We start from the raw sequence: 130,656 nt of genomic DNA on the forward strand, positions 1-130,656 counted from the left end.
CACCTGCAAATGAGCCTCCATATTGATGGTGGCTGTTAATCAAACTTTGAGAATTATCAAGAAAAAACCCTGAACACTTTTTGTTTAAAGCTGATTTCAAGAGGTATTCAGCTAGGTAGCAGTGTATAGATAACTTTTTCAGATTTCGGAAATCTAACCAGGGTCTGATCCAGTGGTACTTGGGTGGGAGACCAGTAGAAATTTTATTTATTAGATTTGTCTGCCTCTCCTCCCATCTAATCTAGACTGTAGACTAAACCGGAAAGTCAAGGTAAGTGGTTTCTGAAGGGTTTTTTTAACTGCTTAATAATAGCAGGTTTAGCTTGAAATTTTTTGATAAGAAGGGTCAGGGGTTTAGAATGAAGCTGATGGCCACATTCCGCATCACTGTCCCATTGCTTCTCCCCTAGGGATGCACTGGGGACATTTTTAATGTTCCCCTCTCCTGCCACTTTCAAACTTTGTTTTTCATTCGTTGGCTTCTACACCCACATATTCTGTTCTGCTCTGATAGAAAGAAAGGCATAACTCTGAACCTCTTTCTATGTTTACTTTCCTTTTATTGGAAAGTTTGAAAAGCATCCGTGACAGAAGCAGCAGCAAAACTGCATGTGAAATGGGCAGTCATATAAGCTGAATAAATAAACACCTCTCACTGCTCATACAATGGGTCCATGTTGTTACCACAGGGGTGAGGAACCTCAACTCCCAGAATTCTTAAGCCAGCCATGCTGCCTCAGGAATTCTGGGAGTTGAAGTTCACAAGTCATAAAAGGGACAAGATTTCCCCACCCCGGGTTACCAGAAATCGACCTGAGATAAAGGAGATTTTTATCCAAGCGATGAAATCCTTCCACGCCAGAAAAACACCTATTTATTAGATTTCTATTCTGTTTTATGTACAACAACACTGGCCAGGATATATAGATTGACCTTCCTCCTTTTTTTTTTTTTGCCAACAACAACCCTGTGAGGTAAGGCGGGGAAGAGAAAGTAACTGGCCCAAAGTCACCCAGTGGTTGAATATAGACTAGACTAGTGTTTCTCAACTTTGGCAAATTTAAGAGGGGTAGACTTCAATTCCCAGAATTCCTCAGCCAACATGTGTTGGCTGGAGAATTCTGGGATTTGAAATCCACCCCTCTTAATGTTGCCAAGGTTGAAAAATACTGGACTTGTCCCATTAACCCCACCACCAACCTGGCTGTTTTGGAGAAAGGATGCTTAGTTTCCTACGAAGTACAGGCAGTCCTTCACTTATGACCACAATTGAGGCCACAATTTCAATCAATCAGAATAGATTGGAAGTCTCCAATTTGTGTTGTTATATGAGACATTTGTTAAGGGAGTTTTGCCCCATTTCACGACTTTTCTTGCCAAGGTTGTTAAGTAAATCACTGCAGTCGATAACAACTCGGTTGTTAAGTGAATCTGGCTTCCCCATTTGACTTTGCTTGTCAAAAGATTGCAAAAGGTGATCCCATGACCTTGGGACACAGCAACGGGTCGTAAGTATGAATCAGTTACCAAGCAGCTGAAATTTGATCACATGATCATGGGGTTATTACAAAGGCTGTGAAAAAGGGTCAGAAGTCACTTTGAATGGTTATTGGATGAACTGTTTTAAGACGTGGATTACCTACGTTTTATTGCTATTTTGTCACATTTGGTTAAGTTGTTGGACCCGGGTTAAGGAGACCCAGGTTCAAACCCACCCAAAGCCTTGGAAACTCACTGAGTTCCTTGGGATCAGTCCCATTCATCTCACTGGGCCTCCGGAGACTAAAACGTGGAGGTGGGAGCAGTACCTCTACCAGCTTGTGAAAGAAAGATGAACGATCCTGCTAATCTAACCAAAGCACTGCACAGCCCCGACTGTCATACAAGCCAAAGGGCTCCTTGCTTTGCACCGTCCTATATTGACTGTTTCCTAGTATGATTTGACTGCTTATTGTATCCTATGACTACTATGAAGTGTGGTACCTTATGATTCCTGACCCTTGACGAATGTATCTTTTCTTTTGTGTACACTGAGAGTATTTGCACCAAAACAAATTCCTTGTGTGTCCAATCACACTTGGCCAAAAAAGAATTCTATTCTATTCTATTCTATTCTATAATATTCTGTTCTGTTCTGTTCTGTTCTGTTCTATCCCTCAGTTGATGTATTTCCCCCGCAGCAGCCGGAGAACGCAAGCAAACCGAGTGGGAAAACGAGCAGCCGAGCAAGACAACGTTCCTTTCTGCTCCGCAAAAGAACAGCCAGCAGTGCGGTGCAAGCCAGCCAAGATCCAGGAAGCCTCTCGACTCGATCCAGAAATTGGGCCGGGGATCCGTGCGACTTTTAAATTGAGGAACCCGCTGCTAATTGCTTTTTATCGATTTCCCTTTGGGCCGCTTCCCGGGACTCCAAGCCTCCTCCCGTTTGGCGGGGGGGGAAGGGAGGAGGAGGAGAAAGAAAAACAGGAAAAACTGCATGGAAGCGGCGAAGGGGAGGGGAGTGGGGAGTGGGGGGGTCTCCGCGCTCCAAGAAACGCCTCCTTCCACTCACTTGTCCGCTCCGGCGTTCTTGAAGGTTGTTGCTAACCGCGTCGCAATCGTTTCCCACCCGCCCTTCCTCCCCATGCTTCCCAGCGCCCCTCCCCGCCCCCGACCTCGAGGCGAATTGGCTCCGCCGTGCCAACCCCGCCGCCGCCGCCGCCGCCGCCGCCGCTCCCGAGCGCACGCCTTCAGCCCCAGCGAAGCCCCTCGCCGCCGGGCCGGACGGAGGGGGACGCTGCTGGCCAGGCTGCGCTTTGCTGCAACCACGTGTCACTCGCAGCCTGCCTGTCACCCACAACCACCACCACCACAACAACAACAAGAAGAAGAAGAACAAGGAAGCCTGCGGGGGAAAATCTCCTTCTCCCCCTTGGATCGCCCTGGGGGAAGGCGCCACTTTCCCGATCCAGGTGAGTCCGCTGAAAAGCAGGGCTGGCTGGCTGGGAATCTCGCAGGTCAGGATTCTCCCCTTTGGTCACCCAACCCGGGTTGTAACCCTCGTCGCTTTGCCCAATGTCAGGTTGGCTGGGGTTGGGGTTTTTTTGGGGGTGGCCAGTGGATGTGTGTGTGTGCGGGGCGGGGGAGTGGCTGCTTGTTTTTGTTTTCCTTTGCCAAGGGGGTGAGGGGGCGTGCCTTATGCGCAGCCGAGGCGATTGCGAGCTGAAGGGATCCAGAGCTGCGCGCATCGGGGTGCTGGGAGCGGGTGGGTGGGTTTGTCTCCGCACTTGGCTGCCCGGCTCCAGGGGTGGGGTTGCGCGCAACCGAGGAAGCGGCGTGTCCGAGAGAAGCGCTTCTCGGGGTTGGGGTTGGGGGGGGGGGGTGTCCGTGGAAGGAAACCGCCGAGAAGCTTGCTTTAAATTGCAATGATCGCGAGCGATTGAGCAAGCCTTGGATTTCTGCTCCAGAAGGCCGGCTGGGAAGAATTGGTAATTGAAAAGGGAGAAAAAAACAAGGCGCAGAATAGGCTCCGAGAAAGCAAGTTGGCAGGGGAGGGGGGGAGGCGCGCAGCCATGTGCCCGGTTGCCTTCCAAGGCCTCGTCTGGAAGTCTTTAAGATTCCGTTCAAGGACGGGGCTCCTGATGAATTGCCCAGCGGTGCTTGCATCCTTTTGACACCCCTGGCCACCCGGTTATAGATCGTGGAAGGTTGAGCGTAAAGTCGGAGGCTCTGGGAAGCACCTGCAAGCTTTGGGATGCTGAAAGGTGCATCCAGGTTATCGGGCGCCTTTCATCTTCTCCTTTGTTTTTAATGTGTGTCTGTGTGTTTGTGTGTGTGTGTTTCTGGCCAGGCTGGTTGCAGCAATGGAAGAAAATAGCTTGGGCACCCTGCAACAGAGGGCAGCTGAGCTGGAGTGCATGGCCGAGGTTCTTCTGACAGGGGAACAGCTAAGGTAAGGATGTGGCTTTTCACAAGTACTTTGGCCAGGAGAGGGCAGCAAGGGAAACTGGGTTCTACCCCAGATTTTGGGTTTAGGGATGGTTTTTGCCTGTAATCTGCTTTTCCTTTAAAGCAGGGCTCTCCAACCTAGGCAAAGCTGGCTGAGGAACTCTGGGAGTTGAAGTCCACAAGTCTTAAAGTTGCCAAGGATGGAGACCCCTGCTGTAAAGGATCGAGGTTACATGGGGAGGGTCTTCTCTTATTTAATTGGCCTCAACAATAACCCTGCAAGGTAAGTGGTCCCGAGAGGACAAGACTGACGCAAAGGCGCCAGGTGAATTTTCCCTTCCTCACTCCAAGCCCCATCAACATGGTTGATGCTTCGTCCAGCTACATGGCAACGCCTGATATTTTCAGGAATTTTCGATACTTTCACATCTCAAGGAGAAAAAGCCTGCTCTGAATGAACAAATCCCTGAAGGGTAATGAAACCCGAGGTGGGATGCTACTGGTTCTGCCCAGCTCTATAGAACCGGTAGCTCTGAAGAGCAGCAGACATAGAACCGGTTCTGGGTTTGCTGCTGTTTGGCCCACTCGCCCGCCTGGTCTCTTACCTGTCCTTTATTTCCTGCTTTTGCAACCTCAGCTAGGCTTTGCGTGGCACGGCTGAGGTTGAAAAAGCAGGAGAAAAGAGGCTTTTGTAATGCTTGCATACCCGCACGCAGCACTTTTCAGCTGTCCGGTTGGCACAACTAAAGCTTGTTTTACACACGCGCGCAGCGCACATCTGGGCTTGCGTGCATGCACAAAACGTACTCCCCGAACCACCACTGAATGAAACAGATTCAGTGTTCCCATCATCTTCTAGCAGACTGGCCTCGATGGGCAGAGGAGATGGGAACTGTATTCCAGCTTATCTGGAAGACTAGTCATGGAATAAGAGAGAAGACATTCTTGAATCTTCAGAGCCCTTCTTTATTTTAACTTTGTGTTCATTTTCCCCACCGGCAGCAAACAAGGATGAATTCAAAAGAGCGATTTGCTGTTATGGGATGGCTAAAGCCTGAGAATGAAATGAACTTTTTTTTTTAAAAAAAGAAACAATTAAAAACATTTTGTTCGACATCTTCTCATCTGTCAAACAGCGTTCCCTTTTCCAGATACACAGCCTTGATTCTGCTACATAAGGCAAAGTCTGCACACACTATACTCAGGCATGTAGCTTTAATAGTCTATCCCAGGGGTGTCAAACGTAAGGCCCAGGGCATGGATCCCGCACGTGGAGTGTTTAGATCCGGCCCGTGGGGTCGCTCTAGAAACAGCAAAGAACCAACCTGTGGTGCAGATGTGGCATTCAGCAGGTTCTGACCAGTTCTGGAAAACCAGTAGTGGAACTTTTGAGTAGTTTGGAGAACTGGCAAATACCACCTCTGACTGGAGATTTTACAGTGTCCTCCCCCGCCGCGCCCACCAAGCCACGTCCACAGAACCGGTAGTAAAAAAATTTGAATCCCACCACACTTTTGACCATGATCATCTGATCAAAATTAGGCATCTTGACAACCGGAATGTATTTACGATGATTGCAGTGTCTCAGGTTCACATGATCACCCTTTGCTACCTTCCTAGCAGGGTCCCAACAAGCAAAGTCGATGTGGGAATCTGGGTTCGCTTTATAACTGCAATGATTGGCTTAACAACCATGGCAAAATTATTTTATTATTGTATTGTTTTGTATTATTTTATTTTCATTTATTTTATTATATATCTTATTTTGTATTATATTTTATTTTATATTTTATTATTGTATTATTTTTTATTTCATTTTTTATTATGTTATTTTATATTTTATTATTTTATTTCTTATTTTTATTTTATTTTTTTATTATTCATTTATTTATTTAAAGCTTTCCAGGATGAGGTGAGTGGGGCGTGGGGTTCCACCAGCCGTTGGTGTAAAAAGATTTTAGTTGCAAAGTGAAATTGCAACTCATGGAGAATTTACAAAGCCTTCAGTAGGGCTAGCAGCAAAGTTAAGAAACCAAGGAAGAGGAACTGAGATATAAATATTTTACGATAAGTAAAATATGTGAACTACTGTTGTCATATCAAATAGAGAAGATTTTTTATTTTCCTTTCCTTTCTGGTTGCATGCGATCCTGCGGTGTTTGCTTGTTGTAGGATGTCAGGCACAAGTATTTAAAGAGGCTGAAGCATTCAAGCATTGTGATGCCCTGATATTTGTTTATTTACTTGCTTGTTTGCATGCCCTTACTCTTTTTCTCCCATACTTTAGATGGTTTACAAAGAATACTTTTAAAACAGAATCAACCAAATCATTCCAAAAGATAAAAATAATAATTCTTAGACCATGTCTCCTTGAGGACAGGATGGTAAGCATGCTTCCCTGCATACAAATAATATGACTTATGATTATAATGGAGCCTACAGTTTCTGTTGTTTGCCATAACAGTTGTAAATCGATGCTCCCACATGACCAATCTGATTTTATAACATTATTTGTCATTAAGCAAACCCATTGTCTACAATGGGACTTTTTTTTTCCAGAAATCGGAAATAAATGCCATAAATCTGTCATAAATTGTAAAATACTGCAAACAGCTGTAAATGCAGGCTGGTTGCCAAGTGCCCAAAATGTGATCATATAACCTTGGGGACAGGTGCGGCTATTGGAACTTTGAATTCGGGTCCTAAGTATCTTTTGGGAGGAGGGGTCCATCATAATAACATTGAACAGTCACTAAGCAATTAGTTGTAAAATGAGAACTATGTGTATTCACCTGAAGCCAGATAATTCTACCTGGAGGAGGGTGTCCTTGAAGTATCTTTATTCATTAATGGGTTGCTTTTACCTGACTAAATTTTAAGGGAAGGGGTGAGTAGTAGCTACTCTGCTGTAACTTCAACCAGCATCCCTGACAAGCCACCATGGGAATTCTTGGGAAGTGTAATCCAGCATACCTGAGAAGCCCTTCATGGGAGAAATTAAATCTATGGCACTCTTTTTCAGACTTGACAACATTCAGATGTGTGGACTTCAACTCATGCTGACTGAGGAATTCTGGAAGCTGAAGTCCACACACCATTAAAATTGCCAAGTTTGAAAAACCCTGGTCAACATCTTTAGTGGGGGAATAAGAAAGAATCAGTTATGCCTTCTGTGTGCAAATGAATAACCCGGAGTGAAATTTCTACCCACGTATGTCTTATTTACAATGGATATCAGGATTGTTCTGAGCCAGCCTGGTTTTTGCTTTGTAAGGGTTGTGTGTGATGTTTGCAGAGATCTCTGGATCGTTATTCACTGCTAGAGGATTCTGCCTTTCCAAAGCAGTGTGGATTAATGGTCCTTTGATCTTATCTGCCCGTGTCCATACGAGCCCCCCAAATTTCATTTTGGTCAACAAAAAGGCATGTGGTTTTTCCAGATCTTCCTCAAGCCATTTTGTACATTATCAGATGGCTAAAGCACACATTCCATTTCTCCTGGCCTCTCTTAAGGATTAGACAGGCCCATTGTCCTGCCCCTGGTGGAGACTGACTCTGAGGAAGAGGAGGAACAGCCAACAGGGAGTGGGAGTGTGGCTCCAGAGGAGGTGGAGGAGGCTGGGGAAGGGCAGAGGCTGGCTGAGCAGTCAGAGGAGGAGCCAGGCCCACCCCCTATCCATCCTAGGGCACGCAGGAAGGAGAGGATCAGGGTAAAAAGTGGTCTGCTTGGGAGGAGAGGGCCACGATCCTCTTCATGGGTTGCAGGTGTGAGATTTGCATAAAAGGTTGGACCTGTGTGCTAACAGACGCTGGAGACAAATTAGTGTTTTTTTTCCTAAAGAAGGTTTATCTTGGTTGGCGTTCTTCCAATGGACTGTACCTGGTTATCTTCCTGAAGTTGGCAATTATCTATCCTGGTCTGTCCTGGAACTTTATTCAGTGCAGTTTGTTTTCGGTTTTTGCTTCATTATCGGCTCTTTGAATTTGAACTGTGTTTCTTTCTTTTGAGATGTTATTTTGAAAATAGTTTACTCCTCCGCTGTGAACAATGAAACAGTGAAGCCAAGTTGAAGGTATTGAAGGACTTTTAGTTATGTTTTGGGTTTTGTTATATTTCTGATACACTCTGGGTCATTACATCCACTGATTTGGTCGCCTAATGGAGGCTCCAACTGAGTTTGGCATGGCGTATGGCCACAATGGCTGGTGCATGTTTGGTTGCAGAAGTGAAGATTGAGCAAGGTGACGCCGACTGAGCTGCAAAGAGGCAGGAACAGAATTGACTGTGATGTGCCAAAGCCAGAGACGGTACCTTGAACTGGCAAATAACGTTTAGATCTTAAGAACAAAGCAGAAGATTTTATGAGTAGTTTTTACCCATACAACAGTGCCAAAGCACTGGCGCGTGACACCACATTTTCCCTCTCCAGCAGCAGATGATTGCACAGATAAGGCCCCAGAGGCAAATAATGGCACCATCATGAGTGCATGAGAAGGAGATTCAGTAGCTTAAAATAACAAGATGCTTTAGAAGTCACATTTTTTTGCTCTGGAACATTCTTCTCTTTTTCTCCTTTTCCTTGAGAGCAGCAACGCATGAGGGCACGGTTGATAGAAGGCAAGACAAGCAGGAGGGAAGTGCAGGTGTAGCCAAGACACAAGGGGAGAAGCTTGCTGAGCACAGGCACTCTCTGGCAAAAGAATGTTTCGAAAGTGGAGAGAGAATAAACCTGTGCAGCAGGCTGCAGAGAGAAGAGAAGTCTGAACTGGAGGTCCACTGCTGTCCATGACTATGTGAGGCACCCCAGAATGCAGCCCGTTAGATAATGGAAGCTGTGCGTTGGGCATATCAAGCTTGTTTTAAGGTTGGGGTTGAATATTCCAATCACTTTTCTTCCCATAAAGAAAGATAGAGATCACCTAGAAGAACTGCTCCTGGAAAAGTAGAAACTGTAGGAAAGAAACTCAAAAGAACGGTGTCTTAATTATGACGGAGCAGAAAGAATCTCCGAAAGGACTTCAAGGTTCCAACACAAGAGGATATTCGTAGCTCAGGGTGGAATTGTGCGGTTCCTTGGTACTCTCTCTGAACTTGGTGGTGTCCTTGCGGGCATTTCATTACCCAACTAGGTCACATCATCAGCGCTAGAAGGGAGTGGGACTCGCTCTCAAGAGTCTGCAGGCATGATGAAAACTCCTTAATTGCAGAACACACGGGCAGACTTCACCCTAGTTTTCAGCTGGGAAACAGCATTCTAGAGCAAGCTAAGTCCAAAAAAACACTAGAGGATTCCTGAAAACCTGGAGCTCAGATAAACCACCCATCAACAGGCACATAGAGATAATAACATCTACATACCATTCAAAGGAGACAATAAAAAAGCTAGAAGATCACTACACCTCCTGACCAGCAATCAAAACCCAGATAAGCAGAGATAAATGACCAGATAGCAAACAAACAAGGAACTATTAACTCAGTAAACAACGGTCTAGTCAAGGAACTATCAGGAACACTCCCAGAGCAATGACAGGGTAAGCTACTTGTACATAAACAGAGAGAAACCCTCTTCCCTTCTAGCACTGATGATGTTACCTAGCTGGGTAATAAAATGTCTGCAGGAATACAACCAAGCTCAGAGACCACCAAGAACCTTACATTTCAAGATTCTGTTATTATACACTTCAATAATAAATGATCATACCTGTAACTTTGGATGTCCATTTTCCAATCCAGGCTACCTTGAAGAACTGACACTCAGTGAACATGAAGAAAAAGCTTTGCCAGTTTTCTCAGTTATGGTTTTCTCAGCTCAGTCCTATAATAATCGAATTGTCTTCTTGGACACACAGCTGAGAGCCCTAACGCTCTTGCCCTTTGTTTTAAGGTTGCACAAAATGTTTCAAGCTCACAACTGCCTCTTCCAAGTGTTCCAAACTTGAAACAAACCTGGTGTTTCTGAGGGTTTTGTTCAGAACGTTTATTCCTTGCTTACCGCAGCATATTGACTGTCATGGTCGTCATAGCAAACAATCTCAGCCTTCTAACCTTGACTTGGGCTGTTTTGACTGTTTCGCGCTCCGAACAAAATGTTATTTCAGAACCAAGGGATGGTTTTCAAGTCAGAATAAAGCACTGAACCATTTCACATTTACTCCTAATAGACGTGGCCAGTTCAGGTTTTTCTGACAGAAGATTACAAGTGTGGCCTGTGTGATCACAGCTCAGACCAAAACAAGTTTCTCCTTACAGGATTACCCCTTAAGGTTTTGATCTGTATGGAAGATAGCAAAGGACCTGAATGTTTGGAAACGAGAAAGAAAAGCTGGGAGGAAAAAGCAAAGAGAACTGAGAACTTCTCCAAGACATGACAATCGGCATGGTACAGGTAGTCCGCAACTTACAACAGTTCATTTAGTGACTGTTCAAAGTAACAACAGCACTGAATAAAATGACTTATGGCCATTTTTCACACTTATGACCAGGGATGGGATTCAAATTTTTTAACAACTGGTTCTGTGGGCGTGTCTTCGTTGGTGGGCATGACTTGGTAGTCATGTGACCACCAGCTGGGCATGGCCAACTTAATATCACTCACATCTCCTCGCCTGGCCTCTCGTGACTGTGGGGATGCTGCAACAGTCGTAAGTGTGAAAAATGGTCATAAGCCATTTTTTCAGTGCCATTGTAATTTTGAATAGTCACTCCACACAAGCAAAGTACCAGCAAAGGAGGGGAAAAAAACTCCAGAAACAGTCCTGAGACAGGAAGTCTAGTCCTGCCAAGAATGTAAAAAGGGTTAACGGAGAAGCAGTTTCTGTAAGCAACACCAGAATGTTTCCTTCCTGCCTTCCTTACAGGATTAGGCCAGTAATTTCTTCTAACAATCAATTCTCCGAACTGCTTAGAATGTTAACAACCGGTTCTAGCGAATAGGTGCAAACCTGTAGAATCCCACCCCTGCTTATGACAATTGCAGCCTCTCCATGGTCACATGATCAAAATCCAGACAGTTGGCAAGTGACTCATATTTATGACAGTTGCAGTCTTCTGGAGTCATGTGATCACCTTTTGCAACATTCTGACAGATTAATGGGGAAGCCAGGTTCACTTAACAACTGAGTTACTAACTTAACTGCAGTGATTCACTTAACAACTGTGGCAAGAGAGGTCATAAAACTCACCTAATAAATGTCTCACTTTGCAACAGAAATGTTGGGCTCAGTTGTGGTGGTAAGTTGTAGACTATTTGTTTAAACTTAATCAAAATGATAGGTCTCAATGTTAAATCAATGTTTGAATACCGAGTCTGAGGTTACAGAATAAAATACAGAATAACAGAGTTGGAAGGGACCTCAGAGATCTTCTAGTCCATCCCCCTGCTCAAGCAGGAAACTCTATATCATTTCAAACAAACGGTTGTCCTTCTCTTCTTAAAAACTTCTAGTGTTGGAGTATTCACAACTTCTGGAGGCAGAAGATGTGAATGCTCCACTGATTAATTGAATGTTCCACTGATTAATTGTTCTGTCAGAAAATTTCTTTAGTTCTAGGTTGCTTCTCTTCTTGATTATTTTCTCTCCGTTGCTTCTTGTCCTGCCTTCAGGTGCTTTGGAGAATAGCTTGACTTCTTCTTTGACGTCTTATTTGTGGCAGACCCTGAAATATTGGAACACTGCTATCATTTCACCCCTAAAAAGAAAATAACATGGTTTTCTTTCTTTTTAATTAACCACAGCCTTGGAGAGGGAGAATCTGATCACGCATGTTACATGAACGATGTATGTAGTGGGATAGAGATTATAAAGTCCCAGGTCATAAGGCATACACCAGAGGTGGTATTCAGCAGGTTCTGACCGGTTCTGGAGAACTGCTGGCAGAAATTTTGAGTAGTTCGGAGAACCGGCAAATCCCACCTCTGACTGGCCCCACGCCCCATCAATTCTCTGCCTCCCAAGTCCCAGCTGATAGGCTGGGTCTTCTTTTGTTGCCCAGCACAGGAGAACGGAGCTGGAAAGCAGGTTAGTGGGGTGGGAAGAGAATGGAGATTTTACACTATCCAAGTCATGCCATGCCCTCCAAGCCACACCCACAGAGCTGGTAGTAAAAAATGTTGAATCCCACCATTGGCCCACCTGCCTGCAAGGTATCAATTGATTTTAAAGAAGAAAAGGAAATATTCTGGGATTCAGAAACTGTCAGCCTTTCAACCTAGACCAGATTAGAAATCAAAATCATGCACGCTAACGCTATTTTTAGTATAAAGTTACAGCAGCAGGATCTTCTGTTGTGTCTTGCCTCGCTGCCCCTCTTTATCTTCATGATACCTTAGAGGGGGTCTTTCCGGAAACTTTATTTTTCTCTTTATAAGTCTGGCCCAGATAACATATTTCTTTGATCAGGCCTCAGTTGTGGCTCTTCCTCCTGTTTCTCGAAGTTATTCCTTCTTCTGCTCATTATAGAAACAGCCTGAGGACCATGTTTAATCAAATTATTTAATGGAATAACTGAATTGCAGATAGAAGTTTTAAAGCTGTTCTTAAAAGACAAGGGGTTTTTTTTGGTGGTGGTAGTGGGGTTAGCTTCTCTCTCAGTCTTTCCTGCATGAGTTTTTCTTCTTTCAAGTTGGCTTATTTCAATAGCACAGCTCAGTGTAGATAAAGCTTTAGGCAATCACACAGGCTGCTGTTCTTTGCAAAACCTGTCATCTTGAAGTTTTGCTCCCTCTTCAGTGAATTCCTGCATAAGTTATGTGACAGTAGCAAGCTTATAAAGACAAGGGAGAAATTACACAATAAGGGGAAAATGGAAACCCTCTGAATTTTATTTCTTTGTAAATATACATGCTTGGTAAAGGGGAGTTGCTTATAGCAATAGCAATAGCGCTTAGACTTATATACTGCTTCACAGTGTTTTACAGCTCTTTCTAAGCAGTTTACAGAGTCAGCCTATTGCCCCCCAACAATCTGGGTCCTCATTTTACCCACCTCGGAAAGATGGAAGGCTGAGTCAACCTTGAGCCTGGTGAGATTTGAACTACCAAATTGCGGGCAGCCAGAAGGCAGCCGAAGTAGCCTGCAGTACTGCACTGCGCCACTGTGGCTCTATAGGGCATTATATGCCAAAACAACTAGACACAGGGACAGTTTTTCCTTCATGCCCTCACTCTGCTCAACTCCTAATTCTCACAGTGCTGACTAATGTCTATGTCATCATCAATGGAGGCTTTCAAGAAGAGATTGGACGGCCATTTGTCAGAAATGATGTAGGGTCTCCTGCTTGTTGGACTACTAGATGACCTACCAGGTCCCTTCCAACTCTGTGAATCTGTAAACCTGTGGTTGCTAGCCGAGCCTGAAATATAGCTCTATGGAATAGCGCCTCGGAGAGAAAGCTTGTCATCTGGCATTTTCGCTCTTGCATCCTCTCAAACCTGGAAAACAGTCCTTAGGAAGTTTCTAAATAAATTTCCATGTGGAGGAAGGAAAGAGTGATGTATTGCTTACATATTTATCACTTTTGGCGTATTGTTCTCTTATATCGCAACTCTAAACACTAAGGACTTCCTCAAAGGTTATCAGGTCCACGGATCTAGCAAACCAACACTACTGCTTCCTGAAAGCAAATTCAATTATTTCAGTATGAATAATGTCCCAAGATCTAATATTGTTCGTTAAGCTGTGCTGTTCGAAAATAAAGTTGCCTCATTTCCTTCTCTGGTTTTCTTCAACGCAGCTTAATTATGCAGCTTAAGCCAATGCAGACATCGTTAAAAATTGTGCAAAGAAGTACAGATAGTCCTTGACTTACAACAGTTCATTTAGTGACCATTCAAAGTCACCATGGTGCTGAAAAAAGTGACATGACCATTTTTCACACTTACGACCCTTGCAGCATCCCCATGGTCATTCGATCAAAATTCAAGGGCTTGGCAACTTGACTCCTAGTTATGACGGTTGCCGAGTCCGTGTGATCCTCTTTTGCGGCCTTCTGACAAGCGAAGTCAATGGAGAAGCAAGATTCACTTAACAACCACGTTATTAGCTAAACAATTGCAGTGATTTACTTAACAAGTGTGGCAAGAAAGCTCATAAAATGGGACAAAACTCACTTAACTGTCTCACTTAGCAGCAAAAATTGCGGGTCTCAATTGTGGTTGTAAGTCTAGGATTACCTGTATTGCATTTTATCCTAAGTTGCATTAACAGAGGGATACAATCGAGATCAAGTGAGGTACTAATACCACTCTATAAAGCCTTAGTCAGACCACACCTGGAATCCAATTTTGGTCACCACACTATTAAAAAAAATGTTGAGACTCTAGAAAGAGTGAAGAGAAGATTAACCAAGATGATTAGGGGACTGGAGGCTAAAACATACAACAAACGGTTGCAGGAACTGGACATGGCTAGTTTAGTGAAGAGAAGGACCAGGGGAGACACAATAGCAGTCTTCCAATATTTGAGGGAATCCCACAGAGAGGAAGGGGTCAAGTTATTTTCCAAAGCACGCAAAGGCCAGACAAGGAATAATGGATGGAAACTGAACAAGGATAGATTCAACCTAGAAATAAGGAGAAACTTTCTGACAGTGAGAACAATCAACTCATGGTACAGAAGCTGCCTTTGGAAGTTGTGGGAGCGCCATCACTTGAGACTTTCAAGAAGAGATTGGACTGCCATCCGTCAGAAATGGTGTAGGGTCTCCTGTTTGGGTGGGGGGTTGGACTAAATGGCCTACAAGGTACCTTCCAACTCTGAGTATCTGTTATCTGTTACGTTTCTGTATATTCCCATTTTTTTTCCTGACATTCAATATTAGTCCATACATTCTGCTAAACAATGTTTGTTTAATCATGATTGACTAAGCCATAATTGGCCCTCTTTCTGGGTTATATCCAAGACATAATCTACAGTTTACAAACCACAGTGATGAATGTATTAATGAAACTTGAAAGCCACAATAATGGTATTTATGCAACATAAAAATCTTACAATGTAATTTGATGTATGGACCCTCTCATTATCTGCTCAGTGTGTAGCCTATAGAAATATTTCTCTAAGAAAAATGCTCTTAATTCCCAAGTAAGCAGCATGTGAGCTTTCCAATTTTAATGAATTAGTAAGTTAAATCAATAGAGTGTATAGCCTTTCTCAAAACAACCATTTTGAGAATTGCTCTGCAGCTGTGCTGCATTCTATTCCAGGTCAATACTGTTAGGGACGAACATGAAATTAAAGGGTTTTTTTTAGTGTTGAGAAAGAGATGCTGTTTTAGTGTTGAAGTGGAACAAGGGAGACCAGATTTAATTTAACCCTCAGCTGTGAAAACTCTCTTAGTGACTTTTATACGGGCGTTTAGCCTACCTCACAGAGTTCATATAAGGAGAAATAGGAGATGGCAACAGTTTGAAGAAGGGCAGGTCAACTGAATTCAGGAAGTCCTTGACTTACAGCTGATCCTCACACTTACAACTATTGCAGGATCCACCTGATCAGAATTCAGGCAGCCAGCGTGTATTTACAATTGTTGCAGCATCCCAGGGTTATACAACAAACGCCACCAATAATCTTCCCTGCCAGCTTCTATCAAGCATAATTAATGGGGGAAGCTGGATTTGCTTAATGACTATGTGATTCATATAACGACTGAGGTGATTTGTTTAACATCTGTGGCAAACAGGGCCATAAATTGGGTCTGACTCACTTAAAAACTGCCCGGCTGAACAACGGAAATTCTGGCCAGGATGGTCAATTGTGGTCACAAGTTGAAGACTACCTATAATTAATAAGTTGAATTTATTTTAAGTATTAAAGCAGGGGTGCCAAATTCATGCCCTGTGGGCTGGATGCGTCACGTGCTGGCCCCACCCCCACCCGATTTAGCGAAGAGGAAAAATATCCTGATACGTCACATGACACCGCCATGATGACACGAGTTTGACACTCCTGTATTAAAGGAAGAGCTATGGTTAGAATACAGTGGTTAGAATGCAGGCTAACTCTGCCTACAGCCTGGAATTCGATCCTCACCAGGCTCAAGGTTGACTCAGCCTTCCATCTTTCCAAGGCAGGTAAAATGAGGACCCAGATTGTTGGGAGCAATATGCTGACTCTCTAAACCATTTAGAGAGGGCTGTAAAGCACCATGAAGTGGTATATATGTCTGAGTGCTATTGCTATTTAAATCACTCAAAAGTGAAAGCTTGTTGGAGAGTTCACATGCTCGTCAACCAGCAAAACATACTTTAAAAATATAATGTGAATAAAAGCCTACTGTATACAATAAAATGCAAAATCAAACTACAGCATTCAAAAGTTAAAATAATAGGAATTAAAATATAGTGAAAAGCCAATTTATAAGCCTGGGGGCATAGAGTGGTCTTTCCTTGAAAATAAAATTTTTTTTCAGTGTTGGGGCCAGTTGAGCTTTTTAGGCGAAGGTTTTCCATAAGTGGGCCACCTCAGATGATCTTCCTTCCTACAGAAAAACCACCTCAACTTGTTCATCAAAGGTGAAAGGTGAAGAGCAGCGCTTTGAGTTGTGTCCAAGAAAAACAGTGTGAATGGAAAAGACCTGGAATAATATGTTCCTAGTGAGCAGTCAAGCTGCTGGATTTTATATTAATTGAAGTCTCCAGATCATTTTAAAGCAATCGTATGTACAGTGTGTTGCAATAATCCAACTAGAAATTATCAGAGCATAAACACTACATCTGTTACAAAGTTCTCCATCCAATAAAGTTGTAGTTGATATTAAAGCACAGGCTGATAAAAGGAACTCTGTGCCACAGAGGACAAGTTGGATTTCTAGAATCACCCAGTAAACGGTGAACCTGCTCCTTTAGAGTGAGTGCAGATCCCTCCAGGATAAGAAAGATATCACGTAGCTAGACAGATGCACCAACCGTAAGCAGTATCTTTAACCCTTGTCTGGGTTAAGATTCAGTTTATTGATCCTTATCTAGTCTTATTATCTTACCCTGGTGTTGGTTCAGGATGTCAACCCCCCCACCTATGATACAAGTAGAGTTAGAAGTAGTAGAGATGGCATCTCAAACCAGAACTGTGGTTGACCTCTCTTAGCAATTTCATGAAGATAACAGGATGTTATCTTTCATGAAGATTACATAATAACAGAGTTGGAAGTGACCTTGTAGGTCTTCTAATCCAGGGGTCGCCAACCTTTTGGACCTCAGGGACCACCAAACTCATAATTTTAAATCCCAGGGACCACTAATATGAATTTTGACTGACGGTGGCTGCAGGAAAAAGCCTGCAGGAAAATTCTCCACCCCATTTTCCTACCGATCAATTATTCTTTATTTGGAATCACAGGATACTGTCTCCAGCTCCGTTCTCGGGGTGGGGGGGGGAGACTTTTGGGTTCGTGCAAGGAAATCAGCAGGAGCAGCAGAACTCTTTCTTTCTCTCCCCCAAACTCAGCCAGAAATTAGTCTTTGCTGGTGCAGCCTCTTGGAGCAGGATGCCTTGCAGGGTCCCAAAGACTCATTTCTGGCAGAGTTTGGGGAACAGAAAGAAAGACTTTTGTGGCTTTCCTTGCATGCAGCCAAAAGCAGAAGAAGAAAGAAGTGGAAAGAAGCAGCCCAGTGGCCAGGCCAGGCACGTGGGGTGAGTGGGCCAAGTTCCCCCCCTCCGCCCTTTCCCCCCCTTCCCTCACTACCGCGTGTTGTTCACAATGCAAGCAATGCAAGCCTTGTGTTCCTGCGGGCCATGTGGGCAGCTCAGCCTTGTGTTCCCACGCAGCCTAGATTAATTGCTTTGAGGGGTGATTTCGGGGTGACATTTCTCTGCAGACCACCAAAATTTTCTTGTGGACTACCAGAGGTCCCCAGCCCACTGGTTGGCGACCACTGTCCTAGTCCAACTCACTGCTCAGGAAGGAAACAATTTCAGACAAATGATTGTCCAATCTCTTCTTAAAAACCTCCAGTGTTGGAGCATTCACAACTTCTGGAGGCAAGTCATTCCACTGATCAATTGTTCGAACTGACAGGAAAATTCTCCTTAATTCTAAGTTGCTTCTCTCCTTGATGAGTTTCCATCCATTGCTTCTTGTCCTGCCCTCAGGTGCTTTGGAGAATAGATTGACTCCCTCTTTGTTACAGCCCCTCAGATATTGAAGCATTCCTATCATGTCACCCCTAGTCCTCATTTTTATTATACTAGACGTACACCATTCCTGCAACCGTTCTTCGTCCATTTTAGATGTTAAAGAGCATGGAATATAACCCTTGGGAACTCTAACTGCCATTTGACAGAAGAATCAGTCCCCAAATAACTTGAAAGTCAGGGGACCATAGTAAAGTTGCCCTCTTCACAGCTTGGATAACCTGTCCTGTAGGTTACCACAGTCAACGGTGCTGAAACCTGGTGAGAAGTGCAGGAGACACAATTGGATCTTTTTCTCAGCACAAGTCATCTCACATGCCAACCAAGACAATATCTATTCCTTTGTTAGGTTGGAAACGGCAGTATATTAAAAGGGATATAGAAAATCATTTCAGTTTCATTAATTTTAATGAAGACATTGAAGGAAACAAATGCACTGGATGTGCTTTGGAACAGAAATAATTTCGCCAACCTGAATATACATTTTTAAAAGATCATAGAGCTCGTTGACAAGATTTAATGAGACAGGTGAAACAGATACCTGGGTGAAAGTTTATTGGAACAAGTGTTGTGCATTTAAAATGCAGAACATACATATAGCATTTGGGTCTCAGAAATTTTGTAACTGCAGAAGCATAGGCTTCATGTAAGAGTTGCTTTGTTGGTTCTGACCAGATATTGGGGTGCATATTTTGATCCAACCAGCTCATACCAGTCTAGTGGAGGAATCTCACAGAAAGCAAAGATCAGGAAGATAAATAACAAGGCAGGGACTGATGGAAGGAGGAGAATCCTCAGAAAGTCACCAAGATCTCTCTGAAGCATGATTGTCCTTTTACAGACAAGATCTCTTTTCCCATTAGCAGCTAGTGGTCTCTTAAAAGGAGAGTGTTTTCCTTTCCCCTTTTAATTAGTGATCTTTAGTGGAACCCACCATTTACTGTTGGAAAAGAATGGATGGCCAGCAAAATGCTTCGTGGCTCTGGGATTCTTCCACCTTCTCTTTTGTACTTGGCAAGTGTTCTCCAGGGCAGAAAATGATGGGAGAAGATTATGTGTCTCACAAAAGAGGAGAAGAGTCCAAAAGTCAACTACTTCTTGGCAACCTAGAAAAAAGTGGGATAGATAGCACCACCAGTAGATGGACTCACAACTGGCTGGCAAACCGTACTCAATGAGTAGTCCTTAATGGGTCTAAGTCTACATGGAGGGAAGTAAACAGTGGGGTGCCACAAGGTTCGGTCTTAGGCTCAGTACTCTTCAATATCTTCATAAACTACTTAGATGAGGGAATAGAAGGGGAATTTACCAAATTTGCAGATGATACTAAGCTGGCAGGAATAGCTAACACCCAAGAAGACAGGCTCAAGATCCAGAGGGATCTTGACAGACTAGAACACTGGGCCATATCTAACAAAATGAAATTCAATATAGAAAAAAGTAAAGTCCTACACTTAGGCAAGAAAAACCGAAAGGACACATAAAGACTGGGTGAAACCAGGCTCAATAAGCAGTAACTGTGAGAGGGCTCTTGGAGTCTTAGTGGACAACCAGCTAAATATGAGCCGGCAGTGTGAAGCAGCAGCCAAAAAAGCCAATGCAATCCTAAGAGGTGGCACGCAGAGCCCTCTCTCTGGGCACGTCAGCCATTGCCCCAGTGTCTCTGCTGCGCATGTGTGGGGGTTGGGGCCAGGGCGCATGCAGGTGGGGGTACATGCATGCATGGGGTGGGGTGCATGGGGAGGGGGGGCACAGGGGGGCACACGCATGAGTGGGAGTGGTGGGGTGCATGCGCGGTGTGTGCACATTGCATTTTGGGGGTGCACGCATGCGTGCTTTGGGCACTTGGTGCTGAAAAGGTTAGCCATCACTGCCTAGATCAGCGATGGCTAACCTTTTTGTCATTGTGTGCCGAAAGTGCCCGTGTGCATGCGCATGTGCCTGCACCCATAATGCAATGCACGTGCAACTCCCCCACCCCCCTGCGCAGGCGCCCCATCCCATATTCCAGTGATGTTCTCAAGAACATAAGGAGATAAGTTCTTCATCCATACTGGGTTTTTAGTGGCTAACAGCTAAATATATCTGAGACAGCCCTACTTTGGGTTTGGACATACTGGCCTGAACGGCCCCCTTCACCTCTGTGGTTCTGTGAGCTTGTTGTTTAACTCAACCATTTTGCTACTGTGATGTAGTGCTTCTAAAAATCGTCAATTATCTCTGCTGCTGAAGCTACAATGTACAGAGACAAACTCAAAATTTAATTCCAATTTGATTAATTCTCCTCAGACCAGCCAGTTCTGCTGAGCAGCAACGTAGGAAAACTATGTTCCTTTTAAAAATTAATCGTAGATGTTTATTTTAGTCCATAATATAAATATGCTGTCAAGTGTGCCTTTTTTTAAAAAAAATTGAGAAGACCAATGTGGCTGTTAAGGCTATATAAATGTTAAGGGCAGAGGATTGAACCACTCTTCTAAACTGTCATGAGATTGTCAGTTAAACATGGATGGGATTGCACAGTTAAGGCTCTAATGTTTTTTTTATGGAAACTTTGAAAATTTTGCTGTTTTTTTTAAACAGATAACAGATAATCAGAGTTGGAAGGGACCTTATAGGTCATCTAGTCCAACCCCCCACCCAAGTGGGAGACCCTACACCATTTCTGACAAATGGCAGTCCAATCTCTTCTCGAAAGTCTCAAGTGATAGCGCTCCCACAATCTCCGAGGGCATTGGTTGATTGTTCTCACTGTCAGAAAATTTCTCCTTGTTTCTAAGTTGAATCTCTCCTTGTTCGGTTTCCATCCATTATTACTTGTTTGGCCTTCAGGTGCTTTGGAAAATAGCTTGACCTCATCTCTGTGGCAGCCCTTCAAATATTGGAAGACTGCTATCATGTCTCCCCTGGTTCTTCTCTTCACTAGACTAGCTATGCCCAGTTCCTGTAACCCGTTCTTTATATGTTTTAGTCTCCAGTCCCCTAATCATCCTGGTTGTTCTTCTCTGCACTTTTTCTAGAGTCTCAATCTTTTTAATAGAGAAAAGAGGAATGTGCATAGAAAGAGGAGGAAATGCTAAATTATCAAACACCTAACTCTTTAGAAAACTGATGGATGCAGATTTTTAAATTTAAAAACAATGTAGATATCCCATGTCTAAAGGTATATCCCAAAGATGCTTTTCAAAATAGCAAAAGCACTTAAACAGTCCTCTCTAAGCAGTTTACAAAGTCAGCTTATTGCCCCCAACAATCTGCGCCCTCATTTTACCAACCTTGGAAGGATGGAAACTCTGTCAACCTTGAGCCAGTGAGACTCGAACTGCCAAACTGCTGGCAGTCAGCAGAATTAGCCTGCAATGCTACATTCAAACCACTGTGCCACTACGGCTCTGGACTTAGTTTTAAAACAAACAAACAAACAAACAAACAAACAAGTCCTGTTGCTGTTTGAAAAGCATCTTTGAGACAACCACGATCTGGATGACTGAGAATCTTTCCCACACCACAAAAATCATTTGTAACAGAAATTGCTGCCTGTTTTGTGTGCCAAGAATGGGAGAGTTATTTTTATTTATTTTTATTTTTATTTATTTATTTAGTTTAGTTTGTCAAGCATGTATAAGAAAACAAGTACAAGTATGAACATAACATATAAACATATAAGTATAAACTGATATAAGTATATACATAATAAATGAGTACGAATAAATGGGAACAGTAGGACGTCCCCTTACAGACCTCTTAAGAATGGAGTGTGTTGATGGCCAACAGGCAGCCGGTTGAGATGGTTACTTATTTTTTCTTTCTGTTTTGGTAAGGATGCTATTCTAGAAAATAAGGCAGGGTTTCAAGAATAGTTGTTGGGTGTTGGTAAATGCTGGCAAGTCACCCAAAACGTGGTGTATCAGCTTTGGTATGCGTTTCATTGGTTCTCCATCACTGTCCTAAGATCTTGGTGATGTTGAAAACCAGGTCCCATGCAATAATTGTATTATCCATTTTGAAACAGACTTGCCTTTATTTGCGAAATATGATATTGTGGCCCAAAATATGCATTTTGGGGGTTGCTGGCAGTGGAGTTGGTTTGCCATTGATATAGGTCTTTTAAAAAGGTCCATGTTGTGTAAAAATAAATGTGTAACTTTAGAAGCATTGGGTTACCAGACACCTTCCCCTCCCTCTGTGTGTGTGTGTGTGTACACATGCATGTATATGTCCATCTCTCTCACACACATATACATTTCCAGCTTCTGAACATTGACATCTACAATAACAGTTTTATAGCTGGCATCTGTATACATGGCTTTCTTTTAACGAACCCAGTTTGGTTTATATTTTCTGCTCTCTCCCTCTCTCTCTCTCTCTCCCCCCTCCTCTCTGTCTGTCTCTGTCTGTCTGTTTGTCTGTCTGTCTCTCTCTCTCTCTCTCTCTCTCTCTCTGTGTGTGTATGTGTGTGTGTAGGTTCTATCATTTCTTCCTATTTTAAGGATAATTTTCCTAGGGCTGAGAATAGAAAGAAGAGGAAGAAGCTGGAAAGTCTTACCCATTAACTTCAGGAAGCTGTTATGAAATAGCTAATACAAGCAATGAAATTTGTGTCCTGAAGATACTTTCTTGAAGAAGTATTAAGGAAGTCCAAATCTATTTACTTTACAAAGTGTTGGACTATATATGGCAACTTCAAGCTTCATAGAAGAGAATGGGCAAATATGGGATCTACCGTATTGTTTTAGTAGAACCTTGAGGCCTGCCAACTGGATGCAAAATTCTAGGTTCTCCAAGCAGGAGACATTTGAATTTGGGGACTCACGGAACCCCAGTAGAATTTATTTTCAGTAAATCTTTTCCCTTGCCAAATTTGCTCTGGGTTTTCCATTTACTCAGCAGAAAAGTGAGAGGAGGAGGATTGTGGTTGTTTTACTTAAATTACAGTACTGGTAGAGTTTTATTGCAAATCAGATATGAACATTTTAAACTCCTCTGTCTTTTGACAGTCATATTTTTGGTGGTTTAATTTTTTCAAGTTGGAATAGAAGACTAATATTAAAAAGAACTATTCTGAACTGGCCCAGCTCAGCCCATAAGACAGAAAGCTGGGAATCACCCAGTTTCTCATAGAAGCCCTCTAGATTAGCAGTCCCCAACCTTCCCATCTCTGTAGACCGGCAATGGGGGGAGGGAAGGAGAGGAGATCCGCGGATCGGGGATCCCTCCTCTAGATTTTCATAATCTGGTCCTAACTTCTCCTTCGGAGTAACAGCTCTGTAGTCTCCAGCGCCATCCTGTCTTCTAGAGCAGTGGGCTGCGAGAAAATTTTGGTGGGCTGCAGAGAAATCTCACCCCCAGAGCACCCCCCCTCAAAGCAATTAATCCAGGCTGTGCAGAAACACAAGACTGCGCCGTCCACATGGCCCATGGGAACCCTCCCCGCCCACTCACTACTTACCCAGCAAACTTGTCTGCTAAATTGCTAGTTTTCCTTTTTCCGACCATCAGCTGTTCTGCTGTGCCAGGAGATTTAGATTAGCTGGAAAGCAGGAAATCGTTGCATTTTTTTGCTTTCTAGCTAATCTTTAGTTCTTCAGCTCTACTTTTATGCACAGCCAAACCTCCCTTAGGACTGAAGGTTCTATTATTCAGTGCAGACTCACGGCAAGCAAATTTTATGTGACAGATTGAGCTAGCTGATGGCAGATAGATAGATCACTGAATGATTCTGTGAGCAACTCAATCTGCCTGCCTGCTTTGCCTGATTTTGGGTAAAAGTTGCTCTTTTTTAATAAAAAATTCAATATTTACATACATGGTGTGTTGTGAGTTAATTTTGTGAGTTTGCTTGCTAGCAAATTTTATGAGTTTGCTTGCAAGCAAATTTTATGTGACAGACTGAGCTAGCCGATCGGAGATAGGTAGATCTCTGAATGAATCTGTGATGCTGTGAGCAACTCAATCTGCCTGCCTGCTTCGCCTGATTTTGGGTAAAAGTTGCTCTTTTTTTGTATAAATTTTTTTAATATCTATATAAATATTTATAATATTTACATACAAGCCATGCCCAGCCAGTCACATGACCACCAAGCTGCACCCACAAATTAGGCCACACCCACAGAAGCGGTTAGTGGTCCCTGGGATTTAAAATTATGAGTTTGGTGGTCCCTGAGATCCAAAAGGTTGGCGACCCCTCTTCTAGAGAACTGTTCATCTGGCCTTTTCCCCCATAATCCCAGCTTTTGAGAGAAAGAGGTTGCCCTCACCACCTGCTCTAGGACAGATGCCCACGGTTGCAGGATCCTGTCACTGGGAATAAATTATCAGAGCAAGAATGCAGAGAATACCATTAGAAAAATGTTAGTAACAACTAAGCATGAGAAATAAAAGACAAGATTTCCACTGCCGTAGACAATGCAGAAAAAGAGGCTACTGGATTTGAACAGATGTAAATTCAACTTCAAAGAGACCCATGTACGACTGTCAAGTGTCTGGAATGGTTTTGTTCCTGAAATACAATAAAGATTTAGCTGTGATCTTCAAGCCCCTCTGGACATTTTCATTCTAGATCGCGTTTGCCTTGGGAAGCTTTCCACAGAGAGCTTTTAAATTCAGCAGACGTAGTTTATCCTTTGGGTATCAGTTACTTCCTAAAGAGGATAGCCTACAAAGTTATTAAGACCAGACCTTAAAATTACAGACATGTACCACGGGTAGTTAAAATGTTGTTGCAACTGTAAAAATACTCTTGTATAACCATGCTTTCTGTTCCAGCTTGGGAAATAATAAATCAATAGTGCCTTGCTTAGATCAAACCAAAGTCCATGAGCTTTCCTCCTCTGGCCAGCTACTCCTTGTTAGTGGTAACCTTTGGCATATTATTTTGCAATATAAAACCTGAGTAATAATAATAACTTTTTTTAATGAAAATAATGTTTAGAAATTAATAACTATTATTGTTCATGACTAAAGTTCTAACTAGCATTTTTAATAGCTAAAGTTCTCACTACTATTATTAATGGCTAAACTCCCCACATACAGGTAGTCTTTGACTTCTGACCATAGAATTGAGCCCAAATTTGCCGTTGCTAAACGAGATAGATTTCAAGTGAATTTTGCCCCATTTTACAACATTTTTTTTACCACAGTCATTAAGTGAATCATTGCGGCTGCTAAATTAGTGACATGGTTATTAAGTGAATCTGGCTTCCCCTTTGACTTTGCTTGTCAGAAGATCACAAAACGGGATCACATATTGTGACCCTGGGACATTGCAACCATCATAAATACCAGCCAGTTGCCTAGCAGTAGAGATATTGATGGTGATCTTGGAGGATCAAGATTGTGTGTCGTACCTCCGTGATGCCAGCTCCTCCCTCCGCCTTTTTTTCCAGCACCTTTATAACCTTGAATGGTCAGTAAAATAAATGGTTGTACCCATTGGTGGGAATCATTTTATTTTACTACCGGTTCTGTGGGCGTGGCTTGGTAGGCATGGCTTGGTGGGCGTGGCAGGGGAAGGATACTGCAAAATCTCCATTCCTTCATCACCACGCTGACCTGCTTTCCAGTTCTGTTCTCCTGTGCAGGGCAACAAAAGAAGACTCAGCCAATCAGCTGGGACTTGGGAGGCAGAGAATAGATGGGGGCGGGGCCAGTCAGAGATGGTATTTGCCGCTTCTCCAAACTACTCAAAATTTCTGCTACTGGTTCTCCAGAACTGGTCAGAACCTGCTGAATACCACCTCTGGTTGTACCTGTAATTGCTGCTTATTTCAGGTAGACTGCTATTCCAAGAAGAGGGGCAGCAAGACTTTCACTTAAAAATAAATTAAAAGTAAAGTGTAATTCAGATGTATATTCTAACCTATACATATTTTGTGGTCATATATTTTCATTATTGCTTTTGCCCTATTAAGAATTTCAACTTATGCATCATTTTTATCACTCCCTGGGATCTGCAAGCAACGTTTTTTAAGCCCATATACAGTATTCTTTCACTGTAGTCTGTTTAATTATTGCTGTTGTCAAGTAAGGCTGGAAAACTGCCCATCTGTAAGTATGGAGGTTCTCCTTCAAGATGGACAATAGTTGGCTGGATAGATGCAGAATGTGACTCAGTGTAAGGCAGTTACTTACATTCTTTACTCTCTATTGAAAGCAAATGTATTTAAAAAGCAGCTCAATCTGTTTAGAAGAAATTTACTTATTTCCCTCTTTTTTTGCAATAAATCATCAAACTGATGATATCTGGATTTAATATCCAAATCTAGATATCAGGATCAAAGAGAATGGGGAAAAGAATAAGATGATAATTATTTGATAGAAAGATAGTTGGAAAGCATAACTATACCTTCTCTTTTTATTCCTTCCTCCCCTTTTTCTTACTTTCTTTTTTGTTTTGTTTCAATACTTTCATAGTATTGAAAAATACACGCACACATATCCACGGGTGGGATACGACAGGGTTAACTACCATTTCGGTGCCTGTAAATCATCATCAGCACGTTGGGCGCAGAGAAGCAGCCTTTGAAACAACCCTCTTTTCCTGCTTTTTTAGCTGCAGCTGTGCCTCGTTCGGCAGCTGAAGTTGAAAAATCAAGAAATAAAGATCAGGTAAGAGCCCGGGTGGGCGGATGGGAAAAAACATCAGCATAGAACCAGTTCTATGTCTGCTGCTCTTTAGAGTTACTGGTTCTACAGAGGTGGACAGAACCAGTAGAAACCCACCCCTGCACATACCGTGTATGTTTTGAAAAGGTTCAAAAACAGAAATTAGAATAAGCTCTAGACCAGGGGTCTCCAACCTTGGCTACTTTAAGACTTGTGGACTTCAGCTTCCAGAATTGGCTGAGGAATTCTGGGAATTGAAGTCCACAAGTCTTAAAGTGGCCAAGGTTGAAGACCCCTGCTCTAGACAAAGAATAAAATACAATGAGAAACATCAAGCTTCCAATTTGAGCTTATTCAGCGACAGACCGAAACCACGTCTCTGCGAGGCTTCGATCCGTGCTCGCCGCTGGAGCAGCCTGAGCCGGCTGGTTTCGGGGCTAAGCCACCCCATAGAGGTGGTGAAGAGGGGGGTGACTGCCAGCAGGGTTGAGGAGAGCCACATCACTCCTCCCCAGCTAGCCATTACTCCCTTTCCCAAAGGCAGTTGCAGTGGTGGTCAGAAATGGCCACCACAAAGAAGAACTCGGCCGGAAAAGAATGTGCAGGAGGAAGTTAAGAGGAGAAAGTTTTGGTTGACCAGGTCAAACAGCAAAAGCAACAAATAAGGTACCCTTGAATTGAAACTGTTAAAAAACAATAACATTGTTCCCTAAGAAGATTTTTAAGCTGAAAAGGAGAGAGAAAAGGGAAAAGATTGGGTTTTTTTTCTCCTTTTCCCATACTGACAGCTAAGAGACTTAAGCAAGAAATTGGAAAAAAATCCACTTTGACATCAATAGATATTTAATGCTGAAAATAAAAAGTCAAAGGGATAATAAAGATTTCTGGATTATTAAAAGCTTTTGAAAACAGGAAAGGAGAGAAAAAGAATAAAAGGGTAGGATCTGGAAGGGAGGAGACTGTCTGGAATTAAAAAAAGACCTTACAGCAAAATCTCAACAAGACTTCCAAAAGATATATTCTAACTGAAATATCTCAACAAAAACCCCAGGAAGAGAAAGTCGAAAAAGAAATAAGAAGATATAACTCGGGACTGTCTGGGTTACTTGATGATTTCTGGATTCTTGGTTATTGTTTTGAATAACTAAAATCAATCGGGTGGTTGTTTAAAACTGTTTAAAATGGCTCCACTTTTAGAAGAACTGAAAATGGAACTTAAAAAGTACAAAGAAGATGCACAAGAAGGGAGAGGTTCTTTTGGCTTCGTATTTCAGTTTTTAGAAATGGAGATTTGGAATTACGAGAAACAACAAGAAATGCCTGCAGAACAAGTAGATTGCAACAAAGAAGAAGCCATCTTTAATGAACAAGTAATCTTAGAAGGGAGGAAAAAAGGAAAGTGGGGGAAAGACAATGGAAAGTTTAAGATTGGGAAAAACAACTCCCCCCCAAAATAGAGTGAAAAATAAGTATAAAATCAGAAAGCAACAGAAGAGGGAAATGCAGAAAAGAGAATTAGAACTAGAGAGACAAGGGGGTAAAAAGGGGAGGGAGAAGATGAGAGGGAAGAAAGAAAGGAAAAGAAGTTATAAAGGACAGAAGCAAAATATAGAGAAACAGGGCCTATTTAGAGATAATGGGTGAAAACTTAATGGAAAAAGGATTCTGCAAAGGTACATAAGATAGTATGGTTATATTAGAAGCAGAAATAATTTTAGAAAATATGAAACAATGTATGATTAAAATGTCTGATAAAATAGTTATCGTAATTCAGTGGAATGCTTGTCAATAAATAAATGCAACAAAAGGAATATTTAATGATTTATAAAACATATGTGAAGAGAAATAAGGGAAAAATTAATTATGGAAATTATATGTGTTTTTAAGGAAGTATGATATTTAATTGAAAAGAAGTATTAAAGATGTTATGGTTTTAATGATTATTAATGATAGAACTGAACTGGAATGGAATGAGGGTTTATTATTACATATATTTACAATCTTTCTTTCTTTTTTTTTAAAGAATATAGTGTGTATTATAAGAATGTAGCAAGCAGAATTTGATTGGAAGTTATGAATTATGTATTATATTGAAGGTCATAAACTTAAGGTATATATTGAAGTTTAAATAAGAGTTGAATGGATGTAATTAAAAGATATAAAGGTGTCATACTCCAATTAGTAACTACAGGAGAAAATTTGTTTAATGAGAAAAGATAATATGAAATTCAAACAGAACAGACAAAAGTATAAATATAATGATTTGAATTGAGATGAGATAATCAAAATAAAATTGAGAAAATTAAAAGAGGGGAAATTCTATATAGAAAATGTAAAATAATATAAGACATGGAACAGAATACAAAAAGGAGCATGAAATTGAGTTTTGTGTCTGTATAAAGAAGTTCAACCCCGGGACCATGCTATTTTCAAAAAAGGTGTTTTACTTGTATTTTGTATGTGTGAAAACCCAAATAAAACTTTATTTTAAAAAAAAAACAGAAATTAGAGTAAGCTCTAGACCAGGGGTCTCCAACCTTGGCCACTTTAAGACTTGTGGACTTCAACTTCCAGAATTGGCTGAGGAATTCTGGGAATTGAAGTCCACCAGTCTTAAAGTGGCCAAGGTTGGAGACCCCTGCTCTAGACAAAGAATAAAATACAATGAGAAACACCAAGCTAATTGGATGAAGTTTCTTCCCAGGCCAAGTTTAACCTGAGATTTCTCTGATCAAATAAGAAGAAAGATCATTTTCCCCAAAAGATTACCATTTCAATGAACAAATATGAGGTAATATTATGAAGAACATGTGATATGCCAACTTGATTTATTTTTTGGCAATGAAGAAGCATGTAAAAATAAAGTCAGTGTGAGGAGGCTTGGCCAACATCAACACAGATGTTAGTGCCCACAAGCACCAGGAAAATACTATTTCTCTGGTTGTTGCAATTTACTAAGCTGGTTTAACAGATGTAACCATGCTGTAGCCATTTCTGGTTTTCCCATGTACCCCTATGATAACTTTTTTCTTATGTAAAAAGTACAGCTATTATGATTGAAGTTCAGATGACTTGGATCTAATCTTGAACATGGTTGGGAAAATTTAAGCCACTTAGAAACCTATCAGGTTTCTCTTAAAATAATTTTCCTTGTGCAGCTTTCATAAATATATGTCATAAGTAGGAAAGCGATGTCCTTCATAGGTTGGATGATATTAGCTTCAGAAGCAGGAAATCCTTGTTGGCCATTGATATCTCCTTCAGAATGAACATATGATGGGGAAAATGAGAAATTGACATATTGGACAATCTGCATGCAAATCCCAAAATACAATGGAGCACCCATCTTTTTCAGTTTGCAGTGTAAACACAATTTCCAGTTTTCAGGTAATCACAAATCAACAAAAGTTGGTTTTCTTTCTTTTTTTAAATAAACATTATTGTTCTTTTACCTTTTTAAAAAAGCAAAATATAACACTAACAGTACTGTAGCATTGGTATTATACATAATTATCTCTGATGCATATTTACATTTATATACATTGTTATACTATTATATATATTTGTCTATAGTTTGCTTATCTTAAGTTTCTTTATTTTCTATTTACCTAGTTTCCAGCCAATTACACCATGTATCCCAAATTTTATGAAATTCAGACTCTTCTTTATCTTTTAGTTTTCAATCTGTCCATTTCGGCACAATCTAAAAATTTTTGAATTACCAATTCGTCAGGGGAAATGTTATTATGCTTCCAACATTGTGCGTACGATATTCTAGTTGCCGTTAATATGTGTAATACAATATATTTAATCCTTTTCTCGTATTTCCTTTTAAATATTCCTAGCATAAATAACTCCAGTTCAAATTCTATTTGTTCGTTAACAATTTCTTGTAACCATTGCCTTATTTTGGTCCAATGCTTTTGGGCTTCTAGACAGGACCACCACCTGTGGTAGAAAGTACCTTGTATCTTTTTAAATCAAAATCAATAAAAGTTGATTTTCAGTGCAATATAATTTGTTTCACAGGCTCAGGCTGCATGAAGAAAAAATTATTAAGGACCGAAGGCACCACCTGAAGACCTACCCAAACTGCTTTGTTGCCAAAGAATTGATTGACTGGCTGATTGATCACAAAGAGGCCTCTGACAGGGAGACAGCAATTAAACTCGTGCAGAAGTTACTGGATCGTAGCATTATCCATCATGGTAAGTGAAAAGAATCAATGTTCTCAAGCTGTTATCTAGAAATGCTACTTAGGGCTTCCGAAAGATCTCAGGATACATTGAGTGCTGTAGTTTGGGAATATAACATGAAATCACAAAACTTAAATAAAAAACATCTGGAGTGTTTCATCCCAATTTCCTGTGTTTTATGTTTCAGTTTGTGATGAGCACAAGGAATTCAAGGATCTCAAACTTTTCTACCGCTTTAGGAAAGATGATGGGACGTTCCCACTTGACAACGAAGTGAAGGCTTTCATGAGAGGACAGAGAATATATGAAAAGTACGTTCCACGCACAGTAGGTGAAAAGGGACAGCTAGTCTTTCCCGCTGTTCTCTTTTGTTTCTGATGTTCCATTATGGATGTTGTGTCATATCTAGGCAAAAGATCAACGAGTAGTCCTTACTGGGTCTAAGTCTACATGGAGGGAAGTAAGCAGTGGGGTGTCACAAGGTTCGGTCTTACGGCCAGTACTCTTCAATATCTTCATGAACGACTTAGATGAGGGAATAGAAGGGGAACTTACCAAATTCGCAGATGATACTAAGCTGGCAGGAATAGCTAACACCCATCTAGATGGATCTTGACAGACTAGAACACTGGGCCATATCTAACAAAATGAAATTCAATATAGAGAAAAGTAAAGTCCTACACTTAGGCAAGAAAAACCAAAAGTACACATATAGACTGGGTGAAACCAGGCTCAATAGCAGTAACTGTGAGAGGGATCTTGGAGTCTTAGTGGACAACCAGCTAAATATGATCCAGTAGTGTGCAGCGGCAGCCAAAAAAGCTAATGTAATCCTAAATTATATTAACAGAGGGATAGAATTAAGATCAAGGGAGGTACTAATACCACTCTATAAAGCCTTAGTAAGACCACACCTAGAGTACTGCATCCAGTTTTGTTCACCACATTACAAAAAAGATGTTGAGACTCTAGAAAAAGTGCAGAGAAGCTTAACTAATATGATTAGAGGACTGGAGACTAAAACATATGAAGAACGGTTCCAGGAACTTGCCTTGGCTAGTCTAGTAAACAGAAGGTCCAGGGGAGACATGATAGCTGTCTTCCAATATTTGAGGGGCTCCCACAGAGAGGAGGAGGTCAAGCTATTTTCTAAAGTGCCTGCAGGCCAGACAAGGGATAATGGATGGAAACTGAACAAGGAGAGATTTAACCTGGAAATAAAGAGAAACTTTCTGACAGTGAGAAGTCAAGCAATGGAACAGCTTGCCCTCAGAAGTTGTGGGAGCGCCATCACTTGAGACTTTTGAGAAGAGATTGGACTGCCGTTTGTCAGAAATGTTGTAGGGTCTCCTGCTTGGGTGGGGGTTGGACTAGATGACCTCCAAGGTCCCTTCCAACTCTGATTATCTGTTATCTGTTATGGCCCTTTTCGGAGAGAAGAGTGTTGGGACCAATGCTTGCAAAACCACATCCAATATAAAGGAAATAAATTTCACAATAACAGAATAACAGAGTTGGAAGGGACCTTGGAGATCTTCTAGTCCAACCCCAGCACAAATGCCTGTGAGTTGCTCAGTAGCCAGGGAATACCGATTAAGAGTTAACTTGTGCAGCTATAGAAATCAAATCAATCAATAAAAATAAGTTGCGGCGGTGATGAAATCAAGTGTGATCACTAGTGAGAATGGAATATAGTGGAACATAGATCTAGTTATACTTGCTCCTTGTTGTCCATCAGTGTTGCTTGGTGGGTTTGTTCAATGTTTATGGAGGCTCTTAGTCATCCAAGTCAGGGGTCTCCAACCATGGCAACTTTAAAGACTTGTGGACTTCAACTCCCAGAATTCTGGGAGTAGAAGTCTACAAGTCTTAAAGTAGCCAAGGTTGGTAGACCCCTGATCCAGGTCATGGTTGTCCCAAAGGTGTTTTTTCAAGAGGCAATCGGACTTTCTGTTTTTTCTTTGAAGATGTTTTTTCTTCTCATCCAAGAAGCTTCTTCAGCTCTGAAGAAGCTTCTTGGATGAGAAGTGAAACAGTTGCCTCTTGAAAAAGCACCTTTGGGATGGTGGATTTTCTTCAGCCCCTGGAGCTTCTCAGAGATTGAAGGCACCTCCTTGGATTGGTAGAGAAGATAGAGTTAATACTATGTAGCAGCTAAGTTGCCTGTCATCCAGAAGATAAACAGTCATCCACAAAACTGCCCTCCAGAACACTGGGAAATACCCTAGATATACCCTGGAAACTCTCTGCATCCATCAGGGGCCTGGGGCGGGCCACCTTAAACTGGCCCATCGTTCCTACAGCAGCTGGTAGCTCCAATTAATGGCATGATCATGAGGAAGCAACCTGTCCATCTTTAAAACCCTAAGTGGATTCAAAACTGCATGTTAGAATATTGCTGTCCTGTGTGAATTCTCCTGTCCTCACCTGTGTTGTTTGGGTCCATGGTGAAGAAAAGTTTGAGAACCATTGCCCTATACCTTTTCAGACAAATGGTTGTCCAACCTCTTCTTTAAAATGTCCAGTGAAGGAATACTACTGTGTTTCCCCGAAATTAAGACCCTGTCTTATGTGGTTTCTTTCCACTAAAAAAGGCACCAGGTCTTATTTTGGGGGGATGTCATCCACTGACTCACCTCATTTGCGTGCGTCACCCCCGGCCTCCTTTTCATTGTCAGAAGCCTTCAGGAACTTCTTCTTCTGCCACTGGCAAGACTGGCAAAGCTTTCCTGAAGGCCTCTGCAGCCAATAACAGAACTCTAGATCGATCCAGAGCTCTGCTATAGGCTGCAGAGTCCTTCAGGAAAACTTTGCCAGCCTTGCGGGCTGCAGAAGAAATGGGCTGGCAAGGGTATGCAAGGCCTGGCTACAGCTGTCGGAAGGTAGGGCAGCTCCCCCCCTGCCTCCCCTAACTTATTTTTTACCCATGCACCCCGGAGTTAGGGTCTTAATTAGGGTTTATTTTTTGTGGGGGGGTAGGACTTATATTGAGTGAACGTGTAAAAAATCAAGCTAGGACTTACTTTCAGGGTTGATTTTCAGGAAATCTTCAGACCTGGGGAAACTGTGTGTGTGTGTGTGTGTGTGTGTGTGTGTGTGTGTGTGTGTGTGTATGGGGTGGGGTGGGGTGGGGGAGGCAATCAGTTTAGACCAGGGGTATCCAACCGTGGCAACTTTAAGACTTGTGGACTTCAACTCTCAGAATTCCTCAGCCAGCTTTGCTGGCTGAGGAATTCTGGGAGTTGAAGTCCACAAGTCTTAAAGTTGCCAAGGTTGGACACCCCTGGTTTAGACTAATACCAACGGTGACTTCAACTTTCATACGGATTGAAAAATACAAGAAAGAGGAGGGGCAGAACTAACATTTCTTCCAAACTTCCCGGGTTTGAATTTCTCAAGGCATTCTGCAGAGTTCCAGAGGGAGAAAATAGAACAGCTGAAATATCAACAGGAGCTGGACATAGCCATCCGATGTTACATGTCCTTATCTGCTGATTTTAGAGGGGGAATCCCATTATAAATCAATGATTTATGGGATGACTGAGACAACCACAACACAGAAGACATATTTTGTGGTGTTGGGGATGGTTTGTTGTCCGAGCTTGTTTAGTTTCCAAACATTTCGTCACCAGTCTTGGTAACATCATCAGCGGTTGAAGTGTCTTGTTTAAGGCCTCTTCTGTTTTTATATGTCTTGTGTGGTCAGTTGGTCACCGTGGCTGACTGGGTGACTTCACCACCAGATGTCCCTCACACGGCTTGACCTGTTGGTCACATGACACATGAGATCTATAAAAGCAAAAGAGAACCGAAACAAGATGTTTCAACTGAAGTTCCGGCGATGATGTTACCGAGCATGGCGACAAAATGTTCAGAAACTAAACAACAAGCTTGGACAACAAACCACCACCAACGTCTACCACATGGCCTATAAATATTTTCCACTATTTCTAATGTTTGTGATGTTTAAATGTTTTTTTCATTTTTTTTTTTTTAGCTTACCAGCATGTTTTATTACTTTACAGCTTGTATATAACATCATTCTGAGTTGCTGGTTTGGTATGGGAAAACTGGGGTTAAGTACCATCTATGTCTAAAAGAATTAATATACACATTACTCATTAAATTGCATGATTTTCATCCTGTCCTAGCACTTGTAGGGTTTTTTTTAATTCTCCCAAGAGAAATATTATGCTAAAACTAGCAAAGGTTATGGAAGATAAATCCACAACATATCATTAAGATTCAGAACAGAGGGTTGCATGGGGAATATTGAATGTCATGCCAGATTGTTTGGGTCAAATAACAATGGAAGTAAATCATACTCTCTGTTCACAATAAGAGGCATGTAATTTTTGCTCAAGTTTTGCAGCTTGCTCGGAACATGGGTGCTGACATTTACTAGTAGTTGACATTTACTAGATCTGAGTAGTACAAAAGGTGAACCATTGTGTAATTGGGCAAATTAAACAGGAGGCTTTGGGACAATGCTCCCTATCTGAATAAGCAAAGGTCGCTATTTATGGAGTACCTTGTAGAGGAAAAAAAAAGTTGCATTTTGATTATCTGTTGCAGATGACGGTATTATAGCAATAGCACTTAGACTTATATACCGCTTCATGGTGCTTTGCGGTCCTCTCTAAGCGGTTTACAGAGTCAGTATATCATGTCAAAATGAAGAAAAAGGGAGATGGAAGCTGTACAGATTGTACATAGTGATAGATGAAGGGTTGCTTTTACAAATTACTTACAAATCGAAGTGCAGCTGTTTTTATTTAAATGTTCATAAGAACACGTGGAGGTGCCATTAAAGATGAGCCCTTAAAGGTGATTGTCAGTGGTTGGTTAAGATCATCCTTTTCTGATACCTAAACAAGTAGCTCAAGAGATACAACAAGTAACTCCCTTGTTATGTAGTCCCTATTTGGGGTAAGAGTCAAGGTGACTGGATGGAGCTGAGCATGTACTGGGTGAATTCCCTTCCTGATGCCCACCCAGAGTTCACAGCAGATTTTTTTTTTCTTCCTTGCACCCTAAGAGAGAATCATCTGCCGCTACCTAGGATTGAACTCTCAACCTTCCAAGTGGGAGGTGAGCATCTTCACCACTAGGCCACCCCACTTCTCTCGAGAGATACCGTGATATCAAACACCATTGAGAGATCTATCAGCACAAAGGTGACCAGAGAGAGAGTTAAAATGAAGCTGGTATTGTTAATGATCAAACACATTGTGAATCATTTTTCTAATACTTTAAAAAAACCTGCAAAACCTGTCTGAACAGCATGCTAATTGAAGAAATGAGAGAAAGTCATGGTTTGTTCTGAGATTACTTGATTTTTATTTTTATTTTGGAATCCTATCCAGACCTCCAAGAATGGCCCTGTGGTAGACATATGTTTATCCTCTGCTTCTTTTCAGTTGTTTTCTTTTTTTAATGCCTCGAGGCTGATTTTGTTTACAGTAGCCAATAAAACAATTTGTTCTTAGTGTTAGGGATACCAAAAATGAGAAGGCCTGCTGTGGTTTTGCTACTCTGTTTGTAAGCCACAAAGAAGAAGCTGTTTAACAAAAAAGAGGGAACTAGGAAGGGTTCATGGCCTCGATTTGAGTCAGATATTCCAATTTGTCATTTTTTCTAAAGGAGATTTGGAAGATGCTCTTTGCCCCAGTGACAGAATATAAACAGACACTTTTAAAGTGTCCTGTTCCTACCTCCTTGAAAAAAAATACGACTTTATATAGTCCACCACAACCACAGCAATTTCTAACATCACTTGATGAAAGGGAAAGCTGGTTATTCTCTGTGTGGTTTTAAGACAAGCCAAATTCTGCAGCCAAGAATCCTGATTTCTGAACTCAAAATAAGTACATGGATATGATGGAAATGCTTGTTTAACTCATAGGAATTAATAAGCTTACTTGATCCAGAACTCAATAACTAATGATTTGGAAAGAGAGATATCTCCAAATACATTAACTAACAATCTATTCAACATTATACATCAGTTTAAAATCTTTCCCTTCTTAGTGGATTTTCCATGGAAGGTCGAAAAATCCAAGGTGTGTCCAAAAACCAGGGAAGAATTGCAACAGGATGAAGACGATGGCTGTTGGACTTCCAGAAAATTCTGTGAATGAATTGGATTAAAGTCAACTTCTCAATTGAAAACATCCTTTTTCAAACCATTTAATCTTCAAATCCAAGATTGGCTTTTCCTGTTTCCTGCTATTTGTCAAGAACCAAATAAGAATTCTTTCCCAGGCGTACTATTTTGGCTTCTCTGTAAGGGGGACTGAATGTAGCAAGGCTGATGGTTTTGCAGTGGTGGTATTCGACTAGTTCTGCCCGGTTCTGGAGAACCGATAGTGGCAATGAGCAGTGGAGACCAAACTGGTTCTCTTCGCTGCTCTGTGGTTGGCCCACCCGCCCGTCCAGGCTCCCATACTCACTTTTATGGCCAGAATTCAAAGTGCAGCTGCTTTGCGCGGCGCAAAATAGCGCCGCGCGGCAGCTGCTGCAGTGGCCACCATCGTGCAGGCTTGCAGGAGGCAAGTTAGAACACCTCTGTGCCTGCGCAAAGTGCATGTTTGGCGCGTGTGTGCACACAAAGTGTATGCATGCGCGCAAAGTGCAGCCACCAAGCCACGTCTACCGAACCGGTGGCAACTTTATTTGAATACCACCACGGTTTTGCACTCACCATTTGGTAAAATGTGGTTTGCTTTTTCTTATGCCAATGGAGCAGAGGATAGAGAATTTAGCAGATTCTGACCCGTTCTGGAGAACCGGTAGTGGAAATTTTGAGTAGTTCGGAGGACCAGAAAATACCATCTCTGACTGGAGATTTACAGTATCCTTTCGTTGCCATGCCCACAGAACCAGTAGTAAAATATTTTGATTCCCACCACTGATATGGAATATGTAGTATTGAACTCTAGACCTGTCAGGCACAAACAACCACTAGTGAATAGCTAAAGTCAGTAACTTTATTTCTCTATCACCTATGTTGCAGGAATTTCCCCATACTTCTCGCCTTCCCTGGGAATGACTAGATAAGGCTTCATGGACCTTGAGGGACGTATCTGTACTTGTTTCTAATAACTATAGCATTTGGTTAATGGCGCCACTGCAGTTGCTATTATAACTGATTTGAGGCAGTTTGGTGTGGTGGTAAAGGGATCAAGGACAACTCGGTGTGGCCAGCCTGCCACAGCCAGCTCACTGCAGTCAGTTTGTTTCAGGACAAGAGTTACACTAATATCGAAGAAATGATGGAATAAAATAATTAAGGAAGGGATGTAAAAGGAGAGACGAAATGTGAATGACAAAAGTTTAAATATTTTTAAAATCATTTTAAATACTTGAATTGAATTATTGAAGGGAGTTGTCTGGCATTGAGTTGGCCAAGGCAAGTTGGCCATGGTGAATTGGCTGCACCAGTGGTGGGATTCAATTTTTTTTTTTTACTACTGGTTCTGTAGGCGTGGCTTGCTGGGCATGGCAGGGGAAAGATACTGCAAATCACCAGTCAGAGGTGGGATTTGCCAGTTCTCCAAACTACTCAAAATTTCCGCTACCGGTTCTCCAGAACTGGTCAAAACCTGCTGAATACCACCTCTGGGCTGCACCAAGTTGGCCACACCAAGTTGTCCCATTCTGGTGGTAAAAGCATCCAGCTAAAAACCTGGAGACCATAGATGCTAATCCCCATCTTCAACATTAAGCCAGCTGGGTCATTGTCTCTCAGACTTAGGAAGGAAGCAATGGCAAAGCACTTCTGGAATCTTGCCAAGAAAACTTCAAGATCTTGTCCAGGCTGTCACCAGGAGTCAAAATTGATTTGAAGGTGCATGCGTGCGCACACACACACACATCTGATTAAACACTTTTAGAATTCCATTATTGCTTTCTTTTTCAGTTCTGATTCATTGATATCTTACAGCTTATTAATTGGTTAGCAAATAGCTCTATATCTGAACATTCTCTGTGGTGCATGTGTGCCCTGTTCCTTTCAATTACATCAGGAATGGGCATTATAGTCCACTTTGTATAAACCTTCCCGACTTTCTCCTAGAGAAATACTCTTTTAGGACCAAATAAAATCGCCGTTTTCTGAATATGAAGAACAAGGGTGGGCAACTATAGCTCTTTTGTGATCTGTGGCTGTCAAGTTAATTCCCATAATTTCTGAGCTAGCCAAGGTTATAGAAGGGCCATAGTTTACCACCCGCTTTGGGCTGCATTCCCAAGCAACCCGACTCCGGGAAGACCCGGTCCCGGCGCGCCGGGGGCCGCCACCGGCCTCACACCGTCCACGGGCCCGCGAGCGCCAGCTATCCTGAGGGAAACTTCGGAGGGAACCAGCTACTAGATGGTTCGATTAGTCTTTTGCCCCTATACCCAGGTCGGACGACCGATTTGCACGTCAGGACCGCTACGGATCTCCACCAGAGTTTCCTCTGGCTTCGCCCTGCCCAGGCATAGTTCACCATCTTTCGGGTCCTAGCACGCGCGCTCACGCTCCACCTCCCGGCCAGGGCGGGCGAGACGGGCCGGTGGTGCGCCCTCCGCTCGGAGGCCTCGGGATCCCACCTCGGCCGGCGCGCGCCGGCCCTCACCTTCATTGCGCCACGGGGCTTTCGTCTGCAGCCTCTGACTCGCGCGCGTGTTAGACTCCTTGGTCCGTGTTATCCACCCCAGATTAAGAGCTACCTCTCCCAGTTTTAAAGTATTGTAGCAATCTCAATTCTGCTTCCCCCAGGACATAACCTTCAACCAAATTTATCAGTTTTGATTCCATCAGAAGATTCTAATCTACTGGAAATTCTTATTTCACCTTTCAGAAAAAGCAATATTTCTGCTCTTTGTATTTCTCTCTGCTGTTAGACAACATAACTAATGATCTCACATTTTAATAAATCTTGCTAATTAATCGGGAATGAGATCAGACAACCTACACCCAGTAGCCATGATCTCAACAGCTTCTGTAACACATTGATGTTTGTATGTTTGGTTTATTTACAGTAACTAAAAAGCATATAAAGTTAACATCAGAACAAATTACAAGAAAACAGAAGGAAGGAACCGGGTCTTTTCTCCCAACAACTACAGAATCAAGTTTCCATTCCAAAATCTCTTTGGAAAAGTTTATAGTGATGCCAATGAATAAAATAGATAGTGACTCACCTGTTGAATATTGTTTCTATTTGGCACCTTCTATTCCTCTCAAAATTCCAGTTCCTCAACACCATCAATATTACAAGCACATCAACTAGTAATTTTAATTTTAATTATGAGACTGATTTGCCTGCTGGGTTTGTATGTGAACAACAAATCCTCTCATTGTGTTGTATTTGGTAGTTCCTGTTACCATGGCATAGACCAATAACAAAAGGTGATGATAATAACGCTGGTGACAATTGCTCTTGTGCTGATATCCTTGAATAAGGATAATGTGAATAAAAGACAGGTGTGGATGAGGTAGCTTTTGACAAGTAGTGTGCATGTGAATATATTTTCCATATTTTTTTTATTTGTATCCCGCCTTTATTATCTTATTTTGTTATGGTTCATGGCACAGTCATCCAGATGTTCAGACTTTATTTGGCATTTTTATTCACCTATCAAGTTGTTCTCAAGGACCTGGAATAGGTAGATGTTGATGTTAGAAGATGTTAGAGAATGTAAGCTGTTTGGAGCAGAGCTGCATTTTGCAATTGACTGGTTGTGAATTTGTCGATGCTGGTGCTGTTCAGGTGTTGCTCCGGTTGTTTTGGGGTTGCACCAAGGTGCCTATTACTATTGATATTACCTTTGCTTTCTCTTGCCACAGTCATTGTTGTTGTTGTCATCATCATGGATTCTTTCCTAATATTTTAAGATTCTTTCTTAATACTTTACTATTTTTAAGGGAGTAACATCAAGTATCTAGAACTAAGGAGAAATTAATTAGTGGAACAACTTGCTCCCAGAAGTCGTAGGTGCTCCAACATTTGAAGTTTTTAAGAAGAGATTGGACAACTATTTGTCTGGGATGGTATAAGGTCTCCAGCCTTGAGCAGGAGGTTGGATTAGAAGACCTCTGAAGTCCTTTTCGGCCCTATGGTTGTTGTTGTCATTCTTCTTCTTCTTCTTCTTCTTCTTCTTCTTCTTCTTCTTCTTCTTCTTCTTCTTCTTCTTCTTCTTCTTCTTCTTCTTCTTCTTCTTCTTCTTCTTCTTCTTCTTCTTCTTCTTCTTCTTCTTCTTCTTCTTCTTCTTCTTCTTCTTCTTCTTCTTCTCCTTCTCCTTCTCCTTCTCCTTCTCCTCCTCCTCCTCCTCCTCCTCCTCCTTCCCTGCCAACCCTTCACCTTCTATTTTATTATTCAGTTTCAGTAACAGAAATATCACTGTAGTTCTCCTATTTCCAGGTAAAATGAATCTGTATTTAGTGGCTTAGAATCTTAAGGTCCTAAGATGTTGAAACTCTAGAAAAAGTACAGAGAAGAGCAACCAGGGATGATTAGGGGACTGGAGACTAAAACATACGAAGAATGGTTACAGGAACTGGGCTTGGCTAGTCTAGTAAACAGAAGGACCAGGGGAGACATGATAGCGGTCTTCCAATATTTGAGGGGTTGCCACAGAGAGGAGGAGGTCAAGCTATTTTCTAAAGTGCCTGTAAGTCAGACAAGGAATAATGGATGGAAACTGAACAAGGAGAGATTTAACCTGGAAACAAGGAGAAACTTTCTGACAGTGAGAACAATCCACCAATGGAACAGCTTGCCCTTGGAAGTTGTGGTAGCACCATCACTTGAGACTTTCAAGAAGAGATTGGACTGCCATTTGTCAGAAAAGGTGTAGGGTCTCCCACTTAGGCGGGGGGGTTGGACTAGATGACCTACAAGGTCCCTTCCAACTCTGATTATCTGTTAAGTGTTATCCTTTGACTCTTTCAATGGTTAAGGAGTTATTAATCCCTTTTGTATGCAGATGCTATTATTTGTCTATTTAGAAGTGAAACATGTGATTGAAAAGGATCACTTGCCTAGTTCAGGATACTAATTATCTTTTATCAGACAAGAGGTGTTCTATGACTGATGAATTCTTCTAGCAATGTGGCATAAGGTGAGTTAGTTCCTCCTATGGTCCCGAGAAGAGAACGATTGAGAGTCGTTAGGATAAGGATTCTGCTTGAGAAGATTTTGCTGGAGAAGGAGAAGGAGGGTCACCATGAAATTCATGTGGATCAATAATAGGCTGCCTTTGGCCCTGACGTCCAAGAGATCCTTCTTGAGGAAAATAAATTTTATGATATTGGTCCTGCCATTTTGAGCTGGAAAATGTACAAAACTGCACTGCAAATCCTGCAATAGTTTTCTTTGAAGAAAACAATTCCCCGTGCTTTTTCTAATTCCCCTCACAATTGTCAGACACCCCACAAAACCAAGAAAGACACAGGGTTATGTCTAAGCAGTTTCCTTTGTTGTTTCCCGCCTATAGACAGAAATCTTGCCAAACTAAAGCATCTACTTACATCATTAAAGATAAACTGTAATAATCTCTAGAGAGGAACTGTCTTAACTCTCTTTCTCTTTCACCATTTGGAAATTGATTAATCAACCCCCGAAATCTTCACTTTGCTCAATATATGCTCAGTCAATAGATTTGAACAAAAATCCTGTTCTTTTTTGTATGTGTGCCCTTTAACATAGTTCTTAACAGGCTCAATAAAAGGCATCCTTCCCAATTCATCACACAGTCTGAATAAGAAACATTTCCAAGAAGAAAATTATATTTATTTTTACTGGAAAAAACACAATTATTTTTAACCAGAAAAAAATATGGGATTTCAACCTAAGAACAACAATTTCTGAACTTTCAAAAAACCTCCAAGCTCATTTTTGATATACCATTTGCTGGACTAGATATAAGCCAATGCCCTGCGGTTTCCATTCAAAATGCGTTAAAACTAGCAATTTTCTGTTGCAAGCATTGGTATGAGTACCTTTTCAATTTTAAATTTTTTTTATTGAGAACATTCCATTCTCAATCTGGATTGAGCATCCAATCAGTATTCCATAGCTTTTTTTAATACAAGAAACTGCATTTTATATGCATATAAACAGATAAAGGAGGGATGCTGTACTTTAAAAAAAAATATGTAGTTGCTACCACTTGAAGCTTAAGGGGGCTACCACTTGAAGTTCAAGGGGGCTATAGTTTTATTCAAGTTTCACTCTAAAACCCCCCCTCCTTTTTACAACCCTGTAATCCAGGGGTCCCCAAACTTGGCAACTTTAAGACTTGTGGACTTCAATTCTGGAAGTTGAAGCCCACAAGTCTTAAAGTTGCCAAGTTTGGAGACCTCTGCTGTAATCCCTTAATTTGGGGTAGAGTTGGAGCAAACTGGATGGAGCTGAGCATTTACTGGCTGGATGCCCTTCCTGACACCACACAGAGCTTACAGCAGATTTTTTTTTTCTTCGCACCCTAAGATGCACCCTTTTTTCTGCTGCTACCTAGGATTGAGCTCTCAACCTTCCAAGTGGAAGGGGAGCATCTTCACCACTAGGCCACCATGCTGCTCTAGTCAAGCTTCACTCTAGAAGAAGGCAACAAAGTCCTTCTGTATTTTTATCAAGAAAATAACATGAATCAGTGTCCATCTGTTTCCAAGAATTCAGCTCATTTCAAAGGGAACTTTTAGTTGCCTCAAAATATATTTCTCAGAAAATAGCATGTCACAAACATTCATTTTTGGTAAGCTTCCCTGAGTCCAGCCATTTAATACTCTTGTTTCTATGTGGCCTCCTTACACTAATATTTACAGTACTATCTTCTGGCATTCCACATCAGAGAACAATTAATACAAATTTCTCACTTAGAGAAACTGTTGTAACTTTTTTGTTAAGAAAAGATTGGACCAACATTTGGCTTTGTGTCTGCAGAAGCAGAGTTTCTAATTCTCATGCAACAGTTCGGGAGGTGGGCTTTTGGCATCTGGTTTGATTAATTACTTTTGTAGAACAACATAAAATGGCTTACCTCCACAGTATTACCTGTACCAAATGAATAATCTAGGACTACATTATTCAATTTATTTTTTAAAAATGTGGAAAACAACTGTCAAATAGTTTTGATGATTTGGTGACTTCACTTCCTCCTTAGTATAAATGTTGATGGAAATGTTGGCTGAAACATTATTACTGTCATATCCTGACCGGTTTAAGGGTTTGGCATAGTTATAAGAACAGTTGTTCCATTTGTGGCAATTTGTTCATTATGCAAATGTATGAGGCAGGTCTGTTAACTATTCATTATGTCCTCAACTTATGAACTCAAACTGGGACTGGAATTTCAGTTGCTAAGCGATGTAATCATTAAGCGAGTCATCACTGATTTTTGTAACCATTTTTACCTGTGGTGGTTAGTCATTAAATAAATCACGCAAAGTTGTTAATGAACCATTCAGTCCCTAAGCAAATCCAGCTTTCCCAATTGAACTTGGCTTGTTGGCAGCTGGCTGGGAAAGTCACAAATCACAATCACATCACCACAAGGGGCTGCAACCATTGTAAGTGCAAAGCCAGTTGCTAAGTGCCTGAATTGCAATCACATGAGTGCGGGAATGGTACAACGGTTGTAATTATAAAGATGGGATGTGAATCACTTTTACAAAACTTGTAAAACTTGAAACCATTGTTGTATGTCAAGGACTACCTATACTACGAACGAAATGTGAAAAAATGGTTAAGTGGGAGGTTTGTGATGGTGTCAGGGCTTGCAGACTAATATTTATTTATTTATTTATTTATTTATTTATTTATTTATTTATTTATTTATTTGATTTGTCAATCACTTACAAGATAATAGGTATAGGTATATACATAGTTATGAACACATGAAATGGGTACATATAAGAAAAATAAAAAGAAACAATAGGACAGGGACATTAGGCACGTTGGTGCGCTTATGCACGCCCCCTACAGACCTCTTAGGAAAGGGGTGAGGTCAATAGTAGACAGTCTAAGGTTAAAGTTTTTGGGGTTTGGGGAAAAAACCCACAGAGTCAAGTAGAGTATTCCAGACATTGACTACTCTGTTGCTGAAGTCGTATTTCCTGCAATCAAGTTTGGTGCGATTAACCTTCAGTTTGTATCTATTGTGTGCTCTTGTGTTGTTATGGTTGAAGCTGAAGTATTCATTGACAGGTAGGACATTGCAATGTATGATTTTATACACCATACTTAGATCAGACCGAAGACGGCATAATTCAAGGTTTTCTAGGTCTCGAATTCCAAGTCTGGTGGCATCAGGTATTCTACAACGAGTAGAGGAGTGGAGAACTCTTCTTGTGAAATATTTCTGGACTTTCTCAACTGTGCTAATATCAGGTACGTAATGTGGGTTCCAGACTGATGAGCTGTGTACAGGTATTGGTCTAGCAAATGTTTTGTGTGCTCTAGTTAGTAGTGTGATATTACCAGAGAAAAAGCTATGTAGGATCAGGTTAACAACTCTTAATGCCTTTTTGGCTATGTAGTTACAGTGTCATGTAGTTTGGCTATGTAGTTACTCGTATCAATACTGAAGAAGAAATTAAAGAGGAGCAGCACAAATTCTGAGACCCCATCTAAACTCTACATTATGTTGAAGCTTCAAAAATAAAAATAAAAAAAACAAAAAAACTATATCAAACTGTCTTCAACTTAATATTTTCCAGATGTATTTGGATTGCAGCTCCCAGAACTTCCAACCAGAATGGATAGATTCTAATACTGTCTGTAATTTTTAGAAGCCATAGTTTCTATACATTTGGAAAATATCCATTTGGGGAAGGCAAGTGGATTAGTTGAATTATAACCTGGTCCACAAACTACCTATTGATTTCCTATGAAAAACAGAGACCTAATTGTAGCTTTGCCTGTGGAATGTATCTTGCCTTTTCTGCGTTAGTTTTCTTTTTTATTATTATTAATTTATCACATAAAATGCAAGAGAAAAGATAGGGGAGGGGAAAGGAAGAGAAATGTGTAGGAAAAAGGGGGAAAAGAAAGAAAAGGCATTGACTACCGACTCCCTTTGGTGCAGTTGAATAAAATAATAAAACCAAACCTCACCTTTTTATTTTTACGTAATAGTATAAAGTAGCCATTTCTATAACACTGAACCTATCTAATTGGTAAAACCGAAATTCAAAGTTTCATCTCCGCTCCTTTCCACAAGCACAAAGTCCAGACGCAGTTTCTGCTTTAGTTTTCTGAGTTCAATTTGCATAAGAGAGCAGAGCAGATAGTACTGGCTTCAACCATGTGTAAAATCAGCTCGATAAGCAGGAAGCTAAACGCGGGATCATATGCTTTATTAGATCAAAGCAATTGCTTGGATCATTCATTCATTCATTCATTCACTCACTCAGAAATTGGAACCTTATGAATGAATTTCTGCAATAGAGGTAGTCCTTCACTTACAATCACAATTGGGTCAGGAAATCCGGTTGCAAGTCATTGTGATTGTAAGTCGAGGCATCCCACATGACCTCATCTGTTTTTCCAACAATTTCCCAAACACTACGGTCGTTAAGCGAATGGTGTGGTTGTTATGCGGACCCATTCTTCCAAAAGAGCTTTTTTTTTTGCATGGATGTGGGACACTGGCAAAAAAAAAAGTCACACATCATAGTCATGTGTCCATGGGATGTGGCAACATACAGGTGAGTCTGTTGTCAAGCACTTGGAATGTGGTCATGTGACCAGGGGGTTGGCGGTTGTGGTCATGTGACCAGGGGGTTGGCGTGACGTTTTACAACATTCAGAAGTGCTTTACAGCAGGGGTCTCCGACCTTGGCAACTTTAAGCCTGGCGGACTTCAACTCCCAGAATTCCCCAGCCAGCTGGCTGGAGAATTCTGGGAGTTGAAGTCCGCCAGACTTAAAGTTGCCAAGGTTGGAGACCCCTGTTTTACAGTTCATAAAACACCCATTCTGAGCTGTAAAAATGACCGGTTGTAAGTCGAGGAATATACCTGTTTGATATTCTTCTGTGAATGCTAACAAAACAAAGGAGATCACTGTTGGTTTTAGAAAGAGCTGGCATAGTCACACTCCACTTTATATCAAGACTGAAGCTATGGAAATGGTCAATAGCATTAAGTATCTAGGGGGTGCAGATAACTGACAATCTGATTTGGTCTCTTCATACATTATCTTTAGTGAAGTGTGCAAATCAGTGTCTGTATTTTCTGTACCGGATGTGGAGTGTACATCTGCCTCCTTTTGTCCTGGCCACTTTTTACAGAGGCACGATTGGGAGCTTTTTAACAAACTGTATCATTGTTTGGTTTGGTGGCAGCAGTGCCTCAGATAGAAAGTCCACACAGAGAGTGGCAAGGACAGCTGAGAAGATCATAGAAAGCTCACTTCCCGGTATTCAGGATGCTGCTTCTAAGCGCTATGTGCTTAGAGCTCAAAGCATTATTAGAGATCCCACACACCATTTCATGGTCTGTTTCTGTTGCTCCCTTCTGGGAGGAGGTTTCGAAGTATCTATAGTAGGACTACTACATTCTGTAACAGCTTTGATCCCTATGCCATCCATCTTGTAAACTCACAGGTTCTTTTTTTTTCACCATGTGTATGTATACATTTTGAAGTAATCGATGATGTTTCTCTGTGTGATATATGTGTGTGGGTGTGGGTATATGCCTAATGATTATCTTTTGAGAGCTGAATGCACAGAAATTTCATTTAAATATGTGCTGATTAGTGTACACTTAAAGTAACAATAAAGATTCTATTCTATTCTATTCATGTATGCATTGACCCTTTCCCTTTCCAATCCCTACTTTCATTGCAGGCTTATGAATACTGAAAATGTTATTTTACAAGCCAGAGAAGAAGAAGGAGCAAAATATGAGCGTACTTTCATGGCGTCTCAATTGATTGACTGGTTGATCCAGGAAGGGGAGGCTGCCAACAGAGCTGAGGCTGAACAACTCGGCCACAGACTTCTGGAGCATGGAATTATCCAACACGGTGAGAAATGTCTTCTCAGTCACTATAACTCTTATCAAGATGACAAAGGATGATAAAAGGAGTGGAAATATGGTATGAGAGGCATCCTGTTTAAACCCAAGAATGGGGAACCATTTTTAAGGTCAAAATGGCATTTTGGCTAAAAATGGCAGCCTCCCCTTTTCCATGTTTGGATTTCATTCTGAGTATTATTCTTGGTATACTTCATCCAGCCAACTGTAGATCATCAGATATAAATGGCCAATTGTCAGGTGTGGTTAATCCATCTTCCTTTTTCTTGTAATTCCGTTTTGATGGAATTTCCATGGATAGCTACATGTACAGCTAACAACTTCCTTGCATTCACCTGGAAGGGTCAATCATCTAAGTCATGGTCATCCCATCCCAAAGACAATGGGACTTTCTTGGTTTTTGGTTTTTGGTTTTTGCTTTGAAAACATTTTGCTTCTCATCCAAGAAGCTTCTTCAGCTTCATGGATGAGAAGTGAAATGTTTTCAAAGAAAACAAACAAACAAACAAGAAAATCCAGTTGTGTTTTGGAAAAAGCACCTCTGGGATAACCATGACTTAGATCAGTGATGGCTAACTATGACATGCGTGTCACTCATGACACGCCGAGGCACTTTGACTGACACGCCTGTTGGTGTGGGGAAAACCTGCACATTTAGAGGCTGCCTGTGCTCTGCTCCAATCCCTGCTCCCTGCTTGTTGCGTGGAGTCGTGGTGTCACTGCTGCCGCAAGATCTTTGCAGCAGAGAACCAGTTTTAACCACCATAAACTGAGGTTTGTCAGTTTCATTACCTCAGGAATGCTACAGGAGGAAAGGAGATCCATGAGGTTCACAGTCCTGTAAGGTGGCCTTCCGATCCCCACATCCTGCACCTGCAGCCCTGAGACCAGGGAGACAAGTTTCACAGCCCTGTGTGATCACCCCAGCCCAGTCCGTCATAAATCAAATTATTGATATTTCTTGAAGTAACACACGACCCGAGGAAGGCTATACTTTTTCCTGATTTTCGACACACCAAGCTGAAAAGGTTAGCCATCACTGACTTAAATGATTGAGAATCTCCATAGGCACATCCTATCAATCAGTAGAACTGTCAGCCTCCAAGATTTCTTCTTGACTCTTTCCAGCTGCCATAGAAACTGGGGGGAGGAAGAATTAGGCTTTGTGGAGGGAAGGGTGCTGGAGGTTGAAGTTTTGTGAACTGTAAATGTTGGGATGCTTCTCTGCTTACTGCGCAAACGCAGCCACTTATCTTTTCTAGGCCAAGGTCAACCATCTTGGCATACCAGATGGGTAGACACCACCTGAAGATGTAACCCACATGACATTATACACACCTCAGATTGGATGACCAGTTTGAATTGTTGGCGGTGGGGACTTGGGATAACTTTCTAAATGTAATTTCTGCGCCTTTTGCCTCAGATCTTATATTTCTTCTGTTGATACCACTTCATATTCAGTAAAAGTCCTTCTCTCTATAAAAATGGAGTCTAAGATTTTCTTTCTTGGATTTTGAATGGAGCTACACTTGACAAGAACATTTTGATTGCGGACTTTTTTGTGGTTTCCATTCCTCTTATTCAAGAAATGGATACCTTTTCTTCCTTACTTCCATTCTCAGGGTGGTTTTGGCGATGTTCATAATAATCATTTCTACATCAGGCAAAGCTGTCATTCTTAGTGCAGTATAAATTTCAAGGAATCTAACCAAAATGCTGTCTAAAAATGAAGGCCAATTTAAACGAAGGGAGCGGGGATTTTTGCTTTCCCTATCATAAGTGAAATTAATTCCTGGATAAAGTATCCGGTCTCTGTTTCTGTTGCTGGTGGGCCAGGAACATAACAGTTCTGCTAATGATAAGAAAGTAGATTGGGAACTTAAGAGCGGTTATGTTTTCAAAGCCAAAAGAAATGATGGGAATATTGTCCCCCAGAGCAAATCTGTTACTTGGAAATGTAGAGTCACAACCTAGATGTTGCATATTGGTGCCTGATATTCAGGTTGCGCAAAGAAAATTTTAAACAGTCACTAAGTGAACTGTTGTAAGTTGAAGACTACTTGTATAGGCACAAAGTTAACCTTCATTTCCTATCCTGCAATAATCCTGCTTCTAAACTGCAAACTTAATTGGAAATAACCTCCCTCCTTCCCTCCTCTTTTTTTTTTCTTTCTTTCTTTCTTTCTTTCTTTCTTTCTTTCTTTCTTTCTTTCTTTCTTTCTTTCTTTCTTTCTTTCTTTCTTTCTCTTTCTTTCTTTCTTTCTTTCTTTCTTTCTTTCTTTCTTTCTTTCTTTCTTTCTTTCTTTCTTTCCTTCCTGCCTTCCTTCCTTCCTTCCTTCCTTCCTTCCTTCCTTCCTTCCTTCTTTTTTTATTTATTCTCTGTGTCTCTCACTTTTGCTCTATTCTCCGTAGATTATACCCTCCCTGGAGTTTATATGTCAGCACATTTTCAATTAAGTCAATGACATGTCTTTTGAAACCTGGCAAAACCAAGTAAATTTTTTGTCTGAGTATAGTGTGGAGTGCTCTCACTCTTTGTATAATAATAGAGACATTTACTATGAAAATATAGAAAGAATAATAAAGTGGATTTTCCTTCTTAGATAACCCATATATTTTTATCTGTATCTATATACCTATATGCCTATTTGGCTATCAATCCACCTGTCCATCTATCCATCCATTGTATCCCAGCTTTGAATAAGTTCTTATTTTAAAAGTGGCTGAACAATAATGAATACTTAGCATTGGAGTAACAGGTTTAGAAGATCAAAATGCTTCCTCTGTATGATCTTATCCTTTCACTGTGACTTCTAAGATAGCAACCAAGATTGCAGCATGAAGTCATTCAAATAAAGTACCTGTCAGAAACTTCTTAAAGTAGCTGGGTCTTTTTCCCTGGATCACACAGCCGCTCACTCCAGCTGTCATGCAATCCAGAAAAATGTCTCTTTAGATAATGGCAGGGGTCTTCAAACTTGACAGTTTTAAGACTTGTGGACTTTAACTCCCACAATTCCTCCTCCAGTCATGTTATCTCAGGAATTCTGGGAGTTGAAGTCTACAGGTCTTAAACTTGCCATGTTTGAAGACCCTTGGATTAAGGAGTTATAGACAGGTGTTAGGTGCCTGTTCCATAAGCACCTCCTTAAAATCAAATCCAAAGCACTGCGTAGTCTTCTAATCAAATATACTGTAGTTGCCGAAGTGGCAAGAAGCTTGGTACCTACCAAAGGTTTTGCACTGCAGTTCTCATCTGACCCATCTAACATGAATAGTTGCAGTGTTTGTTGTCCAAAACATCTGGAAGGCATCACACTGCCTATGCTTGCATAAGATGCTGGTTCTGGATAGAGTTAAGTCCATATAACTATAGCATTATCCTTGAGCTATAGCTAAGCTAGATAGTTATTATTTTATTAGATTTTTCTTGAGTTATAGAGAGTCAATTCTATCTCTGCTCTGTCTCTGCCTTCTTTGAATCAAGTGACTGTTTTCACTGGGTAAATGTTGATGTTATTCTACCAATTCTAAGGGCAACCTGTTATTTAGCCCCAAGGTCTTTTAGCTAAGATCAAGTGTGTGTTTATCTCCCTATGTGGTGAAAACAAACAAAAACTAGAACTTTGTCGAGGATTATGAGAGATCTTGGCACAAGTCTGAAGCATGCTGGTGCCAGTGGTGGGATTCAAAATGTTTTACTACTGGTTCTATGGGCCTGGTGTGGCTTGGTGGGCATGGCTTGGTGGGTATGGCAGGAAAAGTGTTCTGTATATATATTTGCATTCTTGTAAACCCGCACATCTGATTGGCTATACGCACAGCAACCGGATTGGTCGAGCGTGCAGCACTGATTGGCCGTTACGAAGCAACCGCGATTGGCTGAGCCGATCGCGGGTGATTCGAACGGCTGTCATTGGCCACGGCGCCCGGCACCAGTTCAATATAAGCCGCCACACACTCAGCCGGGGGCCAGATTCAACTTGAAATAAAAAGAGCTTTAAACTAGTCACTGCCTCGCGTCTCTTTATGACCGATCGCCCGACTTAACAAAAAGGATACTGTAAAATCTCCATTCCCTCCCCACCCCACTAACCTTCTTTTCAGCTCTGTTCTCCTGTGCAGGACAACCAAAGAAGACCCAGCCGATCAGCTGGGACTCAGGAGTCAGAGAATAGATGGGGGCGGGGCTAGTTAGAGATGGTATTTGCTGGTTCTCCAAACTACTCAAAATTTCTGCTACTGGTTCTCTAGAACTGATCAGAACCTGCTGAATACCACCTCTGGCTGTTGCATCCACAAACCTTTACCAATCTCTTCCTCCACTTACAGCTGTTTAAAATATATCAGCTGCTATTAGGGAGTTTTCTCCAATTTGAGAGAGTTGGATTGGCTTAATAATCTAAGATTACTTAGGACAAAACAGCAGAACAGGAGTGCAAAAGTCTTGGTGCTTTTGTGTACTGTAGTGCGAAGCTAAGCTTTTTTTTTTTTTAAGTCCCTTTTCCTGGTTCTCTGTTGTTTTGTAGATTTCAACTTCTATCGTTAGCTGAACAGGGCTACCTTAAACCTAAATATATCTCAACTTGGGTTCTACTTGAGAAACCTTGACTTTTCCAGTTAAGGGACAGGAAAGGCCCTTGTCTGAAATCCTTGAGGGCATGTTCTTAAAACCTTAGATTTTTAAATTTGACTCTTTTGGCATACTCCTGGAACAATCATGTACCGAACATTGTTTCTTAGTTTTGACTTTGGTAGCCCTTTGAAGTCCTACATGGCATAGGGCCAGGCAACCTCTTTGCTGTTACCTGTACCCATCACATCAGATCTAGCAGGACAGGCACAAAGGGAGGGGGGTGATTTATTTTCCAAAGGATCAGAGGGCAGGACAAGAAACAATGGACAGAAACTTCCCGACAGTGAGGACAATTAACCAGTGGAATGGCTTGCCTCCAGACACTGTGGGTGGGTTTTACGACAAGACTGAACAGTCACTTGTCTTTATATAGGATCTCCTGTCTTAGCAGGGGGGTAGACTAGAAGACCTCCAAGGTCCCTTCCAGCTCTATTCTGATTGATTGGTTGATTGATTGATTGATTGATTGCATGCCACCGCATCCACAAAAGAAATCTACCTAGGAAGCAAGCCTTTTTCTGCTATGGCACCAGTCCTCTGGAATATTACCTGTCCCAAGGTGAGGTTAGCCCCAACCCTTATGGCCTTCCACAAGGCTCCCAAAATACAAACGTGGGGATCCCATGGTAAGTTGGGGTCTTTTTCTATTTCAGTTAGAACAAGGAGATCTTTAAAGCTGGAGCTTTAAAATGAACGTTTATATGTCAGCGTGAAACACTGTTGTACAATGAAAAGAAAATCAACCATGGGGGAAACAAAATCTGTTCTTCAACTAGCTTATAGAAATGGAGAGCATCTGATAGTTGTGAGTGATATAAGCAAGAGGTGAGAAAGTAGTTATACAAGAAAGAACTCAAGTATAGAATTTGCCCCCCGTTCAGTGCTAAAGAGCATTGCAAATTACTGACTGAATGTATAAAGGCAGATAGATAACTCCTCAAAGCATCCATACAAAGTCTTTTTATTGGTTCATCAGGCATCCTCAATATAACTTACAGTTATGTCGAGAGTCATCTCAATGTCCAACTCTTTGCATAGCTGACTTTCTGGTGTTAAAGGATGGTAATCTTTCATCCTCAAAATGAAGGAGCAAGGGGTTGAGGCAGCAGCATGTCCCTGGGTTCCAGGCAAAAGTGAAGGAGCCTCCCCCAACCAACCAGGGGTCAATTCAGTGACCAATCAGGATTACAGATGTGGCCACATGACATGGACTACATTTCCCAGGATACCTTAACTACATTTACCATGATGCGTTCCCTTAAGGGGACAGCTCCCAATTGGTAACTCACTATCCCACTTCCATTAACTATATACTGGCTGGACAGCACACAAATATTAAATTGTATCATTGATTTCCCAAAATGGACTGTATGCCTACAATTATTGTTAAAATTACTTGTTTTGGGTGAACACTGAGTATCAAGCAATAATGATTCCCTCCTAATTTTTATGCTCTGCTAAAATGAAGGCTTTTTTTTGTCTTTCTTAACCACCTGTATAGTGTCCAGCAAACACCATTTTATGGATAGCAACCTGCTCTATCAGTTCCGAATGAATTTCCGCCGCAGGAGGAGATTGATGGAGCTGCTCACCGAGAAGTCCCATTTGGTGCCAGAGAGCCACGATAGCCCCTTTTGCCTGAGGAAGCAAAATCATGACCACAAAAAACACGCCACGTTCCTCTCAGGTACATGTAGGTTTAGCAACGGAGGGTAAATGGAAATTCAGTTGTAAAGTGAATCATCACGTGACCGGACCCACTTTTACGACCTTGAGTGAACGCCACAGTAATCAAATGAACTCCACAGTCATAAAGCAAATGTCGTAGTAATTAGGTGGAAACTGGAAGTAAACACCAGTTCTGGGGGGGGGGGAGGAATTGCGAAGGACAGTCACGTAACTGTGCGAAGTGGCAAACAGCTTTAAATGTGGGCCTGTTGCTGTGGGCCTAAAAATGTGGTTGGAACTTCAGAATTAGTAGTTTTGGGCAAATTTGTCATATTTTGGACAAACGCCAGTTGTATGTCAAGGACTACCTGTATGCATAGGGATTAGTTCAATACCTCTAATTGTACATCATATTTAAGTAACATACAGTATATCTGGATACAGCTCAATGGGGGAACACCAGAGGTGGCGTTCAGCCGGATCTGACCGGTTCACAAGAACTGGTAGTGGAAATTTTGAGTAGTTCAGAAAACTGGCAAATACTACCTCTGACTGGCCCCGCCCCCATCTATTCTCTGCCTCCCGTGTCCCAGCTGATTGGGTGGGTCTTCTTTGGTTGCCCTGCACAGGAGAACGGAGCTGGAAAGCAGGTTAGTGGGGTGGGGAGGAAATGGGATTTTGCAGTAACCTTCCCCCAGGAGTGGGGAAGTAATGGAGATTTCCAGTATCCTTCCTCTGCCATGCCCACCAAGCTATACCACACCGATCAAGCCACACCCACAAAAGCAGTAGTAAAAAAAATTGAATCCCACCACTTGGGGAACATGATTGTTTTTGAAGTATTGCATGGTTTGGATGCCACATGGGAAAACTGGAAGGACCAAAGTCAGACAGAAAAATAATCCAGAGACTAAGCCTGCCTATACTGTAACAGTGGACCAGTGTCCCATCACTGAGAAATAACCACTTGATGCACAGGTTGGAAAAAAGAAATATAAGGTTTGAATCTGGGCTCGCATTTTGATGGCTTCAGGGTCATACCTGGCAATTGCTGGTTTTCTTCTCCAATTACATTTTTTCTAGTAGCTATAAATAAAATTAAAACGATCAAAAAGCTATGGCCTACTGACCTTCATTTTGAGGTCTGGGTGAAGTCTTGCATTCCTTCGTTCTATATTTTCTACTTTCTGCTTTCTGCGTTCTGAGAGAGAGGTAAGAATCTGCCTTATTCTGACTCAGAAAGTTGATTCCATTAGCCAGGTACCATATACCAGTACAGGTAGTCCTTGACTTACAACATATCATTTAGTGACCGTTCAAAGTTACAACGGACACTGAAAATGGTGACTTATGACGGTTTCTCACCCTTATGACTTATGGTAGCAGCATCCCCCATGGTCACGTGATCAAAATTCAGGTGCTTGGCCCCTGGTTCATACTTATGACCGTTGCTGTATCCCAAGGTCATGTGACGCCCTTTTGCAGCCTTCTGACAGGTCAGTGAGGAAGCCAGGTTCACTTAACAACCGAGTTACTAACTTATCAAATGCAGTGATCAAGGGGAGGCAGCTCTTTTATAAAACAAAGGTTCCCCATTCTCACAACCCTTCCTGGACTGGTACCCAAGTCCCCCACCTTGTTACAAGAGTAGCTGGTATGTCAAGCAAAATTGGGTTTGTGACCAGTTTCCCCTGAAGAAGAATATTTTCCTTTTAACTCCTTAGGATGGGGGGGCGGGGGGTGTCCCCAAACTTGGCAACTTTAAGACGTGTGGACTTCAACTCCCAGAATTCTGCTGGCTGGAGAATTCTGGGAGTTGAAGTCCACACGTCTTAAACAGTGGTGGGATTCAATTTTTTTTTTCTCCCCATTCTGTTAGGCATGGCTTGGTGGGCGTGGCAGCAGAAGGATACTGTAAAATCTCCAGTCAGAGGTGGTATTTGCCGGTTCTCCAAACTACTCAAAATTTCCGCTACCGGTTCTCCAGAACTGGTCAGAACCTGCTGAATACCACCTCTGGACTCTTAAAAGTTGCCAAGTTTGCAGAACTCTGCCTTTAGGAAGTGAAATGGTTCCAGGAAATTTTTTGTGTATTCACATGAAGTTCATTGTTGTTAATTACACCAGGGTGTTGGCCTTTTAATGCTTGACAAAAGGATGTGGTAGGGAATACGCCCTGCAGGCAACAATTCTTATCCCTGGCAATTCTCTGTTAAAGTATCCGCTGGTAGGACAATCTCATCTGAACTGTTGGCTAAATACAGGAAACCAAAAGGGGGGCAAACACCCTTGTCCTTTGCAGGTAGCACTCGATGGATGACCACAATTGAACCCAAAGTCTCCATTACTAAGCAAGACGGTTGTTAACTGAGATTTGCACCATTTTGCAATCTTTCTTGCCACAGTGGTTCAGTGGAATCACTGTGGCAATTAACCTAGTAACGTTAAAGTGAATCTGGCTTCCTCATTGACTTTGCTTGTCAGAAGGTTGCAAAAAGGGGAATCACCAGACCGTGGAAAACACGGCAACCGTCATAAATGTGAGTCAGTGGCCAAACGCCTGAATTTTGATCACCTGACCATGGGAACGCTGCAACCATTGTCAGTGTGGGAAAACAGTCATAAGTTGCTATTTTCAGCACTGTTGTAACTTCAGTCACTAAACAATTGATTGTAAGTCAAGGACTGCTTGTACTTATTGTACACATTGGTAAAAAAAATCTATATACCAAATACAAGCTAGGCGGATATGACCTTGTTGATGACCCTCACTCTGTCAAGGACCTTGGAGCAGGGGTGGGATTCAAATTTCTTAACAAACAGTTCTGTGGGTGTACCCTAATTTTTGGATGTGGCTTGGTGGTCATGTGACTGGATGGGCATGGCTTGTATGTAAATATTGTAAATATTTATGTAAATATAGAATTTTTTATTTAAAAAAGAGCAACTTTTACCCAAAACAAAGCAAAGTAGGCAGGCAGATTGAGTTGCTTGCAGAATCACACAGTCACTCACAGATCTGACTTTCTGTAATTTGCTGCCTGAGTCTGCACTGAAAAATAGAAGGTTCAATCCTAAGGAAGGTTCAGCTCTGTTCTCAGGCCAGTGGTGTGATTTGCCGGTTCTCTGAACTTTGCAGAATCGTAACAGCTGGTTCTATAGAACTGGTCTGAACCAGCAGAATCCCACCCCTGCCTTGGAGTTCTCATATTGAATGATCTAAGTGCCAAAGCTCACTGCAACAGTATTGCCAAAAAGGCTTTAAGAGTTGTAAATTTAATTTTACAAAGCTTCTCCTCTGGTAATACTGTTTTGCAAACTAGGGTATTCAAAACCTTTGCTAGACCAATACTTGAATTCAGCTCTGCTGTCTGGAATCCGCACTGTATATCAGACATAAATAAAATTGAGCGAGTCCAGAAGTATTTTACCAGAAGAGTACTACATTCCTCTGTTCACAACAGAATACCCTACAGCACCAGACTTGAGATTCTAGACTTAGACAATCTTGAACTACACTGACTAAGATTGGACTTAAGCATAGTACAAAAAATCATATGTTACAACATCTTACCAGTTAATGAATATTTCAGCTTTAACCACAACACCACAAGAACACATAACAGATATATATTTAATGTAAACCACACTCCAAACTTGATTGCAGGAAGTATGATTTCAGCAACAGAGTGGTCAATGTCTGGAACTCACTATCTGATTCTGTTGTCACCTGCTCAAACCCCCACTCTTTTACCCTGAAACTAACCTCTATTGACCTCACCCCATTCCTAAGCGGTCTGTAAGCGGCATGCATAAGCACACCATCGTGCCTACCGTCCCTGTCCTATTGTCCCCAATTATTAGTTCCTAGTTCTTATATTTAAACTTATGTTTATTCTTATTTCTATAGTATTGTAAGCTTTTGACAAATCAAATAAATAAAAAAGAAATAATTAAAAAATATTCTTAGGATCACAAACTATTAGCAGCCTCCTGATGGGTAGTACAAAGGGTAAGAAAGCAGAGTGAGGCACATTGATTCTATCATTCAAAGCCACTTCATTCTCACTCCATATTTTCAACCTCCCACGTAGCAGGTTGCGTACACCAATGGTCTTGGGACAATTATTTTTCAGAGTCAGTGAGAAACATTGCAAAATCAAAGGTTAGTTAGACTACATTGCCCAGAAAAGGTAAAGGTTCCCCTGTCCAGTCATGTCTGACTGTAGGGCACGATGCTTCTCTCTGTTTTTTTTAATTTATTTTATTTTGTCAAGCGATTATTAGATAACAAGTGTAAGTATAAACATGGTTATGAATACATGAAATGGATACGAATAAGAAAAAAAGAAACAATAGGACAGGGACGGTAAGCACAGACCTCTTAGGAAAGGGGTGTGGTCAATAGTAGACAGTCTAACGTTAAAGTTTTTGGGGTTTGGGGAAGATACCACAGAGTCAGATAGAGTATTCCAGACATTGACCCCTCTGTTGCTGAAGTTGTATTTCGTGCAATCAAGTTTGGTGAGGTTTACCGTGAGTTTGTATATATTGTGTGCTCTTGTGTTGTTATGGTTGAAGCTGAAGTATTCATTGACAGGTAGGACATTGCAATATATAATTTTATATACTATACTTAGATCGGACCGAAGGCGGCGTAGTTCTAAGTTGTCTAGGTCTAAAATTTCAAGTCTGGTGGCAGAAGGTTTTCTGCTATGAGTAGAGGAGTGGAGAACTCTTGTGAAATATTTCTGTTACTTGGCCAAGGGAGCCAATGTGGCCCAAAGACATTTTTCCGTGGTCACACGGCTATACGCTAAAGGTGCGTGGAATGTTGTAACCTTCCCACTGAAGTAGTACCTATTTATCTACTTGCATTTGCATGCTTTCGAGCTGCTAGGTGGGCAGGAGTTGGAGCAAGTCATAGGGAGCTCACTCCATCGCATGACACTCATGTCTCGAACCTGGGCTCTCACCTCTCCAGCTGACAACTTAGGACTAGTTCTTGTACATAATAAACCCCTTTTCAGCACCTTTAACCACTGGGCCATCACACCCCTTTTAGAATGCACAGAAGAAGGGGGGGAAAGGTTTATTATGTACAACTAGTCTTCATACTTCACCTTGTTCAACACCATCATAACTTCAAATGGTTGCTGAACGAGTGGTCATTCCACGAGAGCTACCTGTAACAGGGTTCTGAAATGACAGAGAAACGTAAGGAAAGCAGTCAAGAGACCCCAGGGTGGTTCTTGTCTTCTACATAAATCTCCCTCCCTTTTTGGTTTGGACAGTGAGCCCCAGCAAGGAGATCAAGATTGTCTCTGCGGTCAGACGGAGTAGCATGAGCAGCTGTGGCAGCAGCGGGTACTTCAGCAGCAGCCCAACCCTCGGCAGCAGCCCGCCGGTCCTCTGCAACCCAAAATCTGGTAGGACGCTGAGGAATGTTTGCAACAGTGATGGTTTAGGGCAGGGGTGTCAAACTTGATTTCATTGAGGGCTGCATCAGGGTTGTGTTTGGCCTGGGGGGGGGGGCTGGGGGGGTTCTGGCCAGGGTGGTCATGTCCAGCAAGGCATCACTCGTGTTGGGGGTGCCTGTGATGGGCTGAACGCTCTGCCAGCAAAAACGGGCTCCCAAGCTCCGTTTTCGGCTGCGATGGCCTCCTGCAACCCTCTGCCAGCAAAAATGGACCTCGGGAGTACTTCCCATGGCCCTTACGAGCTCCATTTTCGCTGGCAGAGGCAACAAGGGTGGGTCCTTTGCTGCTTCTAGGGCGGCCCTGCAGGCCAGATCTAAGCACCCAGGGGGCTGGATCCAGCCCCCAGGCCTTGAGTTTGACCCCCCTGGTTTAAGCGGGTCATACTTCTGCATCATTGTGTCTAACGTACACATTTTGTATCTTTTTTAAAAAAAATGCAAGTAGCAGGTGCTGAGCTGAGGAATGTGATAATGCTTGTTTGTGGCTATTTATTGGAGAGCAAATTTAACCTTTTTTTTGTTTCCAATTATGAAAATGGAATGGCTGTTTGCCTTGAGCAGAAGTTAATAACTTTGGAGGAGCAATTATCATCCCAGGCAGAATTAAATGCTCACATATAGCTTCAAGTCACATTTGGCTTCTTGAGGTAACAGTGGTTATCTTGGTACTTGTGGACATCCTTATATCCTCAGTATAAAAAATGTCTAAAGACATTTGGTTGCATAACTTACTAGCTTTATGCTCAATATATCTTTCCCATCCCTGCCCTTCCAAATCTTATATCTTGGCAGGAGACAACGGTAATCCATTCTTGCATTGTTGCAAATAACACTTACAGTAGAAACCAGAAGCTGAGTTTGAATGAGCAGAATGGAGTCCTCATTTAGGGCTACGCAGATATTTGGAATTAAAGAGTTTGGAGGATATTTAAGTGTGCACCTAACACCTGTCAGAAACCATATAAAGCAGTGTTTTTCAAACTTGGCAACTTTAAGATATGTGGATCTCAACGGCCAGAATTCCCCAGACAGCTTGATATCTAACATTTACTTTATTATTTTTTCCAGATGTGTTAACTCAACCTTATTTACTTTATAAGTAACTCAAGGTGGAGAACATACACAGCACACCTTCCCATTCCTGTTTTCCCCACAACAACAACCCTGTAAGGTGGGTTGGAATCAGAACATGACTGGACGGCTTTCATGCCAAAGCAGGACTAGAACTCACTGTCTCCTGGTTTCTAGCCTACCACCTTAACCAAGGAAATGTTTTGGTCCTAGGTTAAAGCTTTGAACAGTAGATACAGATGAACTCCTAATCATATGTTGCCCTCCAGATCTCGCCACAGTCCTTACCTTTTTACATGCTTGTGGTCCAAGCAATAAAATAAAATGTATATACCATATTTTTTGGACTATAAGATGCTCCGAAGTAGAAGATGCTCCTAGCTTTTGGGGAGGAAAACAAGAAAAGAAATCTGCTTCCCAGCAATTTCCCTCCTTGCAGCGAACAGCATGGTCAGCTTCAGCACAGCCTGGGTCATGCTCCGGTTGGAATCTGATTTAGAGGGAGAGATGGAACAGCTGGCAGGGAGTGGGAGTGTGGCTTTGGTGGCTGTGGAGGAAACTGGGGAAGGCCACAGGCCGGCTGGCCAGTCAGAGGAAGACTCAGGCCCACCGCCTCTTCATCTTAGGGCATGCAGGGAGGAACGGATAAGGGAGCAACGTAGTTTATGGGGGAAGAAAGGGCCCTGATCCCCTTCATGGGCTGCAGCTGGGAAGACTGTTTAAAAGGGCAAACTGTGCATAGCAAAGTTGCTGGAAGCAAAGCGTGCCTTATCTTTATCGAAGCTTATCTGGGTTTTGGTGTCCTCCCAATTGTGTGTGCCTTGTTATCTTTTGAAAGTCTGCAAGTTATTATCCTGGTCTGTCATGTTAATTACTTCAGCATGGTTTGCATTGGTTTTTTTTATTTCTACTTTATCTGTAGATAAAGTATCTGGGTTCAGACTGCATTTCTTCCCTTTGTAGACTGTTTTTGGAAGAGTTTGATCTCCCACCAAGTATAATTGGACATTGTGGGCCAAGTTGGAGGCATTAAAGGGAATTTATCTACTTCGGCGACTTCGTTATTTTTGTGCCACGCCCCGGGTCATCACAGCCTGATTTAGCATGAGCAGCTGATTATCTGTTAGATCGGCCTCCCAACGATCAGCTGTTTCAGGCTGCAGGGATCGCCATCACCTATTACTTGCTCTATGCACTCCATTTTAGGCCTCCTCATCCCATTTTCGGCATCTGCGCACCCCGTTTTCGGCCTGTTCCAGGTGGCAGGGATCGGAACAGGCCAAAAATGGGGCACATAGAGGCCAAAAACGGGATGCAAAGGCCTGCTGGGAGGCAGAGGCCGAAGAGTGTGGGGTGGCAGATGGGTAGGGCTTTAGCAACATTCGCTGCACAGACAGTTCCACTCACTTTTCGGGGTGTGGGGAGTGCATCTTATACACCCCAAAATATGGTATATAAAAAGCAAAAGTCACTACCTGTCTGTCTATGTAGAACAAATAATCAAACTAATCATCATTTGTCTAGACAACAGTGGGCTAAGCTCTACAATGGACAACTCCACGTAATACAACATTTCTTTTGGAGACCTGTACAATTTCCATTCAAAAATGAGGAACTGAATTGTCTACAGGCTCCCAATGGTTAAATAAACAGACACACCAGTACTTTCAAAGCTAGCATGGCAAGCTAAAGAGAACCCTGATAAGCTATGTCAGATAAGCTGGGGTGTTTAAATGTTGAAACATTCCAGCAATTTTATATCTCTTGTACATTGTTATTGGTACAATAAAATAAAAATATTGTAAGACTGTGAGGACTTAGTTGTGTGCCCTGGCCTGAGGCCATGAATATGTTAAGATTCCCGTTTCCTGGTTGTATTAACATCATAATGACAGTTTTATTTAAAGCCACAAACATTTATTTTGTCCTGTTTTTAAGCCTCCCAGACACACTAGTTGAGATGCTCAGCTGTAGAAATAAAATAAAAAATAGATTGTGGGAATAGAAGCCAATTTATTGTTAATGAATTTGAAAGGGAAAGAGTTTTATTTGAGAATCAGGACTTTGCCAGAAAATGTGGAAAAATAAATTGTGAGAAGTGATCTCTGGACCCTGGTGGCGCAGTGGTTAGAATGCAGTATTGCAGTACCTTTGCCCACAGCCTGAAGTTTGATCTTGATGGGCTCGAGGTTGACTCAGCTTTCTATCCTTCCGAGGTCGGTAAAATGAGGACCCAGATTGTTGGGGGCAATATGCTGATCTTGTAAATCACTCAGAGAGTGCTGTAAAGCACTGTGGAGCAGTATATAAGTCTAAGTGCTATTGCTATCTTTCCCGGCAACAAATATATTGCATAGGTCCATGATGGCAAACCTATGGCACGCGTGCCATAAGTGACATGCAGAGCCATTTCTGCTGGCACGGGAGAGATCACCTGGAACAGACCCACTGTGCGTGCACACGCGCCCCCCGCCAGCCAGCTGATTGTTGTGTATCTGCCATGCATGTGCAGGGGGCGGGGTGCATGTGGGGGAGTCACATGCATGGGGACGGGGGGGGTCATGCACGCATTGCATTATGGGTGCAGGCACCCATGTGCGCATGCATGCGCACCTTCGGCATAGGTGGTTTGGATATGATTTTTCCACTTAGAAGAGCCTTGTTTGGAAGCATCCTCAAGCTGCGTTCCCAAATCACTATTGACTATGTTGGCATAAGTGCTCAGCTAAAAACAGATTAACTACATTATTTATTCAAATGACCTCTAGGCTAATAGACTTTTCTTAGGTTGACGCAACAAAGGCAACCACTTGTCTTGCTGTGTGTTTTGACACTTGTAGCCTACTGTCAGATCCATGTATCTGCCATCCTTCAATGGAAGAAGAAGCGGGGAGGGAAGTTGGTAAAAGAAATCCTTTTTTGATGTAACTTGAATATATTAAATCTTATATTGAATTTGTATAACCTACATTTGATATACAACTGAGAGACTGAAACCAGATGCCCTGGAAACCTGTCACCTCTGGAAGAGACAGCAAAAGAGAAGGGACCATAAAACTTCCAGCTGGGAGATGTTTCCTGAGAAATCCTTCAGAAGATCTGAGAAGATCGTTCTCAGAAGAGGGGAGGGGAAATTAACATGTTGATTCTTTGTTTTACAAAATACACATCAAGATAAGGGGAGGGGTCTTAAACTCCCTTATCTATCACTGCATGCCTGGGAGACGTTAGACGCTGCTTTTGAATCCCTACTTGAATTGTCTCATCTCAACAAAGGATTCCTTTTGAAACATCTAGATTTCAGACGTTCATTCTTGTCGATTGAAATGGGAAAAGTTCAGTAGCCTGACACTGAGTGTTTGTGAACATTGACTAAGCAGCAATAAATTTGATTTTAGCAACAATTCTTCATGGATTCCCCACATGGTCATCCTTCATCTAACATTCAATGCTGTCTTTGTTGAATTCACAGCACTGATGATATGTGAATAGACAGTGATGGGGAGATTGCTGCCGTGTCTCTCAAGCCCTGGTTAGAACTTAGAGATGCTTTTAGGTCAGTGTTTTTCAACTTTTTCAACTTCAACTTGAAGATATGTGGACTTCAAATCCCAGAATTCCCCAGCCAATATGCTTCTTCAAGCTGCCAAATCTGAGAAACACGATTCTAGAAGCAGCCTGAAGGGTTTTTATTTATTTTTTATTTGTCTCTTCTTACTGTATTTTTTGTTTAAATAAAAAGGTGAACAAATTGAATATACGTGACAGGATTCCCAATGCCTGAACACTTCTCAAATGGCATCTTCTAGGCCGGGGTGTCAAACTCGATTTGATTGAGGGCCAGCCACATCAGGGTTATGTTTGACCTTGGGGGTCCGGAAGGCATGGCTGGGGTGCATGGCCAGCTCAACATCACTCATCAAGGCTCCATTTTTGTTGCACCCCTTCTGTCAGCAAAAATGGAGTCCGTGGGGGACACTACTCACAACCTTCCCGTCCCTTCATTTTGCTGGCAGTGGCACCATGGGCAGGCCCTTTATTGTTTCCAGGGTTAAGCACCCTGTGGGCCGGATCTGCCACATGGTCCGTGAGTTTGACACCCCTTTTTTAGGCAAAGCAATACAAAAAAAAAAAAAAAAACCTTCCTGGAGAAGCAATAGGCTAAAATCCTAAATCACTGACACTAGAGTATACATGTAGAATTCCAATGGATGCAGAATCACCTCAGAATCAGATTAAAATCCATGTTTTCTGCCTGGTTTGACTTCTCAACTGTAGATCAGTCTGTTGGTTTGTTTTACAATTTTTTACAATTTTATTTATTTTATTTCTATAGCCACCCATCCTCAATCGTGCAATTCACAACCCAGGCACAAGCCTTTGATTTATGTCAAGCTATGAATGAAACAAGGGGGCACTTAAAGGGGGAACAACAAAGTGATGATGCTATGAGTGAGAGCAACCACAAAATTCTTTCAGCTGTCACATCAATTTGTATCTGACAAGTCCTTATTGAACAAGATGAAAGCTGCTATCAGTCTATTTTTGTTCTAAGCAATTTCCTGTGTTTCCAGAAAGATGAAAGATAACTCATTTTGGGCCCTCAAAAAAGAAAAAGGATAAAAATATGCTGATTCTAGGAAAATTTGATTTAGGAAGAAATAATTGGCTTCTCCTTTTTCACATCAGTCTGGTTGTGTGTTAACAACTCCAGCAGGCAGTTTCTGTAGCCCATAATAGCTCTTTTCAGGCTGTGCAATAGAAAGTGCCTTAAAGTGCCTTATATTCGATAAATATAAATGTAATTGATAAAAACGTAATTGATCTAGCGAAAGAAGAAATTAGTATTGTTATTATACCATTACTATTGCTAATAGTTTGTATGTTGAGATTTATTACCAATATATGTTGGTCGTGTTCTATTTGTAAATAATGCTCTGTCAATGCACTGTTATTCAAAAATGTTTATGAATGAAAATTTATAAGAATATTAAAATATTAAAAAATTTAAAAAAGAAAAAGAAAGTGCTTTAATCATGTTTGATTTTGTGATTCTAGATATATTTTCTCCAATAGATAGTCCTTGACTTACAAACCATTTGTTTAGTGACAAATGTTCAAAATTATAACGGCACTGAAAAAAGTGACTTATAACCAATCCCCATAATTATGACTGTCACGGCATTCCTATGATCACACGGTCACAATACAGGAACCTGGCAATGGCATATGTTTATCATGTTTGCAAAGTCATTAAGCGAAGCTGGATTTACATAGCAACCACACAATTTGCTTAACTGCAGTTGATTCACTTAACAATTGGAACAAAAAAAATGTTTGTAAAATCAGGTGCAACTCACCTAAAATCACCTTGCTTAGCAAAAGAAATGTTGATTCTAATTGTGGTGGGAAAGCAAGGATTACGTGTAATTTCCTCTCCTGTTCTGGACATTAATAGAATAGAATTCTTTATTGGCCAAGTGTGATTGGACACACCAGGAATATGTCTTGGTGCAAATACTCTCAGTGTACATAAAAGAAAAGATACATTCGTCAAGAGTCAAGCAATCAAGGTCAAGGTACAATACTTAATAATAGTTATAGGGTACAATAAGCGCTCGAATCATACTGGGAAACAGTCAATATAAATTGTAAGGATACAAGTGACAAAGTTACAGTCGTAAGTCACAAGTGGGAGGGGAAGGGTGATAAGGAGTGATGAGAAGATTAACAGTAATAGTAGTGCAGACTTTAATAGTTGAACAGTGTTGAGGGAATTATTTGTTTAGCAGAGTGATGGCCTTCAGGAAAAAACTGTCCTTGTGTCTAGTTGTTCTGGTGTGCAAGTGCTCTATAGCGTCGTTTTGAGGGAAGGAGTTGAAACAGTTTATGTCTGGGGTGTGAGGGGTCTGTAAATATTTTCACTGCCCTCTTTTGACTCGTGCAGTATACAGGTCCTCGATGGAAGGCAGATTGGTAGTAATTGTTTTTTCTGCAGTCCTAATTATCCTCTGAAGTCTGTTTCTTTCCTGTTGGGTTGCAGAACCAAACCAGACAGTTATAGAGGTGCAGATGACAGACTCAATAATTCCTCTGTAGAACTGTATTAGCAGCTCCTTGGGCAGTTTGAGCTTTCTGAGTTGGCGCAGAAAGAACATTCTTTGTTGTGCTTTTTTGATGATGTTTTTGATGTTAGGTATCCACTTTAGGTCATGTAATATAGTAGAACCTAGAAATTTGAAGGTCTCTACTGTTGATACCGTGTTGTCTAGTATTGTAAGAAATGGTAGTATGGGAAGGTTTCTTCTAAAGTCTACCACCATTTCTATGGTTTTGAGTGTGTTCAGTTCCAGATTGTTCCGGTTACACCACGAGGCAAGTTGTATAACCTGTCTGTATGCAGATTAAGCTTATTCGCAAAGTATAAATGCTGAGTTGCTGGCGGTGTTAATGATTTGCACAGTTCCTTCCCTTGACTTCTTCACATCAGTTTCAGTGGCAGTGGATATCAGACTGTCCTTATCCATGATAGTTCACTCCTTCAGGGCAGGTATAAGAAAACACCAATAGCACAATGTGTATGTATATGTGGTAAAGGAGAAGTCGAAGATATCTCACGTTTTATTGTACTGTGGGTTGTACAGAGTTTATAGGTCAGTGTATATTCTCCCCTTACTAGAGAGATTGCCATGGAGGGCAGACAATTTTTATGTAGGCTTTCTCCTCCAGAACTCAAACCTGGCTATTACGTGTGCAATGGCAAAATTCTGTGTTGCTACAATGTCTACAAGAAAAAAATTGGTTTCGGAATTATAGCTGTCACTTTATGTCAATTTTTGGAGATATAACAATCTTTGGAAAATAATATTTACACACATACTTATTGGCTCTCCACTCATAAACCAGGGAGTGATCCTAACTGTTTGAGAACAGGTATTTTCTTAACAGGGATGTTATTACCCACTATTAATGTACTATAATGTTTCAGTACTATTTTTATATATATTGTAAATAGTGGTGTCTATTGCTGGTCTAAGACTGTAATAAAGGTATATTCCTCTTCTATCCATGATAATTAAAAGGAAGTTGTCAGCATTATGAGTAATGCACCCATGGAAAACAGAACTCCTCAGCGAACAGTTTATTGGATACTTCATATTGGAACAACTGGTGAAAGCCAACTCTGAATTTTCCTGCACCTTTCCCCTGGTTAAAAGTAAACATCCCCCACCCCACCCCAAGTCATTCATCACGCTGTCCAATCCAGGTGCTGGTTGGTTGCTTGGTTACTTGCTCTTCCTCTGGTCAGCCATCTGTGAGAATGTCCTTGGTTCCCACAGGAAAACTTTATTGTTTTGGCTACAACACCCTGTCTTAATTATTCCCCCCTCCTGCCATTGGTGTGGCAACCCTGAATCCTCCAAGATATCCCCGGCCAGGTTCATCTCAGGGTTGACAGTAGTTGCACTGACTTCCGTTCATAGAACTGATGCTGGATTTCGAAGGACAAAGCAATAAAAAGCATTTTTGGGGTTTATTGAATAGTGCTTGTGATGTCATTCAGAAAAGGTTAAGACACAAGGCTAGAAAGTGCTTTCGAGTATACAATATATTTGATTAATTTCTCCACAAGCATGTAACAAGATTAGGACTGTGGAGTGATCTGGATTCAAAGGGTAAAATATGATTAGGAGTTTATCTGTATCCACTGTTCACAACTTTAACCCTGGACCAAACCGTTTCCTCAGTAATGACCTAGAAACAAGGAAACAGTGAATTCTACTCCTGTCTTAGGCACTAAGCTGAGTGACTCTGGGCCAGTCACTCTCTCTCAGTCCAACCTACCCCACAGGGTTGTTGTTGTTGTTGTGTGGAAAATAAGAGGAGAAAGGTGTGCTAGATATGTTTCACCACCTTGAGTTATTTATGAAAATAATAAAGGCAAGATATAAAACTAAGTAAGTAAGTAAGTAAAAGTAAGTAAGTAAATGAATGAAAGAATTAGTAAATAGATAAGTAATGAATGAATGAATAAATAAATAGATAAATAAATAAATAATCCGAAAAAGCATCATTCCTCTCTTCTTCCCTGTAGCTATACAGGTAGTCCTTGACTTACAACAGTTCATTTAGTGACTGTTCAAAGTTACAATGGCACTGAAAAAGTGACTCATGAATATTTTTCACAACTTATAACAATTGCAGCATTCCCATGGTCACGTGATCAAAACTCACTGCTTGGCAACCGCCTCATATTTATGATGGTTGCAGGTCATCCCCTTTTGTGAGGTCATCCCCTTTTGCGGAAGCCAGATCCGCTTAACAACTGTGTTACTAACTTAACAACTGCAGTGATTCACTGAACAACTGTGGCAAGAAAGTTGGGGCATAAAATGGGGAAAAATTCGATTAACAAATGTTAGCAACAGAAATTTTGGGCTCAAGTATGATCAGAAGTCAAAGACTACCTGTATGCGATGACCCAGAGTATATCAGAAATATAACAAAAACCAAAACATAACTAAAATCCTTGAATGCCTTCAACTTGGCTTCACTGTTTAATTGTTCATAGTGGAGGAGTAAACTACTGTATTTTCAAAATAACATTTCAAAGGAAAGAAACACAGTACAAATTCAAAGAGCCAATAAGGAAGCAAAAACCAAAAACAAACAGCACTGAATAAAGTTCCTCGACAGACCAGGATAGATAATTGCCAACTTCAGGAAGATAACCAGGGACAGTTTGTTGGAAGAACACCAACCAAGATAAACCTTCTTTAGGAATAAAACACTACTTTGTCTCCAGCGTCTGTTAGCACACAGGTCCAATCTTTTATGCAGATCTCACACCTGCAACCCATGAAGAGGATCATGGTCCTCTCCTCCCAAGTAGACCATAATTTTCCCTGATCCTCTCCTTCCTGCGTGCCCTAGGATGGATAGGGGATGGGCCTGGCTCCTCCTCTGACTGCCCAGCCGGCCTCAGCCCTTCCACAGCCTCCTCCACCACCTCTGGAGCCACACTTCCACTCCCTGTTGGTTGTTCCTCCTCTTCCTCAGAGTCAGTCTCCACCAGGGGCATGACACTGTACAAGGCTATTAACTGTATTTTGTTTCTTTGGATTTAAATGCTTGGAAACCAGGCATTTCCTGGGCAGATGCACAAACGGGGACTTTATGAAAAGGAGAAGCACAAATCAGCAGCCAGCTTAATTTTTATTTTACGTTTTCTGAGGCGAAAGGGAATTCCCCGCTACAGCCTTTTCCCTTAGAAGTTCATAGCTTGAGCACATCTGGGTCATTCTGGATGCAAAGCTGGCTGAGGGATTCTGGGAGTTGAAGTCCACAAGTCTTCAAATTGCCAAGGTTGGAGACCCCTGCTCTATACATCACTCTGTTGTCAATGAACATTTGATGTCCTTGACGGTTGTGAAAAAATGCCCAGTGGTTTCCTTCTTAGGACAGGTACACGGTAATCGTTCTATTCTCAGGAAAGGTCATTTTTAGGAGATGGGGAAAAAAAGCAGAAATTGCAATATAACCCTTGTAAAAAATGACTGAATGAAGCCGGACAATTCCAGACTAGACTCCTAATTTGGAAGCAGCTTCAATCTCTGAAGAATAATGAAAAACAAATCTTATTTAGGTGTCTTTCCTTCCATTTTTCTCCTCTAGTACTAAAAAGAACAGTGACTCCTGAAGAACTTCTGAGGCCAGGGGCTCCCTATGCCCGGAAAACATTCACTGTAAGTTTGTGTTTCACATTTTTATTTTCTGCTGTTTATCGCATTCAATTATTTATTTATTCTCCACAAAGGTTTGTGCAGTGTGGAGACCACTGCTTAGAATTTTAGCTATTAAATTTCAGGTGCTGAATTTGACCATGGTGTAAAGCTGTCCCATAGGTGATTTTTTTTTCAAGAGGCAACCTGACTTTTTTTTAAAGACGTTTCTCTTCTCAACCAAGGAAGCTTTGATCCAAGAAACAAAACGTCTTCAGGAAAACAACAACAGGAAGTTTTTGGGATAACCATGACCTGGATGACTGAGAATCTCCATAGACACGGTGTAAAGCTATTTTCGTTCAGTGGTGTAGAAATAACATGATTTCGAAGTCATCTGATAAATATGATTAACAAGATTAGGGCCATAATGTGTTTTTATGTGTCCAGCTGGAGATGGAGGTGGGGTGTCAGAAAGCTAAACAGAATTGGACTGGGTTGGGACTTGAATGGACGCTGGCAGAAAATGTCAAGGAAGTAGGCTAGGAAAAGACAATGGCAAGTTGCTTCAATATCACTGCCGATGAAAACTACATGAACAGAGACACGCAGTTGCCAGGAACTGAACTGGACAGATATACAGATAGACCTTGACTTATGACCGGTCACTTAATACCCGTTCAAAATTATGACGGTCCCTCCAAAAGGGACTTACAACCTGGTTTTATGGTTCCAATGTCACCTCTCATCATGGTGCTGTGAGAACATTTTTGGCACTCAGCAGCCAGCCCTATTTATGGCCCATAGTCATAAGAGCCATGGTGGCGCAGTGGTTAGAATGCAGTACTGCAGGGCTAACTCACTGCTCACTCCAAGAGTTTGATCCTGACTGGCTGAAGTTTGACTCAGCCTTCCATCCTTTTGAGGTGGGTAAAATGAGGACCCATATTGTTGGGGGCAAGAGGCTGACTCTGTAAACCGCTTAGAGAGGGCTGTAAAGCACTGTCAAGCAGTATATAAGTCTAAGTGCTATTGCTTATAGTTGTGTGACCATGTTTTATGACAGTTTTGCTAGAAACTAACATTTACTTCCCGTTGTTGGGAAAACCCAGCCGATAGCGAACAATCGCTTCACATAACGACTGTGGTGTTCACGTATGACCAATGCAAAAAAAGTCATATAATTGGGCTCAGTCGCTTGGCGATCCACTTTACGACCATTATGACCTACAACCGTAATTGTTAGACTCAATTATGGTTGTAACTTGAGGACTACCTATAAATACAGTAGATACATATACAGATGTGCAGGTAGATACATATATGCATGTATATTATACTGTACATGTACCCATGTGCATACAAACACATATGTATAGAAACATTTTGAACATGGGATACTTTGCAACTTAGAAGAAACACTTTATATGCATTTTATATGAAACGCTTTATATGAGCCGTGGTGGTGCAATGGTTAGAATGCAGTACTTCTGCTAATTGCTGGCTGACTGCAGTTCAATTCTCACTGACTCAAGGTTGACTCAGCCTTCCATCCTTCCCAGGTTGGTAAAATGAGGACCCAGATTGTTGGGGGTGATAGGCTGACTCTGTAAACCGCTTAGAGAGGGCTGCGAAGCATAGTGAAGTGGCATATAAATCTAAGTGCTATTGCTATTTTCTGAGCAAAGATAGCATATAAACTAACCTATAGTCGATACAGAATAAATGCTTCAGATTAGTTCTGCTTTTTAGTCTCTCCGGAGGAAAATTGCCTACAATTAAGCTGTGCTTTCTTGACACTACTTGGAATGCAGATTGAGAAAACACGACAGATGAGTTAATAAGGGCTCCTTCACAAACTGTTCACCTTACATTGTTGTCATTTTCCTAGCCCCAAAGTGGGTGTGTGGAAGCATTACTCCACAGTGTAAAGACAAGTTGAGTCTGTAGGTAAATGTCTTGGATAATTTCCAGCAGATACACTGAAAGCTGGGTGGGTGAGTGTTTGTTTTTTAAGGTAGATGAATGTAGTGTTTGAAGAAAGCAGGGGCTAAAAGAAATGAACTAAGCTTTAAGATGTTAATTGTGATTACTCATCAAAATAAGAATTGGAACATCTTCATATTCGCCAACCACCCCCCTCCCTCCCTATTTTCATCCTGCCTTTATTACTTTATGAATAATTCAAAATAGTGACTATACATAATATTCCTTCCACCTATTTTCCCCACAACAACCCTGTTCAGTGGTTTTGTTTCAGTGAGAGTGATTGCCCTAAAATCACCCAGTCGGCTTTCATGCCTACGGCAGGACTAGAACTCATTGTCTCCTGGTGATTGGCCCAAAGTCACCCAGTCGGCTTTCATGCCTATGGCAGGACTAGAACTCATTGTCTCCTGGTGATTGCCCTAAAATCAGGACTAGAACTCATTGTCTCCTGGTGATTGGCCCAAAGTCACCCAGTCGGCTTTCATGCCTACGGCAGGACTAGAACTCATTGTCTCCTGGTGATTGGCCCAAAGTCACCCAGTCGGCTTTCATGCCTACGGCAGGACTAGAATTCATTGTCTCCTGGTGATTGGCCCAAAGTCACCCAGTCGGCTTTCATGCCTAAGGCAGGACTAGAACTCCCAATCTCCTGATTTCATGGGTACATACAGAGGAATGTAGTTGTATCTAAAAATCTGTTCCAGAATAACCTGCTTTACCAAGAGGTTTAACCATTTTTCGACAGGAGTTAAGTGAGGCTGTAGATTTTATCCACTGTATCAACCGTATACAGTGGATAAACATCACTGTACCGAACATCAAATGCCATTTCTTTGCTTAAAGAAAGAAGAGAGAGAGAGAGATGATTAACAAGATTCAGTGTGGCCATCTTCTTCTTTTCCTTTAAGATCATAGGTGATGCTGTTGGATGGGGATTTGTGGTCCGAGGGAACAAGCCCTGCCACGTGCAAGCAGTGGATCCCAGTGGGCCGGCAGCTGCATCGGGAATGAAGGTAATATGAATGAATGAATGAATGCAGTTAAGAGGCAGCTGGGCTTCCTTGTTTTTTCTTTGAAGAGGTTTCGCTTCCCATCCAAGAAGCTTCTTCAGTTCTGACTGGATGGTGGGGGAATGGAAAGATTCAGTCAGAGCTGAAGAAGCTTCTTGGATGAGAAGCAAAACCTCTTCAAAAAAAAAAAACCCCAAGAAAATCCAGCTGCCTCTTGAAAAAGCAACCCTTGGAACAACCATGACCTGGGTGACTGAGAATCGCTACAGACTTTTATTAATGCAGTTAAACTTCTTAATGGCGATGTGGTGTTGGAGCTCTGGAGGAACAGGGTTTTGAAGTACTTTCATCTGGGGAAAAAACACAGCTCATACCACTGGTATGGCCCTATATGACAGGTGTCAAGACTGACTCGCACTTTCACTTTTCGCTTCTATCATGCCCCTGTTGGAATCTGACTTGGAGTGGGAAGCCGAACAGATGACAGGGAGTGGGAGCGTGGCTCTGTTGGCGTTGGAAGAAACTGGGGAAGGGCAAAGGCCAGCTGGGCAGAGCAGGGGAGAGGTAGAGCAAGGCAGAGGGAGTTCGGAGGAAGACCCAGGCCCACCCCCTCTTCATCCTAGGGCACGTGTTAGGAATGTAAGTCACCTAACAGTTGGGTTGGAAAATATCACAGTGCATTATTAAGACAGAGAGAAGTTTGTAAAGATGTCTACGAGTAAGCAACATGTATCATTGGCAAATGGATAGAAGATGAAAGCGTCCGGTGAAGGTACTGCATATTGTTCTTGTGTAAATGAGCATTTAACTATGTTATAGGTACCTAAACTAAAATTTAATTTATTGTCAGTAAAGGCTTTAGTTAATATTGGTTATGTAGTAACCTTTAGGGGAGATAACTGTATAATAGAGAAAGAGGGTAAAAGTGTTGCTGCTACTTTAGAGAATGATTTATATGTGATACATGATACCCAGTTGAAGATGGTTAACTCGGTTTATAACGATGTTCAGCCATATGATGAATGTATACATTTACTGCATAGACGTTTGGGGCACATTAATTTCAAAATGTTCAAACAAACAGTCAACTTATCAGAGGGAGTAAAATTAAAACCCTGTAGCAAGTACTTAAACTGTAATGCGTGTTGTCAGGAGAAAAGTAAGGTTATTCCTGCAAACAGACTTAATGGGTTTAAGACCAGAGAACCTTTAGAGGTTGTGTTTGCTGACATAATTGGTCCTAAGAAACCTAGTTTGGGAGGTGCCTGCTATGTTTTGAGTGTAAGGGACCATTACTCACGGTAAGGTTTCTGCTATCTCATGAGAAACAAAACAGAAACATTCCAAAATTTCTTTAACTGGCTAAGATTTGCTGAGAGAAAAATGAGGAGTAAAGTAATTACTTTGGTTACTGATAACGGGACTAAGTTTATTAACAAGAGATTCCAAACTATGCTAAAATTGGCTGTTGTCGAGCATAAACGTTCTGCACCTTACAGACCACAACATAACTCATTTATAGAACGAAGAGGGCAAACATTACAAGCCATGGCTTGTCTGAAACACTGTGGGGTGAAGCCATAATGTGTAGCAATCATGTGTTAAACAATGTAGTTAACACAACAACTGATGGATTGCAATTCCCTGGTTGGCATGGCAGAAAACCAAATTTAAGTTACCTACACACATTTGGAGCTCCAGCATTGGTGCATATTCTCTCACACGTAAGACTGAAAGGGCAACATAGAGCTAGGAAATCAGTTTTCGTAGGTTACGAAGCCAACCATAGATCGTTTAGATTTTGGGATCCAGGCCCAGCTCATGTTTACTGTAGCGCTAGAGCTAAATTTCTTGAACCCATTGGGTGGGATAAACTGGAACAGGAATCCAGCAATGATGTTATTATTGACACCCAAATAGTCCCTAAAGATGAAATAAGTAAACCACAAATAGCCATTAAAGAGAACAGGCACAGGAGGAAGTAGGGGAACAGGCACAGGAGGAGGTAGGAGAACAGGAGCAGGTAGCACAGGTGAGTCCACCAGTAAGCCCTGTAATACCTGGATGTTCAACCCGAGTAACACGACCACCTGATAGATATCAGGCTAGTGTTGTATGCCAAGTGAATACAGTTCCAAGTAATTATAATGAACTAAAACTGTATCTTACTAAGGATCAGGCTGCTCGGCAGGAAGCAATGGATAAGGAACTAGAATCATTAAAAAAAAGTTGGAGGTATACGAAAATGTTAAGTTATCATCTGGTAAACATGCCATAGAGTGTAAATGGATTTATAAGCTAAAGACAGGTGTGGATGGGACTGTTACCCATAAAGCCAGATTAGTAGCACAAGGGTTCAATCAGATAGCAAACGAGGTGTTTGCACCTAGTCTGAAGGCTACTACATTACGAGCAGCATTAGTGTGGGCAGCTAAGGAGAAATACATTGTAAATCATTTAGATGTAGAGACGGCATATCTGCGTGCACAGTTGCAACGCACTATATATTGAAAGAAAACTTTAAGTATCAAAAATGATAACACAACTTGATTGCTGCCCTGTCAAGCTAATTACTTCAGCTTGATTTGTTTGGATTTTTAGTTACAGTTTGTGTGTACCTTGTTTTGGACTGAATTTTCTACAGTTAAAGGCTGTTCCTGGGAGAGTTTTCCTCCAGCCCAAAGGTCACCTGGACATTGGGGGCAAAGCTGGAAATAATAAAGGGACTCTTATTGCTTATTTGACTGTGTTGCCTTTGTGCCATGCCCCAGGTCATCACAGCTTCGCTCACAGCTTGACAAAGTAAAGGGAATGGCATGGAATCCAAGCATCCTGTGAGACATGGCTCTCACCTCAAGGACACCCTGTGCCAGTGTGGTTGGCCGGTTCCCATAACAAAAAGAACAGAAGTGATTGGTGGACATAATGGATTGTGGGTGGCCCATAGGGTAAGAGGGAATTAACCATGCTTGCTTTTTCATGGGAAACCCAGACCTGGTTTCGCTTCTTCTGTGTCAATCTGGTTTACTCCGTAAAGTTTTATACTCGATAAAATAATGTCCCAGGAATGTCTTTTTCGGGATTCGCCAACTGGATAGTTGGCAACAGCTGCTCAGATTAATCAAATGCTCCTGCTAGATTATCCTGGAACCTCTCACCAAAATACAAGACAGAGAAAAGCTGGCGAGAATGAAAAGGGCAAGAATTTGACCACAGCCCACATTTAACCTTTGCATTCTGCAAGTGCCCTTGGCACTGAGACTGGCTTGTCTGCTCTGCTTTGAGATGTCCTCCGAGGCTGGCATATTTCTGCAGGATTTTTGCTTGCTGCCTTTTAACAGTATAATAGAGTTGGAAGGGACCTCGGAGATCTTCTAGTCCAGGGGTTTCCCAACCGCCAGCCCGTGGACCGATCCTGGGCCGTGGCATGCCAGAAATCGGGCCATGCAAACAAGTGAAGCCCATTCCTCAGAATGCAGGCAGCACATGAAACCATACCCACTCCAGTCTGCAGAAAAACCTCTCTCCAGGGAACTGGTCCCTGGTGCCAAAACGTTTGGGGGTCACTGTAATCTAATCCAACCACCTGCTCTAGCAGGAGGCCCTATACCGTTTCAGACAAATGATTGTCCAATCTCTTGTTAAGTGTTGGAGCATCCAGAACTTCTCAGGATAAGTAATTCCGCTAAATAATTGTTCTTAACTGTCAGGAAATGTCTCCTTAGTTCTAGGTTGCTTCTCTCCTTGATTAGTTTCCATCCTTATTGCTTCTTGTCCTGCCTTCAGGTGCTTTGGAGAATAGCTTGACTCCCTCTTCTTTGTTGTGGAAGCCCCTTAGTTATTGGAATACTGCTATCATGTCAGCCCTGGTTCTTCTTTTCATTAGACTAGCCCGTCATGGCAAACCTGTGGCACGCATGCCGGAAGTGGCACACAGAGCCATCTCTGCCAGCACGCAAGCCGTTGCCCCGGATCAGATCCACTGCGCATGCATGCACGCCTCCCGCCAGCCAGCTGATGGTTGGGTATCAGCCGTGCGGGGGTGGGATGCATACAGGGGGGGGGGGTCATTCATGCATGCACAGGTAGTGGGGGGGGTCACGTTTGGATTGCATTATGGGTGCAGGCACACAAGTGCACACTTTCGGTACACAACGACGAAAAGTTGCTATAGCCATCACCGGACTGGACAAACTCAATTCCTGTAACCTTTGTTAGGGAAAATTGCAATCTTCATTCTCCTCACAAACAGCGGCTCACACCTTGCACTCCTGTTGTTTGCATCATGTAGAACAAACACCTAAGGGAAGAGTTTGCCCTACAGCTCAGCAGACAGATTTTTTAAATTGTTGCTATGTAAAGCTGGCAAGAGCACACACGTGAGAAAGTCAGGGCTGCATTTTGCTTTTTAGAATGTGGCAGGAAAACCGTTTTTTTTTTTTAAAAAATATTGCTTGTTCTAAAATGTCTTTACACCATGGAGAAAATTGGATAACATGTGAGATGACATCATTATTCGAATGATGCAAATTCCATTCTTCCCATCCAGTTATGTTATTTGTGTACAGGTTGTCCTTGACTTAAAACAATTCATTTAGTTAGAACAGCACCAGAAAAGGTGATTTTTGACTGTTTTTCAACATCGCCATGGTCACGTGATCAAAATTCAGCCATTTGGCAACTGACTCATATTTATGACAGTTTTCAGTGTCCTGGGGTGGTGTGACCACCTTTTCCAACCTTCTGTCAATCAAAGTCAAAGGGGAAGCCAGATGAACTTAACCACCATGTCACTAGCTTAATCACTGCAGGGACCAGGGTGGGCGTGACCAGCTCAACATCACTCGGGTTGGGGGCGCCTGTGGTGGCCCGAGTGCCAGCAAAAACGGGCTCCCGAGCTCTGTTTTTGGTTGCGACGGCCTCTTGCAACCCTCTGCCAGCGAAGACAGAGTTTGGGAAGGCCTCATGCAGCCTGGGGTGAGCTGCTGGGGGTTCGCAGGGGTTCGGGAGAGCCCCTAGCTAAGATTCTGTGCAGTTCAGAGAACCCCCAAAATCCCACTCCTGGCTGGCCATGCCCACCCCGCCCCGCCCCTCCCAGGAGTCCCCCCACGGACCGTTTTGGATGCAGGTAAGTGCATGGGGCACGGGGAGGCCCAAGGAGGGCAAAAAACAGGCCTCCTATGGGAAGGTGAGAAATGGGCTCATTTCCAGCTTCCAATGTGCCTCCAGAGCCCAGGGAGGGCAAATACGCCTCTCCCCATGCTGTGGTGCAGGCCGACTAGACCACGTCCCCCAGGGCCAGGCCCATCCAGCAACTGGGCAGGGAACCCTTTGCTAACATTTTTGAAGTCCACTGTTAGGAATGATAGTCACCTAACAGTTGGGTTGGCAATATATAAACCAGGATAGTCATTTAATACTGTTGTATCTTTAAGAGAATGTTGTAATTGTGCTTGGCTGAGGTTCTTCCAACGGCCATAAGATGGAGCCAGAAACCTGGTTTGTTCTTTTTGCATTTCCTTTGCTTCCTTTTTGCCTTTTGCCTGATCGTCATTCTGCTTGAATTGCTGTGAGTCTTGCAACTGTTCGCAAACTCTGTTTACTGAATTTTGTTTATGATACTGGTAAAGAAACGGACTTTGTTTTTGGATTATCCCTGGACTGATTGTTTTGAATACTAACTGCTTTAACCGTGTATGATTTGGACTGTTAGTTGGACTTTGTTTACCCGTTTACTGGAAGTAAAACCTACATTTTACTATTCAGTGTATCTGTGTGCTGGTTGTGTGTTATTCATCACCACTCTCATTATGTTTCCCTGAGTGCACTCATTCTCCTAATGGGGAATACCTCAACACCACCCCTGCATGCAGCCCTCCCAAGCTCTGTTTTTGCTGGAAGTGGCACCACGGGCTGGTACTTGGCTGTTTCCAGGGTGGCCCCGTGGGCCAGATCTAAGCACCCCATGGGCCTTGAATTTGACACCCCTGACCTAGAGGCTACCTAACTCCCAAGAACTCTCGGCAATTTAATATGTACAAAACTAGGAAACAGTAAATGAAAGAAGAAAGACGGGTACATCCAGAACAAATTATCAGAGGCTTGACACAGCCACTTAAGGCCAGGCCTGGGAACAGAGCCAAGTTTTAAAAACCTGCAGAACAGCTGCAGGATGGGAGCTGTACAATCTCTGATAGGAGGATGTTATTCCAGAGGACAGGAGCCTTGGCAGAAAATATATGCCTTCTAAATTATTTTTTTGTTCCTAGCTGTTCCTGATTTATCTCATGCACAGTTTTCCCATTACCTCCAGAAAACATTCTGGGCGAAAGCGTTATTTTATACAGGGCCATTTTGGCTTCTTATGGAATAGATCCCACATGACCTTCTACCTTTCCAGCAGTGTTAATTATTTTCTTAACTGTTAATTAAATTAAATTGAGGTCAGCTCTCTAAGCGAATTGTTTTTAGAAGTCACAACCTCCCAATCTGATTTGATTAACCAACACAAACTGATTATTTCACTGCATTCAAGGTTGCTTGTTATCAGTAATTTACTCTGAGTGTTACCCCATAATAATAATAATTTTGAAATGCGATATCAAAAGAAAATCGCAGAACAATAAAATGTTGAATTTATGCAGATGGCAATCCATTAAAGCTGCTTGTTGTACTTCTAGTGTTCCTATCTCCCAAGGTGAGAGAAGGATTATACTCCTTAATAACTTGAAAAGCAACGGTACATCTTAATCTTAAATAAGTCTTTTAAGATTTGGATCCTAAAGTTCCCAATGGCACAAAACCTTTACATTAGCTTGCTGCTTGAAATATTGGAAAAGGTTATGAAGATTGTGTTGAAATAACTTTCATGAGTCAATTGAATTGAACTGGTAAAGTGGTTAACAAGGCATCTGTGGGTAGACAGTAAATTGTCAAGATGGCAGCTGTGAGCATGTGATTGAAGCCACACACCCTTGTGATATGGGCCGTTAAAAGGGGGCAGGACTTCACCTCCATGGTCCACATCTTGACTTTTTTGCACTCCCTCCCTCCACAGATACCCCTGGGGTTAAATGGATGGACCAAATTGGAACCCATTCTTAGAAAATTGAATAGCTGATGTTGGGCTGGTCATTTCCTTTCAACCCAACCTGACTTGCAGGTGGGTGTGGGAATTTAATGAGAGAAAATCTTTGTGCAAATCTCTGTGAGATTCTGAAGAACGAAGGGAATATAACAAATCAATAAATTCTGTTAGAGCAAAATAATCAGCAGACAGTTCATTTGTGGTGGAATGTAGCCTGGATTCCCAGGTGGGGGCGGGACGGCATTTCAGAGGGCCAAGAGATAACGCAGTTTAGATAGTTTTGGTTGGGTGAAAGAGAGTTAAGGTGGCTCCTCCCTAGCAATTCTCAGAATACATCTCTAATAATGCAAGTAGTTGCTTTAGTTTTGGCAAGGTTTCTGTCTGTAGGTGAATGACAATAAAGGAATCTGCTTAGAATAACTCTGTATTTTTCTTGGGTTTTGGAGATCATTCTTTGTTTAAAGAAATTTGGAAAGATCCTCTGGCAGTTTGCTACCACATTTACAGGAGCATGAAATCAGTTTGATGGGAAGTGACAACTTTCTTTGGCACGCTCGAGAACTTAACAGAGTTGGGCTTTGTATCTCAAGACTTGAAACAAAGTGGAGTCAATATTGACCCAGAGATAAAAAAATCAGCAAACATTTGCAGCTCTTTCCCACAAATTGTTGCAGTAAGGCCTTCTGGATCCAGCTGGAAGTTAGAACACAGAACATAGAATAATAGGGTTAGAAGGGAGTTTGGAGATCTTCTAATCCATCTCCCCCACTCAAACAGGAGGAGAATCTATGCCTATGATGGCGAACCTATGGCATGTGCGCTAGAAGTGGCACGCAGAGCCATCTTTGCTGGCATGCGAGCCATCGCCCCAGATCAGGTATACTGAGCATGCATGCGCCTCCCGCCAGCCAGCTGATTGTTGGGTATCTGCTGTGCATGCATGGGAGGCGAGAGGGCGTGTTGGGGGTCACGCACGCAGGCACAGGGGGCAGGGGGTTTGCGTGCACATTGCATTATGGGTGCATGCACGCATGCACACACACGCACACACTTTTGGCACGCGACGACGAAAAAGGTTAGCCATCACTGCTCTATATCATTCTGGACCAATGATTGTCCAATCTCTTCTGGAAAACTTCTAGTGATAGAGCACCCACCATTTCTGGAGGGAAGCCATTCCACTGATTAATTGTTCTCGCTGTCAAGAAATTTCTACTTTGTTCTAGATTGGGTTTCTCTTTAATAATCTTCTTTTTGTTCCGTCCTCAAGTGCTCTCAGGAGTTGGCTTGGTTTTCACTTAACCCACTGCCAATTGCGATAAGGGCATTAGCCACTCAGTGCAAATAGTAGTGCTGGCTTCTAGAATCACTTCTCCAGGTTTTGATGTTTGGGCCATAAGTCCAGGACTATCAGTACCCCCTGCACCCTGATCATGGTTCACTGATGTAACTATCTCAAAATATCCATATCAGCAGAGTAAAGACTTCACACATTGTAATGGGAGGCCAGCATGCGTAAATCCTCATGTGCACAGGATTTTCTTTTCTGATATCTGATTTACACGTGTGTGTCAGAGGTGGTATTCCGCAGGTTCTGACCAGTTCTGGAGAACCGGTAGCGGAAATTCTGAGCAGTTCGGAGAACCGACAAATACCAACTCTGACTGGCCCCGTCCCCATCTATTCTCTGCCTCGCGAGTCCCAGCTGATCGGCTGGGTCTTCTTTTATTGCCCTACACAGGAGAACAGGGCTGGAAAGCAGGTTAGTGTGGTGGGGAAAGAATGGAGATTTTGCAGTAATCTTCCCTCAGAAGTTGGGAGGGAATGGGGTTTTTACAGTATCCTTCCCCTGCCACGCACAACGAGCCATGGCCAACAAACCATACCACACCCACCAAGCCATGCCCACAGAACCAGTAGTAAAAAATTTTGAATCCCACCACTGGTGTGTTTGTGTGTTTTGGGTGGGGGACATTAAGTCTGGCTGCTCAAATTGGTTGTCTGATGGATTTGTCCTCCTGTTGAATATACAGAGCTTCTCATCTTGCACAACCATGACTGGCTGAATATAACAAATTGGCTGGATTCACACAATACACTAACCTAGAGAACATGCTGTACAAGCCACAGCACTTAGATTCAGTTTGGTAAGCTGTGGTTTATTAGTTTGGTTTAGTTTGGAGTGAACTGTGTGGACTCAGCCAGAAAAGGGGAAAATTGGTTTTGGAATTCAACCTGTCAACAAGACCTTTCCCACACTGTTTTGTAAAAAAAAATGGATTTTCCAGCCAAGTATGTGCTGCCATTGATATACAAAGAACCAAAGAAGGCAGGGGAAGCAATAGCAGATGGGAGAATGAGGAAGCTGCTTTTTCCCCAAACAGGTGCCTTTTAGTTGTATTGGGACTACCAAACCCATGTTGCTGTCAATTATAAAATGTAAATCAGAGAAGGGCATGGTTTTGCCACCAAGCACTACAAAGTCATAACGTGTAGGGTTGTGACAGAGGCATCCACAAAGGAAAACAGGGAGGTCTTGGATCACGTTGTGACTCCCAACTTGACTTTTCTTGACTGCACTTGACACACCACCCCTGAAGACTGCAAATAATTCACAGGTCACAGCTGCCCATTATCTATATCAAAACAACTTGGCTTAGTTTAGGGGGAGAGATAACTAAAAAAAACAGGCTTCTTTCAATGTGCTGCAGCTGCCAAAAAAGCCAACACAATCCTAGGTTGCTTCTTTCAATGTGCTGCAGCTGCCAAAAAAGCCAACACAATCCTAGGTTGCATTAACAATAGAGGGATAGAATCAAGATCACGTGAAGTGTTGGTACCACTTTATGATGCCTTGGTAAAACCACACTTGGAATATTGTATCCAGGTTTGGTCACCACAATATAAAAAAGTTGCTGAGACTCTAGATCAGGGGTGTCCAACCTTGGCAATTTTAAGACTTGTGGACTTCAATTCCCAGAGTTCCTCAGCCAGCTGGCTGAGGAACTCTGGGAATTGAAGTCCACAAGTCTTAAAGTTGCCAAGGTTGGACACCCCTGCTCTAGATAGAGTGCAAAGAAGGGCAACAAAGATGATTAGGGGATTAGAGGATAAAACATGAGGAACAGTTGCAGGAATTGGGTATGTCTAGTCTAATGAAAAGGAGGATTGGGATGACACGATAGCAGTGTTCCAATATGTAAGGGGCTTCCACAATGAAGAGGGGATCAACCTATTCTCCAAAGCACCAGAAGGCAGGACAAGAAGCAATGGATGGAAACTCATCAAGGAGAGAAGCAACCTAGAACTAAGGAGAGATTTCCTGATAGTTAATCAATGGAACAACTTGCCTCCAGAAGTTGTGGTTGTTCCATCACTGGATGTTTTTAAAAAGAGATTGGATAATGAGTTGTCTGAAATAGTGTAGGGTTTCCTGCCTGAGCAGGAGGTTGGACTAGAAGACCTCCAAGGTCCCTTCTAACTCTTATTATTCTGAGAGATGAATATTTCCAATAAAAGGTTTAGCAGCCTGTTTTGTTGAAGGTGCTCAATGGGCACCTAGGATAAAAGTCTTGGATGGAAAGGCCTGGGAGAGGAGTGCTGAGCCCCAGCAGCTGGGCCCATTTGAGTAATGGTGAGGCTGCTTCAGCCTGGGCTGCCAGCAGAGCAACAAGGTTTGGCTTGTGTGTTGATTTAGCTTGCAAATTCCAGCCTGGGCAGAAGCCCAATTCCTGTTGCAGTGTGTGCGCGCACCCACTGCCAGACCGCACAGCTGTGACCTCTTCCTCCTTCAGAGCATTTGCTGGCAACTTAAAATAGCCTTTAAAGTTCAGCAGCTCTTGGTGGGAATTTGGAGGCTGAAATTCAGTCTGCCTTAGAGGTTAATCAGTATTGGAGTCTCCTTTCTCCCTTCCCTTTCCGCCATGAGGATAATGAGTTGCCAACAAACATGGCATCGCCGCCGTCTTTGTAGGTGTTCCCATCTCAGGATCTCTAGGGCACAATGCAGCCTCTGTGTCTTATGTTGGAACTAAACCAATCCTGATTCATTTAAGTTAGTCTTCCTCAACAGGATAGTGTCCAATTATTTGAGGTTCCGGCAGTTGTGTCTAGTAGTCTCCGTACAGGATGAAAACAACATTGCAATATCCTACTGCAAAAGTCACACACTCCACATTGTTCGTGACATGCTGCTGCAGTTAGGGCGTGTTGAATTTTTCAGCTTTCCATTTTCAAACATTAGGGGTGCTCAAATGTTTTGACATGCCTTGGGGGTGTAAAGATATCTTTGGTTACCTTAATATAATTTAGAAGTGCTTGGTAGGTAACTACATACATACAACTTTTTAGCCTTTTGTTTCATTGCTGCAACCAAAGCTCCAGTTCTTTTCTATCTGCAGGTGAGGTCACAATTCACATACAAAATGGGAATTTGCATTGATTAGTGCAACCTGCTTTGGGGTCAGTTGTCATTTCCATCCCCCCCCACCCCCCCCAATGCCACTCATTGGGAGATCAAAAGGGAAGAAAGAGAAGAATCTCTAAATAGTTTTTTAACTTGTGGATGGTGCTGAGTTGGTTCATCATAGGGTTGGAAGGAACCATGGAGGTTCTAATCCAACCCCTTCCCCAAAGGAGGAAACCTTATTATATCCCAGGCAAATGGCTGTCTGGTCTTTCTAGAATAGGGATCTCTAACCTTGTCAACTTTAAGACTTGTGGACTTCAACTCCCAGAATTCCTCAGCCAGCTTTGTTCTAGGCGACCTCCAATGATGGAGAACCCACAACCCAAACTGTTCCATTGATTATTTTCTCTCACAGTCAGGAAAATTCTTCTTAGTTCCAGGATGGATCTGTCTTTAACAAGTTTCCACTCATTGCTTCTTGTCTTACCCTCTGGTGCTTTGGAGAATAAATTATCCGCTTCTTCTCTTGTGACAACCCCACAAGTACCAGAAGACAGCTATCATGTCACACACACACACACACCCTTGCTGGATTTCTTGTTTTTTCTTTGAAGACATTTCATTTCTCATCTAAGAAGCCTCTTCAGCTCTGATAGGATAGTGGGGAATGGAAGGATTTATATGGCAAGTCTTTAAGGAATATAAATCCCCACTATCCCGTCAGAGCTGAAGAAGCTTCTTGGAGGAGAAGTGAAACGTCTTCAAAGAAAAAAACAAGGAAGTCCAGTTGCCTCCTGAAAAAGCACCTTTGAGACAACCATGACCTGGAAGACGGAGAATCTCTTCAGACTCTCCTTTTTGAAAGCCTTCACCTGGGGAGTTGAGCACAGTTCAGATGTGGCTCCTGCTTGGTGGTGAGATCTCCAGAGGATCCATTGGTGGGCATGGCAGGGGAAGGATACTGTAAAATCCCATTCCCTCCCCACCCCACTAACCTGCTTTCCAGCTCCGTTCTCCTGTGTAGGGCAACAAAAGAAGACCCAGCCAATCAGCTGGGACTTGGGAGGCAGAGAATAGATGGGGGCGGAGACAGTCAGAGGTAGTTTTTGCCGGTTCTCCGAACTACTCAAAATTTCCACTACCGGTTCTCCAGAACTGGTCAGAACCTGCTGAATACCACCTCTAATGGCAACCCATTTCTTCACCACTGGTGAAGAAACCATGAAATCAACCAGGGATCACAAGGTTTTTTTTTTACTTTCTCTGTGTATAAACCTTCATAAATGACTGAGTCCTCTCTTTGTCTCGTTGTTTCACCACTTGCTTTAGCTACACAAAGAGCATTGCCACATAGGCACACGAATCCTGCAGAAGATAAACAGCGTTGTTTTTCTCACTTCTGCAAATGAAATCGGAGCTTCTAGTAAACACTTCCTAGAAAGTTTCTACAGTAACGTGACACCGGTAGGCTTTGAGCTCCTGCTGGTGGAAAGCGATTAATATTTATTCTCTGGCGCTGCAATCTGCTGTTTATGCCAGAGCTGGATTGTTGCCCTCTCACACAACACCCACTCCTCAGCCAATGAGATGGCAGTGAAAGACGTTCACACAAATGCGGTGTGTGCTGAAAGACTCTTCCTGGGGGTGGGGGTGAAACAAAAGATGTCCTGATGGAAGGCACAACACTCGGTTCCTGCCTAAAATACTTTTACTCTGATAATGCTGACGTACTGGGGAAGCTCACTGCAATTAAATAAGCTAGAGCCTTGCCTATTTAAAAATTCAGATGACAGGTAACACAAACTGGAATTAAAAAACGATGGACCTTAAGCAGTGGATTTGACCCCTAACTAATTGTAATCCCCTTAATTAATTGATCCCTTACAATTAATTAATAATTGTAATTCACGTAACACTGTCAAACTATTTAGTAAGACTGTATTACTATTATTCTTCTCATCCTTCCTATTATCTATCTCTTCCAACTTATAACTATAACCGTGTCGCTTGTATCTTTACAATTTATACTGTTTTATTTGTTTCCTACTATGATTTGATTGCTTATTAGTAACCTATGACTATCACTAAGTGTTGTATCTTATGATTCTTGATGAATGTATTTTATTTTTTCTTTATGTACACTGAGAGCATATGCATCAAAGACAAATTTCGTGTGTGTCCAATCACACTTGGCCAGTAAAGATTTCTATTCTGTTCTGTTCTGTTCTGTTCTGCTCTACTCTACTCTACTCTACTCTACTCTATTTCTATTCTACTCTATTTCTATTTCTGTTCTATTCTATTCTATTCTATTCTATTCTATTCTATTCTATTCTATTCTATTCTATTCTATTCTATTCTATTCTGCTCTATTTCTATTTCTATTTCTATTCTACTCTACTCTTCTCTACTCTACTCTACTCTACTCTACTCTACTCTACTCTATTTCTATTCTACTCTATTTCTATTTCTATTCTATTCTATTCTGCTCTATTTCTATTTCTATTTCTACTCTACTCTACTCTACTCTATTCTTTGAGCCAGGGTGAATTGTGGGCTTGCCTTTTTAAACACCCCCTGCCTCTTACATTATGTCCCTGGGCCTAAGATATTTGCTGAATCATACAGAATAACTGACTTAGAAGGGAACTTGGCAGTCTTCTATCCAACCTTCTGCTCAAGCAGAAGACCCTATGCCACTCCAGACAAATTGCTTAAAGAAACCATCGCATTTAATCAGTGATGGGGCACCCACAATTTCTAGACTAGAGGCATGCCGTTTTACTGATCAATTGTTCTGTCAGGAAATTTCTCCTTTAGTCCTAGGTTGGGTCTCTCTTTGTTAAGTTCATCCATTACTTCCTGTCTTGCCTTCAGCGCTTTGGAGAATAGATTGACCCTCTCTTCCTCGTGGCAGCCCCTCAAATATTGGAAGACTCTTTGGTTAGAGTAGACATTCCCAGTTCCAGCAACTGGAACACTGAACGGAGAGATTGGAATGTTTGCAGAAAATGTACACAACCAAGACAGGAAGATAGATTTGGAAAAGCTACGTGCAAAGAGGGCTGCGATTTTAAAAACATCCCGGATCCTCAAAGTTTGACAGATGGGACTGCAGACAAATGCTGCAGAAAACTTTATTCATTGCTTTAAAATGTCAAGGCTCTGCCCCGTATTATTTCTAGTCATCCGCATGTTTGTCAAAATGAGCTGCAGAAAATCAGAACCGTGCGACTGAAAGCTGTCAGGAAATTGCCGTGCCCGCCCCCAGCAGTTTCCGTTGTATTTTAAGACACTGCTCAAAGGAAGACTAGGCTGCAATACATTCACACAAAGCTTTCATCTTCTTTTAAATAGGGGACTTTAATTCTGCCTCAGAGTAGGTGGAGAAAATCTGGGGTGAACAGATTCACGAAGGAAAAAGCAGGAAAAGATCTAATCATTAAAATGGTGCAAAGGAAATGCAGCCTACCCCATTGTGCACTTGGTAATTATAAGGCACCCCAAGGAAGAGTCTCAAAAATAGGCGATTTTTCAGTCTGAACATTTGAAAAGCCAGCTGTAATAAGGAAATTTGAGAATAACTTGGGCAGTGGGAATTGCATCTTTGCTGCACAGACTGCATAGTCAACAGTAACTTTAAGGAAGTTAATTAACGTTCCAAAAACATTGGCATCATGTCAGATTTTATTTTTTAAAATTATTTTGCAGTACAGGAAAACGCTGAGTGCCTTCCCTGTTAACATTCCTGGTAGCTCTTATTTGGGTTAAGGTTTGCTCCCAAAGTTCTGCAAAATTAAAGCAGTGCTCTTGGGATTTTTTTTCAAGCCAGATTGTGCAATCTTGCCTCTTCCTGCCAAGAGCTGTCAGATTCCTTGCCTTTCCTCTGTTGTCCTCCTGCCATTGTAAACCATCTTTCCAGTTTAGCAGACTGCCCTTGTTAAATTCAGAAAGATCTTTACTAGAATCTTTATTATTAAGGGAGACATTCAAATGTTAATGGATAACTCTAAAAGCGCTGGGAACTGTCCTATTAAAACAGATGCTTTGCTGGCATAGTGTGGCTTTGAGCTGCGGAAAGTTTATGGGGGCTTCATACCCAGTTTACTTTCGGGCTCAGAGCAAAAAGTTATTGCTTTTTTCCATGACTGAATTTCTTTGCTTGCTTCTTCTTCTTCTCCTCTTAGGTTTGCCAGTTTGTGATTTCAGTGAACGGGCTCAACGTTCTCCATGCAGATTACAGGACTGTAAGCAACCTCATCTTAACTGGTCCTCGGACCATCGTCATGGAAGTGATGGAAGAAATTGAGCCCTGAGATGGATGCTTGGCCTGCTGCACCACCGTTATGGATTCAGCCCCTGTGCAAACACAAGGGGATCCACCTTATACAAGGGGATAAAAACACACTTTATCTCAGAGATCAATTTTGCCTTCTAAGTACTTTCCTCTCCTCTTTAATAATTGGGTTTTTCAATGGATGTAGTCTAAGACCATGGGTATGCATTGGTGGGTTCTAAACTAGAGAAGCACAAATCAGCTTGTACTACACAAAGGAACTGTTGCACATCCAAGTCATGGCAAGCTTAGATGGTCAATCTTACGGATGGGCAAGATCCGATGCAGCTGTGAAATCTCTTATTAGGAATCATGTTTGTGCCAATCTCTTCAATGTTGTCTTGTTTTTTTTCTTTTAATTCATGTTTTCATTTGTGATTGTATAGAACGAGCACAGTTTTTCCAGTGTAATGTCTCCAGACATATTATGACCACAATTTCTAGAATTCCTAGCCAGCAGAAACAACAACTGAATTGACTGAGAATTCAAGAAATCGGTGTCCAATTTGTTTGGAGCATGTCCAGATACTAGCTTTGATTTTAAGGATCTGGTAACAATTTTCCATTCAAATGTACATCAAGATATAAACTTTTATTTTTAAATAAGGATTGTTACAAATTTGGTACCAAGGAAAGACCCAGTTCTACTTCTTGGACAAGTTATGGAGCAGGAGGCAAGTGGACATTTTAAACATGCCAACTTTGCATAATTATGTCTGTTCTGTAACTTGGTTAATTTTGAAAAGCTAAACCAGTCAGATCTGGTTAGTTCTTTAATAGGAGACCACTAACAAATCCCGAGTCTAAATTTTAGGCTGGGAAGTTGAGAAACTATCTCAAAAGAAAATGATGGTAAATTACTTTCATATTGTTGCCAACAAATGATATGGTTGTATCCATGTAAATCTATCAGGGCTCGAGCTCAATTCAAGGGAATCTTTATCTTTTTATCTATGAAGATGGAGAAGAAACTTTATCGGTTACAACCCTGCCATCATCTTGACAGAATTCACTCCCTACTACACACCACACAGTCCAGTCTTGTTCATAAAGAATATCAGAATTGGAAGGTACCTTGGAGATCATCTAGTCCAACCCCCTACTCCACTTGGAGGCCCTATATCATTTCAGACAAGTGGTTGTCCAGGGTCTTCTTAAAAACTCAGGCAAAGACAAGCCATTTCACTGATTAATTGTTCGGTCAGGAAGTTTCTCCTTATTTCTAAGTTGGATCTCTCCTTGATTAATTTCCATCCATTGCTTCTTGTTTAGTATGAACTGTGGCGGTGCAGTAGTTAGAATACAATATTGCAGGCTAACTCACTGCTCACTGACGGGAGTTTGATACTGACTGGCTCAAGGTTGACTCAGCCTTCCATCCTTCTGAGGTGGGTAAAATGAGGACCCAGATTGTTGGGGGCAAGAGGCTGACTCTGTAAACCGCTTAGAGAGGGCTGTAAAGCACTGTAAAGTGGTATATAAGTCTAAGTGCTATTGCTATGTGCCATATATTTCTGATATTATAGTGTAAGCCATCAACTTGCACTATAATTTGGCTAACAAGCACTTTGTTACAATTTAAATCCTTTTTTTAAATAAATAAGGTGGGTAAATATAGATGCCACAATTTTAAGACACCCAAGATTCCAAGATACTGTTTCGAATACATCTATGATATTGCAAAAAACAAACCAATCTACTCTTGTTTTGTCAGTTGCAGAAGCCTAAGCAAATAAAAATGGAATCTTACAAGCCATGCAGATAAATGTACATTAATCACGGTTGCTTACCATTCTTTAATCTTTCTGCTAATTATGCCCCTGCTAGGGATAAAGACCTCCCACTGATATTCTTTGGGGTCCTGATCAACTTGCCATGGGAAGCTGTGATTCACACATTTCATCTGTCCCTAATAAGATCCCCAGTGGCCAACCTAGACCTGAAATTAATTGTGTGAATGCACTTATCAAATGCAATTTGCTAAACACATAATAGCCACAGGGAAACGTTGATATCAGGAACATGGCAAGCAGAAAGGAAGAATTCAGCTCTCCTCACTAAATACTTTCAGAGCTTCTATGGTTTAGAACAGTAGGCCCCAGCCTTTGCGGATTGGTGGCCCAGTGGAGGGCTGGCAGCAGTGGTGCAATTCAACCAGTTCGATGAGCACACATGCTTCACACCCATGCTCTATAGTTTAAAAAGCCAATTTTCAACTCAATTACTTACCTTCTACTGCCCCTGGGACTAAAACAGCCAAGGTGCGGCAAACCGCCACGTGAATAAGTTGTGGTTAAAAATACCAGGAAATAAAGCATAGGAAAGAGGAGGTGTGGGTGTGTGGGTGGGCCCAAATGCTCACCAGAACTACTGGTTCACCCAAACCGGTCCGAACCAGTAGAATACCACCTCTGGCTGGCAGCTCAACTTACATGAGTAGCAGCCTGGTTTTGAATAGGCCATGGGCCCCTGGTTTAGAACAGGGGTCTCTGTTGAGGTAATTCCCCGTTAGGAGAATGAGCGCATAAGCATACAGGGAGACGTATTTGAGAGGAGTGTTTGAATAATGTACATACAGCACACAGATACACTGTACAGTAAATGTAGGTTTTTACTTCCAGAAACGTTAAGCAAAGTCCAAAATAGGCAGTCCAAAGTCATTCACAGGTAAAATCAGTCAGTTTTCATCCAGGGATAATTCAAATATCAAATTCCAGTGTCAAAAACAGTTCAGTATATTACATTAAATCCAGTAATATCAGTCAATTAGAAGAAATGGAGCAACGGCAATACTTTCCAACAGAAGGAAACAGAGATACACTCACACTCTCTTCTGAAACTCAGACTAAACAACCCAGGTTTCTGGCTCCATCTTATGGCCATTTGAGAAACCACACCTAATTACAGTTTTGCATTTTCTTAAAGATACAGTTTTAAAATGTTTATGCTGGTTTATATATTTCTAACCCAAATAGTTGTTAGGTGACTCATATTCCTAACAGTCTCCAACCTTGACACCTTCAAGACTAGTGGACTTCAACTCCCAGAATTCCTCAGTCAGCAAAAGCTGACAAGAATTCTGGGAGTTGCATTCCACAAATCTTAAAATTGCCAAGTTGTCTGAAGAATTCTGGGAGTTGAAGTCCACCAATCTTAAAGTTGCCAAGGTTGGAGACCCCTGGTTTAGAAGAAACATCCATTGATACCTGTGAGAACTTTCCTGATAATGGACATATTTATTGGGCACTGTGAGGAAGAGCAAAAGGCCTCTCAGCTCTAATTTAGCTGCAGTGAATGTAGGCTCTCTTACAGTATTTACTGGGGAAGGAAGACTTAGGGCAGAAAGGTGAAGGAAACCTGGCCTCCATATTTCGACTGAGGAACACATGGGTTATGTTCACACAACACTATCAGGTCTGGTAAAGATTTGGATCACTCCCAGAAATCATTAAGTATAAGTAGCACAGGTAATTCCTCAGCCAAATCCCACAACTGAGTCTGGAAATCTTGTCATAAATTAAGGCACCCATCATGTGACTGGAACTGTTATTGTTTTTTTTATATTCTGTGGAGTGATTGTTAAACAAACAGCTCGGTCATTAAGTGAATCCATGGTTCTGAATGGGCTTTTTTGTTAGAAACTGACAAAAATGACAAAAGCCAGCCAAACCTATTGCCAAGTGCCTAAAACGCAGACGTGTGACTGCAAGGTTGGGGTAGGGAGTAGGACATTTTACGATGGCCGAAAGTGCTTTATAGACCATAAAGTACCAATACCAAGACCGTGGAAACTCTGAACAGTCCTAAATTAACCAATCATCAGTTGAGGACTACCTATATTAACTTTAATTAGTTTCCTATGGCTTTGTGAGCTGTGTGAATCCAGCCTTTTTAGTTGCTTTGTGATTCGGTTTATTATGGGTATCCAGAAAAAAAATGTTTAATTGTGAACTTAGGCGAACATAACAGATAACAAATCATCAGAGTTGGAAGGGACCTTGTAGGTCATCTAGTCCAACCCCCACCTCCCAAGCAGGAGACCCTACACCATTTCTGACAAATGGCAGTCCAGTCTCTTCTTGAAAGTCTCCAGTGGTGAAGCTCCCACAACTTCCAAGGGCAAGCTGTTCCATTGGTTGATTGTTCTAATAATTAATCTTGCAATAAGTCGTCAATAGTCATTGAAGTCAACTGAAGATGTCCAATCACTTGTGCTCCAGTCCTTCAACAAAATTGTACTATCTCCACTGTGATATAATTTGCAGTGTTAACCATTGAAATGTCCCCTGTCTGTGCAAGGCCATAGCATCCATGCCAGCTAAGTTTGCACATGAAAGGTAGCTTCCTAGTGATCCAGCCATAACAAATGCTCTTGCGGTCCCAAGTTTAAACATTTTCCCAAGAAGTGAGGCTGTAAGGCAGAGGTGGTATTCAGCAGGTTCTGACCAGTTCTGAAGAACCAGTAGCGGAAATTTTGAGTAGTTCGGAGAACTAGCAAATACCGCTTCTGACTGGCCCCGCCCCCATTTATTCTCCGCCTCCCGAGTCCCAACTGATTGTCTGCGTCTTTTTTGGTCGCCCTGCACAGGAGAACGGAGCTGGAAAGCAGGTTAGTGGGGTGGGGTGAGAATAGGTATTTTACAGTATCCTTTCCCCTGGAGTGGGGAGGGAACACAGATTTTACAGTAACCTTCCCCTGCCATGCCCACCAAGCCACGCCAACAGAACCGGTAGTAAAAAAATTTGAATCCCACCACTGCTGTAAGGTGCCTCTTCGCCAAATCTGTGAGACCCCAATAATTCTTGATTTTCAGTCCAACTGCTTAACAAGGCCACACAAAGTATTTTGAGGCAGCAAGATCCCACACTGTCTCTTGATTTAAACCCCGTTTTAATTGAAGTTGTGTCTTTCAAGGGAGTCCTTTAGCATACATTTTTCTCTGCCTTGATGCCAAAATCAGTGGAAGCCTTTGGTGGGGGGGAAAAACGGAATTTAAAGCAGTAATCTTTGGTGACAGGCAGACATTCATTAACTCAAAAGGACTTTTGTACAGTTTGGGTAAAAAGAAATGGATTTGCCGAAGCTTTAGTTGGCAGCATTTCGGAAGCACTTAAAACAGAGAATGCTGCAAGCAAAATTGCCTTCAAATGTGTCTCTTCACAGTTTAGTGGAGAACAGTGGAAGTTTAGTGGAGAACAGTTATTGTAAAATGAAGGAGAGTTGGGTCCTTTCCCCCCCCCCGCCCAACCCTCCCCCAATATTTGAGTTGAAAAAGGAATGATTTGATCTAATCTTTATATTCCTCCATTGGCTTCACTGTAGATCTGTTTGATCAAGCTGCACCTGTTAGACAGAAGAAAAATGAAGCTTTTCTTTAATCTCTTTTAACTCGGATAAATCTATTGTCTTTTTTTAAAAAGTTGGTATTTAAATTCATGAGCTATGTAGCTGTTAGACTGAACAATTAAAACCTCAGGTTTTAAACCTTGTTTCTGGCAAGGAGAAAGGAGGAATCCATTTAGTTTACATTTGAATATGAACTTTCCTAAGTCTTTAGTTGGAAATTAGGAAAGAACTGAAACTTGGCTAACATTCTGAATGGCACCTTTCCAATGTTTGCAATGCAATGCAACATTTTTTTAAAAAGATTATTAAGGGAAGTCTATGCAAAGTGCATATAAAACAGTAAATCTCATAAATTACTTGCAGGAAGTGCTGACATTAGCAAAATTGCAAAGAAAAACAACAAGGTTTTGAAGAAATGTGGATGTAAATGCATTCAAGTCTTGCTCATAGCTTTTTGAAAATACAGGTAGTTCTTGACTTGTGACCACAGTTGAACCCAAAAGTTTCCATCGCTAACTAAGACAATGATTAAGTGAGTTTTGTCCCATTATGTGACCTTTTGTTCTGACCCAAACCCTTTTCCAATAAAACAAATATGAACCAAAGGGAACAGAAACCTTTTAATGATTCTTACAAATCCCCAGGTAAGGGCTGCTGCAAACTAATTAACTTTGATAAGCATGAGCCCCACCAAAACTGTGCGAGGCTGCCAAGAATAACAGATAAGAAATATTTCACAACACAAGAGTCTTCAAATAGCAACTTAAGATACTGTAATCTCCAAGAGGTTGAGTTTCAAACATCTTTGCTTCCTGCAAAGAATGTTAGCTTCACAGCTGGCTTTTATCTTCTTGAAGGGGGGGGGCATTATCTTGTAGCCTTACTCCCGAGCCACCAGTGCTGCTGCAGCTGCTCTTTCCTACGAGCAGCCCTGCGCACATGCGCACTTGGCACAGGATCCTCAGAAACCTTATCGCTGCTGCCAGCCCCCACAATCTCTGAAGGCAGCAGTCCACTCCCTAATGGTCCTGGCCCCTCATCTGAGTCCTCACTCTCCTCAGCCATCTGCACCTTCTGCCAGCTAACCACAATACCTTTCTTGCCATAGTTCTTAAGTGAATCATTGCAGTTATTAAGCTAATAACATGATTGTTAAATAAATCTGGCTTCCCCATTGAGGTGGCTTGTCAGAAGGTCCCAAAAAGTGATCACATGACCCTGGGACATGCAATTGTCACAAATACATGCCAGTTGCCAAGCATCCCCATTTTGATCATGTGACCATGGAGATAATGCAACTGTCATAAGTGTGGAAAATGGCCATAAGCCACTTTTTTTGAGATGGTTATAATTTTGAACGGTCACTAAACAAATAGTTGTTGTAAGCTGAGGACTACCTTTATCAATGTACAAACTGAACTTGACTCAAGGCAAAACAAATCTTGTGGAGAAAGGAGAGGAGGACAATTTGATAATGGTCAGCAATTAAAAACAAACAAACAAATACATAACATTTTAGTAAGTTGCAGGAGAAATGTGGTTAGTGTTGAAGGTGAACAGATAAATTTGCATTTGTTCAATTATGTCTCCATTCAATTTTGACAAATGTACCATAAATTTTATTTGAATGTATATCTATTTATATACTTTCTACAAAAGCATGTAAGCTGTACAAAACAAGTATTCTGGACTGGGACTGAGACTATATATAAAGAGATCAGATTTTTAAAATAAAACTTTTTTTAAAAAAATTGCAAAGTGTTTGAAGATCCATGCCAATGGACATCATTGTACAATAGGACATTTTCAACTGTTATGAACAATCAGAGATTTATTGTGTGATCAAGGTATGCATCCACAGTGTGGATATTCAAAGATTATATCCCCACATTATCAGGAATACTAACTTATCTCAATTAGATGAGGTTTTGTGGTGAAATCACCAGGAAATCTAAGAACATTTAATGCTAAATATAAATCCTAACAGTACTTCTGTTGACTAGCAGCTAAAAAAAGATGGAAACTTTTTCTTTATGCATAAAATTGGTAACAACCTGTCTCACTTTTGGTAGAATAGAATAGAATAAGAATAAGAATAAGAATTAGAATTCTTTATTGGCCAAGTGTGATTGGACACACAAGGAATTTGTCTTGGTGCAAATGCTCTCAGTGTACATAAAAGAAAAGATACATTCGTCAAGAGTCGAGAATCATAAGGTATGACAATGATAGTCATAGGGTACAATAAGCAATCAAATCTTACTAGGAAATAGTCAATATAAATTTTAAGGATACAAGCAACAAAGTTACAGTCCTACAATCACAAGTGGGAGGGGATGGGCGATAAGGAATGATGAGAAGATTAATAGTAATAGTAGTGCAGACTTTGTAAATAGTTGGACAGTGTTGAGGGAATTATTTGTTTTGCAGAAGGATGGCTTTCAGGAAAAAACTGTCCTTGTGTCTAGTCGTTCTGGTGTGCAGTGCTCTATAGTATCATTTTGAGGGAAGGAGTTGAAACAGTTTATGTCCAGGATGTGAGGGGTCTGTAGGTAGCTCAGGTGGTTCTCAATTTACAACCATTCATTTAGTGACCATTTGAAGTTACAATGTCACTGAAAAAAATGATTTATGACTGATCCTCACACATGACTCTGTTGCCTCATTCTCACTATCAGAATTTGTTTCTTCTGTTGTTGCATTATGAAACAATTATGCAGCTTCATTACAGGGAGTCTTCCAGTTACAACAACAGTTCATTTAGTGACCATTCGAAGTTACAACGGGATTGAAAAATGTGACTTATGGACCATTTTTCTCACTTACGACCATTGCAGCATCGTCTTGGTCATGTGATCAAAATTTGGATGCTTGGCAACTGACTCATATTTATGATGGTTGCAGTGTCCCCAAGTTATGTAATCCCCTTTTGCAACCTTCTGACCAGCAAAGTCAATGGGGAAGCCAGATTCACTTAACAACCATGTTAACTAACTTAACAGCATTGATTCACTTAACAACTGTGGAAAGAAAGGTTGTAAAATGGGGCAAAATTCACTTAACAAATGTCTCGCTTAGCAACAAAAATGTTGGGTTCCCATCGTAAATGATAAGTTGTTGACTACCTGTATTATAGTAATAGTTGCATAGTGACATTGTGTGATGACCTGGGGCGTGGCACAAAAGTAACAAAGTCACAAAAATAGGTAAAGTCCCTTTAATACCTCCAACTTGGCCCCCAATGTCCAGTTATCATCAGCTGGAGAAGAAAAAAAACTCTTTCTAAAACACTTTTTAAAAGTAAGAAATTCCATCCAAACTCAAAGTACATATAAATTATGAACAAAAATCAACACAAACCACACTGCAGCAATTAATGAGACAGGGCAGGATAAGGGATTGAAGACATCAAAAGATAATGAACCACACACACTTGGGAGGATGCCAGAACTCAGATAAGACTTGACAAACCAGAATAATTCCACACTTTGCTTCCAGCAACTTTGCCATGCACATTTTGCCCTTTTAAACAGTCTTCCCAGCTGCAGCCAATGAAGAAGATCAGGGCCCTTTCCTCCCCCATAAACCACACAACTCACCTTGCTCCCTTATCCGTTCTTCCCTGAGTTCCCTAGGATGAAGAGGGGATGGGCCTGGGTCTTCCTCTGAATAACCAGCTGGACTGTGCCCTTCCCCAGTTTCCTCCACAGCCACTGGAGCCACACTCCCACTCCTTGTCAGCTGTTCCACCTCTCCCTCAGGATCAGATTCCAACAGGGGAATGACACAAAGACAACTGCAGGACATACTGTTCTCCCCTGTGTAAACATAGAGCTTCAACTACCCATGACTTTTGTCACATTAATGTGACAAGCATCACACTCAGGGAACATATAGTAGGTTAAGTGCTTCAACACATTTTCCTCATGCAGTTTTTCTCTCAGATCCACTTTTTCTCTTCACTGTTCCTTGGGGAACTTGTGGTTTCTATGTTCTGCCAAGTGTAACCTATTTCAAAACTGCAGTTGTGTGGGATTTGACTTGCAAAATATTATTGAAGGAAGCTAGGCAAATCCAGCTGCAGGGTTTTTAAATTGGCATTGTAAAACTGACTACGGTTCTGAAATCGATTAGATCGGATGGATGTCCTGAAAAATGGAAAAAGTCCTCCCAAGAACCAGAGAGCCTTGGTGTTTGAGGTGGCATAAACCAACCATCTGAACAAACTACAGTGATGTGTGTATGGTGGAACAAAGCCAGGACATTTATGTGATTATGAGAGAATAAATATTAACAATTTGAGCTTCTGGATTGCAAAAATTACCACAAAATGACAGCAGATGATACAGAAAATCTCTGCTCTTTGTTGCTCTCTACAGGTCATCTGAGGTCTTGTAGCCCATAGTGGTTGTCTCTCATCAATGCGACCAAAAAGATGACGCTATAGCTTTAGAGTTGCCCCTTTATCAGGGGTGGGATTCTACCAGTTCGCACCTATTAGCTAGAACCAGTTGTTAACATTCTGGTGTTGCTTACAGAAACTGCCTCTCCGTTAACCCTTATTACATTCTTGGCAGGACTAGAATTCCTGTCTCAGGAACATCTCTGGAGTTTTCTTTCTCTCTTTTGCTGGTACTTTGCTTGTGTGGAGTGACGATTCAAAGTTACAATGGCACTGAAAAAAGTGACATGACCATTTTTCACACTTAGGACTGTTGCAGCATCCCCACAGTCATGAGAGGCCAGGTGAGGAGATGTGTGCCTCGATGTGAGTGATATTGAGTTGGCCACACCCAGCTAATAACATGACCACCAAGCCGTGCCCACCAACTTAGCCACATCCGCAGAACTGGTTGTTAAAAAGTTGAATCCCAAATCCCATCCCTGCCCTTTATTATTTATTATCTTTATTGTCAGAGTACAACATGTGTTCAATGAGATTGTCTGAAACTCCCTTTGGGCACTCCACCTCCCCCAACACAACTCACAGTGAGGACAAAAGTCCCTAACCCAGTCCCAATCTTATTATACTATGTGACCTTGTTGTACAATGCGCTGGCCCCGTAAGTCTATCATACTAGGTTGACATGAAGTTATTTTCCGTTCAGAAGTCTGACAGCCCACAGGTAGAAACTGTTCTTCAGCAGCTGACTATGCTTCTATATCTCCTACCCAAAGGTAGGAGAGTGAGAAAGTGCTGACCGGGGTGTGAGTCATCCCTGAGGATTTTCCTCACTCTTCTAAGGCAGCGAGCCCTAGCGAGGTCATATAGTGGTATCAGGGAACAGCACACGACATTTTGTGTTATGCTCACCACCCTCTGTAAAGTCTTTCTATCTGCAGCTGTCAAGCCAGCATACCACACCGTCATGCAATATGTGAGGACGCTTTCTATTGTGGACCGGTAAAAGGAGGTCATCAGTCATTGTTCCACTTTATTCTTTCGCAGGACCCTGAGAAAATGGAGTCTCTATTGGGCCTTTCTGGCCACCTGGGTTGTGTTGATTTTCCAAGTAAGATCTTCGCTGAGGTGGACTCCCAGGAATTTAAAAGAGGAAACTCTCTCCACACAGTCCCCCTCGATGTAGATGTAAAGTGGGGCAGATTCCTCTCTCTTCTTCTGGAAGTCTAACACCGTCTCCTTTGTCTTGCTGGTGTTTAGGTGCAGGTTGTTTTCTAGGCACCATGAAGATAATTTTTGAACCTCCCCCCTGTACATTGTTTTGTCTCCACCTGTAATGAGACCCAATATGGTAGTATCATCAGTGAACTTAATGATCACAGTGGATGGGTCAGACGATTGACACAAGTAAATAAAGCTTTTTTATTAAATGGGAGCTTTCTAAAATCTTCCTGCCAAACAGTTAAACCCTGGATCTGGGCAAAATACACATTTTAGCACAGAGTTCCTACGCAGTCAAATGTTACATGTTTGCAAAGCCATGGCATATTGTTTGCTATCATACACATCCTCTGAGCAACAATGGGATGTTTGCCTAGTTTGATTTTTTTTTAAAAAATAGCCCTCCAGGGTAAACCTGAGATTCCACAGAACTGTTGCTGTGAGACTTCTTCTTCTTCTTCTTCTTCTTCTTCTTCTTCTTCTTCTTCTTCTTCTTCTTCTTCTTCTTCTTCTTCTTCTTCTTCTTCTTCTTCTTCTTCTTCTTCTTCTTCTTCTTCTTCTTCTTCTTCTTCTTCTTCTTCTTCTTCTTCTTCTTCTTCTTCTTCTTCTTCTTCTCCTTCTCCTTCTCCTTCTCCTTCTCCTTCTCCTTCTCCTTCTCCTTCTCCTTCTCCTTCTTTCCTTAGCTTGCCATTTCATTAGAAGATAAAGAGAAAACAGATACTCTCATTAAGTCTCCAGAACATGGGCTTGGAGCCAAAACTGGCAGGCTTGCGTGGGTGGACGAAAACAATCTTCTACTCTGGTTTACCACCCTTGTTTCCACTCCACAGACTTTCAACAAAACAAATAAGCTGGCCACGATTTGTGGGAGAAACGGCTTGCTTTATCCATTCCATGCACATAGGGTGGAATATGTAGCACATAGAGCAGATTGGTTTGCTTTTTGCAATATCATAGATGTATTCAAAAGAATATCTTGGAATCTTGGGTGTCTTAAAATTGTGGCATCTATATTTACCCACCTAATTTGTTTTAAAAAGGATCTAAATTGTAACAAAGTGCTTGTTAGCCAAATTATAGTGTAAGTTGATGGCTCACACTATAATATCAGAAATATGTAGCACATAGCAATAGCACTTAGACTGATATACTGCTCCATAGTGCATTACAGCCTTCTCTAAGTGGTTTACAGACTTGACATATTGCCCCCAACAATCTGTGTCCTCATTTTATCAACCTCAGAAGGTTGGAAGGCTGAGTCAATCTTGTGCCAGTCAGTATTGAACTCTTGGCAGTTTCTGACAAAAAAATCCAATAACTTTAGAATAACGGATTCACTTAATGACTGTGCTGCTTCGCTTAACAACCATTCCACAGAATGTAAAAAACAAAACAAAAACAGTTCTGGTCACAGTTCTGGCCTCAGTATATGACCAGATTTCCAGTCTTAATTGTGGGGATTAGTTGTGCTATTTATACTTAATGATTTTTTGGAATGATCCAAATCTTTTCCAGACCTGACAGCGTTGTGTGAACACAACTCGTGTGTGACTCCATGCACATAGCCCTCAACATTCCATACCTTCAGAGAAGAGGAACCCAGTTGTAGGTAGTCCTCACAACTGAGACCGGAATTTCCGTTGCAAACCAAGAGCGGTTGAGTCATACCCAATGCTATGACCTTTTTTTTTTTTTTTTTGCTACGGTTCTTAAACGAATCCCTGAAGTTGTTAAATGTGATCATTAACTGAATCCAGATTTCCCCGTTGCTCTTGCTTGTTGGAAACTGGCTGGGAAGATTGCAGATGGTGATCCCATGATCCCGTAAATACTGCAGCTGCTGTACATGCATGCCCTTGGCCTAGTGCCTCAATGTTGAACTTCTGACCACAGGATGGTTATAAATGTGAGAACTAGGTCTAAGTCACTTTTTTTTCAGTGCCATTGAATTGAGTGTGTAGGAGGTGACCAGGCTGAGCCCGAGGGAGGAGTCAAAGGCATCATAAGTCACGAATCCCTTCGCTCCCACAAGAGATCTAAGTCCAGCTGTCAGGCCTGCCCCAGCCAGATCACCCCCTTAGGAAAGAAAGACCTTCGACTCCATTTGAGTTGAAGTGATAGGTTCTTTTACTAAAGGGTGCTGGTTGCAGTAAAGTCAGGCTAGAACTACATTTCCCATGTGGAAAGCATACGGGCTTTCCCCCTCGGTTTAACCTCTGCCCCTTGACCAGTCCGTTTCCAACCAATGGGTGGGCATCTAGGGCCATGATGGTGAACCTATGGCATGGGGAACCCAGAGCCATTTGTGCTGGCACACAAACCGCAGGCAAACTTACTTCACTGAGCATGTGCGCGCCTCAGAGCTGATTTTTTTTAACAGTTGGTTTGAAGCCTTTTCGGCCTCCCAGAGGCTTGGAAAAAGCCTCTCCAAGGCTTTTCAGGCTGAATTATACGCCCGTTTTGTCACTTCCTGTAATACCAGAAGTGACAAAATGGGCGTATAATTCGGCCTGAAAAGCCTTGCAGAGGCTTTTTCCAAGCCTCTGGGAGGCCGAAAAAGTCCTCAAACCAGCTGAAAAATCAGCTGTAAGTGCAGGTAAGGGGAGGGGGGTGTGGCGATTGCACGCACATGCGCAGGGAGCATGGGGAGGGGGGTGCGCATTGCATTCTGGGTGCTGGCACGCGAGTGCATGCGTGCTGGTGCACACACTTTTTTTGGTACAGGAGCCCCAAAAGACCATCACAGCATTTCTTCCCCCATTATGCAGTGCCGTAAGCTCCTGCCTTCCCAAGGCCCGCTGCATTCTCAGGTTTTGTTACCTAATGCAAAAGACTGAATATGTTGCCTCTGCTGTTCCAATTTCGGAAACCAGGCAATTTTACTTCCAACCTTCCTCTACCACACCTGAAGGCTACAGCAAGGCAAGCTGAGGAGGCAGAGGAGGGAATAGTAAGTGTCAGTATGCTAGGAGCCTCCCTGTGTCTTGCAATATTTCACTGCTGTGAAATATTATTTTGCTTGTAGTCATTTATCCAACTCTGGCATGCTAGTAAGTGAAATGTCTTTAGACTAAGGGGTGTGTCTGGAGTGTCTGTGGGTATGTTTTAAAGATTAAATACAGTGTTCACCCTCGTAAAACAAGTGCGTTCATCAAAAGAGGCAGGAAATTTGGTAGCACCTTCAAGGCTAATTAACTTTATTAGGGCCTAAACTCACTGCATACTGGCCTATGAATGAAACTCAGGTGGTCCTCAAACCTATGACCGCAATCAAGCCTCAAATTTAAGTGGTTTTTCACTGCTAAGTGAAAAATTAGCTAAGTGAGTTTTGCCCCATTTTACATCATTGCAGCTTTTTACTTTTTATATTAGTAACACCGTTGTTAAGTGAATCTGACTTCCTCATTGACTTTGCTTGTCAGAAGGTTGCAAAAGGGGATCAATATGACCCCGGGACACTGCAACCGTCATAAATGTGAGTCAGGCATCCAAATTTTGATCACAGGACCAAGACGATGCTGCAATGGTCATAAGTGTGAAAAGGGGTTCAGAAGTCACTTTTTTCAATGCCGTTGTAACTTTGAATGGTCGCTAAATGAACCGTTGTTGTCACTCGAGGACTCCCTGTAAGGAAGCTGCATCATTGTTTTATAATGCAACAATAGAAGAAACAAATTCCGATGGTGAAGATGCGGCAACAGAGGCATGTGCCAGTGGTCGCTAAGCGGACTGTTGTAAGTTGAGGACTACTTGTATAAAATCTTTTGGGTTTCCTTGGGATGGAGATCAGGTGTCTGCAGGTGTTTGAAACAAGGGTAATAGAGAAAGGATAAGGGTTGGCTTATTCCAGGATAATTGGATGGGAAGGCAGAAAAGTCTACACCACTATAAATTTTCCACCATTTTAAGGTTAGGTATTCAGCAGTTGGGGAAAGGCCCTACTATTGGCAGCAGATTAACAGATTAATAGAGTTGGAAAGGACCTTGTAGGCCATCTAGCCAACCTCCCTTCCCGCCGCCTAAGCGGGAGAGCATACCGTCCCTGTCCTATTGTCCCCATTTATTCGTACCTATTTCCTGTATTCTTACTCATGTTTATATTTTTACCTATTATCTTGTAAGTGATTGACAAATCAAATCAATCAATAAATAAATAAAAATAAATTTCTGACAAATTGCAATCCAATCTCTTCTTGAAAGCCTCCAGTGATGAAGCTCCCACAACTTCCGAGGGCAAGCTGTTCCATTGGTTGATTGTTCTCACTGTCACAAAGTTTCGCCTTATTTCCAGGTTAAATCTCTCCTTGTTCAGTTTCCATCTATTATTCCTTGTCTGGCCTACAGGTGCTTTAGAAAATAGCCTGACCCCCTTCCTCTCTGTGGCAGCCCCTCAGATATTGGAAGACTGCTATCATGTCTCCCCTGGACCTTCTCTTCACTAGACTAGCCCAATTCCTGTAACTGTTCTTCATATGGTTTAGCTTCCAGTCCCCTAATCATCCTGGTTGCTCTTCTCTGTGCTTTTTCTAGGGACTCAACATCTTTTTTATACTGTGGTGACCCAAACTGGGCGCAGTACTTTAGGTGTGCTCTTACTAAGGCTTTATAGAGTGGTATTAGTACTTCACTTGATCTTGATTGAATCCCTCTGTTAATGCAATTTAGGATTGCATTGGCTTTTTTTGGCTGCTGCCGCAATGACCCCAGAATTTTAAACCTTTCTTCCAGATCCTCTCAGAAATATTTCTTGCATGCAAAATACCTGCACGACCATTCCTCCCTGAGGGATCAGGATGGGTTTAAACAACCTGAGAAGACAGAGCTAATCTGAACACACAGCTCTCTAATTTCCCAAGCTGGGTTGGCATCTTATCCAACTTTTCTCTCTTAGATCCCTTATGATTGGTTCTGATTACAGGCCACAGAGTGTGCACTCCAGGGCCTCTTGACCTGAATGGCATCTGCAGGGGAGTCCTTCTTCCAAACTTAAGAGAGACATTATCTAAAATAAACAAAGCAGAAGAGCCCTGGCGGCTCCATCTATTTCTGGCAGAAGATCACTTCTGAAACTTGATAAGCACAGCTGCTTTCATCTTAGTCAAATTGCTTCCTTGGGGCTTCTGCGTGGGTTGCCAACCAATCTGGAAACAAGGAAAAAAAAAAAAAATCTCCACACTTCAACTCTTCGTACATCTTTGTCTGCATATCCAACAGAATGATGCTTATCCTTCATTGTATATTCTCCTAAATCAATGAATGATGACATATTCTGTGGGTTTCTTTTAAATGTTATCTTAATATTTCTCAGCTTTTTAATTTTCCCCATTACTATGAGCACTGAAACATGTCTCTGAATCCTGATAAGCTGTATCCCCTAGATACAAAATGAATAAATTAATATAAGCTAGCAATGTCTATGGAAATAATAGTCTAGACTAGACTAGACTAGACTAGACTAGACTAGACTAGACTAGAATAGAATAGAATAGAATAGAATAGAATAGAAATAGAATTCTTTATTGGCCAAGTGTGATTGGGCACACAAGAAATTTGTCTTGGTGCAAATGCTCTCAGTATACATAAAAGAAAAGATACATTCATCAAGAATCAAGAATAACCAGGTAGAAGACTTAATGATAGTCCTAGGGTACAATAAGCAATTAAATCATACTAGGAAACAGTCCATATAAATCATAAGGATACAAGCGACAAAGTTACAGTCATACAGTCACAAGTGGGAGGGGATGGGTAATAAGAAGTGATGAGAAGATTAATAGTAATAGTAGTGCTGACTTTGTAAATAGTTGGACAGTGTTGAGGGAACTTTTTGTTTAGCAGAGTGATATCATTCAGGAAAAAAATGTCCTTGTGTCTAGTTGTTCTGGTATGCAATGTCCTATAGTGTCGTTTTGAGGGAAGGAGTTGAAACAGTTTATGTTCAGGATGTGAGGGGTCTGTAAATATTTTCACAACCCTCTTTTTGACTTCAGGTCCTTGATGGAAGGCAGAGTCTCAATCATCCAGGTTATGGTTGTCCCAAAGGTGCTTTTTCAAGAGGCAACTGGACTTTCTGGTTTTTCTTTGAAGACGTTTCGCTTCTCATCCAAGAAGCTTCTTCAGCTTTGACTGGATGGTGGGGAATAGGAGGATTTATACTTCTTGCAGACAGCTGGTCATTTGCATCCTTTTAGAGATCATTGAGGCCACTTGGAGGTTTATTTGTGTTGTTAGAGTCACCTGAATGGTGCAAAAGGGTGTGAAGCCTTTTCAAAACTGTTGAAAGGACTGTGTTGTAGATTGGAGACAGATGATGTTGTATCCCTCACCCTCTGTTGAGAGAGGGCTGTTCTATTTTGACTTCTTTTTAAAACCAGTGGTCCTCTCTGTCCAAAATGTGGATTTTGCTTTCTTCCAAAGAGTGGCATTTGACTTTTAAATGCAGATGAACTGCTGAATCTAGACCATGTTGTGCCAAGCGAAACATCTTTAAAAAAAAAAAATCCACCAGAAAGTCTAGTTGCCTCTTGAAAAAAGCACCTTTGAGATAAACTAGCAATCTGAATGTGGTAACATTTGTTTTCCCAAACGTGCTTTTCCAAAAGGCAACTAGATTTTCTTGACTGATTGATTGATTGGTTGGTTTTTCCTTGGAAAACATTTCGCTTCTCATCCAAGAAGCTTCTTCAGTCCTGAAGAAGCTTCTTGGATGAGAAGCAAGATGTTTTCAAGTGGGGAAGAAAACCAAGAATATTGCCTTTTGGAAAAGTATTTTTGAGACAACTGTGGCCTAGATAATTGAGAATCTCCATCAATACTTAAGGGTGTTTTTTTCCCCCTAGAAAATTGCTAAAATGTGCTAGTATTATCGTTTGTATGTTATTGCTTTCTTAGAAATGTGTTTACTCTGGTTCCTTATATTCAGGGCAGCTAGAAGCCAATATATTAAAATTAAGATGCTGGCTTAGCCTGAGCTAAAAAAGAAAAATCCTTGCTCCTCATGACAGATTATATATCATGTCCAGAAATTACTTGATTCAATATTAAATATTTGTCTAGGGCTAAAAATATCTTCCCTCTGCAAGACATCATCTAGGAATGCTTCTGGTAGGATATACAAAATGCAAGGCATTTTTAATGGTACAAATGGTACAGGAGGTTTTTTCCTTTGCTTTACATCTGAGGAGAAAGAATGGCTATACAGGTAGTCCTTGAGTTATGACTGTAATGGAACCAGGGACTGACCCAATTTGAACATGTTGTTTGCAGTGGTCATTAAGTGAACCTGGTGGTTGTGGCAGTCATTAAGTGAATGCCACAGTTCTTAAGCAAACCCATTGTTCGCTACGGCAGATTTTTGCTGAAAACTAGAAATGCCAGTTTTTAGCAAAACTGTCATAAAACACATGTCACAACACTGCAAATGGTCATAAATGGGAATGTGTTGCTAAGTGCCTAAAATGTGGCCACATGAACACTGGGGAGAGCAAGTATTTTAATTTCACATCTGGATTATACCTTCTTCAGGTAGTTCCAGTGGTGGGATTCAATATTTTTTTACTACTCGTTCTTTGGGCATGGCTTGGTGGGCGTGGCTTGGTGGGCATGACAGGGGAAGGATACTGTAAATTCTCCATTCCCTCCTCACCCCACTAACCTGCTTTCCAGCTCTGTTCTCCTGTGCAGGGCAACCAAAGAAGACTCGGGAGTGGGGTCCAGTCAGAGGTGGTATTTGCCGGTTCTTCAAACTACTCAAAATTTCTGCTACCGGTTCTCCAGAACTGGTCAGAACCTGCTGAATACCACTTCTGGGTAGTTCTTGACTTCAAATAGTTACTAAGTGACCAATCATACCACCTGTAACTTGGAAAGGAAGAAGACTGGCAGAGATGGCCATAAGCTATGGCTGATTAATTTTTGTTATTTTTATGTATTTGGTATCTTATTCAAAGAACATGAGGCAGACCCAAAGATGATGGAGAGACAACATCAAAGACACAATTACAACAGCGTCAAACAACAATGGCTGAGTCCACCAGAAGAGCAAGAACCAGAATTTTGTATCTCCTTCAACACCTGAAGCTGTAAAAGGGAAGGAGGAAATAGAGGAGTTATCTTAGGAGAATCTAGGCAATGATGTTTAGATACTATGAATTAAATCTTAATTATAGATAAGAGCAAACTCGGGGCCAAATTTACATTTGTGGCAGTCAGAATCTATAGAAGAATGGGGTCCCAGCACATATGTAAGCAAAGCTGAATTTGAAAAAATGCTTTCCAACTTTTCTTTTTGTAACTACAACCTGCCTTTACAGCTTGCAGTAAAATTAAACAGCAACATAGGTCAGGAAAATTCATTGTTTTAAATAACATTTGCTAATCTGAAAAAGTGTCACCCCATTCTCTGATTTGGGGACTCTGCTTAAATGAGGAATAGTTCCTGCTTCTCATATACTACATATGTTATTGAAACATAAAACTGTATTATTTAATCCTGGCAACTGTCTAGATTAGATTTCTGCTAAAGTTTGTTAACAATTTTATATTTCCAGAGCAACATTTTCATATTTTACCTCTGGATTCCCTGCCATTTCAGCAAAAACAAGTAACATTTAAAGGAAAAGAATACAGTACATATATATTCATTCCTTAATTGAAAAAATTGTTGCATTTTTGTTATATGTATCTTCAACAAAGTAGCTAAAACACTCAGAAATTGTAACTCTTATTTTATGCAATGTTGCTGTCACATTTTATACAATGCTGCCCTCTGTTGTTTCGTAGCATATCTGAGTCTTTTAAAAATAACTGTAAATTAAAGGACATAATTTAGACTACAACACTGGGTTTGTTATGTTCTCTAGGCTAATATTGTCCTTAGGCTTGTAAAAATCACATTGAACATTTATTCTCCAGCATTTTGAAAGTGGCTATTAAATCTTTTGAAAAAACTTAAATAAAAAGACAGTGTTGTGGTCCGACGGCAGCAGAGTCAGACAGTGGGGAGGAACATGCGCCAGTCCGGGAGTCTGGGGAGGACTCGGACAGTCTGATACAGAGATGGGGTCAGGGCCATCTGGGAATTATGTGCTGATTCCGGAGACTTCAGAATCTGGCAGCAGCAAGGCAGAGGAACAAGGGGAGCCTGTTCCCAGTGCGCAGAGCTGCCAGAAGGCAAGAACAGTTAAGACAAAAGGGAATAAGGCTTGGAGATAATTGGCCCCTCCCATAAGACATAAAGGAGGAGAAAAGGGACAGGAACTTTTGCAGGAAGCAACTTTGTTCGCTCTGTTCAGATTAAACCTTGAAGCTCTGTGGGGACTTCGTACTTCATTTGGCTTTTTACAGTTAATTTGGCACTTTAGTTGTTGGCAGTTCAAAGTTACAACAGCTCTGAAAAAGTGACTTACAACTGGTTTTCACACTGTTGACTGTTGTAGCATCCCTATGGCCATGTGATCAAACACTTAGCAACTGGCATGTATTTCTTTTATTTTCATACTTTTCTTATCATTTTTTTCTGATATTATACCTAATAAAAACAATTCAGGTTTAAAATCTACCTGTTCCCCTATCATCTTTTCTAGCCACCTCTGTATCTTTTGCCCAATTGCTTTTTGCTTTTGCACAAATCCACCACATATGATAAAATGTGCCCGGTTTTTTTTGTTACATTTCCAGCATTTGCCAGACATATTTTTAAATGTTTCAGCTAACCTAGCAGATGGTAAATGCCATCTATAAAACATTTTATACAAATTTTCTTTGTAAGAGGTTGCCATTGTTAATTTATAGTTTCTTTCCCATAGGTTTTGCCATTTCTCTAGTTGTATGTTATAGGCCCCCTCCCCATATTCCCCATTGTACCATTGTATGTTTTATTTGTTCATTTTCCATTTTTAAATTCAGTAAGAAGTTATATACCTTCTTAATTAGTTTTTCATCAGAGTTCAATAGTGTTTGATCAAAAGGTGTTTGTCCTTTATGAAAGCCATGTATTTATGAAAGTTGCATTGTCCCAAGTGATCACTATTGGTTTACCTTCCCAGTTGGTTTTGGACAAGGAAAGTCAATGAGGGAAGCCAGATCTGCTTAATGATCAAACAATTCACTAAACAACTGCAAGAACTCTTAAGAACTCTTGCAGTGTTTCTCAACCTTGGAAACTTTAAGGTGTGTAGACTTCAACTCCCAGAATTCTTCAGCCAACAAATGTAAAGTTGTCAAGGGCTAATCTGAACACTCGTGGTTGCTATGTTTGTGACTCAGCGTTTGGCTTGACAATTTCAACTTCAGACAAAGATTGGAATTCGCCACATGGTGGCACTCGTGTCACATTTCCACAAAAGCACACCGTCCTTAGTAATATACAGATAGTCCTTGATTTACAGTTACTCATTTAGTGGCCGTCTGAAATTACAATGGCTCTGACGTATGACAAGTGTTTCACACTTACAACCATTGAAGCATCCCTATGGTCATGTGATCAAAATTCACATGCTTGGCAACTGGCTTGTATTTATGACAGTTACACTGTCCCTGAGTAATGTGGTCACCATTTGCACCCTTCCTAGCTGGTTTCTGTCAATCCGGTGGGGGTTGACGGTTATTTTTATTTTTCTGCGGAATGATTGTAATTGTGGTTATTTTTGTGCGCTCTGATATATTGCAGTTTTGAATCTATTTCCGTTTTGGAGGCCTGGAAGCCACACAGACGTAATTGAAGCAACATGTAAGCCTACTAAAATTTGAATGGATGAATAAATGAATAATGACTGTTCTCCTGGATCAAACTGAAGTCATCTAGTCCACCATGCTGTCAACCAGATTCATTCAGGAAGTTCACCCACAGGAACAGATGAATGCTCTCTCTCTTATATTGTAATTCCCACGCAGCTGATAATGAAGGTGTGCTTCTTGTGATTTACGGGGTAATAGATCACAAATCAAATAGTCAATTACTACACCTGAGCAGGGGTAGGATCCTACCAGCATAACAACCAGTTGGCTTCATGTGCATGTGTGCCAAATGCATTCATGCCTGCTACTTACAAATTACCGGGTCTGGAAAGCATTCACCTGCTCCGGCTGATGAGCCGCACTCCGCTGTGCTGCACAAAGCAGCTGAGGAAGAAAAAGCATGAAATAAAGGACAGGTAAGAGCCTGGGCAGGCAGGTGGGCCAAGCAGATGACCGGAAGATTGTCGCAGCGAACTGGTTTGGTGTCAGCTGCTCTTCAGAGCTATTGGTTCTATAGAACCGGGCCGAAACAGTAGAATCCCACCCCTGCACTAGAGGCATCAATTCATATTTATTTTATAGTACTCATAACCCATCCCCGTCTCAAAGTATTCTGGGGAATGTACAGCATGAAACAAAAACTTCATGAAAATTCTCCATCCGTCTTCTAGAAGGCTACCAGCAAATCTGGGGATAGGGGATAATCTTGACCTTGACCTAAGTGATGGTGAATACCGGGTCCCTGTGCATCTAGAAGGTGTTCATTCATGATTTAATGGTGGACAAGAGATAGGACGTGGCATGGATCATGCGAGAGAAGTGATATGGCCTCCTTGGAGATCTGTCCTTATGGGTTTCAGGTTCTTCAACACCCCTGACTCCAAGAGTTGGGGTCGCAATTATTGTGAGACGGATGGTGACTTGTGTGGCTTAGGAATGGGCCAAACAACAAGTTGCACACCAGCTGCCCTCTTGTTTGGTGGGATGTCTTTGTAAGCTCCAGGTTCAGAATAGGCTATTTTTTTTGAGTTCGTCCCATGTCCTCCAAGCTTCTTTGGGCTGATGGGGGAGTGTGATGTGCTGAGTCTGGGAGATGGCCAATGCTTCTCTGAAGGAGAGATGCGGCTGCCTACCTTGCAGCAGGCAATAGTGGCCCCTTCTCAAGAAGTCCTCTTTAATCTGGCAATTATAGAAGCCACCAACCTTCCCAGTCTAGAGGGAAAGTTGTTCAGATGTTAATGGAGAACCAACTATCTAGTGTTGTTGAATAAGTAAATTAGCTGGACCACTTTCAGTCTGGATTGAGGGCTGGGTATTGCACAGGAGTTCCATTGGTTGATTATCTTCTCTGGGACCTGGACGAAAGGAATATGTACCTCTTGGTCCTGAGATCTTTCAGCAGCCCTTGATACCAGTGACCATCATGGCATCCTCTTGGTCTCCTGCTAGGCATTGGATGGGTGGGTGGTTCAACTCCTTTTTCAGTGAACGTCAGTAGCAATAGAGAAGGGGAACTCGTTGATCAATTTCTTAAGATTCAGTCTTAAGTCTGCTGTTGATCAACATCTACATGAAATAGCTGGGGAAGTAATTTGTCGCTTGTGAGATACTGAAGCACTAATGATGCACAAGGTTATACCCTGCCTATCCCAGGCTGAGACAGAGATTTTGTGGAATCATTGACTCCATCCTTAGAAATTGTCAAGTATGGATGAGAAAAAATAGATGGAGGTTGAATCTCACCAAGATGGAGCAACTATTTATGCAAATGAGTACTCTTCCCAGCTTCAGTATAATGTCAATGGTTCAACTAGGTTCAACCCAAAACTTTATCGACTACACCAGGGGTCTTCAAACTTGACAGCTTTAAGACTTGTGGACTTCAACTTCCAGAATTCCTCCTCCAATCATGTTAGCTCAGGAATTCTGGGAGTTGAAGGCCACTAGTCTTAAACTTGCCAAGTTTGAAGACCCTTGGATTACACCATCTCTGGAATTGAAGAAGCAAAAAACCAGCTTTGCTTTTCCTGCACGAAAGCTTGCTTAGTGAAACAATAGATTCCCTTTTTCCCACCCCTCAAGTGTTCACATGGTCCAATAATAGAATTTCTTTTTGTTGTGGGAACAGTCCACTTCTCCATCAAGCACCTGTGGTAGTGACCTTGGTGTGTTGCAGGCTCTCACGGTCTGTGAACGATGTCTTAGCATCCCGTTTCCACCCTACACTTTCCACCCCTCCCCCCCTTATCATTGGCAAGTTGAAAAGCGATAGGAGCTAGAAGGCAATAAGTGATTCATGAACTTCTTAACAACGGTTTGGATTACTGCAGTATGCTCAACATGGGGCTGCCTTTGGAGGCCACTTGGAAATTGCAGTTGATTCAAAATAAAGTGGCCAGCATCTTGATAAATGGAATTGCTATATTCTAATTCCCATAGTAGTTGCTATACAGCATGGCAACAGGTTTCCAGTGATGTGATGTTTTCATCTATAAGGCCCTACATAGAAACTTAGATACTCAACTCATAAGAGTGTCTCCTCCACATAGAAGCCATCTACCCGAGGTATGTGTCAATCTTGACCGTTTTAAGATGTATAGACTTCAACTCCCAGAAATGTAAATAGGGAATTCTGGGAATTGGTCCACACATCTTAAAATGGATGAGAAACACTGATGTAGTGCATTTAAAAAAAAATCTTTCGATTGTCTCTTCATTTTGTGAAATGAAGAAGACAATATCTGCAGCTGATGGTTTGCAATTTTGGCTTCTACTCTTTGGGACAGCCCTCTCTTTTCCACTCAGGATAGCACTCTCTTTATTGGCCTTTCAAAAATGGCTAAAAATGGAATTGTTCCAGAGGGTATTTGGAGACTGAACAGTGATTTCCATCTGCACTTACCATTTGTGCTTTTTAATTATTCTTGCATTTTATATTACATTTCATATTTCTTGTTATGATGTGTATTTTATATACATTTTTATAGACCCAAAACAGCTGGGAATCCAAGATTATAGCGATAATAAATATACAAATGAAATGTAAGTACATTTGCAACTGGTTACCCTGATCTATATTTGCCATTTTGGAACAGCTTTTGCATTTTCCCCCCAGTAAATTTAACCACCCCAATTATTAAAAACACTAAAATTTGCTGATCCCTGGGGGACCTACTCTGTACAGGTTTGCAGAGCGAAAATTGGAAAACAGCTTGTAGGCGTTTTGGGTGGATATTCTAGCAATGAATAAACAAAGGAAAGCTTGTAAGGATGACAAATTGATCTGCATTAAACAAAACTTGTTAATACTTGCTGGCATTTAAGAATTTCCTTCTATATTAGGGCCACAGATATAAATATTACAGAACAAGCAACAACCAAAGTACTGTGCTTTGTAATCACAGTTTTTATTTCAAGGTAAATGACAGGTAAATGACAATTACTGGAGAGACTTGTGAGCACACAACACACATTTTCTCTCACTTGTGATGGCGACCATTCCAAAGTGAATTCATGCAAATTATTCATCTGTGTCTAAATAGCACCTTCTCTTTTCTTCCTCAAAACCAATTTCTGCAAGTCTACAGGTAGTTCTCGACTTATGACCATAACTGAGCCCAAAATTTCTGTTGCTATGTGAGACAGATGTTAAGTGAGCTTTGCCCCATTTTATGACCCTTCCTGCCCCAGTTGTGACAGATAACAGATAATCAGAGTTGGAAGGGGCCTTATAGATCATCTAGTCCAACCTCCTGCCCAAGCGAGAATCATTGTTAAGTGAATCGTTGCATTGGCTATTACCACAGTTGTTAAGTGAATCTGGCTTCCCCATTGATTTTGCTTGTTAGAAGGCCGTAAAAGAGGATCACATGACCCTGGGACACTGCAACCATCATAAATATGAAACAGTTGGCAAGTGTCTGAATTTTGATCGTGTGACCATGGGGGTGCTGCAATGGTCATAAGTGTGAAAAATGGGCATAAGTCATTTTTTTCAGGCCACTGAAGCTTCAAATGGGTCACTAAATGAGTGGTTATAAGCCGAGGACAGCCTGTATTCCTCTTTTTATCTTTACTCAAGATGTACCCAGATGGGATTTCTTATTGGCAGGGCGAGGTTTTGTCTCCTCCTTAAAAGTTTTGTTCGCCCGCTTTTCTCCTCAGTGTTTTCCCCCTAAGTGAAGGATCTGATCTTTTTAGATCAATTGAATGTTGAAACTGGCCCTCTATGCAGGGCTGGGATTCAAAAATCCCAGTAACTGGTTCGCTGCCCGGTTGCTGGGTGGCCGTGGCCATGGTGGGTGAGACCTAACAGAACTTCCTGTTTCTGGCTTCCGGTGGGCCTCTAGAGGCCGGGGGTGGCTGTTTTTGCCCTTCCAACAGTCTCTGGGAGGGCAAAAACAGCCTCCCCCGGCTTCTAGAGGCCCACCAGAAGCCAGAAATAGGCCCGTTTTGCCACTTGCGGTTTTTTGGGGAGGCTGTTTTTCACTCTCCAAATGATCCATAGGCCTCCCCTGGGCCTCTGTGAGGACAAAAACAGCCTCCCCTGGCCCCTGGAGGCCCACCGGAAGCCAGAAACAAACTTCCAGAAGGCCCGTTTTTCCCCCTCCCAGAATCTCCATGTGGACCCTGCACTAATCTCCATCGAAAATGGGCTGTGTGGAGACTCCGGGAAGGGGAGGGGCAGGAGGGGCAGAGCCAGCCAGTCAGTTGAAATGCCGGTTTGGTGAACCAGCCGTAACTTTAACATCTGGTTCGCCCAAACTGGTCTGAACCGGTAGAATCCCACCCCTACCACCATGCCTTAAAGCAGGGGTGTAAAACTCAAGGCCTCGGGGGCCAGATAAGGCCCATGGGATGTTTAGATCTGCCCCTCTGTTCTGCCCTGGAAACAGTGAAGAACCAGCCCACGGTGCCTCTGCCAGTGAAAACAGAGCTTGGGAGGGCCACACGCAGCCTGCCCAGGCTCCGTTTCAGCTGCGATGGCCTCCTGCAGCCCTCTGCCAGTGGAAACAGAGCCCAGGCCTGCTGCACACGGCCCTCCCGAGCTCCATTTCTGTAAACAGAGGGCTACAGGAGTTCGTCGCGGCTGAAAACAGAGCCTTGATGATGAGTGACATTGAGCTGGCCATGCCCCCTGCCCTTTCTGAGGTCAAACACAACCCTGATGGGGCCCTCAATGAAATTGAGTTTGACACCCTTGCCTTAAAGTCTTGATCCTAAGAAGAAAAGAGAAAAACAAGAGCAAATGAAAGTGGCTTATTGGCAAAAAAAATTGGAACATTTCCACTGGCATTCCACAGACTAGAGCCACCATATTTTACTCCTCAGGTATTTCTGGTGCTCTGTTGCACAATGTGATGAAGAAGACAAAGGAAATTTAAATCTTCCATCCTTGCCATATGCTCCATACCGGTCATCTCCATAACTGGAAAACAGCTGCGAACATCAGGGGAAAAAGAGACCGCTGTTAAGCTCTTTTGCAACTTCTTGGAAACGTAGAGTACAGTAAAAGAAATATCTTGTGTATTATTGCCATATTTTAATATGTGACGAGGCTCTCTAGGATTTTTCCCACAAAACTCATGGATGATGTAGCATTTTCCATATACATTTTGGGCCAAGCCAGATGAGCCTTAAATATGTTGTTGAATGAAAGCATTGATTTCTCTCTTTTTGTCCTAAGCAGAGTATTAACTGAAATTAATTCCCAATTTCCTATATTTTTAATTGGGATTGCAGTGCAGGAGAATAAGAGTTTAACCCAGAGGAAAGAGGAATCATGTTTAACTTCCTGCCAGCTTCCCCAATGACTTCCCTTGTAGGAAGCTAGAAGGGAGGTTGAAAATGATGGTTACTGGTGACTCTGGTCAACAACACTGAAGCAGCCACAACTTTTCCAAATTTCAATCTCTCAGGAGTGTCAGGGTTCCAAGTAATACTTCCATAATAAATAGGACTCCAAGGCAGGCAGATTCCTCAAATAACTGATTTATTGGATATATATTGGTACAGGCTGGTGAAAAATGATTCTGAATATTCCGGCGGTTTTCACCAAGTTAAAAGTAAAAGGTTTTGGTTGCCTGGTAATGTCACTCTGCCTCTTTCCAACCACCTATGGGAATGTCCTTGGTTCCCAAGAGAAAGTATTTTGTTTTGGCTACAAACCCCTTCTATGTCTACTCCCAACTCCCTTACCCTCAGCTCCAGTGTGGCAATGCTGAAGCTGGAAAATGGCCTCACTCAGGCCAACTTCAAAGTTGACAAGAAGTCAAGGGTCCCAGATTTTGGATGTATTCTGCAAGTTAGCTCATTTGAGGAATGTGGATTCAAAAATTGTTTCCCAATGATGCGCCATATTGCTCCATTAGATGTTAGAAATAATCAAACAGACCCAGAAAGAGTGTGTCGGTATTTTGCTTTCTTAGGAGGAAATGAGCCAGGAGCAAATCTTCTGAACCTAAAACATGCACCAACCCAAGAATCTGCGAAGAACAGAAAGTACAGATATTCCTCAACTTACAACACTTCACTTAGTGACCGTTCAAAGTTACAATGTCACTGAAAAAAGTGTTTCACAGTTGCAACCTTTTGTAACCACCCCATGATCCTGTGATCAAAATTCAGATGCTTGGTAACTGGTTCATATTAATGACTGTTGCTGCATCCCAGGGTCGATGTGATCACTTTTTTACAACTTTCTGACAAGCAAAGTCAATGGGGAAGCCAGATTTGCTTAACAACCAGGTTACTAACTTATCAACTGCAGTGTTTCATTGAACAACTGTGGCAAGCAAGGTCGTAAAATGGGGCAAAACTCCCTTAACCAATTCTCCCTTAACAACATACATTTTGGGCACAGTTGGAGGCTGTAAGATGAGGACTACCTGTCTGTGAAGTTCTAAGCTGGGGAAAATATGCCAAAAGGTTAGCTGGACTTAAATTTTGTACAGAGACATCTTCGTTCCTCTCCTTTCATTGAACTTGCATAGTTTAAACTGAAGGCTGGTGTTTTTAAAACCATGGCAACTTTTAAGATGTGTGGATTTCAACTCCCAGAATTCCAGTCAGCATGAGAGTTGAAATCCACACATCTTAAAAGTTGCTAAGTTTGCAAAAACATTGCTATAGCCCCACACACTTCAAAAACCAATCCATGAAGTCAGTGGTGGGATTCAAAAAAATTTACTACCGGTTCTGTGGGTGTGGCTTGGTGTGCATGGCAGGGGAAAGTGTCATGCTCCTATCTGGAATCTGATTTGGAGAGGGAGGCCGAGCAGCTGACAGAGAGTGGGTGTGTGACTCCATTGGCTGTGGAAGAAACTGGGGAAGGGCAATGGCCAGCTGGGCAGAGCAGCGGGGGAGGTAGAGCAAGGGAGAAGGAATTCAGAGGAATATCCAAGCCCACCCCTTCTTCATCCTAGGGCATGCAGGGAGGAATGGAGAAGGGAGCAATATGAGTTACATGGCTTATGGGGGAGGAAAGGGACCTGATTCCCTTCATTAGCTGCAGCTGGGAACACAGTGTTTAAAAAGGGAAGCTGCGTACAGCAAGTTGTTGAGAGCAAATTGTGAATTATCTGGTATTGTTGAGGCTTATCTGTGTTCCTGGTGTCTTCCCAACTGTGTGCGTTTGGCTGTGTTTTCAAGTCTGCAATTCCTTCTCCTGCCATGTCAAGTTAGTTACTGCAGCGGGGTTTGTTTGGATTTTTAGTTATAGTTTGTATGTACTTTTGTTTCCTCCACTTAAAGACTGTTCCTGGGAGAGTTTTTCTCCAGCCGAAGGTAACCTGGACATTGGGGGCAAAGTTGGAGATAATAAAGGGACCTTTCTTGCTTATTTGACTGTGTTGCCTTTGTGCCACGTCCCAGGTCATCATAGAAGGATACTGCAAAATCCCCATTCCCTCCCCACCACACTAATCTGCTTTCCACATCCGTTCTCCTGTGCAGGGCAACAAAAGAAGCCCTAGCCGATCAGCTGGGACTCGGGAGGCAGAAAATAGATGGGGGAGGGGCCAGTCAGATTCTCCAAATTACTCAAAATTTCCGCTATCGGTTCTCCAGAACCGGTCAGAACCTGCTGAATACCATCTCTGCATGAAGTTCAGGTAGTCCTTGACTTGTGACCACAACTGAGCCCAAATTTTCTGTTGCTAAGTGAAACACTTGTTAAGTGAATCTTGCCTCATTGTACGACCTTCCTTGCCACAGTTGTTAAGTGAGTGCCTGCAGTTTTTAAGTTAATCATGAGGTTGTTAAACGAATCTGGCTTCCCCATTGACTTTGCTTGTCTGAAGACTCGCAAAAAGGGATCCCAGGATACTGTCCCTGTCATAAATATGGGTCAGTTGCCAAATGCCTGAATTTTGATCACCGGACCATGGGAATGCTTCAACGGTTTTAAGGATGAAAAACAGTACCAGTGTAATGTTGAACGACCACTAAATGAATTGATGTAAGTTGAGAACGACTGGTATTTTATCTGCTGAAGATTTGTCTGTAGCTGGAAGGCTGGCGTCTTCCTGTATCAACCGTGTGATTTGGGTGAAGAAAAGCCCCTGTCATTTGCACCATCCATCATCTACGCCAATTAACAATGGGTCTCACACAGCACAGACAGCACACATGGCTCACACAAACCCATGCTGAACATAACCATGTTTTATTCAAGCCAATGCTCTGTTTGGTGCATTTATGGCACCCCAAACTAACCCCACGGGCTGGGTTTGCCCAAATGGAACATCCCCTAGGATTGTAATTGAAGGCGCTGTATGAATATACAGTATATAAAAGTTTCTAAACAAATACAAAATGCTTCAAACCAGTGGTGGTATTTTACCAGTTTGGCCCAGTTCTGCCGAGCCGGTAGTGCCGACAAGCAGCGGAGACCGAACCAGTTCTCTCCAATGCTCTGCTGTTGGGCCCACCCGCCTGCCTGGGCTCCCATACTTGCAGGAGGTGAGTTGGAACGCCTTTGCACCTGCGCAAAATGTGCATTTGGCACACGCGCGCTCGCAAAGTGTGTGCGCACACGCAAACTGCACCCACCAAACCAAGCCCACCATTGGTGGTAAAAATTTTTGGATTGTATAGGGTCTTTTATTTGTAGTACAAGTATTGAAGTCTTTTTTTTAAAAAAAAAAACACTTATGAGTGGGAATGTGATGACCCAGAGTATATCAGAAATATAACAAAAACCAAAACGTAACTAAAAGTCCTTGAATGCCTTCAACTTGGCTTCATTGTTTAATGGTTCACAGTGGAGAAGTAAACTATTTTCAAAATAACATTTCAAAGGACAGAAACACAGTTCAAATTCAAAGAGCTGATAATGAAGCAAAAACCCAAAACAAACCACACTGAATAAAGTTCCCCAACAGACCAGGATAGATAATTGCCAACTTCAGGAAAATAACCAGGGACAGTCCGTTGGAAGAACGCCAACCAAGATAAACCTTCTTTAGGAATAAAACACTAATTTGTCTCCAGCGTCTGTTAGCATGCAGGTCCAAACTCTTATGCAAATCTCACAGCTGCCACCCATGAAGAGGATCGTGGCCATCTCCTCCTGAGTAGACCACGTTTTACCCTGATCCTCTCCTCCCTGCATGCCCTAGGATGGATAGGGGATGGCCCTGGGTCCTCCTCTGACTGCTCAGCCGGCCTCTGCCCTTCCCCAGCCTCCTCCTCCACCTCTGGAGCCACCCTTCCACTCCCTCCTCTTTCTCAGAGTCAGTCTCCACCAGGGGCATGACAGGGAAACTGCTGCACAGTTAAATAAAGTATTTCTTCAGGTTGTCATAACTTGATCCAGAACATATATTCTTTCCCCTAAGTTTTAAGCAAATGTGTCTTTTTTCATCCTATCCATGCTTCATTGAATTTAATGAGCTTTGCTTCCAATTACACAGACAGAACATTGGAAGAAAGCAATCGTTTTGCACTTCCAAAGAAAGTTCCTTGGAAAGTTAGTACAGTGGCAGCCGTACATTTGAGGCCTTTGAAATACATTTAAATCCAAATTTCTTCTTAAAAGGCTAAATTGCTGCACAAAAAATCCTTAAGGAATCAGCACTGCTTCAAATGCATACATACCTACATTTAAACCTAACTCTTGTGGTTGGGAAAAATAAGATTCTCTCTCTTCTCTGATTTCACAAGGGAATATTTCTAGCTTGAACAGCTAAAAAACAAATCTGATAAATCCTCCATCCTTTGGAAGCTGTTGCAATGCCAAATAAAGACCCCTCCCCTCTTCCCTCGACTTTTCTTTTCTTTTCTTTCTTTTCTTTTCTTTTTTAATATGAACGTGCCAACTTCCATTAAACAGTGTGTCATCTGGTTGCAAATATCTCTGCGCAATAACTATCAACATTTACAGCAATATACATTACTTTGATATTGACTTTCTGATCTTACGATCGTGATATGATATATAATAAAACTTTCCATTCCTCCCTCTTCACGCATCTCCTAGTATAAATATAGTGATAATATTAAACAGGGTGAGCTTAATAGTCCTATCAATGACAACCATCATATCGTTTACATCTCTATCTTGACACATTTTCTATAATTCTCTAGTCTCCTTTTATTTCTTGATTTTTCAAACTTGGAGAAAGTATTTTTACTTTCGTGGAATCCCCTCTCTGTCTCTTTTCCTCCCTCCCCCCCTTCTGTCTCTCTCTCCCTCCCTCCCTCTCTCTCTTTAAATTTTACCTTAGGGGCCCACCTGGCAACTCCGAGGTTCCCCACATTAGTAAGGGAGAGAGAGGGAGTAAAGGGAATAGAAGAGGGTGGGTCCAGCAAGATGGGGGGGAGAAAGAGTTTGCTGATGATGTGTCTGGATTTCTCCCCCCACCCACTTTCCCCCTTCCTCTCCTCCCCCCCACCCACCCCGCTTCCCACCTTCTAGTCTCAACCGGGTGTCTCCTTTCTCTTCCCCCTGCTGCTCCTTCAGCGCCGGGGAGAGACCAGCCGCTGTAGAGGAGCGGAAAAGAAGGGAGGAAAAAAAAAACTTTGGGGAAAAAAAGTTTCGCTTGGAAACGCCGCTTCTTCTGCGCTGCTGCTGCTGGTGGTGGTGCTTGCCCAGCGTTGCGCGCGTCCGCTTTTCCGCGGAGCTCCTTTTTCTTGCAGGCAAGTCTTCCCAATGAATTTCCCAATGAACTTTTTAAGAACAATGTCTCCAGTTCCAACAGTTTATTTCATTCTCTTTCTCTCTTTCTCACTCTTAAAAACAACAAGAACAACAACACGACTTTTCTTCTTTGGGGGAATTGCACATGTGTGTTCTCTCTCTCTCTCTCTCTCTCTCTCTCTCTGTGTGTGTGTGAAAATAGCCCCGGAGAATAAGATTCTTTTCTTCTCCTCTCCTTTCTTCTTTTTTCCTTTCCTTTCCTTTCCTTTCCTTTCCTTTCCTTTCCTTTCCTTTCCTTCCTTTCCTTCCCTTCCCTTTCCTTCCCTTTCCTTCCCTTTCCTTTCCTTTCCTCTCGTCTCCTCTCTCCTCTCTTTGCCTCTCCTCTCCGCTCTTTTCCTTTCCTTTCATCTCTTTTCTTTTCCTCTCCTTTCCTGTTCTCTCCTTTCCTGCCCTTAACCATGCATTAAATCAAAGTAGGCTGGCAGGGCGCCGCGCGCTTCGTGGAATGCTCGATATTGGCCGATCGGTAACTTTGAAGGACTCGCGAGTTTCACCCCGTGAACAAAAGAAGGTTTAACGATGCGGTAGAGATAAGGATCGGCCCGTGGGCTGGATTATTTTGCCTTTTTTTTTCTTTGTTAAACGCGTTATCTTTCTTTGCGTTCATTCGGGAGACACGCATGGTATGTGACGGGTGCGCGCTGATCTTTGCTTCTCCCCCCCCCGACTCCCTCCCCCCGGGGATACGGCAGGATTTGCCTTTAATTTTCCGGTTGGAGAGGTTGCCCGCTTGGCTGACCCCTTGGAGCCTGTTCTGTCTTCTCCCTCCTATCCCCACCAGCGAAGTATAGGTAGTCCTCGACTGACAACAGTTCATTTAGTGACCGTTCAAAGTTACAACCGTGCTGAAAAAAAGCGACTTAGGAAGGTTTTTCATGCTTACAACACAAAATTTGGACCCTTGGCAGCTGACTCGTATTTATGATGGGTTGCCATGTCCTTTGATCCCCTTTTGTGACCTTCTGGCCAGCAAAGTCAATGGGGGAAGCCAGATTCGCTTAACAACCGTCTGACTAACTGAACGACTGAGGGGATCCCCTTAAGAAAGGTCGTAAACGGGGACAAAACTCACTTAAGAAACATCTCGACTTAGCAATGGAAATGTGAGGCTCGGTCGCAGGACGTAAATGGAGGACTGCCTGTAGTCCCAAAGGAGAGTGTCACTGAGCATGTCCAGAGAGCCAGTTGCCTGTCATTGCGATTCTCAGGGCTTCAGGTTGAGTTGGGCATCTCTTCTGAGCTTCAGGAATTCATCCCAGATGTACAGGAACAATGAAGTCAAAGACCCAAAGGTGCTTTTTTCAAGAGGAAACTGGACTTTCTGGTCTTTTTTTTCTTCTTCTTTGAAGACGTTTGGCTTCTCATTCCAAGAAGCTCCTTCAGCTTTGAGGGAATGGAAGGATTTATACTCCGTGCAGACAGCTGGTCATTTGCATTCTTTATAGAGAGGCGTTGAGGCCACCTGGAGGTTTATCTGTGTCCTCAGGGTCATCTGAGTAGTGCTAATGGCTGTAGAGCCTTCCTGGAACTGCTGAAACGACCGTGTTGTAGACTGGAGATAGATGATGTCGTATCCCTCCCTCTCTGTTGAGAGAGGGCTGTCCTGTTTTGACATAACAGATAACAGATAACCAGAGTTGGGAGGGATCTTGTAAGTCATCTAGTCCAACCCCCTGCCCAAGCAGGAGACCCTACACCCGTGGTGGCGAACTTTATGGCATGCCTTGCCGGAAATGGCACACAGAGCCATTACTGCCGGCACACCAGCACTCGCCCAGAAAAGGTGTAGTGCGCTGCACATGCGCCGCCTGCTCGCCAGTTGATTGTCAGGTATCTGGTACACATGTGCAGGGGCGCAGGGGTGCACAGGAGACCCTTGTGCATGGGGGGGTCAGGCATGCATGCGCAGAAGCACAGGTCACGTGAATTGTGTGAGTCGTGAAGGTTGCACACACATGCACAGGAGGCATGGGTGATGGTACGTGAGAACGAGCAGGCAAGCTCACGCACAATTATTGGCATGGGAGCCCAAAGAAGTTAGCCACCACTGCCCTACACCATTACTGACAGATGGAAGTCCAATCTCTTCTTGAAAGTCTCATGTGATGATGCTCCCACAACTTCTGAGGGCAAGCTGTTCCATTGGTTGATTGTTCTCACTGTCAGAAACTTTCTCCTTATTTCCAGGTTGAATCTCTCCTTGTTCAGTTTCCATCCATTATTCCTTGTCTGGCCTTTGGGTGCTTTGCAAAATAGCTTGACCCCTTCCTCTCTTTGGCAGCCCCTCATATATTGGAAGACCGCTATCATGTCTCCCCTGGTCCTTCTCTTCACTAGACTAGCTATGCCCAGTTCCTGTAACCTAAGGCTCTTCAAACTTGGCAAGTTTAAGACTTGTGGACATCAACTCCCAGAATTCCTTGAGCTAACATGACTGGAGGAGGAATACTGGGAGTTGAAGTCCACAAGTCTTAAAGCTGTCAAGTTTGAAGACCCCTGCTGTAACCGTTCTTCATATGTTTTAATCTCCAGTCCTCTCACCATCGTGGTTGCTCTTCTCTGTAGATGTCCTCTTCCAAACTGGCATTCCTCTCTGTCCAAAATGTGGAATTTGCTGTCTTCAGAAGAGCCTTTTAAATGCAGGTGAACTTTTCCTCAGTCTAGTTCTGATGGGTTTGTTCTCCTATGTTCCTCACCATCCAGTTGAAGAAGCTTCTTGGGTGAGAAGCGAAACGTCTTCAAAGAAAAAGACCAGAAAGTCCAGTTGCCTCTTTAAAAAAAAGGCACCTTTGGGACAACCGTGACCTGGGTGAACTGAGACTCTCCCTAGACATTTAGAAATGAAGTCAAAAGTTCTTGTCAACTCCCTTTCCCTTAGAAACCTGGCTGAGATTTGACTTTTTACCAAATCTTAGGGATATGGGTGGCTTTTTGGAAGGGACAATAGCTCTCAAATGAGGTCCCACAGTCCGGCTGTGTCCAGCTGTGCCCATGTGACACCCAGAAACACCCATTAGCCAATCATGTCTTAGCTACAGCTGTGGTTGGTGAGATTAATTTGGGCTCAGTTTGTTGTTCAGATAGTCCTCGACTTACGACCACAACTGAGCTCACAATTTTGAAACAGAATGGTTGTCCCGTGAAATTTGCCCCATTTTATGACCTTTCCATGCTGCAGGTGTTAAAGAAACCCCTGCAGTGGTTACAGTAGTAACATGGTTGTTAAGTGAATCTGGCTTTCCTCTCGACTTTGTGTATCAGAAAGTTGCAAAAGGGGTGTATGTGTGTCACATTGCGACCGTCATAAATAAATACAAGTCAGTTGTCAAGCGTCTGAATTTGGATCGCGTCACCATGGGGATGCTGAACCAGCCGTAAATGGTCATGCGTCACTTTTTTTTCAGTGCTGTTGTAACTTTGAACAGTCGCTAAATGAATGGTTGTAAGTTGAGGAATATATGGACTGTTTCCTAGTATGATTTGATTGCTTATTATGCCCTATGACTATCATTAAGTGTTGTACCTTCTGATTCTTGACTCTTGACGAATGTATCTTTTCTTTTATGTACACTGAGATCATTTGCACCAAGACAAATTCCTTGTGTGTCCAATCACACTTGGCCAATAAAGAATGATTTCTTTCTTTCTTTCTTTCTTTCTTTCTTTCTTTCTTTCTTTCTTTCTTTCTTTCTTTCTTTCTTTCTTTCTTTCTTTCTTTCTTTCCTCTCTCTCTCTAACATCTATAATCCATCTATCATCTATCTCTACTATCTCTCTCTATATATATCTCTATCATCTATCATCTATCTGTCTATCATCTATCTATCATCTATCTATCTATCTATCTATCTATCTATCTATCATCTATCATCTATCATCTATCATCTATATCATCTCTCTTTATCATCTGTCATCTATCTATGTCTGTCTGTCTATCTATCTATCTATCATCTATCATCTCTCTATCATCTATCATCTCTCTCTCTCTATCATCTATCATTTATCATCTATCATCTATCTATCATCTGTGTCTGCCTGCCTCTCTCTCTCTCTCTCTCTCTCTCTCTCTCTCTCTCTCTTTCTTTCTTTCTTTCTTTCTTTCTTTCTTTCTTTCTTTGAATCTGTATGAATCTGACAAAGGAAGCTCACGGAATATACCAGGATTGAGAGTGTCCTGTGAACAGGGCCTGAGTTTAGTTCTACTTTTTCCAAAGCAGACTAGTAATTCTACGAGCACAGTTTCAGCACATCTGGTTAATCCTAGGGAGAGAATGCTGGTGCAGAATTACACTGAAATACAAACCACGTGTGATCAGTGCACAAGCTGCGTTGACATTGCACATGGAAGGATATTTTGCTAAGTCATAATGTGATTTGTGTGGTTTTGGCTCAGCGGTTTGCCAATTCAGCCCCTTAGATTCATAGGTAGCGGCATCCATCTTGCCTTCCTTGAACCTCCCACGCAGAACTGCCATTCATGATTTAGGACTTAACCATACAAATAATGGAAAAGAACCATTTAAAACAGCTTTCTCTCAGTGTGGGAATCCATATTAAAGAATCCACCGTAGATTCACACTCTGCCTGAATATTTCAGGGAAGGGAGTCCATTATCTTTCTTGGGGGTTGGTTCCACTGTTGAATTGCTCTTGGTCAAGCATTTTTCCTGACATTTATGAGAATTTGCTTTCTGATGATTTATTTATTCTGTGCTAGGAGAAAGGTAGTCTCTGCCTTTGCTTCTGTGAAGATTGTGGAAATCGTAGATTAGCTCCTGAGCACCAAAGGAACCGCATGGCTATCAGTAAAGTTCCTTCAAAGGATGGATAGAGTGCTAACAAGAGAGGAGGAAAGGTGTAGAGAAAATAGGCTAGTCATCAATCATGTGCCATCAAGTCAGTGTCTGTTCCAAAGGTCAAGTTTAAGACTTGTGGACTTCAACTCCCAGAATTCTTGAGCTAACATGACTGGAAGAGGAATTCTGGAAGTTGAAGTCCACAGGTCTTAAAGCTGTCAAGTTTGAAGACCCCTGGTCTATTTTAAGGAATGCCCAGAAAGATTTACTTCAGGAAGATCTGTCTCCAACCTGGGCCTTCAAGTCTTCCAATGATCCACTCATCAGCATTGTAACTAGATCCATCCACATTGCTACTGGTCATCCTGTTCTTTTTCTTTCATTCATTCATTCATTCATTCATTCATTCATTCATTCATTCATTCAATCACTCATTCATTCATTCACTCATTCATTCACTTACTGACTCATACATTCACTCATTCATTCATTCACCCATTCATTCATTCACCCATTCATTCATTCATTCATTCATTCATTCATTCATTCATTCATTCATTCACTCACTCATTCACTTACTGACTCATTCATTCACTCATTAACTTATTCACTCATTCATTCACTCACTCACTCATTCTCTCTCTCTCTCTTTCTTTCTTTCTTTCATTCATTCTTTTTATAAAAAAAAACTCAAGGTGGTGAACATATCTAATACTCCTTCCTCCTCCAATTTTCCCCACAATAACAACTCTTTGAGATGGGTTGGGCTGAGACAAAGTGACTGGTCCAAGGTCACCGAGCCAACTTTCACGCCTAAGGCAGGATTAGAATCCATAGCCTCCTGATGATTGGCCCAAAGTCACCCTTCTGGCTTTCAGGACTAGAACTCCCAGTCTATAATGTTTTAGCCTGGTGCTTTAACCACTAGACCAAACCAACTCTTGTTATGACTTCTCAAAGGAGTTGAATCTTCATATAATGGGCTCAAAATAAGATAAGAGTGAGTGAGAACTCTAAGTTGGTCTGTTTGATGATTCCTTGTTTTGTTTTCTTGGCTATCCATGGTTTACTTAGGATTCTTTTCCAACATCTAATTTTGGAAGAATCAATACTTTACTCTTTATATCCTGCTTTTTCAAAGTCTACGATTTGCTCCCATAGAGAGTCTCAAGGAAGACCATTCCTTGCACAATTCTGACCTTTGTAGATCTGGATAGACTCCAGCCAGCAATGCTCGCTGGGGTATTCTGGGAGTTGAAGTCCACACACCTTAAAATGGCTATGGTTGACCAAATCTGCAACATCTTCGGGAACTGCATAGTTACCGATTACCAGCTCTTGAGGACATCTATCCATGCAAGAGTTTTTAAAGTGTGCGAACGTGAAATCAATGACATATAAGTACAAATATGTAACTTGCTTTTCAGCAAAGGCTTAATGCCAGTATTAAATAGCCAGTATTTTTAAAAAGGGTGAGCAAGGACGTGATAGGCCTAGGAATTTAGTGTCTATTTGAGGAATATTTGTATAAGTGTAATCAAAGAGAATAAATAAATAAATAAAACCCATTAAATATTCTTTAAAGATATATAGGTAGTCTTAGTGCTTTGATTGGTTTCTTAGCAACCTTTCGAGGCTACAACAGACACAAAAAAGGGAACTTAGGATGTCGATCCAAACTTCCTACAGTTGGTCTCACTCCACAGTCACATGACTGAACTTTGGGTATGTGGCAACACAGCTGCATTTACACCTGTTTGCAGCATTCCATGGTCACATGACCAGGGTTTATGACTGTTTTGCCCCAAACTGGCACTTATTTCCGGGTTTTGCCCATAGTGAACCATTGGCTCGCTCAATGACTGTCATGTTCACTTTATGACTGCTGCATTCGCTTAGTGACTTGTGAAAGTCTTGTGGAATTCACATTAACTTGAAATGACCCTGGTGAGCAAGTCACATAAGTCTCTCTTTGGGTCAATTCTCCCAAAGGCAAAATGTTTGAATTCTAAATTAGTTTCAAAATTGTATTAGAAATTGCTTCAGTGGTAAAATTCCTCACGTTCTGCCAGGAAGCGGATAGTCTAACAATGTAATTCTTAAAAGTTTTTGAGCTGAATTCTAAATTAGCTTCAAAATCATATTGGAAAATGGGTCAGTGGAAGAATTCATGTTCTGACAAGAAGTTGACAGACTAGAAGTGTCATTCTTAAAGTTTTTGACCTCTAACCATTTTCCTTGATTTCTGGGCAGAGAGATGAGTTTGTAACTTTGTTCTCCAGATATTCTAACTCTCACTGTCTTCATTCTGACAACCAGTTCATTTAATCTGAAATTCTTATTGCTCAGGTTTTACAATCCCTGGGTAAGACCACACTTGGAATATTACATCCAATTCTAGTCACCATAATATAAAAAAGATGTTGAGACTCTAGAACCATGTTGCTGAACCTATGGCACACGTGCCGGAAGTGGCATACAGAGCCATTTCTGCGGGCAAGTGAGCCATCGCCTCAGTTCAGTTCCACTGCGCATGCGTGCACACCTCCCACCAGCCAGCTGATTTTTGGGTATCTGCTGCGCATGCTTGGGGGGCGGGCCGCATATGGGAGACGAGTGCGCATACACAGGGTGGCAGGAGAAGTGTGTGTGTGTGTGTCACGAGTGCATTGTATTATGGGTGTTGCGGTTAGCCGGCAGCTGGTGCAGATGTCTGAGGAGAGCGAGGACTCTGATGAGGGTCCAGGACCATCAGGGAGTGGACTGCTGCCTTCAGAGATTGTGGGGGCTGGCAGCAGTGATGAGGAGGTTCCCGAGGAGCCTGTGCCAAGTGCACGTGCACAAAGGATTGCTCGGAGGAAAGAACAATTACAGCAGCACAGGTGACTCGGGAGTAAGGCTGCAAGGTAATAGCCCCTCCCTCGAGAGGATAAAAGCCAGGTTTGGAAAAGCGTTCTTTGCAGATAGCAAAGAAGCTCTGAAACTCAACTGGTGGACATCTTAGTTCGTGTTTGGAGAAGTTTGTAAATTAGTTCTTATCTCTGGGTTTTTGGCACCCTTGACAAACAACTTGGCAAGGCTCTTTCTTGTTGGAGCTGATTAGTGGAAAGCAGCCTTCAGAACAGAATTTGTTATTAAACCTTAAAAGGTGGGGGCTGCTGCCTTTGTCTGTGTTTGTTCTTTGGGAACCCGGTTGGGTCAGAACAATGGGTGCACACATGCGAGCTCTTGTGCATGCATATGCACACTTTCGGCACACAACGACAAAAAGGTTAGCCATCATTGCTCTAGAAAGAGTGCAGAGAAGAGCGACAAAGATGATTAGGGGGCTGGAGGCTAAAACCCCAAAGAATGGTTGCAGAATTGGTTATGTCTAATTTAATGAAAAGAACTAGGGGGTGACATGATAGCAGTGTTCCAATATCTTAGGGGCTGCCACAAATAACAGTGGGTCACCCTGTTATCCAAAGCACCTGAAGGCAGGACAAGAAGCAATGTATGGAAACTAACCAAGGAGAGAAGCAGCCTAGAACTTTCCTGACTGTAAGAGCAATTAATCAGTGGAACAACTTGCCTCCAACAGTTGTGGGATTTAAAGAAAAGATTGGAAAACCATTTGTCTGAAATGGTATAGGGTTTCCTGCCTGAGCAATGAGCTGGACT

General features: G+C 42.0%; 1 protein-coding gene and 1 long non-coding RNA gene across 7 annotated transcripts; both read left to right on the forward strand.

Moving 5' to 3' along the window:
- The first annotated feature begins 2,841 nt into the window (after positions 1 to 2,841).
- On the forward strand, positions 2,842 to 91,047 carry DEPTOR (DEP domain containing MTOR interacting protein). Of its 6 annotated transcripts, none has more exons than XM_087931670.1 (10): positions 2,842 to 2,955; positions 3,830 to 3,931; positions 30,691 to 30,869; positions 31,045 to 31,168; positions 47,696 to 47,874; positions 54,023 to 54,208; positions 59,484 to 59,618; positions 70,415 to 70,485; positions 73,359 to 73,463; positions 89,143 to 91,047. In XM_087931670.1, the coding sequence occupies exons 2-10, from the start codon at positions 3,843 to 3,845 to the stop codon at positions 89,269 to 89,271; spliced, it is 1,197 nt and encodes a 398-aa protein (XP_087787796.1). In that variant the 5' UTR covers positions 2,842 to 2,955; positions 3,830 to 3,842; the 3' UTR covers positions 89,272 to 91,047. The 6 variants fall into 6 exon arrangements, with proteins under 6 accessions (XP_087787796.1, XP_026559390.1, XP_087787797.1 ...); XM_026703605.2 differs by having other exon boundaries at positions 2,842 to 2,951; XM_026703608.2 differs by lacking the exon at positions 2,842 to 2,955 and adding an exon at positions 3,178 to 3,467.
- Positions 35,898 to 37,028, forward strand: LOC148126451 (uncharacterized). The gene is made up of 2 exons (XR_015743290.1): positions 35,898 to 35,948; positions 36,888 to 37,028. It is a non-coding gene; the product is annotated as an uncharacterized LOC148126451 (long non-coding RNA).
- Positions 91,048 to 130,656: the final 39,609 nt, after the last annotated feature.

Source organism: Pseudonaja textilis, chromosome 3 (assembly GCF_049901715.1).
Source record: "Pseudonaja textilis isolate UNSWEBS1 chromosome 3, rPseTex1.2, whole genome shotgun sequence".
NCBI lineage: Eukaryota > Metazoa > Chordata > Lepidosauria > Squamata > Elapidae > Pseudonaja > Pseudonaja textilis.

What these genes read in the sequence shown, in the direction of transcription:
- DEPTOR (XM_087931670.1), top strand. Translation starts at nt 3,843, where the DNA reads ATGGAAGAAAATAGCTTGGGCACCCTGCAACAGAGGGCAGCTGAGCTG. An exon ending in TCGTAGCATTATCCATCATG is followed by an intron (nt 30,870 to 31,044) that starts GTAAGTGAAAAG and finishes TTTATGTTTCAG; the next exon opens with TTTGTGATGAGCACAAGGAA. An exon ending in CAGCTGCATCGGGAATGAAG is followed by an intron (nt 73,464 to 89,142) that starts GTAATATGAATG and finishes TTCTCCTCTTAG; the next exon opens with GTTTGCCAGTTTGTGATTTC.